Source organism: Malus sylvestris, chromosome 10 (assembly GCF_916048215.2).
Source record: "Malus sylvestris chromosome 10, drMalSylv7.2, whole genome shotgun sequence".
Classification (NCBI taxonomy): Eukaryota; Viridiplantae; Streptophyta; class Magnoliopsida; order Rosales; family Rosaceae; genus Malus; species Malus sylvestris.
Genome location: NC_062269.1, coordinates 32,141,560 through 32,282,098, shown reverse-complemented (window position 1 = coordinate 32,282,098; position 140,539 = coordinate 32,141,560). Strand labels below are relative to the sequence as shown.

At 38.0% G+C, this 140,539-nt stretch overlaps 14 protein-coding genes and 3 pseudogenes across 30 annotated transcripts; 8 read left to right on the top strand and 9 right to left on the bottom strand.

Moving 5' to 3' along the window:
- Positions 1 to 15,379: 15,379 nt before the first annotated feature.
- On the top strand, positions 15,380 to 17,260 carry LOC126584642 (uncharacterized). Its single transcript, XM_050248978.1, has 2 exons — positions 15,380 to 15,432; positions 16,237 to 17,260. The coding sequence occupies exon 2, from the start codon at positions 16,241 to 16,243 to the stop codon at positions 17,024 to 17,026; it is 786 nt and encodes a 261-aa protein (XP_050104935.1). The 5' UTR covers positions 15,380 to 15,432; positions 16,237 to 16,240; the 3' UTR covers positions 17,027 to 17,260.
- Positions 17,261 to 25,969: 8,709 nt separating this feature from the next.
- On the bottom strand, positions 25,970 to 27,627 carry LOC126584641 (probable BOI-related E3 ubiquitin-protein ligase 3). The gene is made up of 3 exons (XM_050248977.1): positions 27,292 to 27,627; positions 26,801 to 27,176; positions 25,970 to 26,677 (listed from the first exon to the last, which is right to left on the bottom strand). Exons 1-3 carry the CDS (start codon positions 27,345 to 27,347, stop codon positions 26,045 to 26,047), a joined length of 1,065 nt encoding a protein of 354 aa, XP_050104934.1. The 5' UTR covers positions 27,348 to 27,627; the 3' UTR covers positions 25,970 to 26,044.
- Positions 27,628 to 41,853: 14,226 nt separating this feature from the next.
- Positions 41,854 to 46,221, top strand: LOC126584637 (G-type lectin S-receptor-like serine/threonine-protein kinase At4g27290). 6 transcript variants are annotated; one of them, XM_050248965.1, is made up of 9 exons: positions 41,854 to 42,354; positions 42,529 to 42,571; positions 42,748 to 43,956; positions 44,206 to 44,358; positions 44,456 to 44,586; positions 44,708 to 44,918; positions 45,111 to 45,348; positions 45,432 to 45,582; positions 45,754 to 46,221. In XM_050248965.1, exons 2-9 carry the CDS (start codon positions 42,565 to 42,567, stop codon positions 46,060 to 46,062), a joined length of 2,409 nt encoding a protein of 802 aa, XP_050104922.1. In that variant the 5' UTR covers positions 41,854 to 42,354; positions 42,529 to 42,564; the 3' UTR covers positions 46,063 to 46,221. The 6 variants fall into 6 exon arrangements, with proteins under 6 accessions (XP_050104922.1, XP_050104919.1, XP_050104918.1 ...); XM_050248962.1 differs by having other exon boundaries at positions 42,733 to 43,956; XM_050248961.1 differs by having other exon boundaries at positions 42,529 to 43,956.
- A 538-nt stretch (positions 46,222 to 46,759) lies between these two features.
- LOC126584639 (uncharacterized) lies at positions 46,760 to 58,874 on the top strand. 3 transcript variants are annotated; one of them, XM_050248968.1, is made up of 6 exons: positions 46,760 to 48,754; positions 48,818 to 53,834; positions 53,924 to 54,098; positions 55,419 to 55,455; positions 56,355 to 57,455; positions 57,903 to 58,874. In XM_050248968.1, exons 5-6 carry the CDS (start codon positions 56,411 to 56,413, stop codon positions 58,277 to 58,279), a joined length of 1,422 nt encoding a protein of 473 aa, XP_050104925.1. In that variant the 5' UTR covers positions 46,760 to 48,754; positions 48,818 to 53,834; positions 53,924 to 54,098; positions 55,419 to 55,455; positions 56,355 to 56,410; the 3' UTR covers positions 58,280 to 58,874. The 3 variants fall into 3 exon arrangements, with proteins under 3 accessions (XP_050104925.1, XP_050104924.1, XP_050104923.1); XM_050248967.1 differs by lacking the exons at positions 46,760 to 48,754; positions 48,818 to 53,834; positions 53,924 to 54,098 and having other exon boundaries at positions 55,308 to 55,455; positions 57,903 to 58,287; positions 58,402 to 58,874; XM_050248966.1 differs by lacking the exons at positions 46,760 to 48,754; positions 48,818 to 53,834; positions 53,924 to 54,098 and having other exon boundaries at positions 55,308 to 55,455.
- A 95-nt stretch (positions 58,875 to 58,969) lies between these two features.
- Positions 58,970 to 61,190, bottom strand: LOC126584643 (protein Iojap, chloroplastic-like). Its single transcript, XM_050248979.1, has 5 exons — positions 60,854 to 61,190; positions 60,427 to 60,553; positions 60,140 to 60,278; positions 59,943 to 60,031; positions 58,970 to 59,452 (listed from the first exon to the last, which is right to left on the bottom strand). The coding sequence occupies exons 1-5, from the start codon at positions 61,100 to 61,102 to the stop codon at positions 59,331 to 59,333; spliced, it is 726 nt and encodes a 241-aa protein (XP_050104936.1). The 5' UTR covers positions 61,103 to 61,190; the 3' UTR covers positions 58,970 to 59,330.
- Positions 61,191 to 61,641: 451 nt separating this feature from the next.
- Positions 61,642 to 67,567, bottom strand: LOC126584640 (serine/arginine-rich splicing factor SR45-like). 6 transcript variants are annotated; one of them, XM_050248971.1, is made up of 13 exons: positions 67,222 to 67,566; positions 66,563 to 66,628; positions 66,013 to 66,110; positions 65,433 to 65,479; positions 65,272 to 65,352; positions 65,019 to 65,178; positions 64,713 to 64,932; positions 64,562 to 64,615; positions 63,812 to 63,925; positions 62,760 to 62,823; positions 62,648 to 62,679; positions 62,248 to 62,311; positions 61,642 to 62,061 (listed from the first exon to the last, which is right to left on the bottom strand). In XM_050248971.1, the coding sequence occupies exons 1-12, from the start codon at positions 67,434 to 67,436 to the stop codon at positions 62,248 to 62,250; spliced, it is 1,215 nt and encodes a 404-aa protein (XP_050104928.1). In that variant the 5' UTR covers positions 67,437 to 67,566; the 3' UTR covers positions 61,642 to 62,061. The 6 variants fall into 6 exon arrangements, with proteins under 6 accessions (XP_050104928.1, XP_050104933.1, XP_050104927.1 ...); XM_050248976.1 differs by having other exon boundaries at positions 61,642 to 62,026; positions 67,297 to 67,566; XM_050248970.1 differs by having other exon boundaries at positions 61,642 to 62,026; positions 67,222 to 67,565.
- A 5,686-nt stretch (positions 67,568 to 73,253) lies between these two features.
- On the bottom strand, positions 73,254 to 77,548 carry LOC126587047 (protein NARROW LEAF 1-like). Its single transcript, XM_050252028.1, has 6 exons — positions 77,269 to 77,548; positions 75,788 to 76,295; positions 75,502 to 75,645; positions 74,945 to 75,185; positions 74,145 to 74,645; positions 73,254 to 73,973 (listed from the first exon to the last, which is right to left on the bottom strand). The coding sequence occupies exons 2-6, from the start codon at positions 76,280 to 76,282 to the stop codon at positions 73,540 to 73,542; spliced, it is 1,815 nt and encodes a 604-aa protein (XP_050107985.1). The 5' UTR covers positions 76,283 to 76,295; positions 77,269 to 77,548; the 3' UTR covers positions 73,254 to 73,539.
- A 4,342-nt stretch (positions 77,549 to 81,890) lies between these two features.
- On the bottom strand, positions 81,891 to 84,304 carry LOC126587449 (F-box/kelch-repeat protein At3g06240-like). 5 transcript variants are annotated; one of them, XM_050252523.1, is made up of 3 exons: positions 84,077 to 84,304; positions 83,905 to 83,984; positions 81,891 to 83,369 (listed from the first exon to the last, which is right to left on the bottom strand). In XM_050252523.1, the coding sequence occupies exon 3, from the start codon at positions 83,311 to 83,313 to the stop codon at positions 82,156 to 82,158; it is 1,158 nt and encodes a 385-aa protein (XP_050108480.1). In that variant the 5' UTR covers positions 83,314 to 83,369; positions 83,905 to 83,984; positions 84,077 to 84,304; the 3' UTR covers positions 81,891 to 82,155. The 5 variants fall into 5 exon arrangements, with proteins under 5 accessions (XP_050108480.1, XP_050108481.1, XP_050108477.1 ...); XM_050252524.1 differs by having other exon boundaries at positions 84,113 to 84,304; XM_050252520.1 differs by having other exon boundaries at positions 81,891 to 83,330; positions 84,077 to 84,303.
- Positions 84,305 to 85,860: 1,556 nt separating this feature from the next.
- Positions 85,861 to 86,666, bottom strand: LOC126584987 (auxin-responsive protein SAUR78). Its single transcript, XM_050249368.1, has one exon. The coding sequence runs from the start codon at positions 86,584 to 86,586 to the stop codon at positions 86,182 to 86,184; it is 405 nt and encodes a 134-aa protein (XP_050105325.1). The 5' UTR covers positions 86,587 to 86,666; the 3' UTR covers positions 85,861 to 86,181.
- Positions 86,667 to 88,985: 2,319 nt separating this feature from the next.
- Positions 88,986 to 94,503, bottom strand: LOC126587574 (uncharacterized). The gene is made up of 11 exons (XM_050252658.1): positions 94,218 to 94,503; positions 93,576 to 93,764; positions 93,407 to 93,460; positions 92,057 to 92,167; positions 91,461 to 91,523; positions 91,062 to 91,316; positions 90,715 to 90,861; positions 90,601 to 90,628; positions 90,206 to 90,276; positions 89,785 to 89,844; positions 88,986 to 89,392 (listed from the first exon to the last, which is right to left on the bottom strand). Exons 1-11 carry the CDS (start codon positions 94,428 to 94,430, stop codon positions 89,324 to 89,326), a joined length of 1,260 nt encoding a protein of 419 aa, XP_050108615.1. The 5' UTR covers positions 94,431 to 94,503; the 3' UTR covers positions 88,986 to 89,323.
- Positions 94,504 to 95,926: 1,423 nt separating this feature from the next.
- LOC126586096 (protein PAT1 homolog) lies at positions 95,927 to 102,895 on the top strand. The gene is made up of 5 exons (XM_050250799.1): positions 95,927 to 96,451; positions 97,110 to 97,240; positions 97,450 to 97,500; positions 99,236 to 99,299; positions 99,800 to 102,895. Exons 1-5 carry the CDS (start codon positions 96,364 to 96,366, stop codon positions 101,989 to 101,991), a joined length of 2,526 nt encoding a protein of 841 aa, XP_050106756.1. The 5' UTR covers positions 95,927 to 96,363; the 3' UTR covers positions 101,992 to 102,895.
- Positions 102,896 to 106,712: 3,817 nt separating this feature from the next.
- Positions 106,713 to 108,419, top strand: LOC126584788 (putative glycosyltransferase 7). Its single transcript, XM_050249133.1, has one exon. It carries the CDS (start codon positions 106,815 to 106,817, stop codon positions 108,141 to 108,143), a length of 1,329 nt encoding a protein of 442 aa, XP_050105090.1. The 5' UTR covers positions 106,713 to 106,814; the 3' UTR covers positions 108,144 to 108,419.
- A 3,818-nt stretch (positions 108,420 to 112,237) lies between these two features.
- On the top strand, positions 112,238 to 113,857 carry LOC126586549 (galactomannan galactosyltransferase 1-like; annotated as a pseudogene).
- A 796-nt stretch (positions 113,858 to 114,653) lies between these two features.
- Positions 114,654 to 116,235, top strand: LOC126584471 (glycosyltransferase 6-like; annotated as a pseudogene).
- Positions 116,236 to 116,772: 537 nt separating this feature from the next.
- On the bottom strand, positions 116,773 to 122,869 carry LOC126586548 (T-complex protein 1 subunit gamma). The gene is made up of 13 exons (XM_050251401.1): positions 122,705 to 122,869; positions 122,440 to 122,501; positions 121,787 to 121,859; positions 121,246 to 121,313; positions 120,969 to 121,038; positions 120,267 to 120,335; positions 120,052 to 120,123; positions 119,478 to 119,551; positions 118,173 to 118,835; positions 117,962 to 118,087; positions 117,652 to 117,756; positions 117,470 to 117,544; positions 116,773 to 117,233 (listed from the first exon to the last, which is right to left on the bottom strand). The coding sequence occupies exons 1-13, from the start codon at positions 122,727 to 122,729 to the stop codon at positions 117,045 to 117,047; spliced, it is 1,671 nt and encodes a 556-aa protein (XP_050107358.1). The 5' UTR covers positions 122,730 to 122,869; the 3' UTR covers positions 116,773 to 117,044.
- Positions 122,870 to 137,043: 14,174 nt separating this feature from the next.
- On the top strand, positions 137,044 to 138,573 carry LOC126585159 (thaumatin-like protein 1). Its single transcript, XM_050249552.1, has 3 exons — positions 137,044 to 137,117; positions 137,306 to 137,387; positions 137,756 to 138,573. Exons 2-3 carry the CDS (start codon positions 137,342 to 137,344, stop codon positions 138,433 to 138,435), a joined length of 726 nt encoding a protein of 241 aa, XP_050105509.1. The 5' UTR covers positions 137,044 to 137,117; positions 137,306 to 137,341; the 3' UTR covers positions 138,436 to 138,573.
- A 1,206-nt stretch (positions 138,574 to 139,779) lies between these two features.
- The window catches only part of LOC126588045 ((13S,14R)-1,13-dihydroxy-N-methylcanadine 13-O-acetyltransferase AT1-like), a 6,619-nt pseudogene continuing 5,859 nt past the window's right edge, over positions 139,780 to 140,539 (bottom strand).

The window sequence follows — 140,539 nt, the reverse complement described above, 5'->3', positions numbered from 1 at the left end:
TCGATAACAACCTTTTTGCTCTTACAACATAAATAACACCATGCATCACCCCACTACGATCACCCACAAAAGTAACTTCAGGTAATCCAGGACGATGAAAAATAACTTTTTCCCATAGCAATCTATGTTGGCACGATTATAATGCAACCAATCTGTGCCTAAAATCACATCAAAATTAACAATATATAACGGGATAAGATTAGCTGGCATAATCACCTCCTCCACCATCACTGGACATCATGGATATACACAGTCAACATAACATCTCTCCCCTATAGGCATAGCAAACTCTAAATCATACCCTAGACGCGTAGGATAAGGTTGCGTCACTTGAGCAAATGTATGAGAAATGACAGAATGCGTAGCACCACAATTAATTAAAACTTTAGAAAAGTGACCAAGAATGTTTAACGTACCCATGATCAAGTCCGGATGATTCTGAGCATCTTACAGGGATATATTGTTAATACGTCCATGGGCTTGTTGTCGTCCCCCACAACCTCTATTAGCTTGATTACCTCGTCCCTTACTTGGCTGACCAAATTTCCTTGAAGATCCTGCACTACTGGAACCAATCTCTACTTGTTGGGGTTGTCCTCCCTGATACCATTGAGATCCACTAGCTAGAATGGAAGGATACAGCATATACCCTCCAGGATACTGAGAATACCCACTCTGGTAATAGGGATCATGGGAATACTGATACTGCCCTAAAGCATAAGGAGCGGCATCACCCTGATAATGGTAAGCACCACTTTGACCCATCTGACCATAACTACCAGACCCTGGAACTTGCTGGATCACCGCTAGTGGTGGCATAGAATGTTGCTGGGCCTCTGCTAATTCTGGGGACAATTTATAACTCTATGTCCTATCTGCCCACAAGTAAAACACCCATTGCTGCCTCTCATACACTCCCCAAAATGCCTATTATTACATCTGCGGCACAAATGAGCATTTTCTCTTCCAGCATCTCCCTGCCTCTGGAATCTAGGACTTTCTGAAAATCTACCACCTCTCTTCTGACCAGTGGCACTGAAACCTCCGCTAGAAGAACTGGAACTAGTTCCACTCCTTTTAAAGCTCTGAGTCTTGCGAGGTCCTTGAGAAAACTGACCTTTACCTTTATCATTTCTCCTTTGATTCCCATTTTTTCTTCTTCATCTTCACTCTCACTGGGCATATTTTCTGAGTCCTCAATCCTCAACAAAATCTCATAAAACTCCTAGTAAGTAGCACAAGGAGTCGAGGTTGCTATAGAACACTATTTCTTTTTAGTACTGATAGGAGCATATTTATGCGCCTTAGTTAGTTAGTTCTTATGCATTTATGTTGTGTTTTCTTAGTTAAGTTAGTCTTTTAAGCTATTTTCATGTGTTTTCAGGTTTTAGAGACAAAGTGAGCAAAAGGATGCAATTTGGAGCATTTTGGAGCAAAATTGGGCTAAAATGGAGTTCATGCACATGGGGCACAAGGGATGGACGAATTTGAGGAATTGATGAAGCTTGGAAGGCGTTTCAAAGTTGAAGAATTGAAGATACAAAGTTTCCTAGTTGAAGTAGGAAAGGGCTTAAATGAAGGATTCCTAAATGAAGAAGGATTCCTAATCAATGTAGAAGTCCTAATTGAAGATGGATTCCTAGACGAATGAAGTTTCCTACTCAAGCAAGGTTTCCTATGTGAAGAAGAAGAGTAAAGTCAAAGAATCAGCTCAAGAGAAGGATCTTATCCAAAACCTCATCCATAACCTTATCTTAGCTTATCTTATCCAATCAAACCTTATCCTATCATATCTTATCCTTATCCTAAACTATCCACATTTCAGCCACTTAGGAGGTTTCTAATTAGATTAGGATGCTTAAAATGGGATTTCTAGAAGCCCTATCCCTTCCTAGATAAGTGCCGCACCCTATACCTTAATTCCCTTGGAATTTCAGATTTCTAGAAGCCTTATCTTTTCACACTCTTTGTGCCGCACCTTATCTCCCAATCCCTTTGGGTTTTTGACTTTTTTTCCTTATAGGATTGTATGTTATTATCCTATGCAACTTAGGCTTTTAAAACCTTGTCCTTGGCTACCTAGGAGATGGGATTTTCAGCCTATAAATACAAGGCCTTGCCGTACCCTTTCATTCACCACCCTCTACCAGATTTTCACTACACCATTCACCAATCATACCTCTTGTGCCGTGAGTTTGCAAGGAGAAGAAGGAAGACAACTTGGAGCCGTGCATGCCATTCAAAACGTTGGATTGTCGGAGCGTTTCTAGGTGTTTTCTATCTTTGTTTCAATGTTTAAATTTATTTATCTGTGTTTATTTGCGAACATGAGGAACTAATTTCTTTATAGTTAGAGGGGAATTCAAAGCCATGATCATATGTTTTATATAACTTGATTTCTTCCAATTATGATTTCATGAATCGTGAATGTGGTTTACTTATCTATTTGATTGATAACATGTTTATGTATGTTGATTGAGGGTCGACACTTAGTTTGCATGCATGAATTTGATGCTAGAGTATAAGGCAATTTCACCTAATCGTTATTAACTTATATTCATAAGTAGTAAAAGTCGCTAGTCACGATTGTGTTAAGTAAATCCTAGGCAAGAGTAACATGCGTATCCTATAGTTATGAATGCCTCGTCAATGCTTATGATTTCCATTGAACTTAATGATCTTTGATATGTGTCTCTATCATGCGTATTCCATAGTTAGGGTCCTTGATAAGAATAATTTGGTTGTAATGCGTATCCCATTCAATTCAATGAATCTAGGGAAATCTGATAATTAATTGGTCAATCTAGTTAATTTGGGGCATTGTCATTCATGGTTTATTGAAAGAGTAATTGGAAATCGAGTCTTATGCATATGTTTCATGTGTGGAGAAGGAACCTTCTAACTAGCCTTTCACCATCTTAGTTTTCATCAAAACGTTTTTGTCAAAGTTTGTTTTCAAAGTTTCTGTTTTCAAAGTTAAATTCGTCCAAAATCAATCCCCCTTTACTTAGTTGAGTCATAGTAGTTAGAAATCACTTTAGTTTGTGTTTTTAAGTGTCTTAGGTCAAGTTAAACCCAATTTTCGTCCAAGTTTGTGTCTAGTGTTCAAAACTGCCCAGATTGTGGTTTTAAGGCAGTTTTGAGTGTTTTTGGGCTGTTTTGAGTCTTTTGGTTTGTTTTGGTGTTTTAAAGTTTAGTTTTGCATTCTTTGAGTCTAGTTTAGTGTTTTAAACTTGTTTTTACGTATTTGAGTCAGTTTTCAAGTGATTTTGCAATCCCTCATAATCCCCGGTTTAGAACGATCCCTACTTACATACTTTGCTACAATTGATAAAAAGAGGGTTAATTTGTGTGTCAACATAATTTTCACATCAAGTACCCAACTTGAAACGACGGAGCATCTCAACCGGATTAGCTGCAACCTCCAAATGATAGCGAGACAAGTTAGTGAATCTTCTATAATACTCATTTGCCGTCATCTTTCCCTGCTTTAATTGAGTAAACTCTTACTTTTTGCGATCAATATACTCAGGGGGAATAAATCTTTTATGAAACAACTGTTTAAATATTTCCCAGTCCGCAATTTCCTCTGGGGTCAACTGATAAGACTCCTGTCTCCACCAGGATACAATTTCTGGACCCAAAAACCAGGTATTCGTCTCGAGCCACCTATATGGAGGAAGATTCCCCTGACTCTGCATTACACGGAAAGTTTTCTCAATATGATTGATTCATTTCTCCACTCCTTCATGTCCTTTATTCCCCATAAAATGATTCAGCTTTAGATTATACGCAGTCTGAAGAGGTGTCATTTGGGGAGGATGAAGCGAAGACTGAATAGCATTAACTATAGCTTCCCCTAACTAAGCTATATCGGGGAAACTAGGCTCAACAGAAGGACGTGGATCTCTACGAGGCGGCATATTTCTGACAGAAGACATTAAAATAATTAGAAATTCTCAAGATATGCAGGACTGCAAACCTAATGCTCTAATACCAAGCTGACACACCCCGACCTAAATCAGGGCATACTGGCCGTCACATGAGGGTGACGTAACCATGTGCACGGTGTGGAAGCAAAATTGATATAAAGAAATTTCGAAGGAATAAAAAACAAACTATTAGCAAAGATAAAGTGCTAGTGCGAGATTAAGGGTGAAATACACAACCAGAGCATAAATATTCTAGATGTAGTCAAGCAGGACAAGTGCTAATTTACAACACCCAATGGTGATCCTACATTTATGATGTTCTGTCAGAACCCCTGTCAAAATTCTCGTGATCCACCAAGCACTTCTACTTAAAACCTGGAGGGGCGCAAAACAGAAAGTATGAGTGGGCAAAAACAAAGCTTTTCAAAATCATTTCATTTCTCAAAAGTTCTAACCCCTCGCCGTAAAACCTGTATAATTTCCCATAAAATAATAATAATAATAATAAGTTGTATCAAAAATCATACTCAAGATGAAAATCCATAGAAGTATACCATGTCAAAGTATCTCAATGAAATGCTATAAGTAAACCAGGCAAAATATATCAATGTCAAATATCGCATTAGCCAAATCCCTCTAACTCAATTTGCACGGCTGAGTATATAGCTCATAACCAATCTCAATCATATCAAATCAAATCCTACACACGAGTCAGAACCACCTAAAGTGGTCTGTTTGAATGGACTAGGTGTAAAGTAAATATGCTCTAGTGCAACGATCACGTGAAGGCTGTGCGAATAATTGCTAGTCACCTACGAGTCGGAACCACCTAAAGTGGTATGTACGACAAGCATGTGCACCTAACTTGGATCCAAGGTGAGCATATGGTGCGGGAGGTGAACATTACGTGAAAGACTGTACCCTAACTCTGGGCGGGAGCACTAACACCAGGGTGCAGGTTTATGAGCTCTCAATACATCACATCATATCTCGCATAACTGAAGCAATCTTATATCTTTAATTTATGAATTTACCTGGCACTTACCTGTGCGCCTGCAGCACCAATCATAAATATATGGAACTACTAATGCATAAATAAAATAGGCATATACTTTGCATGGCATTTCAAAACGTATACAACAACAACAACAACAACAAAGCCTTTTCCCACTAAGTGGGGTCGGCTATATGAATCCTAGAACGCCATTGCGCTCGGTTTTGTGTCATGTCCTCCGTTAGATCCAAGTAATCAAGTCTTTTCTTAGGGTCTCTTCCAAAGTTTTCCTAGGTCTTCCTCTACCCCTTCGGCCCTGAACTTCTGTCCCGTAGTCACATTTTCGAACCGGAGCGTCAGTAGGCCTTCTTTGCACATGTCCAAACCACCGGAACCGATTTTCTCTCATATTTCCTTCAATTTTGGCTACTCCTACTTTACCTTGGATATCCTCATTCCCAATCTTATCCTTTCTCGTGTGCCCATACATCCCACGAAGCATCCTCATCTCCGCTACACCCATTTTGTGTACGTGTTGATGCTTCACCGCCCAACATTCTGTGCCATACAACATCGTTGGCCTTATTGCCGTCCTATAAAATTTTCCCTTGAGCTTCAGTGGCCTACGACGATCACACAACACGCCGGATACACTCTTACACTTCATCCATCCAGCTTGTATTCTATGGTTGAGATCTCCATCTAATTCTCCGTTCTCTTGCAAGATAGATCCTAGGTAGCGAAAACGGTCACTTTTTGTGATCTTCGCCATATTGCTCCGGTCATTAGTGTGGATAAGTATATAAATGGATAGAGATAGGAAAGCAAACACAAGATGTACGTGGTTCACCGAGATTGGCTACGTCCACGGAATAGAGGAGTTCTCATTAATTGTGAAAGGTTTACACAAGTACATAGGTTCAAGCTCTCCTTTAGTGAGTACAAGTGAATGATTTAGTACAAATGACATTAGCAAATATTGTGGGAGAATGATCTCGTAACCACGAAACTTCTAAGTACCGGAGTGTGGTATCGTCTTGACTTTCCTTATCTGTCTCATAGGTAGATGTGGAATCTTCTCTGGAAGTACTCTTCCTCCATCCAGGGGTGGTATCTGTAACTGGTGGAGATGCACAAGGTAATGTATCAATGTCACTTGAAGCTTACTTGTAGTTTCAGGCTTGGTCAAGCGCGATACAAACCATGTAGTAGGAGTCCCCCAAGTCGCCGAGCTAGGGGATCTGCTGAAAGAGGTAACAGACAAGGTAAGCAATCAGAGCTCCGGCTGATTGTTCACATTCTCCCTATCTTGCAGGCAGCATGAAGGATAAAGAGAAGAAAAATGAGAAGAGATGATATGGGATACTTTTGCTTTTGAAGAAGTAACTTTCCACAGGCTTATTCTTGAACTGGGCTGGAGGGTTTTCTGGTTTCCTCCAAAGTATAAGGCCGACTGAAGAATTTGAGGGTCAAAACAAGTCCATCAAATCTAGAGTACGTTCGACCCTGCTGATATGGGATACTTTTGCTTTTGACAGAGTAGTGGATGTATCGGCACGTGTGCTGTTACGCTTGTCTCCACATGCTTCCTTGTATCCTTCTCACTTGCCCTATCTGTTCCTCAGGCAGATGCGGTATCTTCCCTGGAAGCATAAGATGTTGAAGATGAGTACTCGAGAGCAATGCCAGGGTAGGGGGTTCCAGGCAGTCAGTTCCTGGCTGGAAGCTTGATTCCAAGTGCTGACTGATTGCTCTCTTTCTCCTTGTCTTGCAGGTAAGAACAAGGCCAAAGGAAAAGACAGGGAAAAAGCATGATATGGGATACTCTTGCTTTTAACCCTGATGATATGAGATATTCTTGCTCTAGTATAGCTTGTTTACAGAGGTATTATCGGGGGGAAAGAAAGCTGAATATTTTGAAAGGCTTCGTTGGGAGTGCCCTCTCAGATAAGAGGAAGGGTTGAGCATTTTTGCAGGTCTGCCTGTCCGTTGGGGATGGAGGTCGACATATATAGGAGTCTCCCTAACATCAAGTAATAATGCTATTCCTTTACCCTGCTTGGTCATAGCACGGTAGTGGGAGCTGCCAGCTTCACAAGTTTTAACTCTGTCAGAGCACTTTGAAAAAGTGGTCTGTGGTATCTGGAAAGCTGATGTTGCGTGTGAAGATTACAGACAAGCTTTATCCAAGGAGATCCGGCTCTTGAAGTTGGGAAAGTGGTGCCTCTTCGGTTTTCGAACAAGCAATCATGTCGGGGATCTGGCTCTCGAGATTCGGAGAACGATGCCTCTTCGATTTTTGAGAAAGCAATCATGCTGGGGGTGTGGCTCTCGAGATTCGGAGAGCGGTGTCTTCGATTTTTGAGAAAGTAATCATGTTGGGAGTCTGGCTCTCGAGATTCGGAGGGCGGTGCCTCTTCGATTTTGGAGCAAGCAATCTTGTTGGGAGTGTTTTCTCGAATATGAGTAAAGGTTGGGCATGTTTGCTAGTCTACCTTGCCACGAAGCACAGAGGTTGACACACAGGGACTTTCCAATTATCCAGCAGTGGTACTGTTCCTTTACCCTCTCTTCGATTTTTGAGAAAGTAATCATGTTAGGAGTCTGGCTCTCGAGATTCGGAGGGCGGTGCCTCTTCGATTTTGGAGCAAGCAATCTTGTTGGGGGTGTTTTCTCGAATGTGAGTAAAGGTTGGGCATGTTTGCTAGTCTACCTTGCCACGAAGCACAGAGGTTGACACACAGGGACTTTCAAATTATCCAGTAGTGGTACTGTTCCTTTACCCTCTCTTCGATTTTTGAGAAAGTAATCATGTTGGGAGTCTGGCTCTCGAGATTCGGAGGGCGATGCCTCTTCGATTTTGGGGCAAGCAATCTTGTTGGGAGTGTTTTCTCGAATGTGAGTAAAGGTTGGGCATGTTTGCTAGTCTACCTTGCCATGAAGCACAAAGGTTGACACACCGAGACTTTCCAATTATCCAGCAGTGGTACTGTTCCTTTACCCTTGTGGGTAATAATATGGTAGCTAGGCCTTCAAAATTTATGTGTCTAAACTTTGTTAGTGTTGTTTCTTTGCTATTCTTTTACCCTTCTTGGTCAGAGCGATGTAGTGAGAGTTGCAAGCTTCACGTGTCTCGACTTTGTCAGAGAACTTTGGCAAAGTTATATGTGGTACCCATGAGCTACTGTTGCGTGTGGGAAGTGGGTGATTGAACAGTACGATTCATGTGTCTTCTACTTCGCCAGAAATCTTCGACAGAATGCCCATAATTTCCGCAAAGCTGAGTGTGCGTGTGACAGGTGCTGACAAGGCTGGAAAAGTAGTCTCAACTTTGTCAGAGAACTTTGGCAAAGTTATATGTGGTACCCATGAGCTACTGTTGCGTGTGGGAAGTGGATGATTGAACAGTACGATTCATGTGCTTTCTACTTCGCCAGAAATCTTCGACAGAATGCCCATAATTTCCGCAAAGCTGAATGTGCGTGTGACAGGTGCTGACAAGGCTGGAAAAGTTGGTGCCTCTTCGATTTCTGAGATCGGCCCTCGTGGTCTCTGAGCAGCCCAGCTTTTGAGAAAGCAAACCTCTTCGATTTCTGAGATCGACCCTCGTGGTCTCTGGGCAGCCCAGCTTTTGAGAAAGCAAACCTCTTCGATTTCTGAGATCGACCTTCGTGGTCTTTGAGCAGCCCAGCTTTTGAGAAAGCAAACGCCTCTTCGATTTCTGAGATCGACCCTCGTGGTCTCTGAGCAGCCCAGCTTTTGAGAAAGCAAACGCCTCTTCGATTTCTGAAGCTTCGTCGAGTGCAGATTTTTATAGAGGCTGACATTAAGTTCCAAAGCACACTTGAATATCCACATGTAGAAGCTCCATTCTTGCACTTCTAAGATCTTGATTTGTCCGACCTCTTCTCTCTTCTACACCTTTGAAAATGTCTGGCCCCTCCGACCATCGTTTTGACTTAAACCTTGTTGAAGAGGCAGCCCCGCCTTCTCCAGACAACATATGGCGCCCATCCTTCGTCTCCCCTACTGGTCCTCTTACCGTTGGGGATTCCCTGATGAAGAATGATATGACCGCTGCGGTAGTGGCCAGGAACCTTCTCACTCCCAAAGATAACAGACTACTTTCCAAACGGTCTGATGAGTTGGCTGTTAAGGATTCTCTGGCTCTTAGTGTTCAGTGTGCAGGTTCTGTGTCTAATATGGCCCAACGCCTATTTGCTCGAACCCGCCAAGTTGAATCATTGGCGGCTGAAGTGATGAGTCTCAAACAGGAGATTAGAGGGCTCAAGCATGAGAATAAACAGTTGCACCGGCTCGCACATGACTATGCTACAAACATGAAGAGGAAGCTTGACCAGATGAAGGAATCTGATGGTCAGGTTTTACTTGATCATCAAAGATTTGTGGGTTTGTTCCAAAGGAATTTATTGCCTTCGTCTTCTGGGGCTGTGCCGCGTAATGAAGCTCCAAATGATCAACCTCTGATGCCTCCTCCTTCTAGGGTTCTGTCCAGTACTGAGGCTCCGAATGATCCCCCTCCGGTGCCTTCTCTTTCTGGGGCTCTACCGACTGCCGAGACTTCTCCTAAGCAACCTTTGTGAAGGCTCCCTCTTGTTTGTTTATTTTGACTTAAGTATATGTACATATTTGTAATTTATCGGGGATATCAATAAATAAGCTTTCCTTCATTTCAACGTATTGTGTTAAATCACCAAAGCCTTCTTCGCTAAGTTCTTTGAATTTTCTTTTGTTGAAGCTTGTATGTTGGAGCTTTGTGAGTGGAGCATGTAGGTTGAGGTAGTGTTCCCTTAATTTCCCGAGCGAGGACAACTTCTCGGTTGGAGACTTGGAAAATCCAAGTCACTGAGTGGGATCGGCTATATGAATCTTAGAACGCCATTGTGTTCTGTCCTGTGTCATGTCCTCCGTTAGATCCAAGTACTCTAAGTCTTTTCTTAGGGTCTCTCTCAAAGTTTTCCTGGGTCTTCCTCTACCCCTTCGGCCCTGAACCTCTGTCCCATAGTCGCATCTTCTAATCGGAGCGTCAGTAGGCCTTCTTTGCACATGTCCAAACCACCGTAACCGATTTTCTCTCATCTTTCCTTCAATTTCGGCTACTCCTACTTTACCCCGAATATCCTCATTCCTAATCTTATCCTTTCTCGTGTGCCCACACATCCAACGAAGCATCCTCATCTCCGCTACACCCATTTTGTGTACGTGTTGATGCTTCACCGCCCAACATTCTGTGCCATACAGCATCGCCGGCCTTATTGCCGTCCTATAAAATTTTCCCTTGAGCTTCAGTGGCATACGGCGGTCACACAACACGCCGGATGCACTCTTCCACTTCATCCATCCAGCTTGTATTCTATGGTTGAGATCTCCATCTAATTCTCCGTTCTTTTGCAAGATAGATCCTAGGTAACGAAAACAGTCGCTCTTTGGTATTTCTTGATCTCCGATCCTCACCCCTAACTCGTTTTGGCCTCCATTTGCACTGAACTTGCACTCCATATATTCTGTCTTTGATCGGCTTAGGCGAAGACCTTTAGATTCCAACACTTCTCTCCAAAGGTTAAGCTTTGCATTTACCCCTTCTTGAGTTTCATCTATCAACACTATATCGTCTGCGAAAAGCATACACCAAGGAATATCATCTTGAATATGTCCTGTTAACTCATCCATTACCAACGCAAAAAGGTAAGGACTTAAGGATGAGCCTTGATGTAATCCTACAGTTATGGGAAAGCTTTCGGTTTGTCCTTCATGAGTTCTTACGGCAGTCTTTGCTCCTTCATACATATCTTGTATAGCTTGGATATATGCTACTCGTACTCCTTTCTTCTCTAAAATCCTCCAAAGAATGTCTCTTGGGACCCTATCATACGCTTTTTCCAAATCTATAAAGACCATGTGTAAATCCTTTTTCCCATCTCTATATCTTTCCATCAATCTTCGTAAGAGATAGATTGCCTCCATGGTTGAGCGCCCTGGCATGAACCCGAATTGGTTGTCTGAAACCCGTGTCTCTTGTCTCAATCTATGCTCAATGACTCTCTCCCAGAGCTTCATTGTATGACTCATTAGCTTAATACCCCTATAGTTCATGCAATTTTGTACATCGCCCTTATTCTTGTAGATAGGCACCAAAGTGCTCGTTCGCCACTCATTTGGCATCTTCTTCGTTTTCAAAATCCTATTGAAAAGGTCAGTGAGCCATGTTATACCTGTCTCTCCCAAAACTTTCCACACTTCGATTGGTATATCGTCTGGGCCTACTGCTTTTCTATGCTTCATCTTCTTCAAAGCTACAACCACTTCTTCCTTCCGGATTCTACGATAAAAAGAGTAGTTTCTACACTCTTCTGAGTTACTCAACTCCCCTAAAGAAGCACTCCTTTCATGTCCTTCATTGAAAAGATTATGAAAATAACCTTTCCATCTGTCTTTAACCGTGTTCTCTGTAGCAAGAACCTTTCCATCCTCATCCTTGATGCACCTCACTTGGTTTAGGTCTCTTGTCTTCTTTTCCCTTGCTCTAGCTAGTTTATAGATATCCAACTCTCCTTCTTTGGTATCTAGTCGTTTATACATATCGTCATAAGCCGCTAACTTAGCTTCTCTCACAGCTTTCTTCGCCTCTTGCTTCGCTTTTCTATACCTTTCACCATTTTCATCGGTCCTATCCTTGTATAAGGCTTTACAACATTCCTTCTTAGCCTTCACCTTTGTTTGTACCTCCTCATTCCACCACCAAGATTCCTTTTGGTGTGGGGCAAAGCCCTTGGACTCTCCTAATACCTCTTTTGCTACTTTTCGGATACAACTAGCCATGGAATCCCACATTTGGTTAGCTTCCCCCTCTCTATCCCACACACACTGGGTGATTATTTTCTCTTTGAAAATGGCTTGTTTTTCTTCTTTTAGATTCCACCATCTAGTCCTTGGGCACTTCCAAGTCTTGTTCTTTTTTCTCACTCTTTTGATATGTACATCCATCACCAACAAGCGATGTTGATTAGCCACGCTCTCTCCTGGTATAACTTTGCAATCCTTACAAGTTATACGATCCCTTTTCCTCATTAGAAGAAAATCTATTTGTGTTTTTGACGACCCACTCTTGTAGGTGATCACATGTTCTTCCCGCTTCTTAAAGAAGGTGTTGGCTAAGAAGAGATCATATGCCATTGCAAAATCCAAGATAGCTTCCCCATCCTCGTTTCTCTCCCCAAAACCATGGCCACCATGAAAACCTCCATAGTTGCCTGTCTCCCTGCCCACGTGTCCATTTAAATCTCCTCCTATAAATAACTTCTCCGTCTAAGCAATTCCTTGCACCAAGTCTCCAAGGTCTTCCCAAAATTTCTCCTTCGAACTCGTATCCAACCCTACTTGAGGTGCGTACGCACTAATCACATTGATAAGTTCTTGTCCTATTACAATCTTGATTGCCATGATTCTATCTCCTACCCTCTTGACATCTACAACATCTTGTGTCAAGGTCTTGTCCACGATGATGCCAACACCGTTTCTAGTTCTATTTGTGCCCGAATACCATAGTTTAAACCCTGAGTTTTCTAGATCATTTGCCTTACGCCCAACCCACTTAGTTTCTTGTAGGCACATAATATTTATCCTTCTCCTCACCATAACTTCTACTACTTCCATAGATTTTCCCGTCAAGGTTCCTATATTCCACGTTCCTAAACGCATTTTGCTCTCTTGAACTCTACCCTTCTGTCCTAGCTTCTTCACCCTTCCCCGTCTAATAGGATCAAAGTACTTCTTTTGTGTGTCCCGTGTAAAGTTGATAGGAGCATATGCTCCCAAACAACTTTGAGTGGAGTCGTTCGAAAAGAAGTTTCTATAGCCCCCTTGCTCATTTAACACTGCATCCGGGTGCCGATGGAGATACAGCGACCCTTGCTCACTTATCACTGTGCTCGGGCCACACAGCGCGCCACTTACGGGTGACGCCCTAGCTTTAGCGCAATTTCGTTATGGATTCATTTTCATAAGGATTCGACGTGATCATGGAGTGCCGGCTGTCGACTACCTGACGCCCTCCCCCTCCTCCTTTATCCGGGATTGGGACCGGCAATGTAAGATAAACTTACACGGCGGAGTTGCATTTCAAAACGTATAATCATTCAAATTCATTTTCCGGGAAAAATCTCAAGTACATAGGTATTTACGGAAAACCAAAAGCCCACTCACTGATATGTTGAAGGGTCGTAACCCCCGAGCCTCAATTGATGGCGCTCGTCCTCAGGATAGGTATCACTTATATGCGAAATAATTGAATAAACGTTATTTAAAACACATACACAAAACCAGGAAATAACTTCTCATACATTGCTCAAATAGGGTATTTGAATATACCACCACGATCTACTCAAACTCAGGAACATCCCCAAATTTTTAGAAAATTTTTTCATGACCCCGCCCGCCGGCCAAGGCACAGCCAGACGCGCCCCACGCGTGGCCAAACCCTAACTGAAACTTAACTGCCGTTAGGAATATTCCGTTAAAACTTTAACAAAAATTAACGGCGTTACGTGACGCCGTTATAATATTCCGTTAGACTTGATGGAATATTCCCCTTCGTCTTCCTTGGATCGTCGGAGATCGTCGCTAGCGCCGGTTTCTGGAAAAATAATCAAACCTTCATATCTTTTTCTATTTTCAACCAAAATTCGCGAAATCTATACCAAATTAAAGCTTAGGATGAGAGGAACAAAACCTTACCACTTTGGGAACCTAAGACCAACGGAATCTCGCCAGAGAAACTTTGATAATCCAGCCAAGCTTGAAACTTATCAAACTTAACTTCCCGACGTCGAAATCACTTCGTTTTTCTTCTCCGAGCTTCGCAAAGACGTCATAAAGCTCACTAGCAGCTTAAAATCTCCTAAAAACTTCGAAATCACGAGTGCATGAACAGTAACCCTAAAACTAGGTTCTCGGGAAAATGAGGTCTTCACGCCCAAATAATAGTATCAAGGTGTTCTTGGGCTCGCAAGGAACTTGAATATGGTCTCCATTGGTTCAATCTGAGGACGGAAGTGAAGGTTCAAGGTTTGTCCATACAATTGTACGAATATGGAAGAAAATGCGAGAGGGAGGAGAGAGAGTCAACAGGGTAGGGTGAGGGTATGTGTATGTGTGGTCCAGTTTGTTGTCAATCAACCAAACCTTAGGCCTTTTGTTCTAATTAGGTTCAAATAATAAGGAATAGAACCTATTGGTCCAAAACCTTAGTTTATACACACACACAACTCAATAATAAAAAGGTTAGAATAGAAAATTCCACGCTCTCGAGGATAAATAATATATACGTTCGGGACGAACTGTCACAACATAATATGATATTTGATCGTTGAATTCCTGCTTTAAATTACTAAAATATAAGACGGCCAACCCAATTTCCAAAGTGCAGGATGACTAGTGGTATTAAGTAATAGCAAAGGAACTGACAGGCTGGGTGATTCTCGCGTGTTGTATGAGGTGCGGTTCAACTGAACTAACCCTAAAATAAAAGCGAAGGGTGGCTAACATTATTGGAGAAGATTTATATCCACTAGCACCCTAATTTTACGCCAATTATTTTATCGATCATACCAATGTATGAAAGATTAGGGTTCGTTCGACTTAACCAAGATTTTTCATGTGTGATAAGTTATTACGTACGTGCGTATAGTGTTTTGAGTTTATTAAGATAGTATACGTGTATAGAGCGTAGATATTAATAATTGTACGCATGTTATAATTTGGAAAAACTTTATATGTACTCAAACCTCAAACTAGACTTGTCACTGGATTGACTTGTGACCCAGATCCAATCCAAATTTGATGTAATTAATAGGGCATGGAACACGACTTTCAATCCAATTGTCCGAATAAAATTTGCGTTCGATTATAATGAATCTGTATATGGATTAGAATTTGATTATAAATGAATCTATATATGAATCAATGCTGATCTTATTCAATAGTAATTCAATCCAACTTTATATAACATATTATTTGATTTTTATACTATTTATACTTTTATGTAATGGTAGTTTTTTATGCAAGAAAAATAGACTTATATCCCTCTTATTATTCAACATGGAACTTCAATAATAATTCCATCAAACTTAATATTGTTGTAAACATTCCTAGTTTAAGTATGATTGTGTAAATCCTAGATAAGATTTGATTCTAGTTATCCTTTCCTATTACAACTTGTATTACTTGGAGAAGAAGGAATATCTTCTCTCCCTTTACTACTATAAATAAAGGCACAATGTAGGAGGGATAACAACACACACATTCCCCTACAATTCTACAAACACACATCTCTCTCCTCTCTCTCTCTGCCGCCGGCCCTAGTCCATCTGTCAGATAAAATAGACTACAACACGTTATCAGCACACTCCTACCGCTGCGCTTAGGAATCTGACGTTGGAAATTTTTTTTCTGCATCAAACCAGTTCATCCATATCATCACGCAATCAGGTTCTTTCTAAACAACGGCTTTTAACTCGATATTTTGCAAGCCCTGATAGCATGAACATTCACCATGATGCATGACCCAACTTTACGTTTTACGTATTTTAGATTCTACATAAATTGTGTATGCTTCATAATCAAAATTGCTACAATTATGTGAATTTGATATTTGTCATGAATTGAATCCTACATATGTACATGCATTGAAACTATTATTTGCATATGCATCAACGTAAATATGTGATTCATTAAAATTATACATGCATATAATATAATTGAATACAAAAAAAAAAAAAAAAAAAAAAACGAAAAAAAATTTTTAGGGCTGCACACAGCAGCCCATTCCCCTCTTCTCACCCCGTGGGCCTGTAATCCCACCCGAGGGTTCTTGGCTTATACTTTTAGGCCCCGAGATTTTATTATTTAATATTTTTTTAAAATATGGGTTTTTATATTTTCACCCACACTTTAATTTGGCCCCGAAGACCAAAAATAAATTAATTCACTTATCATTATACAATATTTCTGCATATATTCTTTGCATATTTGTTTGCATATATATTTGTGTTTGCCTGCAGGAATATATGAACCTGAAGTTCATAATTACTTTGAAACCCGAAGTTTCTTATAAACATGCCTTGTTTGAAAACCCGAAGTTTTCACTTAAATATATCACCCATGAAAACCCGAAGTTTTTCATGCAAAATTAAACCAATACATGTCTATTAGAACCTGTATGTTCTACTCCTATGTGAATGGATTGATTTTTCTCCATTACACTAACCACATCTTGTCCATCTATTTTGATAGGACCATGTCGAATTTGAACAAACTCGACTTCACCGCTTTGGAGGTTTCTGGAAGGAACTACCTCAAGTGGGTTCAAGATGTGAAGCTCCACCTCACTGCAAAGAACTTGCGTCCTGCTATTGAAGAAGCAACAGATAAACCTGTTGGCGAAGCTGAAAAAGCCACTGCTATGATCTTCATCCGAAGACATATCCATGACGCTCTACAAACTGAGTACCTTGCTGAGGAGGATCCACGTGCATTATGGGTCGCTTTGGCTGATCGTTTCGATCACCAAAAGGACATATTCTTGCCTGAAGCAAGACACGACTGGCAGCACTTGCGCTTCCAAGACTTTAAGTCTGTGAATGAATATAATTCTGAAGTTTGTCGAATCCGATCACTTCTCAAGTTTTGCAATGAAACTTTGACTGAAGAGGATCTCCTGGAGAAGACCTACTCGACCTTCTCTGCTTCTAATATTGTCCTGCAGCAACAATATAGAGCTCAGAAGTTCACTAAGTTCTCGGATTTGATCTCTGTTTTACTTCTTGCTGAAAAGCAGAACCAGCTGTTGATGAAGAATCATCAAGCTCGACCTCCTGGGCTACTGCTGTGCCTGAAGCACATTATAGCACTAATCAGCACCCAAAACGCCAAAAGAGGCGTGGTAAGGGCGGCCAGAAGCCATCCCACCAAGGTCAACAGAGCCAAGGCCCATCCAAGGGAGGAAACAAAGCCCAGAAGCGCCCAAACCTCGCTCCCAAGGCCCCGAACTTCAAGAATAAAGGCAAAGCACCTGCCACAATGAATGACGATATGTGTTATCGTTGTGGTTCCAAGGACCATTGGTCCCGTATTTGCCGTGCTCCCAAGAAGGTTGTGGATGCATATCATTCTCGTCGTACGAAGTTTGAATCAAACTTCCTGCAAGTGGACGAACCGGAGATTACAAAGATGGAGGTTTCTGATTTTCAGGAGGATACCACTCCTATGGAAGATTAGAATCTTAGACATAGACTTATTTTTCAGTTAAAATAAGACAATTGGGGCCGAACCCCACCTTGTTTTTTGGTTGATTTTGAACAATTTTCCTTTATGTTTTTGGATTATTAGTTGGCGATTTATTTTGGATATTAAGTTTTTTCCTTGAATAAATGAAATTATTTTGAATTGATACTTGTTTTTATAAACTTTTATGCATGTGACCGATTCAAATTAATTTTTCATTCTAGGTATGACTAGTGGGAAAGTTAGTTGTCTGGCAGATAGTGCAACCACGCATACTGTTTTGCGTGAACGCATCTATTTCACTAATTTCGTACCTAAGAATGCACCTCTGACAACCCTCTCAGGCCCATCCAACCTGATCGAAGGATACGGTAAGGCACGTATAATGTTGTCCAATGGTACAATCTTGACCATTGCTGAGGCACTCTATTCTCCACGTTCCGGAAGAACGTTACTAAGTTTCAAGGACATTAGAGATAACAATTACCACGCTGAAACCCACGTAGAAAACGGAGTTGAATTTCTATGCGTAACTTCCTACGAATATGGCCAGAAGCGTATTCTAGAGAAGATGGAGCGTAACCCGAGTGGTCTGTATCCTACGACCATACGCCCCATAGAATGCCACTATGTGGCCGGCCCTACCACAGGGACCGCGCACGAAATTACACTTTGGCATGATCGTTTGGGACATCCTGGACGAATAGCGATGCGCCGTATCCTCAAAACTTCACACGGGTATCCACTAACCCGAAGCTTAGGTTCGATCCATGAAATTGCATGTCAAACATGTTCTATGGGAAAGCTTATTACTAAACCTTCTTATGACAAGATTCGTTCGAATCCTCCTATTTTTCTACAACGGATTCAGGGGGACATTTGTGGACCGATTCAACCTCCCTGCGGACCATTTAAATATTTTATGGTTTTGGTTGACGCTTCTACACGTTGGTCACACGTGTGCTTGTTGTCCACAAGGAACGCTGCATTCTCCAAACTGTTGGCTCAGGTTATCAAGCTCAGGGCTCACCACCCTGATTATCCGATCAAATCTATTCGATTGGATAATGCTGGAGAATTCACATCTAAAACTTTTGATGACTATTGCATGTCGGTTGGGGTTGAAGTTGAACATCCTGTACCCCATGTTCACACCCAGAACGGCCTGGCAGAGGCTTTCATTAAGCGTTTACAAATGATTGCTCGATCGTTGGTCATACGTACCAAGCTCCCGATCGCTGCTTGGGGCCATGCAATATTGCACGCAGCAAAGTTGGTCCGCCTGAGGCCTGTTGCGACACAACCATTTAGTGCCCTTCAGTTGGTCACCGGATGCGAACCCGACATATCGCATCTGCGCGTTTTTGGTTGTGCGGTCTATGTGCCGATCTCGCCGCCCTTACGTACAAAAATGGGGCCTCAGCGAAGGATGGGAATCTATGTCGGATATGATTCTCCTTCGATTATTCGTTACTTAGAACCTTTGACAGGCGATCTGTTTACCGCTCGTTTCGCGGATTGTCACTTCTATGAGACAGTCTTCCCGTCGTTAGGGGGAGATAAGAACGTCAATATTCCTAATGAACGACGCGAATTATCGTGGACGACTCCCACTTTGTCTCATTTAGATCCCTGCACCGCTCAGTCTGAAGCTGAAGTGCAACGCATATTAGATCTCCAGAGCATAGCTCAGAGCATGCCAGATGCTTTCACCGATCTAGCGCGCGTGACAAGATCACATATTCCAGCTGCGAATACGCCTGCAAAGATGGATGTACCAAATGTACGACGGACTACCCTCCTGGAAGCCCGGGACGCCAATTCTGGTGATCCACGTACATTAGCGGCTAGCCAATCATCTGCCCCTACACAAAAGCGTGGCAGACCCATTGGTTCAAAGGATTCACACCCCCAGAAGAGGAAAACCACGGCACAAGGTCCTGAAGAGCCTACCGTGAATCCGACTATCGCTTACTCATTTTACCCAACTCATGAGGAAATTCTAGATTATGGGAGCGTCCTTGAAGAGACGAATCCTCCTCCCGAGAATCATGAGATTTCGGTCTATTATGCTAGCTTAGATGATGTGTGGCGTAGAAATGAGATGATTGTCGACGATGCATTAGCATTTGCAGTAGCTACTGAGATCATGTTGAGCGATGACATTGAACCGCGTTCCGTTGATGAATGTCGACGTAGAGCTGATTGGTCAAACTGGAAACAAGCAATCCAAGTCGAACTTGATTCACTTGTGAAACGTAAGGTGTTTGGACCTGTAGTTCCTACTCCTCCACATGTGAAGCCCGTTGGCTACAAGTGGGTTTTCGTTCGGAAGCGTAATGAGAAGAACGAAATTGTGCGTTACAAAGCTCGTCTTGTAGCACAAGGTTTCTCACAACGCCCCAGGATTGACTATGACGAAACTTACTCACCCGTTATGGATGTGATTACTTTTCGATACCTTATCAGTTTGGTAGTTTCCGAAAAACTGGATATGCAGCTGATGGACGTAGTAACCGCGTATCTCTATGGGGATCTTGATACGGAAATTTATATGAAAGTTCCCGAAGGACTTACATTGACTGGTTCAAATATTTCCAAACCCCGGAACACGCTCTCAATTCGGCTGAGGCGTTCACTATACGGTTTGAAACAATCCGGAAGAATGTGGTATAACCGTTTAAGTGAGTATTTGACTAGTCAGGGATATGTGAATAACGAACTATGCCCTTGTGTGTTCATTAAGAAGTCACATTCCGGATTTGCGATTGTTGCAGTATATGTCGATGACATGAATCTCATCGGAACTCCTGAAGAGCTCGCGAGAACTGCTTCGCACCTAAAGTCGGAATTTGAGATGAAAGATCTAGGTAAGACTCGATACTGTCTCGGCCTCGAGATAGAGCATTGTTCGGATGGAATCCTAGTACATCAATCGAACTACACCCAGAAGGTGTTGCGCCGTTTTAATGAGGATAAAGCGAAGTCTTCGAGTACTCCTATGGTCGTTCGTACGCTAGATGCAAAGCGAGATCCCTTCCATCCGAAGGAGGATGATGAAGAGATTTTGGAGCCTGAAGTTCCTTATCTAAGTGCGATAGGCGCTTTATTGTACTTAGCTCAATGCACTAGACCCGACATCTCCTTCGCTGTTAATCTTTTGGCAAGATACAGCAATGCACCAACACGCAGACATTGGACTGGCGTGAAAGACATCTTCCGTTACCTTAAGGGTACTACGGATTTGGGCTTATTCTATCCCTACGAATCCTCGAGTGATGCCGCATCCTATGCTCATCGGGTTGATTCTCGCCTTGTTGGTTATGCCGACGCTGGATACTTATCTGATCCGCACAAGGCGCGTTCTCAAACGGGTTATGTCTTTACCGTTGGAGGCACCGCAATATCTTGGAGGTCAACTAAACAGACCTTAGTTGCCACTTCGTCTAACCATGCTGAAATTCTCGCCTTACATGAAGCAACTCGGGAATGCTTTTGGTTGAGAGCAGTAGTGGGCCATATTCGAAGCTCCTGTGATCTTCATCCCGCCGTTAATGCCCCGACGACGATTTTTGAAGACAACGCAGCTTGCATCGAACAGCTCAAAAAGGGTTACATCAAAGGAGACAACACCAAGCATATTGCGCCGAAGTTCTTCTTTACACATCAACAACAAGAGCATCAGAAGATTGAAGTCACGCAAATCCGATCACAAGACAATCTGGCCGACCTCTTCACCAAATCACTACCGAAGGCGACGTTTCAGAAGCTTGTTCATGGAATTGGTATGCGTAAACTTTCTGAGTTGTAACTTTGCTATTTCTCTTTGGAATTATGTCAAACTCAGGGGGAGTATCTTCTAGATACTTGCTTGATCTTAATGTACTCTTTTTCCCTACGATTAGGAGCATTTTTCCCACTGGGTTTTTGCTACCTAACTAGGTTTTAACGAGGCACCCACCTTGGGCTGGTCATATCCCTGATGACGTCCTGTAGACGTTTCTTTTGACTTTGCATTTCTCACGCATTTTTCCTTAGACTATGGATTTTGTCCCTACTTGGGTTTTTGCCATAGCCTTAGGGTTTTTAGTGAGACTTACTACTTATGCAAGTTCCTACCTTATTGAGAATAAGCGTTGTTCCTTGGAATCAGTGCCAACGAGTCGACTTCCTCAACTTCTGCATGATGCTGAATCTACCTTGAGTATTTACCCACTCAAGGGGGAGTGTTGTAAACATTCCTAGTTTAAGTATGATTGTGTAAATCCTAGATAAGATTTGATTCTAGTTATCCTTTCCTATTACAACTTGTATTACTTGGAGAAGAAGGAATATCTTCTCTCCCTTTACTACTATAAATAAAGGCACAATGTAGGAGGGATAACAACACACACATTCCCCTACAATTCTACAAACACACATCTCTCTCCTCTCTCTCTCTGCCGCCGGCCCTAGTCCATCTGTCAGATAAAATAGACTACAACAAATATAACATATTATTTGATTTTTATACACTTTTATGAAATGGTAGTTTAAGTTTTTTATGCAATAAAAATAGACTTATATCCCTTCTTATTATTCAACATGGAACTTTTTATTAAAAATAAAAAAATATAGTAAATGAGCCATGAGGTTACTAATGATATTTAATTTTTTTTTTAACAAACAATATTATCTGCACCAAGAGGAAATGAATAGGCTTAACCTCACAATTAGCTAATAATAATGTAGTTCAAATTCATTTTTAGCGAGAATCAAACCTAAGACCTCTCACTTACAAGTGAAGAGGAATACTACTAGACCTCTCACTTTCTAAGTTTTCAATTAAATTCGATAAGTATCTGATTCAATCCAAATATAATGCTAATTTAATATGGATCGACAAGTAAGATGTGATGATCTGAAGAGATACCAAATCCGTTAATTCGATTATAAGTGAATCTGGATATGGATTAAGACTGGTCCAATTCGAATTCAACCTGTTTACCTGTCTACCTCAAACCAATGACTCAGAATCTCAGTAGTATAAAAGGGTATAGCTAGGTTGGAACCTTCAATATCCTAAATTCTCATATACTTCACATCCACAAGAAGAAAAAAAAGACTTCGTACCTTGGTTAGTGACTCATTATTCTCTTCACTCTCATAACGTAACTTATCTTGTGAAAGAGAGAAAATGATACCGAGGTTGGGAAGTTTATCCGCACGACTACTTTCACCCTCTTTCGTACCTTCGTTTTGTCTTTCTGTCTCATTTGAAACAAAAGTAAAACTAATGAAAAAATGCTTGAAAATTTTAAGTTTTAACAATAAAGACAAAATCAATAGTAAAGTGAATAGTACCATAATTGATTTTTTTATGTAAAAATGTGGTTTTTTGTTAAAGTAAACAGTACCGGAAACTTTTCGTTAAAGTTCCCTTTAACAAAAGCACATAATTTTTTTAGATAGAATGTCACTTTGATATTATTGGTTTTCTCACAAATAGTATGTATTTACCCTAAAGTCTAAACTCGTAAAAAACTTAAAACACTACAAAATGAATGTGCCTGCTCAAGTACCAACATTGTGAACTTTAACATTTTTAAATTGATGATGGCTATTTGTGTTGTATTGTTCTTTAATGTGCTTCTACCCCTTGTCGACATCTCTTAATGATGGACGTTGCTGGAATCTTTGAACCTAATTTACTAAAAATTTTGGTGTTGGGCGTTTAATTCCGTTGTCAAACAAAAACAAAAAACAAAAGAACGAAGTTCAACAAATAATAAAGGAATATTATTCGTTTTGTAACTCTAGTGCCTCTTTATTCTGACTTTTCTCCACTTTATACAATGTCTGACATTAAAAAGAAGAAATAAAATCAAAGGTTATACGATGCTTGATTCAAACTTGTCTTCTCCGCCTTTCTCCTTTTCCCTACTGACAAAATTCGAACTCCAAAGGGCGGTCCTAGCAACAAGAAAGTAAAACACAATTAAGAAGATTATGGTGTTATCAAATTTGCATTTGCAGTAAAATTGATTTTGAATGCAAAAATAAATAGTCGGAAAATTTAGTACTGAATTGTCGTGCACTCATGCATCAAAGTTGGCCTTATAAAATTCGTCATATTTACTGTGATTTTTTTTATTGCTGATAATTCAGCTCGTTTGGATTTGTCATGCAGTTTTGGTCCAATCTTTTTTTAGCAAGTTTCTCATTCTTGTCGTCGATTGTTAGTTACAAATATAGCTAGAATTTAGTGGTATCGTGATATTTTTATGTAATTTTTCATTTTCTTTCGGGTTTGTGCCATGTTTAAAAAAAATTTAAAACACAATTAATTTTCTTTAATATATTATTGACTTTTCTTTTGCTTGTCGTTTCAGACCTTTAATTTTAGCCAAGATTCAGATGATTGAAACTTTTATGTTATTATTGACTCCACATTTTCATTATTCCACATAAAAAAGTGTTAAAATTTATTTTATAATCTTTTATAAGTGAAAATTTCTTAAATAATCTTTTGAAAAGCAAAAAAGTAATTTTCGAAAAATGATAACTCGTAGTAAAATTGTGAACAAACAAAAGTATTAAATAAATTGAGTTAATGCAAAGTAAAATTGTGATTGATTATATCTTAATTAAATTACCTTTAAGTAATTAACCACTTATTTTGCTTTGCATTAAAAATATGCAAACATGTTAAACACAGCAAAGCATAATGTCATCAAACCCCATTACATAACTTGCATAAAAAAATCACTTAGTACTACAGTCTAATGGTATTCCTATTCGTTTGTAAGTGAGAAATCTTAGGTTCGATTCTCGTCAAAGACGAAATCGAACCACATTATTACTTACAAAGTGTGAGGCTAAGCTCACCCCCTCTCCTGTGTAGATAAATATCATACATTAAAAAAATAATTGTTTAAATATTTGGGCAGCATAATTTCCAAGAGTCCCACAAAGGGTGGTGACTGACTGGAAATGAATAATTCACATTTTTTATATCCCAAAATTCCAATTCCCACACTGCTTATCTTATCATTGACTTTATTTTCCCCACATCTTGAAAAGGAAAATACCACCTACATGTCACGTGGCCCTCACGTTCATCAAAACCCCCCATGTCCAAGTACAACCCTAATTCTTAATTAATATTTTCTAATTTTGGCATTACCCAATCTTTGGGTAATGTTCCAATGCTCAACTATGTAATATCACTATAACGTAAGACAATTCAACAGAGAAAAATTGAAACGCTTATAACATATAAAAATCATTAAATTTATCGAATCAATAGAATTCTAATAAAACGCATGACTGATAATCGTCATGATCAAATCAGATCAAATCGAGTCCTATCGTACCCTAGAGACTTAACATTTAATAGGACGATTGTACCAACTTACACTAAGGTGGACCACTTATGGTTACCAATTTACCCAAAACCCAACAGCTTGCATTGCCAAATTCAGCACAAACCACATTCATTTCTCTTCCACTGCCCTCACCTTCCAATCCAATGCAGGGCCACCCTTCATTCACTAGGACGACCCCTCCCCCCCCCCCCCCTCCCACAACCTCTTCTGTCTTTAGCGGTACCCTAAAATTCGTAGGTGTAATTCCAAATTCACCTTAAAATTAAAGCATTAAATAATTAAAAGGAAATAGGAAAACAATAGGGGAGGGGCAGAGGGCAATGTGATTATCTTGTTGTCAGTATATGAAAGCGACCAAGGAGAGTCACATAGTAACGTGCGTAGGACACGCCTCGTTCAACCAACACCAGGCTTCGGGAATCCCAACAGTTTTTATTGTGCCCCAGTATCCACGATATTTCTGCTTATACGTCGTCGTCTCGGTTACGCACGAAATTGTTGCCCATGATGTTGCCACTCTTGAACTTTTTCCTACTTTTCCCCAAATTTTTTCCATTTTTTAATTAATTTTTTTATTATTTTAATACTTTTCAGAAGTAGTTGCCGTTGCAGGCAGTGATGAGTGCTATTGCCACAGCAACATTTGCGCGCGCACGTCCGACGTGTCACCTTTTGCCTCACACCTGTCCCTTTCCTCGCCCCCTTTCTCGTTGACCCCACGCTTCGGAAGTCGCGCGTGCCCGCTACGCCCCACCGTTTCCGGTTACCTAGTTGGTCTAGATAGAACAGCAGCAGGGGTAGACGCGCGGCGAGACCACCCCCCCCCCCCTTCTCCCCCGCGGATTAAAACAAACAACGAAATACAACGTATCACGTCCCCCACGTCAGCGGTCCCCACATACAACTCTTAGCCACCGTTCGCTAACATGCGCATCGCATCTACTGGTTAAAATGCGCCTGTTGCTAAAATGCGCCACATTATCCATTTTTCTATCCAAAATTAAAACTATACAATTTAGAAAAACAATAAACAATGCAAACAAAAAATTGGAAGAGTTGAAATTTGCATTCCACTAGCGTAAAACACATGTATTCACATAAATTATAACTAACGTTCAAATGATATTTATATTACATTCATGTAATTATTGTAGTCGATTCTGTTTTTCAGGACAGTACAATTTTTTGGTGGGTTTCTTTATCCCATGAAAAATAAATTGTTTTCTGTGGTTTTTTTTAACTCATAAAGTTGCAACTGCTGCGGTGTCAATTGAGTTCTAAAGTGAGGGAAATGTGAATTAATCCAAGGATTTGAAGCCAACCTATGAACCCAAGAAATTAATTATTAATTACTCACAAGAAAAATAATAAAGAAATTAAGAGAAAAGAAGAACAGATTTGTATTGATGAACATTTGTATTTTTTTTTTTTTTGAGGTGAATTAATTTGATCTAAGACATGTTAACATGCACACTAGCGTTCTTGGTGGATTTACAGATGGGGCAAGTGTGCAGCGATGATCCGCACACCGTACACAAACAAAGGTGCCTACAAGGCAAAAGCAACACGCAGGCCTCCTCCGTCCCGCAACTCCTGCACCACCTACTTGTACTCGACCTGCATCCCCCGCTTGTACCTTCCTCCCCGCCAGGACCCTCCGTACCATTTGTACTAGTAGTACCCTTAACCGTGCGCCACCCATCTAACCCCACGACTCCGTCGTTTCGGCCTTCGTCGCCTCCGCTGCTTCCGCAGCATGACTGGGCGTCGTCCATGAGCGCGGCGGCGTTGGCGTCGTTTTGGTTGTTTTCGTCGTCCTTGGCCTGGTGTGCCAGGACCTGCTCGAGGTTGGTGCGGAGGGCATTGGCGGTGGCCTCGTTGGTCTGAGCGAGGTCGCGCCATATTTGATTCTCCATGCACAACGACTTGACCCGCTCTTCCAGCGCCCAGTTCAGCTTCCCAATTTTATGAATTTCTTCTTCTTTTGCCCTCAGCCGCTTCACCACCCCCACCTCAATGGCCTCTATTATCCGCCGCGCCTGCCGATTCCTCTTCTCCTCGACCTCCAATCTCACCTTCTCCATCTGCAAAATCGAAAAATAAACGCATCCCAGATCAACATAACCGAATACAAAATACCCATCAAATAATCAAACACCAAACACCAAATCCGTCTTAATTTCTAAGCTCTGTATTTTGGTACTTACGTGTTGGGAAATGAGACGGTCGACGTCGAACTGCTGCTGCTGCACGTGCAGAGATATGTCCTCGCCGAGAAAAGAGAAAGCCCCGCAGTTCTTGTAGTTGGTTAAGGGTGGAGTCGGGTGCGAAAACGAAGGGCTGATGCCGTTGCCAATCGAGTCTCTGGACCGCTTTCTCGGGAGAGTGATCGGAACGTTGTAGGTGAGGCCGCTGTCGGATTTCATGGCGGAAGTCTTCGGCGGCATTATCGAATCGGCGATCACGGAGTTGTACGTCGGCAGCAGAGCCTCCCCCGCCAGTCCTCCGGTGGATAACGGCACTCCGTACCCAATCTGAGTATTGTAAAGATTCGAGTTCCCTTGAATCTGGTTCATTATTTCCCTGAAAACAACAAAAAAATAACAACAAACCAATCAATTTTTTGCCCCGAAACATCAATACTAACAGACCCAGATGATAAAATACAGAGAAAAAGATGAGAGATTGTGAAAAGTACCTGTTGGGTATGAGTTGGGAAGGGAAAAGATTGAGATGCCGGGCTTCAACAGCCATGGACTTTTATGGTGAAAAGAAAGGAGAAGAAAGCAGAGGAAGCAAAGGAAGCGTTTTCTTCGGTTTTGTAAATTGGTGTGTCGCGATATGTATAGAGAGGGAGAGAGAGAAGCGTTATGGAGTTTGGCAGTGGTTCTTGTTTGGGTTTGGTTTAATGGGTTTTTGGTGCTTTTTAAGAGAGAGGAGAGAGGAGAGGAGAGGGGAGGAAGAGAACAAGTGTGAGGAGGAAATGAATAAAAGGGCATGCAATAGAGGTGGCAGGTCTGGATGGGGGGTTTTATTTAGGGCTTGGTTTGGTTTATAAAAAAAAAGGGGGCGAAAATTAAATTAATTAAATAAAAAAGATAAACCCAAAAAAAAAAAAAAACAAGTGTAGTGTGGGAGAGTAAAGGTAAAAAAAGGTGGAGAGAGAGAGAGAGAATCAGAGATATATATGGATTTTGACCGTTTTGTCTATATTGGGATGCGGTTACCAGAAAGACCCTTCCGTATTGTGCTTGTTTTACTCGACTCCTAATTTGCATCCAACACAGTAACAGAGATCCGGTCAGTCCGTAATTTCAGCGATAACTGAGGGGCGTATCCGGAACGCCAAAGCCGCGGCTTCCCCGTATCTGTTTTCCGGTACTCCTCGTCAGAAATAATTAATTACTATTTACGTCGGTGATTAATCAAGTGAAAAATAGAGAGAGTGATGTTGATAACTGACATTGTGGGCAGGGCATCTGCCACGCAGTACTTTGCCTACTGGGGCCCGCCACGGGACGGAATGCCAGGGGCCGCCACGTAGGCCAAGCTACACTCCAAAACGCCAAGTCACCCTACGGAGCCTGCCTGCCTCTCTCTTTTTACCCATAAAAAATTCAGTGAATTTACAACCGCAGCTGCAGCACGTGTGGGGCCGGGTGGGCAGGGAACACGACAAACACTCATCCCTTCGAACACGTGCGAGGGGCCAGCGTGGACTTGCGGGGACCACCGAACTGACTTTTGTCAATCACAAAGCTAAAACTAAATAAATAATAATCTTATATTTTTTAATATTCTAAAATAATAATACCTAAAATAAGTAAAATATCAAAAAAGGTCAATTACCATATACATAGGCCTGTGTGATTCATTAATTAAAGTGGGACGTTGGGGGAGTACGGATGGTACGCCTGGGAGGGTGGGCCCATATGGCAGTTTCTATTTTTACTCATGCGCATAGCATGGTACGTTTCGCTTTGTTTGGTTCAGCTTTGGACCGTATCTGCCACGTGGACACCATTTCCATTTTCTCATTGATGTGGTTGCAAAAACTTACTGGTTCAATCTAACCAAGAACAAACTTGAATTCCAACCAAATCAGAGCAACAACGAATCAAAGTCTTCATAAATTTGTGATTTTTTCTCTATTAAACAAAACTTGATGCGATAACCAAATTGGAGATAATATCTGTGTTGTTAGAAGTAGAGTCTTAGCCCATCTTTAATTCATTAAATTCTTCTTTCATTTTCTCTCCCACGGCTCCATGTTCGCTCTCCATGTGAAATTGTTCCTTCAGTTTTTTTTTTTTTTTTTTTTTTTTTTTTGGAACTAAAGCTTAGTATTTCAGAGCAAAAAATATGGTAGAAATGTACGAAGAGATGAATTCATTTTCCTTGTGTTTTCCTCCAGCCGTTAGCATCCCAAGTGCAAGACATGGAGAGAAGGCAACCGTCAAGTTCTTCCAAGTGATGGTTGGCAGCGAAGGAAGCTTGATTGTGAGAGTGGAGTCATGGCTAATGGGTTGAGATAAGGGACATTTTAATTTTTTAGCTTAAATCCTAATGGATTTTACTAAAAGTTTAACTCCAATTTTTTTTTACTACAAGAGCTACCTTCCAACTAATACATTATCACGAAAACTATTTATCTAATTAGGTCAAACCGAAAAAAAGAAAAAGAGGCTTTTGCTAGCTGCTTGTCGCTCCACACTAACTCTCCTGCAACCACCCCAATCGAATCATCACACCCATTCAATTGATCTTAGTCTTTAGTGGGTCATGCGTAGTTGTCTACGCACATACTTGTAATTGCCAAATGTTAATGCATGTGAATCGAAGTCATCTAAATTCGTATAATGTTTATGTGTGTCAACGCACATGCGATAGTCGTCAGCCGTTAGCATGTGAATTAATCAAAGTCATTTTAATTTGTATTGGTGCGTGTCTAGGTTATCATAAAATATATATACGCAACGGTAAGGACGTTTTATTTTCATTCGTCATACATGTCCACGTGTGTTGTGCATGCACGTGAGATCTTAACTACCAGTCGCACAAGTGTGGGCACCAATTTTTAATATTTACCGCTATTTCTGAAAATCTGTTTGCCTATTCAATTAAAATTAGAGTTATAACCGAATCCTTTTATCAATAAACGTCACGCAAAATGTTATTCCGAGTCTCTAGAAATCAATGTGAAGTGAAACTTGCATAATATGACGTGTCTATGAACATGTATAGAAAATTAAACAGCACATAGTCCAAGCACAATTTGTTTCACACAAATCCTTATATTAAAGTGTAACGCATTCGGATTCGAATATCTTCACGTGTATAATAAATTTGATTGACAAAAAATATAAGTGTAATAAAATTTGACAAAAGAAGAAGGCTACGTATAAAAAATCATAATGTTCACGTCTCTATAGGCTACAATTTAAGCTTTAATTTTCAAAATTTGACAACAACCAATAAAAATACTTTATTTTTTTATTAAATATTTTTTGGTACCACATCAACTTGATAAATACAATTCCATCGCTTTTGTGAAAACTTTTAGCTGTTTGAGGATAAGGGTTCATTTTCTGCAAATGTTATTTGGTGTTTCGAATGTTCATTTTCTACAAATGCTAGTCCATCAAATATTGGTTCCTTAGACAAAAACAACCGAATATTTTGTTGCATAATATACCTCGCATCCTTTATGTTTTCACGTGACATAACGTTTGAGCTTATCTTAATTTAGCGTTGGACAGTGGATGAGAATAAATGTTCATTTAACTTTTGTTGTTTTACTTTGTCATTCACCGTTGGTTAGAATTAGCACGATAGGTGACTACAATTTCCTTGGATCATTGAGTCTAGAAGATCGGAACTGCTATAGACTTGGGCATTTTCTAATCTACTATTTTCTAAAACTTAAAGAAAATATTACAAATCAATTAGAATTAATTTATTGCTTCCCATGTTAGAGCCATACTTTTTGCATCTAAAATATTTCCTTCCATTTTAAGCATGCATCGTGACCAAATCTACATTTGACAGCATGCCAATCAATCCCAACTAATTTTTCTGAATTTTAAAAGTTCAAGCTTTATCTGATAAAATTAGTATAAAATGTAGAGCCTGGTGAATAAAATTTGTTCCATTTCGGACTTATCCAGTTTGCGCTTTAATTCCCTGAGATTGCTCGGTATTATTTCCGCATAATTGTGAATTAGTAGTCAAGTTTTGTTAATTTAGGAAAAACGTTGCTGCTAAGATTGGATTAATAAGGATGCAACTTTGTAGGTGGTCACGATGTTGACCCTAAAGAAAAGCATGAAGATACCAATAATAGTTTATGGATGCTCATAAGTGATATAAAGAGAAATACTCAGTAGTTATGTTATAATTTAGTCTCATATGTTACATTTTTACACTAAATTGAGGAGAAAATTTACGGTGAGAAATCTCATTTCAAGTCACAAGATATGTGGATAAAACATTGGGAACTTTATCGAAAAGCTCCCGGTACTGTTCACTTTAACGAAAAACCACATTTTTACACTAAAATGTCAATCCTGATACTATTCACTTTACCCTTTATTTTGTCCTTATCGTTAAGATTCAAAGTTTTCAAGTCCTTTTAATTTGTTTTCCTTAAAACATACCATATCTTACAAAAAGTAGCTTATTTTCTTTATTGAGTTTATCAGTATCTAGTATTTACTTATGATTCAGTCTTTCGAATTATATATATATATAACACATCATAAGTTTAATATTTTTACTTAGTCACCCTGCTACATGATATGACAATTCTACTACATTTTTCTTCAAACTACAACCATAAAGTAAGTACCCGAGAAAAGGAGATGTTATCTTTTGTAATTATTTAATCATGTGACAAGTTTTTATGAAACAAATGACCAAGGTCATCTTTAAGATTTTGGAGGCTCTGTGCTATATTTGACACACATTTTTGTAGGGCTATTCTGTAATATTTCAACGATCTGAACTATCCATCTTTTATGTCTTACCTCAAAAATTATATTTATAAAATCACTCAAATTCAAAACCGGGTAAACGTTTGATTAAATCTAGTGTTTTTTACGAACTGTATTGATCCATATTTTTCACGACAAATAAATGTTTTCATGATTTTAGATTTATGTAACTTTTTGCAAAGATGGTCTTTGAATAATGTACTAAAATATAAACAATTCAGATATCTGAATTAAATTACAAAGTGGTCCTTAAAAAATAGGTGTCAAATGTATGTCCCCAGATATATATATATATATCAATATATAGTTAGATGGCAAAACTATTTTAGGATTTCATGCGATTGAACCTCTCACTCCCCCTAAAATCGCTATTGTGAATGACATAAGTAGATTAATAAAATAGTTGCAAGAGAGAATCCCTAATTGCATAGTTTATAATCAAAAGATGAACTCTCATTCAAAATTGGCTTTCGCTGACCAATCTGTCTCACATCCTACTCTTCCTCCACATCACCTAGATCATGGCACATTTCTTCTTAATTAGTTAGGCAAAGAAAAATGTGTAAATGTTACGAAACCCCAGCATGCTAACATATGCAAAGAGATACCTACTAGCTTGTGTGGTCAATATGCATATAAGAAAAATGAATATAAAATATACTCAAAATATGAGTATACCCTTGTAATTCAATTTTCATTAACTAAAACCCATAATTGTAATTTTTTTTAATAAAAACCCAATGACTAGGCTCCAACCAAGCAACATCCATAATTAAGTATGACTTGGCAAAATTGGTATTTTTGGATGTCTAAATTACCCCTAATATCGTTGGCATTGGGTCTATTACTTGTTATCTACATTTATTTTATATAATTTCATTCAATTAAACGTTTTGAAATGTTTATGCAGATTTGGAAAAGAAAAATTTTAGTGTCATGATTTCAATGCATATTAATAACAAAAATTACATGATATTAGAGTTTTGATTCCTTATATAGTTGTTTTCACATTTATGTAAAAATGAGCAATTTTTTCATTTTCAAATTATTGTAACAGGTAAATTAGTATTTTTCACAAATATACAAATGTTATTTTATTCAAAATTACCAATATTTTACATATATAAAATAACAATATAACTTCCAAGTAAAATAATACATGCACAATAATTTACCAACAAAATAAATAAATAAATAATGTTTGATTCAAAAGTTAATTAAGTTATTTGCATATACACATATATGTAATTGTTTGGGCTCAAAATATTTGTGTGGGCTGAGTAAGGAGTTGTTCTCGGCCTGACAATATAATTCTAGAACCGTCGTGAATTCCAGTTGTTATGGGCCGCTTGGTTAAGATCAGTCGAACCCTAGTCTAAGACGGATTGATGAGGTAGGTCGAATCCTAGTATACTGAGGAGTCTCAATAGAATAAAGATGCTGAGATTTGAGAAGTGAATGTGGCCGGATAAAGAGTTTGGTTCAAAGTCCTACTGGAGGTAGGATTGGTCGAGTCTTGGTAAGATTAGGATAAAGAATCCTAATCCGAGTATAGTTCTGTTTCGGCCATGACGAAAGTGGTTGCTATAAATAAGAAGGTGATGCATCATTCAAAGGCTTCCAACTCAACACACAAACTGCCTTGCGCAAACTCTCGCTCTATGCGAAACCTCTCAACAACCTTGAGATTTTTATTTTCTTTTTCGCCAACACATTTTTAGTTTGGATAAACAGCATTGTGAAGGCAATCAGCGAACACCTTTAGTTTGGATAAACAACACTGTTGTCGTAGAATCAGTTGACCGCGGAGCACCTTCAGTTTGGATAAACAGCATTGCGTCGAGGTCGACTGATTATTTATCCAAGTCTCGGTCAAGAAGGGTTTTCGAATCCTTATTGGCAGAGGTCATCTCATTAGCCTTCTTAGCGAAGTGAAGTGTTACAAATTACTGGGCTCGGCACATTGAACGCCGAGTTGTTTTATGATTGGATACTCACAAGTGGTATTTAGATTTCAGCATTCTGACGGCCGAACTGCGTTTACGATTAAGACGCACATTTGCTTTGAGTACTTGTGCCCATATAGTTTGGTGTCGATTCAGCGTGCTTATACTTTTATGAATATAATCACTGTGACCGAATCCGGCATCGACGATTTGTGAACTTCGCAGAACTAGCAACCTTGTCTTCAAGCTCTAAAACCTGAAGGCCGAGATGTGTTCTTTCCTCGGCCGCAATCGCAAGATCAAGAAGTCAGCAGCGCGCTCAACGCGACATCAATAAATTTACTCCCCGGCCGAGCTCAGTCGGCGAGTTGGCACGCCCCGCACACAACCAAAGGACGTAGTTAGCTCATTAGTTACTTGGTCTGCGCGCCACGTAGGCTTGGTAGTTTTTAGGGTCAACAGTAATAAAATCAAAACGTGCCTAACATATGTAATAATACATGCAAATAATTTACCTACAAAATAAATATTGAATCTTAATTGATTGCAAACAACACATAATAATAACAAATGTGCCTAGTATATGTAATAATACATGCAAAATAATATACATAAAAAATAAAAGGATTTTTGTAGCCAATTGATTCAAAGTTAATTAATTACCTACGTTCTACCTAAAAATATACGTAATTTATTTCACACAGATATAATAGTAACAAAATGTGCCTAATGTATACATGCAAAATAATTTACATGCAATGATTGTCAAACAAATATAAGAAATGGAACAAATGATGGTAAGACAAGTATAAAGTAGATACTTTTGTAATTTACCTACAAAATAAATGAATGTTGATTGATTGCAAACAACACATAAGAATAACAAATGTGCCTAGTATGTGTAACAATACATGCAAAATTATTTACCTACAAAATAAAATGATGTTTTTAGCCAATTGATTCAAAGTTAATTAATTACCTATATTCTACTTTAAAATATAGGAAATTTATTTCACACAGATATAATAATAACATATGTGCCTAATGAATACATGCAAAATAATTTACCTACAATGGTTGTCAAACAAATATAAGAAATGGAACAAATGATGGCAAGACAAGTATAAAGTAGATACTTTTGTAATAATAAATCACGTATTTACCATAATTATGGTGGATAATTAAATTCATCAACACAATTAGGGTGTTGTGGTGAAATTGTAAATATTTTAAAAATAATAGGTATTTATTTGTTTAGATGGCAGTTCATTTCAAATTTGGATGTTTAAAACGAGATGAATTTTTGTATAGAAAATAAGTGTTGCATAGATTTATATTTAAATATAGCTAGGAATTATGATGTACTAATATATATATATATATATATATATATATATATATATATATATATATATATATATATATATTCCATAAACTGTCTCCACATGGATCGTTACCTTCTTGATTTATCTAAACCCCAAAGGGCCATGCCCTACCTACCCCTCTCCCTCTTTAATAATTCGATGCTATCAAATCATCGTACCAAGACATCGAAGATGTACCTTTCCCATAAAAATATGTAAATAATATAGTTTTTTTAATGCAAGACAACGGGGTGACAATGGCATTCATTATTGCCACCCATAATTATTGAATAGAGCGATATTGTCAACGCAAATTGCATCGCGGTTAAGCAACTATAGTTTTCTTTTACTTAATTAAATTAGAAATATTATTTTAGTCACCCGGTAATCAAGTGATATATGACCATTCATTTTTCGATTCAATATCATCCAAAAGAATTAAAGTTATCCAAAAGAATTATTTAGATTCAAGTGATACATGGCTATTCATTTTTCAATTCGATATCGTCCAAAAGAATTAAAGTTATTTAGATTCAAGTGATACATGACTATTCATTTTTCGATTCAATATCGTCCAAAAGAATTAAAGTTATTTAGATTCATATAAAATGACGAATAATTGAATATGTATTTAGTGTTTGAATCTCTATTCTTAATATCAAATCGAACGGAAAGTGATTATAAATCATAGGCCGCCAGAAGGTCAAGAGAACACGACTCTTAAAAAATAGTTTGCAACATTTTCCAAGTACTTATGCAGGGCGGAAAAAGTAACTTCAATCAAGGAGACAAAATGACAAACAGATGTGTCATTTAATTAGTGACCAAAAGCATTGCCACTAAATTAATCAATTAAAGTAGCCAACAAGCTAGGGTTCCGCAACTTTGATCCTGCACATAATCTCTCATTTGCGGAAGATTTGAGGAGGCATAATCTGACATTATTAACAACTTTTCATTAATCTGTTGGTTCTTTTAATGAGTACACTGTATTAACAACAATTAACCTTGTTTAGCACAAATATAATATTATTCAGAGACTTAATTAAATAGTAATTTCACACAAACCCACATGGTTAATGTTATTATCTCTTTCGTATGATATAATGTTGCATGAGCCAGCAGGGCAGGCCGTACAGACAGAGTATATATAGCATGGCATCCTAATCTTCGATCTTCCCGAGTTTTCTTTGGCATAATTCAGGCTGCTTAACCACGATAGTTTAGTTTTAATTAAAAACGTTGGACCACAAATAGACACTAGTTTGTTTTCTTTTTTTTTTTTCAATTAAAGACTAATGAGAAGAATATAAGACAAGGCTAAGGCACACAATAGCAAATCAAAATCAACTTTGATGGTTGAGTACCGAGTAATAAAGAGAGACAATATTAAAATCTCGTTTTTGGTCGGTACATGAAGTTTGGAAATGTGACCATTGATGATATATTGCTACTAGAGATATCTTCTTCAAATTACTAACAAAGAATATACAGAGAGAAATGTATGTGGAGGAGATTCAAAGCTAGCTACTAACTCCCCTTTATGAGGGAAGTGTTGTCCTCGCTATTGATTGAAGGTTGTTTATTCATGATAACCGTCACCTGAGCAGATCCATTCATCAAATTTTGGTTTACCGCATAAATTGAGAGACAAAGTTTACTTTAACAAACCATATATTCATATAGATCTAAGGTAAAATGTTCTATTACTATATAGTCTTGTATCTTATGTTTTCAATCTAAATTATGTATTTAAATAACTATATAATCAATGATCTGATACGAATTCTCTAGCAACATAACATTTTTTTTTTGTTTGAACATCTATCTCCATTTTACTCTTACTAATTAATTTGGAAAATCTAGCTTGATCTAGTACTTATTATATTAATTCCGTCATTATATGACATTTAAAAATAAAAAATGCTAAAGTTAGGTAATTGTCCTACCCTATTAGCCTCGAATTCGATCATACAATTAAACAATCGGTTCGAAACTTCATGAAAGAGAGAGAAAAAGATACCATGTCATGAACAAGGGAAATGAAGCATGAGTGATTCCCTCTCCACCTCTCCACCTTTCCTCATCTTTCTCTTTCATTGTAGCTCTATTATTGCCGACCCAACCGCATCGACCATTATTTGGCTTAACAATGGCTTAACCACTACCGAAATCCAAAAAGCATGCTTCAAAAGTATTAAAAAGTTATAACAAAAACACTACAACCAATAATATTACATTTTGATTGCTTTCTCTTGTAACAAAAGATATACAAAATCTAACTGCCTAGAAATATAGCAGTTGGAAATTCAACGGCCAAGAAATGAGTCACGTCACCCCCAATTCTGAAGGGCTGAGTGCGCCTACAGCTCATGCCCCAACTGCATTTTTTGTTGATCCACTCGATGTTCTTGGCATGTGTAATCCACAGGCTTGGCGCAAAACAAATATTCAGGTGGCTGACGTCAGCCTGACGTTAGATCCTCTCAGTCACAAGTTCGAGCTATTCTAACCAGTGTGCTTAGTCGAGCTTCCCAATAGTCCAGTTGATTGGGATGCGGTGGAGGGGTTTTTGGATTTTAGGGGATTTGATTGCCCAATTGCCCAAACAATTTTCTTGGAATGGACTTGCTCTAATGATGAGGATGCATATGATGATGAGTAGGCGTAGACTAGATTCAAAATTCGACCCTCCAATATTAAAAAAAAAAAAAAAAAAAAAAACTAGGTTTGAGGGCCAAGATTACTCGAGGCATGCTATCATGATAAGGATTCGACACAAATTAGTTTAAAAGGAGGGAAGGGAAAAAAAAGAAGAAAGATACGTACGTTGGGAATCATGTGTGTTTGTGCTTCACCACCTTTTATTGAGCTAATTGTTTTGCAACCTTGACTTGTGGAGATGGAAGTTTTCTTTATCTTTATTTTTTCCTTTTTCTTTTCCTTTTTTATTCAACTTAAAGTCGGTGTTTATATTCTACATGTGATCTCCACCCTTTTTAACCCTCGCATTACGCAGAATCTCTCTCTCTCTCTCTTTACAGTTTACACCTTTGTTTTTCCCTTTTCGGGAATCTCTCCCTCATCACCCCAACAAACATATAAAACCAACCTTTGAATATGTCTTCCTTCCATTCGTCTCTTTCACCAATACATAAAACCAAACTCATATTTGCAAATGCAGGCCTGAGATAGAGGAGGATATTTCCATGACACCATTACAATGTTACTATAACATATTTTTCACGTAATGTTATATTATTGACACAAAATACTATAATAATAATATATTTATGTTGCATAAATCGATAATGAACATGGTTCTGTCTCATTGCAGAAGCTATAAGATAATGAAAGGAGACTTTTCCATTCGGCTTTGAATTAATACCGTGCTAGAATTGTTATGACAACCAAGTGTGCTGCTTACTGCTGCTGCTGCTGCTTTCTGATGGGGTCTGGTGTGATGGGGCTATCATTATTTCTTGTATTGGAAACATACCTTACTTGTGCTCAGGATGCTTGGAATTTGGAAAATATATATGTCTGCTTTATATATATGCAATCTTTTTCTCCTCCCTCTCTCTCCTTCCATTTGCGAAAGTAAAATTTGACCGTTTGGTGGGGAAAGTGAGGGAGAAGTGGCATTCATTCATGGGGCCTGCATGGTGGGGTCGGGTCCTTTGGAGAGCAGCCGCGGACCCACTCGAGCCACATGATTCTGTAGTCATCTATTAATATCCAGTAAATCTGAGAACAAAACTGGAAAAAGTAAGTCGAGAGATACTTTCTTTTCACCGATTTATCAAATGATAAGTCTCTCTTGAATAATAATTAATTTTTTTTTTAAGGGAATTATTATCGATATTTTAAAATTTTTATTTTTCATCTTAAAATTTTTATAATTAAAAAATATATATATTAATGAGGAATGTGAGATAAGATTTTTGAAATTAATAACAGTTTTCCTTCTATCTGCGTGACAATTAATTATTCGAATTTGTTTCTATAGTGTTTTGTGACAGTTTTGTAGTGGTGTCATTTGTAGTTTTGTGCATGTCGTAGTCGTGTAAGAGTTTATTCTTGTTCGTTGTTTGTGCAAATTCACTCAAAATCAATTTCTTAGTCACTTAAGTTATGTACTCTACCTAATTCGGACTTTTGTACTCTGTATATTTATTTGTAAAAACAATGAAATACCACTCTATTGTTTTTTTATTAAAGAAAAAAGTTTTCTATCTCTTTCTAATTATTGAACAAAATTAAATGGGATTCTTACCATGAACTGAAGTTACCCCCACAACAAAGTACGAAACTGGGAACATTGAATGATAACACAAATGCAAAAGAAAGAAGGGAAGTGAGGGACCTGGAAATGGGGTTTGGGAACTTTTAATTTGGATATGGAAAGGGAATGTGATGTATACTTGTGATGACAAAAGAAAATAAACAAAAGTAATGCTTGGAACGATCAGAAACGAGGCCTATTTCCCAATGCATGCATGCATCTCTCTCTCTTTCCGTCTCACTCTGGCTCTGTGTGTGTTTTTGGTCATAGGTGGGTGTCTGCCTGCAGGCTTAACATGTACATTTCAATACTACTTCGGGACAAGTCCATTTCACATTTAATTTCTCATATGTATAATATAATAATTCACAATTCAATCGACAGACGAGAGAGAGAGATACTTGTCCCGATCGAAACTACCTCACCACCAACAGCCAGCCATAATATAGGGTTTTTATTGCATATATTTTCTAGATCGATTAATTTAGTCTTTGAAATTTACCGCTCATCAATTTGGTTATTTCTTAAACTTTTGTTAGAAATTTGTTAGTATGTTCACGTCGAACCAACGGTTCCAATAATATGGTGACACGCAAAATATATTAGAAAAGAATTTTAAAATTTAAAACAATTGGAAAATAAAATAATAAGAGATTTTTTTTAATACATCGATATTTTTACACTAAGGGGAGAGAGAGTTCGACTAAACCAGACAATGAGCAACCTAATTTGGTATCAAATTTGTAATTCATGAGATTCGAACTTAAAACCTCACACTTCTAAGTAAAGAGATACCACCCTATTGTAGTACCGAATGAAAAATAATAACAGAATCTAAAAAAAAAAAAAAAAGGTCAAAATACGGAAGAATCGTGCCAAGGACATATCAGTCCCAAGGTTGCCTCCATGACCGATTTTTTTTTTTTTTTAAATTTTTTTAAAATTATTTATTAAAGTTTGTACATTGTATCGATTTGGGTACCCCTCCATGTTCTTCGAGATGTGAAACCCTGCACCACCAAATCACAAATCAAAACTAGGGTTTAATCGACCTAGAAATCAAAATCCCCAAATCCCAACACCTCACAAATTATAGTAAGAGTTTTAACATAATGTTTTATAATATTGACATAAAAATTAACGTTTGATTGTGAGATGATAGAGAGTCTATGGAGAGTCACACTTTAAACAAGTCTCTTTAGCATGTCTCATTTCTAATTTACCTAGCTTTAGAGGACTATCCATAATTATTTGTAACAAACGAGGCTTTATGGTTAATTTACCAAACTACTTTTTTTTTTTTTTGTACAAACGATATTATCTACATACTAAGGAATTTGGTGAACGTAGCCTTAAAATGAACTATTAATAATGTGGTTCATGGTTTAGTACTTTGATTTCTGGTGAGGAAGTTGGTAATAACACTAGATCGTCGTATAAGTAGGCTCCCAGACTACTTGATTAATGGTTTGGTACTTTGATTTCTGGTCATTCTTTTTGGTTTCTGCTCACTTTCCAACAGACGCTATTGGGCTCTTAATCCACTCTTGCTAAAGGAGGATCCAACCACGAATCTTGAAGGGCCAATGTTCTATGGAAACTATTTACCCCCACTATTCTTCCCTAGGGCCCAAATGATATACTTATGAAATGGGTCCTTAACTAATTGGAAATTGAATACAGGTGTACAAGTAATCTTAACCGCAGTCAATATGTGTGTATTGAAACATGAACTTGTTCGAAAGTATTTTTAAAATAACTGAAAACGTAGAGAAAATATTTTTGAGTTTCAAATCACTTTAAAATGTTTACTGCAAGAAGCGCCAGTTATGTGCTTCTTGCAGGAAACACTTCTGTTTTTTCATGATTCACTTGCATTTGTATTAGAAATTGGTTCAAAAAATAATTTGACCAAAAAAGCTTTTAGTCATTTTAAAAACATTTTCAAGCAAGCCTTATATAGATATGGTTTCTGGTCAAGTTGCCTAGGCTTATACAGCAAAGTTTAGAGGCTGATAAAAACAAATTATTACCAAATTAATGCTACAATTATCTTCTGAGCATTACTGAAAGTCAAATAGTTAGTCAACCCTTAAACAAAATGGCAAATTTGGTATGGTTCATCAGTGCGTTTATGATTTCGTGTTCATCAGTGCGTTTATGATTTCGTGGACTTTTCAACAAATACAAGTCAAGCCGTCCACAGAAACACACATGCATATAATATATACTATATATTTTTGTATGGAAAATGATCCTCGCCGGATTCATTTTCTGAGGATCTTAAGGATCTCATGATCAGAACTGTTCATCGTATATTGTGCAGTCAGAAATCATTTTAAAATTTAAAATTAAATATAAATAGTATCTAACAAAAACAGACCGCACGATGTACGATGAACGGATGCGATCACAGGATCCCTAGCATTCCTAGGAAAAGTATCCAACGAAGATCTTTTTCCTTTTTGTATCACCATGTGAATAGGAATTGCAGATGACGTTTTGACGCGGTGTTGAAAAGTAATAAGCAATCATGCATATGCATTCCCGGAGATCTTGTACGAGTTCAATTCTACTGACTTCTCCCTTCCCTAATAACTAACTATTTATTCCACTAATGCTGTCGCTCTGCTAAAAAGTAATAGGAATTGTGTAGAAATATTAGTCTTATGTTTGTGAAAACGTGAATGGGACTTAATTCCAGTTAATTCACATCACATGTATACAAAGAAAAATCTCAATTAAGATATGCTTACATCTTCTGCTGCCCATCCTCATCACTAGTGCTGCAACATTTTCCACAGCATATAAGGTCAACACAACAAGAACATTTGCGTCCATGGAGATGGTGAGACCATAGTCTCAGATGGTGGCACCTTTGAGCTTGGTTTATTAAGTCGCGGTGCTTTGTAAAACCGCTACGTTGGGATATGGTACAAGAAGATACCAGTTATGACGTTGTTTGTGTAGCTAACAGGTCATTCGCCGTTCTGAAGTTCACCAACCCCGAAATTCTTGTCCTTGTCAACCAGAACAACACAGTTTGGTCCTCCAACACATCAAGACCTACACAAAATCCAGCGGCACGACTTTTTGATTCGGGAAATGTTGTGATACATGGTCATACTGTTACCCTGGTGCTACGATGCATGAACACGGAACCGTCGGGCTACGGTAACATCATTCTTTGACTGAATCCAAACCTACTTCGACAATTTTCTCAGTTTCACGTTGGAGAACAATTTGTTTTCCTTCGGAATACGCCCAATTATTCAACAATATTGAAGGAAGTCAAAAATAATTATTCGACAGTATTGAAGGAAGTCTAAAATAATTGGTTTTTTGCAGGAAAAGGAATTCATGTTATTTGAATAAGGCCTTCAAATGACAGGTAAAAATGCATATCACACATGTGGGAGGAAGGGTATAGAGGGACAATTGAGGTCTTTAATATTCAGTGATTTCCCATGAATTTAATGGAAAATCCATTGAAAGCTTCAACTAAGATGTGCTTGCTTCTTTTCTACTCTTCTTTGCTGCTCATCATCGCAGCGGTATTCTCCGCAGCCGATGACGCCACAAGCACATTTCAGTCCATTGCAGATGGTGAGACCATAGTCTCAGATGGTGGCACCTTTGAGCTTGGTTTTTTCAGTCCCGGTGCTTTGAAAAACCGCTACGTTGGGATATGGTACAAGAAGATATCTGTTACAACCATTGTATGGGTTGCCAACAGAGACACACCCCTCACCGATTCATCCGGCGTTCTGAAGGTCACCAACCCCGGACTTCTTGTCCTTCTCAGTCACAATATGAGCACAGTTTGGTCCTCCAACACATCGAGAACTGCACAGAATCCAGTGGCACGTCTTTTGGATTCGGGTAATCTTGTCGTCATAGATGGGAGTGATGTTGACCCTGAGAATTATATGTGGCAAAGTTTTGACTACCCTGGCGATACATTCTTACCAGGTGCAAAGCTTGGTAGGAATACAGTTACAGGCTTCAATTGGCATTTTAGTTCATGGAAAAGTCCTCAGGATCCTTCTCATGGAAATTATACATATCAACTTGGTCCCAAAGGATATGCAGAAAAATTTGTGAGGGAAGGTTCAGTCATAAAATTTCGGTCTGGACCATGGACTGGAGTCCATTTCCAGTTCAGTGGAACGCCTCAGTTAAATACAAACCCCATATACACATACAGTCTTGTTTCTGAGCCTGATGAAATTTACTATAGTTACAAGCTTCACAACAACTCTATCCTTTCGAGGGTGGTGTTAACTTCAGATGGAATTGTGCGGCGCTACACATGGATTGATAGAACCAAAGGTTGGCTGCTTCAACTAATAGCACAAATTGATAACTGTGACAACTATGCATTATGTGGTGTATATGGTGCATGTAACATTGAAAAGGCCCCGGTATGTAGCTGCTTGAAAGGATTTAAACCAAAGTATCCTAAAGAATGGGATTTGGTGGATTGGTCTAATGGCTGTGTGAGAAATGCTCCGCTGAATTGCAGTGGAGACGTGTTCATACAGTACTCGGGGATCAAATTGCCTAGCACAGAACAGTCCTGGCATAACAGAAGCATGAACCTCAAGGAATGTGAGATGGTGTGCACAAAGAACTGCTCCTGCACAGCTTATACAAATTTGGATATCCGGGATGGAGGAAGCGGGTGCTTGATGTGGTACGGTGATCTGATTGACATAAGATACTTTGCTGAAAACGGGCAAGACATTTATATAAGAATGGCCGCTTCAGAACTAGGTATGGAAAAAACAATTTATGGTGATTATGCATTTATCATATGCTCGAAAGAAAGTCAAGACATAACGAAGTGAAATGTTGTACTAATTCCAACAGTTAGAACTTTGAATTTTGACACAATTAGCAAATTCTTCTCTTAGAATTCTCACAAACTAGCAATGATTCGTTGGATGACAGACAATATAATCTTTTTTATTTATTACTCTCCGACTCATTAAATTTTTCTGTCATCAAAATCATCATTCCTAGATCATGAAGACGATACAAAGATCAACGCTCAATACTCTGAATCCAATGTGAAGAAAATGAGGATCATAGTAACCAGTATCGTGTTGTCTACTGGACTGCTGATCCTGGGCCTTGCCCTGCTCTATGTTTGGAAGAAGAAGTGTAAAAAAGATGGTAAGCTATTTGACTCTCTACTCTTCTGCCCCTCAGTTTTCTAAGCTAGGTAGTATAGTTCCATGTTAAATGATTTACTTCACTACGTACTTTGCAGGAAAACTGAGGTCCAACCAAAAGGAAGACCTAGAGTTACCATTATTTGACTTAAGTGATGTCGTTTGTGCTACTAGTGATTTTTCAAACCACAATAAGCTTGGAGAAGGTGGTTTCGGATCTGTCTTTAAGGTGAAATCACAGTCCTCGCTACAATTAGCTTGACATTTCAGCATGTCGCTTTGGTCAGGAGTAACAGATACAAGTAGGGAGTAGAATGGATTTTGATTTGATACGATCTGATGAATTTCAGGGTACATTGAAAGATGGACAAGAAATAGCTGTGAAAAGGCTCTCCAAACATTCGAGACAAGGACTCAATGAGTTCAAGAATGAGGTTACACATATTGCCAAACTTCAGCACCGGAATCTAGTGAAGCTTCTAGGATGCTGCATTCAAGAAGACGAGATGATGCTGATCTACGAGTTCATGCCTAATAAAAGCTTAGACTTCTTTATTTTCGGTATCACTACTCAAGAACCTTATACATTACTTCACTTAAGTTTCTAATCACCTCGTACTTTGTAAACTTACTTCTGATCCTTTGGAGGTTGGCTGCATAAGGGAAGGGAAGGGAAAGGGATCGTGCAAGATAACAAAGTTGATTTTGTTAGAATAACAGATTTTTTTTTTTAACAACTATGCGACCTTGCAGATCAAAGAAAAAGCATCTTACTAGATTGGCCTAAGCGTTTTGACATTATTAATGGGATTGCTCGGGGGCTCCTCTATCTTCATCAAGATTCTAGATTGAGAGTAATTCATCGAGATCTCAAAGCCGGTAACATTCTATTGGATGGTGAGTTTAATGCAAAAATTTCAGACTTTGGCCTGGCAAGAAGTTTTGGAGGAAATGAAACTACGGCTAAGACGAAGAAAGTGGTTGGAACATAGTAAGTATTGTAAAAGATCTATTACAGTCTACATAGTACATACCTTGCTTATAAAAGGTAGTTTTTGACACATTGGTTTGCAGTGGTTACATGTCCCCAGAATACGCCATCGATGGGTGCTACTCGATAAAATCCGACGTCTATAGCTTTGGTGTTATGGTGCTCGAGATAGTGAATGGGAAGAGGAACAGAGGATTTTCTCATCCAGGCCACAACTTCAACCTGCTAGGACATGTAAGTGTCAATATCAATGTATAGTATTTCTTCGAATGTGACACTGATGTAAAAAATGGATTCGATTCCACTTAAAAATGTAAAATGTGGTTCATCTAGCATTATGTTATGTCTTTACTTGTTTTGTATGCTTCTATTTATTTAGTAAAATTGATGGTTGCGATCTTTTAGGCATGGAATTTATACACAGAAGGCATGTCTATTGAACTGCTTGATACATCAGTAGGAGACTCTAGTAATCAACATGAAGTTCTGCGATTAATCCATGTGGGTCTTTTATGTGTGCAACGAAATCCGGAAGATAGGCCAAGTATGCTAGCTGCAGTTCTGATGTTGAGTGGTGAAAGTGCATTGCCTCAACCTCAAAAACCTGGTTTTTATAGTGAAAGGGATCTAGATGACAACAATGTTGATCCTTGTGCAAACGAGGTTACATTTTCAGCTAATGAAGTCAGTTTTTCACTACTCGAGGCTCGATAGTTGTTATTCATGTTCTGTTTGTATCATCTTAAAATGTCCTATTAATTTGAGTTTCTTGAGTATTCTCTGTGTAAGATTGTAAGCATGAGTATGAATATGTGAACTTAGTTAAAGGATTAAAGACTGAATAGGAAGTCTTGTTGAGATTGGATTTGTGAATCCATATAGGTGCTGAATTGCTATTTCATAAGAATTGTTTTTCTATATGGATTTTAATAGGGAAATCCTTATGGAATAAGGTTAGGATTATATAGTATATATATATGGTGGCCTCTGCTCTCACAGTGTGCTAAATTCTAGACTAAGACCTATTATTAGCTAAAAGCCTTTGAACACTGAAGAGAGGAGAAGGTGCGCTGTGATTTTCTACAGAGATCAGACATGGCAATCGGTTCAAGTTCATCTGCAAGTATGGTTTTCTTCATGTATTGTTTGCTGAGTTATGGTCATGTGTTTTGATCACTGTGATTCATGTTGCTAGATCTTGGTTCTATGTTTAGTCTAACATGTGGTATCAGAGTCAAGTTTATAAATTTATGAATTCTGTAATCAAAACCGATAGGTTCAGATAGCATGGATGATATTTAAAAATTAAAATTAAAATTTGTTGCGGGTTTGGGGACTCAAACCCTAGGTCTTTTGTCATAAGGGTTTTCGAATCAAAACCTTAAATAAATAAATAAATTACTGTTAGATTTAAAGAAAAGTCTATGCGTAAGGGTTTCCTCTCCATTTGGGGCCTTTCGATTAAGATCACCATTCATCAAAATATGCTTCTTGGTAAAGATTACTTCATGCAATATGATCGATTTGGATGACTATTCCGCTGCGTTGTTTTTTAAAATAGGATCTATGAGAGGTATGTTTGATGAATTGAAAATTTTGTTATTGTCTGCTTGATGTTTCGATACAAGGATTGAGTCTACAAATTCTGTTAAATCTTAAAACTATATGAATTAAATCCGTTTAAACTTTTGATTAGTGATCTTAGACCATGAGTTACTCAAACTTGTATTCATCTGCAGTAACTTTGTTATTTGCAAATACTAATGCTCATCTGTGTTTTCTGTTAAACAATGGAAAATGGTTACCATGCATGAGACATGTATTGGATGTCTGTTGTTGCATACTTTGTTATTGATGAGTTAATTTTTCTATGTGTGCTTATCAACAATATGTTGCTAAGTCTATATGTATGAATCATTGATGCGAATTATGATGTGCAAACTGCAAAGGAAATCAGGAACGTAACTAGTTCATGTTTGTGATTTCATCTGCAGCATCTGCAATATCTCTCAAGACCTTAAACTTAGCAAATATTCCAATTCTCACTGGAGGGAGTAATTACAAGAAATGGAGGAGAGAAATAGGGCTATTATTGACCATCAATGAGTATGATATAGCTATTGATACTCCAAGACCAGTGATCACAGATCAAAGTACTAGAGCAGAAAAGGTTGATTATGAAAGATAGACAAAAGCCAACAAAGTTGCACTTTTAATCCTTGAAAGTGGGATGACTAACACGGTTCGAGGAGGGATTAAAAGACATGAGTTGGCTGCAGAATACCTGAGTGCAATTGAGAAGAAATTCAAGGAATCTGAGAAGGCTGAGATCAGTCAACACATGTCATTCTTAACAACCTACAAAATTGACAATGCTGGTTCAATTAGAGACCACATAATGAAGATGACTCATGCTGCAGAAAAGTTAAACTCTATAGAAGTTAACATTGGTGAAAAGCAGTTGGTCTTCATGATCCTTCAAGCCCTCCCAAACAAGTATTCTCAATTAAAGGTGTCATACAACACTCAAGGCAAGAGTTGGGATGTAGATGAGCTAATTGCTCAGTGTGTTCAAGAAGAAACTCGACAAAGGCAAGAAAAGGCAAGGATACTGAAATTGTGAATTTCATGCAAGGAAGGAAATGAAGGAAGTTCAACAATTCTGGATTTAATCCAGGTAAGAGCTTTAAGCACCCTAAGCCTTCTGATAAGACTGCTATATCTGCTAAGGTATTTGAAACTTCTAGAGGATCTAACAATCTTTAAACCAAAAGTGAAAAATGTTGCTAACTCAAATGTTTTTTCAGCAAAACTAGAGGTCATTTAAGAAAAGATTGTGAACTGTTTAAAGACTACTTAAAGGCTAATGGAAAGGAGATAGTTAATGTATGTGTAGAGTCAAACTTAATTGAGGTTCCATTTAACTCTTGGTGGTTCGATACTGGTTGCACAGTTCACATAACTAACTCAATGCATGGTTTTCAAAAACAAAAGGATGCCAGTTTTAACTGTTTTAATGTCTTTGTGGGGGAAGGGACAAAAGTTGCAGTCAAAGCTATTGGATTAGTAAGCTTAAAATCAAATTATGGTTTCATTTTACAACTAAGTGATGTCCTATATGTGCCAAAGATGAGAAGAAACTTAATTTCAGCCTCTAAACATGTCAAAAATGGTTTTTCTTTCCTAGGGGATGATGAATGTTTGAAATTTTTTATGAAGAACAGTTTTGATTTTATTTTGGGGACTGCTCGGTTAGTTGAAAGCTTATGGCAGTTAGAGTGTAGTGTTGTTCTTAATGAGAATCATGCACTACATACAAGTACAAAGAGAATGTTAAACATTGACACTTCTTACACCCCTTGGCAAAAGAGATTAGGTCACATATCAAAAGAAAGAATCACTAAAGGTCGTACCCAGTGCACAAGGCTCCCGCTTTACGCAGGGTCTGGGAGAGGTGAATGTCGGCTAGCCTTACCCCCATTTTTGATCCCTCCATTAAATTTTGAAATTGCAACTGATTGTGTGGATTGTTTCAAAGGAAAACTAACAAGTTTTCGAAAATTTGAAGCCAAAAGAAGCAAAAATTTACTTGAGATTATTCATACTGATATTTATGGTCCTTTCCCAACTAAAACCATTTGTGGAAACAGTTACTTTGTTAATTTCATTGATGACTTTTCAAGATTTAGTTATCCCTACTTAATAAGTGAAAAGTCAGCTGCTCTTAAATGTTTCACAATCTTTAAAACTGAGGTAGAAAAATAGTTAAACAAATCCATTAAGATTGTTAGATCGGATAGGGGTGGAGAATATTTTGGCAGGTACATCGAGTCTGGACAACAGAAAGTCCCTTTTGCCCTCTATCTTGAAGAACAAGGAATCGTGGCTCAATACACAACTCCTGGTACACCACAACAAAATGGAGTATCAGAAAGAAGGAACAAAACACTGATTGGCATGGTGAGGAGCATGATGTCAAGGTCCAGGTTGCCTAGTTTCCTCTAGGGTGAGACTTTAAAGACTGCCAATTACATATTAAATCGAGTCCTGAGCAAATCAATGTCAACCACCCCTTTTGAAGCATGGTATGGGAGATTACCGAGTTTTGGCCATTTTCACATTTGGGGTAGCAAGGCAGAAGCTAGGTTCTACAACCCAGAGGAAAGAAAACTGAGTCATGTTATTTCATAGGCTACTCAGAGAAATCAAAGGGGTTCAAGTTCTATTGTGCACAATCTCATACAAGAATCAAAGAAACACACAATGCAAGGTTTTTTGAAGATCAAGATGTATCAGATTTTACTATTGAAAATTTCATATTTGAAGAATTAGAGTAGTCATCAAATGAAACATCCTTAATTGATCACTGCCCTGCGTTAGTATACTATCAAGCCACAGATCAACATGTTGAGGCTGACTACAATAAGGATCCTGACCAAGTAATGGAACAACCAGAAGTGACTGAAATTGAGCATGAACCAAGTCAACATGGCACTGAACTGATTGACAGTGCATTGCAAAATGATTGTATTCAAGTGCAACCCCAAATCAGAAAATCCACAAAAACCAGAAAACCTGCAATTCCAAGCGATTTCCAATGCCATCTCCAAGAAACTGACTATAATATTGGAGATATTGATGATCCTATGACTTATTCACAAGCCATGAAGAGCTCACAGTCAAATTTGTGAAACAATGAGATGAAAGAGGAACTGGAATCAATGTATAAGAATCAGGTTTGGTTATTGGTGGAACCTAAATCTGATAAAAGGCCTATATGATGCAAGTGGGTCTATAAGACTAAGAGGGATGCACATGGACAAATTGAAAGGTATAAAGCTCGATTGGTTGCTAAAGGGTTCACTCAAAGAGAAGGAATTGACTACAATGATACCTTTTCACCCGTGTCCTCAAAAGATTCATTGAGACTCATTATGGCTATAACCGCACACTATGATCTAGAGTTACATCAAATGGATGTAAAAACAGCTTTTCTCAATGGGGATCTTCAAGAAGACATTTATATGGTTCAACCCCCTGGATTTATTGAAAGTGGGAAGGAGAATATGGTTTTTAAATTAAAGTAGTCGATCTATGGTCTCAAACAAGCATCTAGACAATGGTACTTAAAGTTTGATCAAGTGATCACATCTGATGGTTTTGTTGAGAATAAACTTGATGATTGCATCTACCTAAAGTTCAGAGGGTTGCAGTTCGTAATCTTAGTTCTATATGTTGATGATATATTACTTGCAAATTTGAGCATTCAGTTGTTAAAAGAGACAAAAGTATTGCTCAGTGCAAATTTCAAAATGAAGGACCTTGGTGAAGCACATTTTGTTCTAGGCATTGAAATTGCTAGAGACAGAAACATAAAGTTATTGGGACTTTCTCAGAAAGCCTACATTGAATTTTTTTTTTACTAGGTTCAACATGGAAAGCTGCAATGGTTGCCATGTTCCAGTGTACAAAGGGGATCGTTTATCAAAGGAACAATGTCCTAGAACTGATTTCGAAGTCAAGAAGATGTCTGAGAAACCATATGCTTCATTAGTTGGAAGCTTAATGTATGCAAATGTTTGTATAAGACCTGACATTGCATATATAGTAGGAATTTAGGGTAGATTTCAATCTAATCCAGTGGAAGCTCACTGAAGTGCTGCCAAGAAAGTTCTAAGATATCTACAACAAACCAAGGGCTATATGCTTGTGTATGGTAGAAAAGAAGAACTTGAATTGAAAGGGTACACATATTCTGACTTGGCGGGAGATTTAGATGACAAAAAATCAACCAGTGTATATGTATTTCTGTTTGGTGGAGGTGCAGTGTCTTGGAAGAGTGCCAAGCAAACTATCATTGCGACTTCTATTATGGAGGCAGAGTTTGTGGCATGTTTTGAAGGAATGAAGCAAGGAGTATGGTTAAAGAATTTTGTGGCAGAATTAAGGATTGTAAAATCAATACAGAAGCCTTTAACAATGTATTGTGACAATAATTCTGCAATTTTCTTTACTAAGAACAACAAAAGAACTTTTGCTTCGAGGTTGATGGATGTCAAGTTTCTAAAAGCAAGGGAGAAAGTCAAGCAAGGAACCATTGATGTGCAGCATATCAGTACGAGTTTAATGGTTGCTGATCCTTTGACCAAGGCCTTGGCTGTTGGTATTTTTAAGTTGCAAATCTCTAGAATGGGCGTGCTTGAGTCTCGTGATTAGTGGGAGTAGCGTTTTATCAAAGGCTTTTGTGTCAGAAGTGCTGCTATTGTGAAGTTCAAAGAGCTAGTATAGCAGTGATACTCTTCTCGTTAAGTTAGTTTTCTGGTTCAGTTTGCTTTATTTACAGTTAGTATAATTGTAAGCTAGTTGTATTCAAAGATTCAATTTTTGTAATTGTTTGATTTGATATATATATATATATATATGTGTGTGTGTGTGTGTGTGTGTGTGTGTGTGTGTGTGTGTGTGTGTGTGTGTGTGATTTTGGATTCAGTTGATGCCTTAAGGAATCTTTGTGATTTGACTTAGGTAGTTGTTTTGAATTCATGAGAATTGCATACAGACAGTTTATTGACTGTGATGAACTTGATTGTTTTGAATTAAGTTAAGAAATAGTGGGAATGGATATTTAAGTCCACTGAGTTTCAGTTTGATCATAATGTTATGAGGTGCAGATTGGACATAAGTGATCTAAGAGCGCCGGTTGCATAATGGTTGTGACAGTGAGTTTTCAGATTCTGTGTTTTGAAATGCATAGGTAGATTGTTTATGATGTTGCTCAAAAGGCTTAGTGATCACCCTATTGTAGTCTTAATCGAACTAGTTTCTTGGTTTATACTTGCTTAAGTGGGAGAATGTAAGATTGTAAGCATGAGTATGAATATGTGAACTTAGTTAAAGGATTAAAGACTGAATAGTAAGTCTTGTTGAGATTGGATTTGTGAATCCATATCGGTGCTGAATTGCTATTTCATAAGAATTGTTTTTCTATATGGATTTTAATAGGGAAATCCTTATGGAATAAGGTTAGGATTATATAGTATATATATGGTGGCCTCTGCTCTCACAGTGTATGCTAAATTCTAGACTAAGACCTATTATTAGTTAAAAGCCTTTGAACACTAAAGAGAGGAGAAGGTGCGCTGTGATTTTCTGCAGAGATCAGACATGGCAACCGGTTCAAGTTCATCTGTAGGTATGGTTTTCTTCATGTATTGTTTGCTGAGTTATGGTCATGTGTTTTGATCATTGTGATTCATGTTGCTAGATCTTGGTTCTATGTTTAGTCTAACACTTTGATCATACAACTTCTTGCTTTACATATGCCTTACTCTGATATAGGCGGCGACTCATTTGAATTTGAATTGTAGAGAAAAATTAGTTATCATTTATAGATTCCGATTGGATAAGATTATATATTTGAATCACTTATTCAGATTCGACAGGTTTACTGCATTCTAATGTTTACTAAAATACTAGATTGAGCTTTTTTTTCTTTGGTACAACTTAATTAAACACGGTGAAAAACAACCTACAACATAAAAAAAACACTGAGGCAAACTGACAGCAAGGGAAACAAGGTGGCAAAAAACCACCACACTCAGCAACCAAGAACAACCCAAAGCATAAGCAACAACAAACAAGAAACAGAGAGATTCCGAGAAAGCAGAACTTCGTTGTTACCTGCAGGAAACCTAAACATTGACAAAGAAAGTCTGCAGGGAACGGTAGACACAATGGCATAAAAATGGAAGTAGCATCCCTGGAATCATTCTGAAAATTTCTGCCGCAATGCGAACAAAAAGTCAATGAGAGGGTACCAAATTAATCAATTACATTTGTATGTAGTTACGTACTGACATGCAATAAAAAAAATCACGTGAAGAGAGAGGTAGACGCAATGGGACATACAACCGGTTACAAGACATATTCTCTCCCACCCGAGATACTCATGTTGATACTTCGTTTTTTGATATTTGTATATTAAAGTCAAATGTGGGGGTTCATCTCTTCCTCTAATTTTTCAACTCACAATTAACTTGAATTACAAGAATTGAAGAGGAGAGAAAACGATGCTGATACTTACAACACAACCAATCAAAGCATGTAAGTTTCCTTTGAGCTGAGGGAACTAGATGACCACATATGAATTGAGATATTTTCTACTAGACGAACATCGTTCTTTGACTGAATCCAAACCTACTTCTGATTGAAGACAGTTTTCTCAGTTTCACATTGGAGAACCTTACACATTACTTCACTTAAGTATCCTAAAACAGTAATAGAAAGTCTAGATTCTTTGCGTATAAAAATGGTTTTTTGACACATTGATTTGCAGCGGTTACATGTCTTCAGAATATGCAATTGATGGTTTCTGCTCTATAAAGTTCAACGTCTTTAGCTTTGGTGTTTTGGTGCTAGAGATAGTGATTGGGAGCAGAAATAGAGAATTCTCTCATCTAGTCTTCAACCTCAACCTTCTCGGACATGTAAGTATGACAGTATTAGATGTCAAGTTAAAATCTCTTATCTCTCGATTATGGTGCTTGTACAGAGCAGACTAGTTTTTGTGTTTTAGGCATGGATGCTACATACATAAGGCAAGCCTCTCGAACTGCTTGATACATCGGTAGAGGAATCCATCACTCTGCATGAAGTTGTACGAACAACGCAAATGGGTATTTTATGCATGTAGCTGAATCCGGAAGATACGTCGAGCATGTCAGCTGCAGTTCTAATGTTGGGTGGTGAAGGTGCATTTCCTCAACCTCAAAAACCTAGTTTTTACAGTGAAAGGGATCTGACTGAACTCAAAGCCGGTCATTTTTCACTATTTCACCATTGAAGGCTTGATAAAATATGGGAACTGATTTATGCACATTTAGCCCTCTTTATTTTTGTTCATTGATTTCTTATAACTTTGGGAAGACAAGAAATAAACTTGAGTGTGTAGAAAAAGAAAAAAAAAATGAAGAAATCACTTCTCCAAATTATAATCGGGGTTGATGCATATAACTTGTTAGATTGGAACACAAATAATATATAATTGTACACAAAACTTCTTAATACTGTTCATAAAGTACTACATTAACAAAAAGGTCTGAAATTTTGAGAAATTAATAAATAAATGAATCAAATTTTAATCCCTTTTTTCAGCAAAAAGGCAGATGGCAGTTTCACTAATACTTATCAGAAAGACATAAGACGTAATTCTAACAAAGCATTTTCCATTGGACAAAGAAAAACAAAGCAAGCTCTTTCCATAAATTTCTCCAACTTTTGATCCGAAAGTGTTTTGGGAAAGACATAAGATATTAGTGAGCTGGTTTGAAAATGATTCTAAAATGACTGAAAGAATTTTTGAAAAATGCATACAAAAGATTATATTCACATACCCTAAATTACTTATTCCATACTTTCTAAATTTTTTAATACTTTCTACACACTATTAACACTTGATAGAAAAATATTAAAAAATTAAAAGGATGTGATGGAAATAATTTGGACTGAGTGAATATAATCTCCCAATACATATTTGGGTTGGGTTTTATAAAAAACTTGAAGTGTTTCATGCAAGAAATACTAGAAAGTACTTCAGGTGCTTTTTCATAATTCACTTAAATTTTTACTACGGATTAGTCCCAAAAATATTTTCATAATTCACTTAACTTTTTATTAAGAATTAGTTCCAAAAATATTTTTTTAATTCACCTGCATTTTCATTAGCCATTATAGAAACACATCCAAACAAGTTGGTAAAGATTAGCATCGTCACTTGGTGAGAAGACATTTGACAAACAAAAATGCTACTCTTACCTTTATTAAAGTAATGATACAAATAGGTAGTAAGCGTAACATTATTCTTGACAAAGTCTTGCCTTTCGGTCAGTTGTATATCCAAAATTTCCACGTCATCACCAAGTTTTGGTTGTCGTCCTCCATCAAGGGTAAATGTGGCAATCCACCATCATCAATGTGAAGTAGGAAAAAAAAAAACCAGCACTGTGTTGTGTGTTCCTCTCTTCGCTTTCCCTTTTGTAAAACCCTAATCTTCTCCTGAATTTAACTTTCAGGGTTGCCTGGCTTCTGCACCATTTCCTACCAATACAGGTCAGTTCTCTCTCTCTGTATTTGTTTTGAGAATTAAAGGAAACAAAGTGGTGCACTTTTGCCCACTTTTTGGATTGAATTAGTTGATGGGTAACTGTAATTGAAGCTAAATTTGGATTGCAAGTTGTTGCCAATTGGTCTTATGGGCTCTCGTCGCTTATGATTTGTTTGTTTGAAGATTGGGTAGCAAAGCAAAACAATTTTTGAAACAGACTCAACTTTTAACGGTTGGATAAGTCTTAATGGAGACAGTAATTTTTCGTTGGAGACAATATGCTCAAAAGAAATAAGGTTGCTAGGTTGTTCTAGTGCTTGAAAGGGTGTTTCCGTTCGAGGCTGTAGCATGTATGCTTCATTTTGCAGCAGCAACAGCGCTTTACGCAATTTAAAAATTTTCGTATCAGACAGTCTTTGCCTTTTCCACACTGTTAATTTGTGTTGAGTTATGACATTGTAGCCGATACTGGTATCGCTTCAATTTTTTTACTGTTGAGCTTTGTTAGCACCCTGGCATGCATATGTAAATGTTTGAAAATGTATATTAAAAAGAAAAGTTTTTGCGTTGGTTGCTCTTACTAGTTATTGGAAAAAGTTGATTTATCCATACACTGGTCATTGTCAAATGTCCCCTCGTCATGCAACATACCGTAGATTTGCATTTCAAGTGTACATATACAACCAATTGTTGATCACCATCACTATTTTTTATAAGGATCTTAGGAGAGCACTTTTTCTTGACAAAATGTTCATGCATGTACGCAGTACTATGTACTTATGTATTTGTATGTATTTATTTAGTAAATGTGCATTCTTTAAAATACGTAGATGGCTCATTTTTTATGAATGATTATGCTGTTTTCAGTTTATTAATTGAGTTATGGCAATGGTAACCTGTGCAGTGGATTGCTACATACCTCTCTTCAAAATCAGTTAGCAAGTATACCCAAAAGGTTTCATGGCAGGTAATGGTCTGCCATCTCTGGGTCGTGTGAAACTAGCTGATTTGGCTCCTGCTGAAGGCCTTCCATCAGATTCTTACAAACTATCTGTTTCAACTTTGTCACAATCACTAGCTCAGTATTCTGCTGCCATCATTCAGTTTCCAGTGAGTGATGGGGCTCTTTTGAGGTCGGGTTTAGATTCGGCTCACCTCTACTTCCACCAGAAAGCATCATACCCAGCTGCCGATATGGTTAATAATAATGACCCTCGTGACTGGTGCAAGACTTCCGGTTATAATGCAGATCCCCAATTGTGGCTGGAAACCTATGATTACAGACCTGGACTCACTCCTTTAGAGCCCAACAACACAATGGAATTTCCTCCAGCAGGTGTACCAGATATATTTTCAATGCTTGCAAAGGCAGCTAAGGATATATTGGACGCAATCAGCTTCTATTTGAACTTGAGGAGCTCTCCATTTACTGAAGTACTTGATAATGTTCCCTTAAGAAATCAGGAAATATCTTCTTCAGTATTATCTGTCTGCTGTCATGCAATGCCTTCATTTCAGGGCGCACAACACCATAATTTTACGACCCAAGAGGATGGCCAGTTGGTTATGTTTTCTGACCATGAGCATCAAGTTGACAAAAGCTTGATATCTCTTGTCAAGTCAGACAAGGCCGGTCTACACATAAAGGACTTTCAGGGTCGTTGGGTTCTTGTGGATGGAGATCTCGGTCCTCAAGAAGCTATTGTTTACCCCGGACTTGCACTCTATCAGGCAACTGCAGGATATGTCAACCCAGCACTACAGAGAACAGAGCCTACTAATACACAGAGTAACTTGTTTGGGCGATGTTCCTTGGCATTTAAACTCATGCCGAAACCCATGACCAGTCTCAGTTGTTCAGAGATGAGAGCTGCTGGTCATGGGGTCGAACCTCAGTTCCAGCTTCCAGTAGCGGTTGATGACTTTATGCAGAGATCTCACCCCACCGATCAACTCTTTAACAGACTCAGTTTTCAAAGTTTCAATTTTCTTGCAGCACAAGATGGTATGCTGCATTTAATCTTCTTTACCATTGTCTGCTTGTTTACATACTGTAAATTGATTTAATGAATTCAGTTTTTTTAATGACAGCTTTCTATGACTAGGATTGGTTTTACTGAGAGAAGCACATGCACACACCAAAAATAAGTTTAACAAGTGAATTTGGCTTAGTCTTACGGTGTTGTATGATCAAGATTCACTGAATGTATATGCTAAATTAAGTGAAACTCTTGATAATTTGATAGGCTCTGTTTTCATTTGAATTGGAAAATCATCAACTACTCAATAGTTTTTGCATTTCTGTTGTCATAAACAAGGATCTTCAATCTAGAATTATCATCTAAAACTACATAATAGTTTGTGCATTGGATTGCACGTGTTCTATGTGTGAGTATCTCTTAGTGAGAAGTTTTTAACAGCAGGTCCTTGGATCGATGAAATGCTGGTACAGGATCTGTGAAGCCTTTGTTGAGGAGGAGAAAGAGTGAAAGAACCAAACCTCTGCCGCCTTCCAAGAGATTACGGGTCGAGGCCCAGAGAGTCCTGAAGGAAAGGGTTCAAGACATTGCAGACAAGAAGGGAATCAAGCTGAGGTTCTGCAACCTGAAGGAGTGTGAGAGTCACATTCAGGCACTTGATAGCCCATGTGCCAATATAAGATTGGAGATCGGGTGGCCGCATGGAGTGCCATTTGTTCATCCCCATGATCTCCCAAACAAGGCAAAGATCGGTTTCCTTGAAGCCTATGAACCTGGTTGGACTGCTACTCATGATATGGAGTTAAGTCTAACTGAACCTGGACAAGCCGGCCAGTCAACACTCGGTTAATTGTAATTGTAAGTCCTGTTCAAGTAATCAAGTAAAAAATTTCGTATCTGAATAACCAAGCATACTTGCGTATTTATAGGTCATGGGCAATTTTTTTTCCTTTTATTTTTTTTTTTCTGCAGGACTCGTATGGTGCTAACTTCAATACATGACCACCCAGAAGCGTGTGGTCCAACTTCGCATGTGATGCTCATAGGATGACAATCATGACTCATACTTCCCATACTAAGTTTTCGGTTTGTATAGACATTTTTGAGAAAAGATTTAGTCCTTCACTTCAGTAGTTGACAAAGTGAACGCCATGGATTTGGAACCTTCATCTCCTTTTTGTATCAGTTGTACTCAACTCTGAGATGGGTATCGGGAGCAATAGGATCAGAAAAGAGCTGAATGAAACATGGATAGGAGAGTGGATTTTGGAAAGATAGTTGCACCTCTCATATGGTGTAAGTTTTGATGCTGTAATACACTTGTTATCGAATTTCGAATGCTTTCCGCTGCTGGGTTATAGACTAATAAAGAGATGTTCATTAATTAATCTTGTACTCTTTTATGCTGTTGTGCTAATGAATATTTAAGGCATGCCTTTTCTTCATATGGTTTATGAAAACCCAACCAAGTTTTCATTAGTTTATACAGTTGTGTGCAGCATAAGGAGATCTCGACATCCAAAGTGTGGCAAAATTACCATAAGGAAGAACAGATGACGATGCAACTTATATTTCGCAGTTAATAATACAGACACCTAACAGTTTTTCAAGATTCTAAACATAATCGCTCATGGCGGGTGCATATACCAGCGTCGAGTCCTATTTATGCCCTGAGGAAACAGAAGCACTTCTTAGAACCCTAACTTGAACGTAAAGTTGCATTAATTGGCATCCAAGTAACCGGGCTGAGCCGGGAAACCTTGTTCAGTAACCTTCAGTACTCTGCAAGTGGGATAGTAGATCAAGAGCCCAAACCCGGCAGAGGTTTAGAGATCTGCAGTAGCCATCCGATGCATCCACAGCACTAAGTTTGAATTTGCAGCGTAAATGCAAGGCCTTTCTCAGCCTCGAAAAGGTGACTGGTTCTCAAAGGGCAATTCAACGGGCGTTGCATTAGCGTAGAATTCTTCCAAGTTGTAGAAAGCTCGCTGTGGTGGAAGAAATATATGAATAACAACATCACCTGAATTAAGACACGAGTGAAGCCTTCTGTGTTAGATACAACACTCCTTAAAGAAGAATTTGGCAGCAAATTTAACGATTTCTAGGAAGACACAGCAACCCCTCCCGCGTTTCCAACTGAATCACGAGACCCCTAATGGTTAGTCCCATAATTGTGCAAATACGTCTCAAGACGCCAAAATAATGACCAGAAAACAACCTTTCGGGTGTCTTATGACTAAAAAATTAAGCTTCCAACAGACCGATACTACAAATACAGATGCAAGAAAAAGAACTTCAGAAGAATGAGGTTGAAATTCACAAAGCGGAGGAACATTTGAAGAAAGTTTTCACAAACTTAATCTAAAATCTACTTGAATTATACACTTACAGAAAAAACTTTAACGGACTACGAACCAATATTGATATCAAGTTTCATCTGAATAAGTCAAAGGGGTCTCTAAGAAAAGCTATAGCCGGCTTTCACTACAATGTGAAGGAACGATACTCACCAAAGTCCAACAGGGTCCATGAGTTGGGTTTTGAGTCCCCAGATGGAACTCTTCCATACTTTTCCTCAGCCATATCTCTTATCCTGGACCTAAATTGCAGCATAAATGCATATCAAATATTTCTTCCAAGCTTGTCTGATAATTTATCATGCAAATCAAACATAAACATTCATAAATTTAAACTTCGAAGCACATACGCAATTGCATCACTTTGCGGACGAGAAAATGCCGTGGCAATGATAAAAAACCGAGTCCAATATACAAGAGGCTTCACAAATAGGACCTTTATATCTCCTGCTTTTACGTCATTTGCTACATTGGCCATTGCAACAGCAACTAGATAGATTGCAGGAGGACATCATTAACAAGTTTCATAACGCGAGAGATTATAATACATGAAGAAAGAATCTTTATATCAGGCGCCCGTGTAACATTAAGGCCAAAACAAAGGATCTAGCTCAGATTCAATGTGATGTGAGCTTACATGACAAGGTTTCAGCATCATCATCAAGCTCTGTGCTAGGAGACTTCCTGTCATTGCTACTATATACCACCTTTCCATATTTATCAAACAAGTCATCAAACATATCGTCCGTATCTTCGCTTACATTCTGCAATGTCCCATTGATTCAGCTATAAGCATTCAAGGTTCAAAATGACACAACATAAATCACAGAAGTTTACAAATATCCTTGCAATTTTTACCTCTTTTGTCATAAAAACATGACAATATACAAAACAATACAAGGGAAAAAATCTTATGAAAAGTTTGAACATTTAGAAGATAAGCTTCAAAAAAATCAAAACTTTTTCATAAATATGTTCATTTATTAGCAAAAATTATACAAAATTCAAAACCCAAAACGTAGCTCCCATGGATTTGGACAAATCCGAAAAACGAAATTTCATACCGGAGTGAAACTATCTTCAGCTTCCTTGGCGCGAGCCAAACGTAATCTTGGCAATTCCCTTGACTTCAAAGTTAGGTTCTTGCTTCTGGGCACTTGCCAAAAGCACCGGCAGTGCAAGCACTTATGAGGAAAAAGCGCGGTGGGACTTTGACAGAGCTTAGGTTGAAGACGACCTAGCTTCTGGAGGTCGTCGGAGAACCGGTATCCGGCGCCAGCTCCGGCGAGAGACAGAGTAATGAGAACCGACATTTTTGGTGTTTTGGTTTGGTACGGTTGCAAAGATATTTGAAGATGAGAGAGAATATACTCACGAGATGGATATCACCAGCAGCAAGCAATGGTCATCAAATCATATATTCGGGTTGTTGGGCTCGGTCTGGCTACATCCTCCTGTCTGGCCCAGTCTTTTTTCTTTATTTATTTCTTTTTGGTGAATTTGTTTTTCCTTTATTTGTTTACAAAGAATGTCAGAGTTTGCAAGAGGCTGTAGCTAAAGAGGTGAGTTATAAACCAAGGTCGAGGAAGATTGCGAAAATCAATCGTTCACAACAACGGTTGACAGATTCCTTGAAAGTCAAGGAGTTATAATCATTTTTAGAAATCGAATTGATTCAGTCTTATACGTACAAATCCCCACTCTCGTATGCACCTAACTTTTCGACCCATATCATTTGCGGTATTTTTTTAAAAGCAACTTATTAAAAAGCTGGGGCAAATCAAAGCAAGAATTCTCTTCCGGTTGAACAGTAGACAATGCCCTTAAAAATTACTAGTGGTACAAAGACAAGTGAAATAACTTTTGGTCCCATTACAAAGAATTGCTTGTTTTTACAATAAATTGACCAGATGTGCAATATCAAGCAACATCCTTCGTTCCCACATTGTTGTGTTACAGTCATGGAATTAAAAAAGCGAAGCACCGGAAAAAGTTTTAAAAGCTCAAAATAATACAACTTGATCCTTTCTACTCATAAGCAACCCAAATGGTAAATATCAACTCCGAGTATGTCCGTCACTCTTGAGAATTTTGTGCTTCTTACTCATGGCAACTAAGTAAAAGAGGGTGGGGAAGGGACAGAGAGAGGACAGGAGCGGGGGTGAGGGAGAGATGAGGGAGATGCAGGTGTTACCTATGGCCTACGAGGGTGAACTGCTACTGCTTCCCTTAAAGACCTACATGAAGTGCCCGCCATCAGAACAAGCTAAAGCTATATAGGCAAATACCAAAGCGTCAAAAATCAAACAATCCGCCTAACCCGCAGAAAATCATGAACAATCTTATTTAAGCTACTGCAAAAGAACAAGTATTAACTCTAAATAACATTAGCCCAATTGCATTCCAATGATTAGAACCACTAAAAGAAAATCCATGAGAGAGCGAGAGAAAGTATTACCTATGGCTTACGAGGGGGTGAACTGCTGCTGCTGCTCTTGCTACTGCTTCTTCCCCTCAAAGGCCTACATAAAACCAAGTACCAAATCTGTTAAAAAACAAGCAACCCCAGTCCACAAAAACATGAGAATTTGTTTAAGTTACTACACAAGTACTAGGCCCAAGTTTTGTATCTCAATTGGGTTTTTAATCTGCGATTAATAAATACATATGCTGTGAACTTATAGAAAAATGATCAGACAAACTGATTACCAAAAAGACAAATAGTACAGCCAAAAGGATAAATTGCAGATGAAAACAAACTTAAACGAATGTGAGATTCTAAAACAGATACAAACGGCCCAGAATGAAGTTCATTCAGATCAAAGTTAAAAGTAACAATTAATTAATTACAAAATTACCTTCTTGGACTATGAGAGATTTTTCGGGGTACCTGTTAGATTGCAGAGAGTTAATCCATGTAAGGTATCCCATAAGCCATGTTTTTAATGTAAACAAACTAGTAAGAGCTACCTGTCGTGGACTAGGTGATCCAGATGACGATGACCTCCCACGTCTAGTAGCCGGTGCTCGACCTCTGTTGAATACAAGCAACAAAGAAGGTATAAGTCATATTAGCTAGCATACTACTCTTTCAAAATAAATATGACAAAATAAGAACTTTGAAAGGTATAAAAAAGGTCGTACCCAGTGCACAAGGCTCCCGCTTTACGCAGGGTCTGGGAGAGGTGAATGTCGGCTAGCCTTACCCCCATTTATGGAGAGACTGCTCCCAAGTCTCGAACCCGAGACCTACCGCTCATGGGCGAAGGCACTTGCCATCGCACCAAGTGCGACCTCTAAGAACTTTGAAAGGTATATTTTGGCAAAATGCAGAGTAGGAACTAGGAACCTACTATGTAATGAAATCATCTCATCTAAAAAGGGGAAGAAAAGATAGTACTTTATACATAATAATCACCAAAAACATATGTAGTAACTAATACAGTATCAAGATACCAAGAGTTCAAAAAAATAGGTTCTCGAAGATAGTACCACCATATATCACTTGGAGGGAAAAAAAACTTTGACAGGTCAAGTAATGAGATGTACGCAAACATATATTCCACCACATACATTGGAACATACTGATGTGGAAAAGAACAAAAACAAGTAGCATCCTAAAGGAAAATAATAATCAATGGCAAATTCCATGTTAGATGACCACATCGGTGGCCAGATTTACTTCATGCATTCTTTCTTCATCCAACATAACAACTTTGTGTTCACAACACAACAAACCACTGCCTCCTCAAGCACACAGATACATCAACAAGAGTTTTTTTTTTGGTGGAGAAGAAACTTCATTTCAAACAACAGAACTATGCAAAAGCTTAGACTACAGCACATGAGTTCAAACCTTATTTTCATCAAGGTACGAATAAACATCACAAACTCCAAACTCAATGCACTAGTAAATGCAATTCCACCCAACTTCAGTGAATTGAGAACATGAAATATCAAGAAACGTGATCCACTTCAAGCATAAAGCAAAAGACTTCTTTAGACATGGATATTGATGTTACCTCCGCGGCGAGATTGACCTTGAACGTGATCGACCAGGCCTACGAATGGGAGAGCGGGTCCGCCTACGAATTGGAGACCTTCTGGGAGGGCTACGAAACCGTCTAGTAGGTGAACTGAAGAATTAAATTCGTACAAGAGATCAAACCAAACTATAAACTCAAAGTAACTAAACCGAAGAGAAAAAAATAGCTTGACAGCTCATATTTCTAAGCACATTTGGTACAGTGACATCAACCCTTTTGCTCCAATACATACCTAACAACTGAGATCTTATTAAAAAAGGTGCACGAAGGAGCATGTAAATTCCGTGATAATACCATTGGTTTATACGATGCATCCTGATTATCAAAACACCCGAGGCCTTTTGGGTCATCTCTGCTATGCATCTATCAAGCACATTTGCTAAATATATTCCAGGACTTTTATGTTTCTAGAAAGAAATAAACTTTTATAATTGAAATTAATATCCTGGCTTCAGTTTTCTTTGCAGAAATTACATGCACAGTACTTATATATCATAGGTCCACAAAAAGTAAGCACACATATACACGTAATTAAACAAATCTGCATGGTGATAAAGATTCACTAACTGTTGGAAGAACACGCAAAACCAGTAAAATCAACCAGGAGTAGCACGAGATCTCTTTCCATTCAACAGAAATCCATGGTCTATGAAAAATCCATATCTTGATTTATTTTTGTAAGCACACGATTTGTGAAGAATTTTAGGTACAAAATTAGAAATTTACCCACGCCTTGGGGGTCCTGGAGAGCGTCTACGAATGGGACTTCCTCGTATCCTTCTTGGAGAGGTCATATTCAAGAAGATGATTAGTCAAACACCATTAAAAATAACTCAAACAATTTAGGATACAAAAATGCAAAATTGCCTCAATATACCTAATAGGGGAACGTCGCCTTGGTGGCGGTGATCCAGAACGACCTCTGGATGGAGATGCAAGCCTCCTCCTTGGAGGTGAACCACCACGGCAGTAGGGACGCGCAGGTGAGGCAGCATGACGACGCGGTGGAGAATCTAATGCTCGTCTTAGAGATTCACCTCTTCGAGATACAGGTGATCTCCTTCGTGGTGAGAGAGCACCTCTCCGACGAGGAGAAGCTGATATTATTAAGTAAAAGATAGATAACTAACATTGTAGAAAAAAAATATATGATGCTATAAAAAGAATAAATACAAAATTATACCTTCCCTCGGTCGCTTTGGTGCATCTTTGTCAGCACTGACACCATCAGTTTTCACAGTGTCTCTCTTTGGAGCAGTGGCAACAGGCTTAGGGGGAGAAGACACCTTCTGACGTTGAGGTAATGTAAACTTTGCTCGAACGACATTACCATCAATTTGAGCCTGAAACAAGGAATTTCACCACATCAATTCAAAATATGTAATGGTCTTATAGTTATAGCAACTGTTATACTCCCACTCTTCGAGAAAACTTACACCGTCCATGTATAATTGTGCTTTTTCAGCATCTGCTCGTATTTTGAACTCAACATATCCAAATCCTTTTGGAAGATTAACCTGCAGAAGAAGACAGATTAACAAGCTTGTTACACAGCAAGATACTTCAAAATCAAGAATTAAATCTAGCATGAACTCACAGTACGATCCATTGCCAGCTCCACATTGACAACTTCACCAAAGTTACCTACAAAGTATGCAAAATGGAATGAGAGACACTGCCCGTGACCCAGTTAATCTGAATATTTAGCGAAGAAAAAACATATACGAGCTTAAGATGTGAGCACTTTTTCATACATATGGTTATCAAATCTGAGGATCGGTGCTACAGAGCACCAGACACATGTATTTGCCTAAACATGGAGTCATTAGTAGTTACTTTAAGGTTACATGGAATGGATCCTTTTACAATTTTGCATAAAGATAACAAAAAAACCAAGGAGAACGAAACTTTAAAAGAATAAAAGTTTAAATCAAATATAAATTAAAATTTCCCCACAGGCTGAGGAGAAGAGCGACACTTACTGACATTTAAAAATATATGTTGGACTCCTCAGGCAAGATTTTAAAGTAGTCACACTATAGGCTATTATGTAAATAAAGAAATGTATACGGAATTAGCTTAGGATCAACTGCTATGGAATTAGGTATATTAATCATCAACATAATATCATGATGCAAATAGAAGTCAAATAGTATAGATACAAAACAAAAACATACAGAATATTTCTCGTAAATGGCCTTCATGCACATTTCTTGTTAGTGCGTCAATGTGAAGAACAAGTGACTCATGAACTGCATGAACTGGAGAAGCTTTCCTGAAATGTGACATGTTATCAGATGAAAGATGTGGATTGGAATTTATGGGGGTTGAGAAAGCAAAACTTAGTGGATCTACTCAAAAGAAATCTATCAAATAAACACCAGTGAGAACTCAATATCTAGGAGACTCCAGGTAGCAAGTGGAAAATAAGGTTTCTAAGAGAAAACTCATATCCAAATGTCAATTGCAGTAAAAAAAAGGAGAAAAAGAATATCTACATCAACATAATTTGAGTCAATAACTTTTTGGATTACCAAAACTAAATTACAAACAGGATGCTGTTCATACTCATAGAATACGTATGTACATGAACAGTCACTTGACCCCAATCAAAGTCTACGTCAAATTGACTAACAAATTCTACTTCTCAATGTGCCCCAAAAAAATTGATAAGCACAAAAACCACTAAGAAACCCCTACAAATTCATAGAAGAAAACTATCAATACCTTGGGGGTGGAGATGCCCTTTTAGATTGTGGCGGTGGAGAACGACCTCGTTTAGCAACTTCAGGACTATGAAAAACAAATCAGTTTAATTAGCAATACGGCTTTATGAAAACCTGAATTAACCAAATCCATAATCACATTAAAGCACGACAACAAAAAACCAAATAACGAAAAGTGAAGATGCATGATTTAAAATCTAAACAATACATATACATTATCGTTTGACTGCTCTAGCCTCACCAATTAATCGACTCATAACTGTTCGTTTGAGTTGTTCCACTTTTAATACTTCAACCTTCCTACTTAACGAAAAATTCATACTTTTTGCGAAGAAAGGCTGAATACTTAATGTCGATTGAAAATTTTCTCACCAACAAATATGAATGTCGAATCAACGTTCTTTACATTCAATTTCAGTTTTTTTTACTTAGCTTACTGCTTACATATTGCATTCGCCAGTGTTTTATAGGTGCGGCTTGTTTCTTTTCTATGATTGTAGTTAGGGTTTTGGTTGTTCGGCATTCCATTCAATTCAGTGTCTTTGTTCGTCTAAAATTGTTTAATATTCCTTTGCGAATTTATTCCGATTTTTCTAAGCAACAAAACAGCACATACAAACCCTAGAGTGTCAAATTAGAAGCGCGAAACGGAAATCAAACCTTTTTCTGGAGGCAGGGGGGCTACGGCTGCGAGAGCTGCCACTCCGAGACGGAGAGGAGGAAGAGGTGAAGGACCTGGAGCGAGATCGGGAGCGAGAAAGCGGGCTGGAGTGGGAGTCGGAGCCTGAGAAGGAGCGGGAACGCGAGCGGGAGCGGGAGGATGAGCCGGATGCGGAGCCTGACGGCGAGCGACGGGCTCGGGTTGGCTTCGCCATGGCGGACAGAGACGGAAACCTGGATAAACCCCGCTGGTAAAGTGTCCAGAGAGAAGAAGATGGTGAAGGTGGTTTACTATGTTATCATCATTTATTATCTCAAACGTTTTTTTAGCAGGCTCTGAGAAATTTTTTTATTTTTTATTTTTGAAATAGAAGGAGAGAGGAAGAGAGTTATAGAAATTTAGAAGGTTTTTTATTTTTTTTAATTAGAAATATGTTAGGAGGATTACATGTAAGTGATGATTTGAAAAAAAAATACAGAAAAATTTGGTTGTGAGATATTACATTTTTGCCCCATATTTCTTATTCATGTTCTGTTTTAATTAGAGGGTTAAACTGGTAATTTCATTGGGTTTTGGTTGACAATGAGTGTTTTATTAATTAGTAAAGATTACTTTCATTAGCCATCTCCAACTGAACGAGCGTCAATCCTACAAGAAATTAATATTTTAATAAATAATATCAGGTCATATTTTATATTATCTCCAACCGAGGGGGCCAAAGGGTCATAGACCAAACATAGCCATTTAGCAAAAAATCATCTCTAACCGAAGGGGCCAAAGGGTCATAGGCAAAACATAATTTATTATTTTAATTGAATTAATATGGTTACTTAAATTAAACGACCATATTAAAATAAGGTTTTCAGACATATTTTGAGTGTCACTTGTCACCAAATGAATAAGCCTCCTGATTTCTTATCTTTATATAATCTCAATAATTTTTTGGATATGATTTCGAGTGTCACGTGTCGCTAAAGTGAGTAACTCTCTAGATTTCTTATCTTTATGTAATCTGAATAATTTTTCGGATAGGATTTTGAGTGCCACATATCGAGATGTAATTGGTTGTGCAAATTTTAAATAGGATTCTTATGTACGTGACATTTCTTATCTTCAGCTTCCAATGTTAATGAATTGACCGGATGTTGGGGTTGAATTCACACATTCATCTTTGCCTTCTCCAATATCTCTTTCAATTCAAATTTGTATTGAATTCCAACTTTGGATCCTCCTCACATTCCAACTGGGGATCCTCATCCAATTCCGAATTAAAAGATCAATGGGCGCAAATGAGATTAGAAGATGAGGAGTTTGATGAAGAAGATGAAGCATGGCGCAACACAACATATGTGGCAGCAATGACTGGGGTTATGGCGTGTGAAGAAACTGAAGAACAACCTCAATGGGGTGGTTCTATTGCTGGTCGCTCTTACAAACTACGAAATAGAGAGATGACGCATGAGAATCTGATGAACAACTACTTCAAGTCCAACTCGGTGTACACAGACGAGGATTTCAGACGTCGCTTCCGGAAGAGGCGTTATGTTTTCGAGTGTTTACTTCACGATGTCCAACATGTTAATCCATACTTTCAATAGAAGATGGATATAGCAAGCCACCTTGGTTTCTCGCATCATCAAAAGGTTACTATTGCACTCTGAATGCTGGCCTATGCCTCCCTAGCTGATGCGATGGATGATACATATGGTATGTTTGAGTCTACTTACCTACAACAGGATCTTGTTGCACATCTTTGGGCCAAAAGAACCATGGAGTATGCGTTTCATTTTATTTTGTTTAATGTTGTTTAAGTTTGAATAACTCCCCCACGTAGTACTAGGATGGAGATTGTGTTGTTTAATGTTGTTTAAGTTTAATGTTGTGAATAATTGAAATAAAATGAGGTAAGATAGTATGGAATGGTGAAAATTATGTGAGAAATGGTGTAGGAATGGTTTAGGTATTTATAGGAAAAAAAATTAGATGTTTTTTTTAAATTCGTCTAAAAAAAATAAAAAAATTCAATTTTTTTGGGCTGGCTGGAATGGGCCAGCCGGTTGGCTTGATTTCATATTTTTGGCCCGGTGGGGCCCACAAGCCTTTTGGCCTAGCCCTCAGTTGGAGACCGTTTTCGTGTCATATCAAGCTATTTTTAGCCCTATGGCATTTTGGCCAAGTCGATTGAAGATAAACAATAGGTAAGGTAAAAGACCCAAACAAGATGAAAGCTGTAACTCAAGATACAACAGGATGTCCACATAAACTTAGGTCTGTAGGTAGAAAAGCAAACAACAAAATACCCTAATCTGGAGTAGCATAAACCAAATCACTGATGCCGCATCGTCCTTAAAAGACACCAAACTCCGAACTGGGAAAGTAGACACCAGATCCAAATTTCCTTCACGAACTTCTGCAAACATATCCAAACAAAGTACCATATGGATAGAAGGTGAGGCTATGAGGTGACAAAGGCCATAAAACACTTGGCCTTGATAGAGATTCAACATGTTGATCATGTGAGGGAAAATGAGGGAGGAAAATGGATATGATATCTAATTTGAATTGGAGCCCGCAGATTCGAGCACATGATGGGGGTAAGGATGAAATATCATGGCTAAAGATGAGGGAAAAAGGAAAGGTAACAAACAGAGAATAGTAAAAATTGCACGAAAAACGCTAGATAAGAGGCTTAAAGCCCAAACCTGAGACAAACTCAGGGTTATTGAGACCAAACTCAAGAAGCCTGGAAAGTGGGAATGGAGAGGTGATGGGAAGTTGTAAGAAGGAAGAGGCAGAGGAGATGGGAGAGGAGGAAAAAGGGAAAAGGCAAAAGAGAAGGGAATGGAGGAAAAGAGAGAAAAGGCAGAGAAGATGGGAGAGAAGTAGAATGAGGGGTGGGAAGGTGTAAAGGGCTGCGAGAAAGAAGAAAGGAGAAGAAAATATGGGTGGGCTCCCACCGGTACCCAAGCCAAAGGTTAGGGTCAGCAACGAATGAGAAACTGAGTTGGTGTTTCAAAGAGAAAGTTTTCATAGAGAGGAAAACTAGAGAGAGAAGGAGAAAATGCGTTTTTGAAAAGTATATAATAATCCCAAACTAATAGAAAAAAAAAAATCTATGTACACTCGTAGCGAGTAGTTTCTCTTTCTTTTGAACAAACGATATTATTTATATTAAGGAGTGGGGAGTGGGTTGAGCCTCACAATAGGCTAGCAATAATGTGATTCAAATTCGCCTTTAGAGAGAATCAAACCTAAGGCCTCTCATTTATAAGTGAAGATGAATACCACAAGACCATAGTACTAAGTGGTAGAAAATAATAAAATGGTGAAACATTCAAAATGCCACAAAATGTCCCTCCTTATTAAAGTTTTTTTTTTAATTTTTTTAATTTAAAAAAAGGCAACTTAAATTATAAGGGACAAGATAATATTTAAGACAGTTTGAATTTTGAATGAAAATTATAATTAAAAAAATAAAAAACCCATGTAGTAGGTTGTTTATAAAGCTAAACCCTAAACCCTAAACCTTGACCCTAAACCCTACACTAACCCTAAACCTTAAACCCTAACCCTAAACTGTAAAACCTAAACCTTAAACCTTAAACCTAACCATAAACCCTAAACAACACTAAATCCTAAACTCTAAACTTAAACCCTAAACCCCAAACCATACACTCTAAACCCTAATCCTAACCCTAAACCTAACCCTAACCTTAACCATAAACCTTAAACCCTAACCCTAACCGAAACATAAACCCTAACCCTAACCCTAACAGAAACACAAACCCTAAACCCAAACGCAAACACAAAACCCGAAACCCTAACCCTAAACCCTAAACCTTAATCCTAAACCTAAACCCTAAACCCTAAACCCTAAACCCTAAACCCTAAACCCCGAAACCCTATACCCTAAACCCTAAACCATAAAACCTAAACCTAACCTTAAACCCTAAACCTAACACTAAACCCTAAACCCTAACCCTAAATACTAAACTCTAAATCTTAACACTTAACCTTAAACCCTAAACCCTAAACTCTAAACCCAAACCCTAACCCTAAACCTAACTCTAACTCTAACCATAAACCCTAAACCCTAACCTTAACCCAAACCCAAACCGTTTCGAAACCCTAAACCCTAAAAACTAACCCTACCCTAAACCTAACCCTAAAACTCTAAACATAAACCCTAAAAACTAACCCTACCCTAAACCTAACCCTAAACTCTAAACATTAACCCTAAGACCTAACCCTAAACCCAAAACCTAACTCTAAACCCTAAACACTAACCTTAAATCCCAAACTATAACCCTAAGCCTAACCCTAAACCCTAAAACCCTAACCTTTATCTTAAACCTTAATGCCTAAATCCTAACCCTAAACCCTAACCCTAACCTTAACCCTAAACCCTAAATTTTGACACTAACCCTACAGACTCCAAACATGACCCTAAACCCTAAACCTCAAACTTCAAATCCTTAACCCTAAACCCTAAATCCTAAACTCTAGCCCTAACCCTAAACCCTAAAGTCTAACCCTAACCCTAAACCCTAAACCGTAGACCCAAAACCCTAAACTTTGAAACCTAACCCTAAATCCTAATCCTAACCCTAATCATAACCCTAAACCCTAAACACTAACCCTAAACTTTAACCCTAGACTCTAGACCCTAAACCCTACCCTTAACTCCAAATCCAAACCCTAAACCCTAAATTCTAAAACCCAAACCTTAAACCCAAAACACAAAGCTCAAAACGTAAACTCTAAACCCTACACCTTAAACTATAAACTCAAATAGTAAAATTATCAAAGAGAGTATCGAAATACTCAACAATTTTCCCTCCTTTTATCCTTTATTTTGTCAATCAATTATGAAAACCTTAGCCGCAAGGGTGACATTATCCATTACCATTTATCATATTCGGCTTATTCCACTTATAGACCTCCCAAAATTAGTATTATAATAAACTGTGACTTTTGGCCTAACTTTAAAATTCAAAAGTGGGCTCCACCTTGAGGAGAAATACGATTTGCATAGAAACACGTACACTATCACAAAATATGGGTACGCATCCGCTTTTATGCCCCAAATTCCAAACGAAAGGCATCATAGATGGTCTATTATAACCTATAAGTTATATTGGGTGATTAGGATTGGATTGATTTTAGATTAACAATTAGGATTTGACTGAAGGGCTAACATTAAGTATTTGTGGTTTAATTCTCAGGTTGTTAAATTTGTTATCAAAGATCCAATATCAAAATTTTGATGTGACCTATTTTTTTGAGAGAAGGAGAATGTGTGGCATAGACAGAAAGAGAGAATTGGAGAATGGTCTTGAAGAATTATGTGTATTATTTGCAGACTTTGTGCCTTTATTTATAGTAATGAGGAGAGATTAACTTACTCTCAAAGTAATACAAGGTTTAATAGGAAGATCTTCAAGATGCTGAAAGATTCTTAATTTATCTCTATTTAGAATTTACACAATCACACTATGTTAAATATTAATTACAACACTCCCCCTTGAGTATGTAATTCCTCAAGCAATAGACACATCAAATCTTCATGCAATACAAGGAAAAACAACTGAAGATGTCTTGCGTTAGTTGTTTTATTGTTCAGTAATGCATTTTGACAATTACAATGAAATAGAACTAACGCAGGACATTTTTGGAAACGTGTTGCGTCCGATTTAAAAAAAGACATCTCGCACGCATGTGAAAGGCTAGCTTCTTTAATTTTTAAAATAAAAAATATATTTTAAACAAAAATAAATAAAGAATAAAAATTATAAATAAAGAATAAGATGTAAAAGAGTAAACTATCATCATTTATATCATCTCTCTAATAGAGATAAGGCTTACCAACACATGTGGTCCCATTTGTATTAGAGAGATGGTACAAAAAAATGGTAAAAATTGTATTTTTGTAAATTTTTTTATTAAAATAGCTAATTAAATAAAATTCAACAGTATAAACAACTTACAAGCTAGGAGAAATCAAGAAGGAAATAAAGTGGCACAAAGGAGATGATGGCATGAAACTTTAAAACACAAAGTTGAAGTTTAGAGGGGGCACATTGGCACAAAACAGAAGGAAATAAAGTGACACAAAGGAGTATGTATTGCTAAACCTCATAGAAGTTTAGTTGTGCATACTAATTATCTTCAACTTTGATCTAGGAGAAATCAACAGTACAAGAAATGTTAACTTGGATCCAAACATCATTGTAGCTCACTTCATCATAATTCTCTCAAAATAGCATTCCTATCATGCATAACGGGTTGGTTCCCCAAGCTTAAGCTAGTAATCTAGTTCATTTTCGTTCTTCAGCACTGGTTGAAGCATCTGAACGCCTTCTCTTGGCCTCATTGTCGCCCAACTGCAGTGAAAAACAAATATCTTCGTCGCAGCCATTCCTTAGCGACGAAAGATTCTCAGAAGCTGTTCTATCGATCTGGTACTTTTTATGTAGTGGGGAGCCTCTGATGAAGCTTGGTATAAACTGATGTTCGACACTGGGGACTGTCTTGATCCCATCTTCCAGATGAAACTCTGTTTCCACTAGAGACGGATTCCTAGGTGGGCTGCTGGGTTCCACTTCTAAAGGAAGATGCTGAATTTGAAGACCCAGTGACTCAAACTTCTCCTCAGATGTTTCCTTTCGAAGCATCGCATATGGAGGGGAAGAGTCGCCGACAGTGGATCCAATTGCCGTTGCTGAAGCAGTCCTTTGTTCTTGTACAGCCACTGCAGTTAACATTTACCCAAATTTGTAATAATTCATGCTACAATCTATGAATTATATGCAAGGAAAATGAGCGAATCAATCAGAGATATGCAGACTAACTACAAATAGACAAATGCAATGCATTGATCATGGTGGAAACCAGCAAAAAGGGCCATTTCCAAAGCACAAACCTCTAAGCCCTTCATCAGTTGTAATGATGTCAAGTTCAAGGAGCTTCAGAAGACGTCCGAGATCAACCCCGCTTGTCCAATTCTCAGGAGGTTGACCAATTTTTAATTTAAGTCGTCCTCGGTTAGCAGTACCGCCCCATATGATCCCAATTGGACGTGGCTTCTCACCATTCACACCTTTAAGTACTATGAGGCTCCCGCTGTCTCCTTCAAGGTCAAATGTTTGTTGGTTCTCACCAACAACAAGAAAATCAGTTAAGAAGCATATGCCTTTCTCGTCATTGTACTCGAGAGCATAGGCCAACACAGTTCCAGCAGTCAAACCAGAACTTCGTCCAACCTTCATCACCTGCTTTCCAATAAGGGTACTGATCGGAGACTGCAAGTCAATAATCTTAACGTTGCCAATCTCTCCGACTCCTTTCATGGATGTAATAACAGTACACATGTCAAAATCATCAGCAAAAGGAATGAATGCCCCATCTGCTCTCACAAACGTCTCTGCAATAACATGAATCATCATGAATAACTGTTTCTCTTCCTTCTCCCTTTCCTTCGTTCATTATGTATCACCATTCAATATTGTGCTTGTAATCTTTATATTTAAACTGTGAATTTCTTTACCAGAGCTTGCTCAACTTAGCTAAGTAGATATCCACTTGGAACTTGACAGAACGGTGAAAGAAACAAAGTCAAGCTACTCAAATTTGGATTGATGAGCACCCTTGAGAGAAAATATTATTAAATCCATCTCCAAAAGCAATATAAGTTGTATTACCAACTTTTAATTCCATATTTACCTGGGTTAATTCCGGCAAAGATGCCATACCAAAGCTCATCTGTGATAAATGAGGTAGCTCTCTCCACTGCACCGAGATATACCCCAGGTCCAAGCGAAGGAGGCAGGGGATGAAACATCTTTTGATTTGGGTAATCTAAGTCAACTGCAACATGCCGATTTGTGAGAAAACCAACTTGCCGATTGCCTGTTTGGCTCCTTACTATCGCACCCAATGTTCCATAAGTTTCCTGGCTTGCCACCTGAGTACAAGCAAACAAACAATGTACTTACCGGCATTCATAATTAAAAGGTTGCCAGAATAAGGATGGGATAACAGTGATGCAGTAGACAGTATTAGAATAAAAATGCACTTTAATACTCGCGTATCACATTTTAAGAGTACAACACTTTACCGGCATTCAGGCTTTGTTGTTGTTGTTGTTGTAACAGGGGAAAGCTAATTAATATTTAGTTGTTGTCATTTCAAGGTATTGCTCCTCACTTGGCCCCCATTTGTTTTGGTTTACTAGATTACACCATGAAACATGACAAGCTCAATAGGTAACCTAAACATACCTGAGAACCTGAGCCAATGCATGGATCACCTCCACGCAAATCATCTACAATTTCTGTGTACAATTGTTCTTTGGGAGCTGGCTCGGGTGCACCAAAATATGAGAATTCCACAACGTCCACATCACACCATACACCTCCAGGTCCCTGATTAAATTAGAAAGAATTGTTTTAACTAAACTTCTAAACACAAGTAAATTCAGATGGAATAGGCATCGATAACCCAAAACAAACTTGACGACTAACAAATGAATGAACAATTGAAGCGTTCTTAACATTCTTCCCTGACCTCTAGGGCAGTGGGTAAACACTGTATTGGACTGAGCCATTGCTTGTGAACTTTTCTTGAAACAAAGACAAGAATAGCTGGTATGTCAGTTAACACACCCCGTCTAATACGAAACCCAATTGCTGTTCCAAGACTATAACATCGCAAAATCTTGCTATGAAATGCCCTTATAGTCATCAGTTCAAGCAATGTATTCGCTTGCTGCCCTTTTGGCAACTGACCAAGAGTTTCAGGCAGGACCCCTTTCTGTAGATTAGTGAAATAGTTTGCTCTCTCTTCAGCAGCGTCACTCAATCGGCTTGAGGTAGGCCACGAGAAGTAAGCAGCGCTAGTCTCAGAATGCTGTCCAGCTGATGCAAAGGGTTGAAGCGTTGGTGGACTTAACGAAGGTAAATTAGAATGACTGCAACAGTTTCTCTCAAGATCCAAGGCCGACTCATCTGATAGCGTTGAAGCCGAACAACGCATCCTCATATTAAATCTACTCCGCTCCATCTTTCCGGTTTTCCTAACACGATAACAGAGTGAAAAAAAAACTGGAGGGACGGTACTAGGTAACAATACTGTAACTTACAAAAATGAACAGAAAAAACAGGAGATTTTAGGTTGCAATCACAATACGCTAAACTGCTCGGCAGAAATTCAAGCAAGACAATATTAAATCCGGTATTAGACATGACAGGGATTGAGTGGACCTACAATCCCCAATTAAGTGCAGACTGCAGAGTGAAGACATGCCCCAAAAGACAAATGGATTATGAAACATCCTCCTACAGTAACAGCAAGGTTAACACACCTAAAAGTTTCAACATTACATATAATTGTGATGTTTTCCACTACACATACAAGACAAGCATGCTATAAGCCCCAAAACAACTTTAAGAGCACCATCCAACTTTTGAGCACCACCCAAATCGGAGATTAATACAGAAAAGTTCCTAAAATCAAGTAATGAGATTTGACAAAGAAATGATTTCCCTCCCCAATTATGTCTTGTTTCCTAGAAAAAGGAAGAAATGAAGAGTATAATAAAGTAAAATCTTCTGCTTTCTAGCTCTAAAAAATCATATCAAGCTAAGACTGACTTCGACATTCGCTTTTTAACTCGAAGATTATGAAAAATAAGAACTTTCACATTCCTTGATCTTCTTCTGCCTCACCAACCGCACAGCAGAAGCTGTGGAGGGTAGCAAAGAAGCTTGCGGAAAGACTATATGACCAAAATGTTCCAAATTTTACACAAGCAGTAGAAAAAATCGTTTCGGATCGCCGTTAAACGGTAACATCCAATCACAAAGGCAACATACAACAAGCAATTCATCAAGCTCATGTAATCAAAAAAGAAAAAAGCAAACCCAACAGTAACCAGAAAAGCAAACTTTTTTCAGTCATGAGTACTGAAATCACTAACTCACCCACTAAATACAACAACTTGAACAAAAACTCAAACACATAAACTGAGTTAAAAGAAGAAAGCTCACTGATCAGCAATGGCGGAGCTGCTGCAGAACACAAAAATATGATATGGATTCTTCTTGCAGGAACCTCAGAATCACAGAACACCTCAGAGAAAAAGACCCAGATAACAATTCAGCGGATTTGGAGCAAGAATCGGGTCAAAAGCTTCTGAGATTGCCAGTTTGGTTGTTTGCAGCAAAGTGTTTGCTGCTGCTATAGAAGAAACCCATGAAATTAAAGCTGGTAAAGTGACCAGCTTGTGCGCTTATTTTAATAAGCTTTAATCAATATTTTTATGGGGAAGAGAGAGTGGAATGGGGTATCAATATTTTCAGGAGTAAAAGGCAATATTAGGAAGTCAAAATTTTAAATTATATTTACAAATTAAATGATATATCATCAATAAAAAATAAGTACGTTAATCAATACTTAAGCAATAATTTAATTATCAACGTCCACATAATTTGGTTTATAAAATTTAGTTTAAAATTTTAGTTTTCCTAACATTATTTATATTTTTATAGGGAAGAGAGAGAGTGAGTGGAGTTGGGTGGAGTGGGAAATTGAGGATAGTAGAGGGGGTTGTTGCTAATTCATGGGTCTTGGATCTGTCTGATTTTTATGGCTTTGGCTCCATAAACTTGAAAAACTGATTCTATAGTTTGGAAGAAGTATCCAATCCGTACGTAGAGCATCACATTTGTATTAGAGATGGAGAATCGAATACAGAACAACGTCAAGAGATAGTACTTTTAACCGCACTTCGAGTTACAAGCTTGTATATGTACATAGGGCCGCACCACATTTGTCTTTGAGGAGGAGGAGAAATGAATACAGAACACTATATCCAAAGAAAATACTTTAACTACTTGAGTTACCAACTCTTTGTATAGAGCATCGTATCAATGCCTACGAATAAAATAAAAGGAAATACTTCAAAATGAGACAATTTCTTAATCTTGGGATAAAAATAGGATAACCGGCCATGCACAAAACTGAAATTACTAAAATACCCAACTATAAATGGGTTATTTCCTCATATTTTCTGATTTCTCTTTGTACTCTCTCTCCCTTCTTTCACTTTCTTCCTCACGCACTCTCTCTCCCCTTCTCATTGTGCATACATGGTGCACTATCGTCCAGATCAACACCATCCAAATCGAAGCCACCACCAATTTCATCTCGTCCTCATGAGTCCAAAACACCTAGCCTTATCACAAATCACATCCCCGATCGTTGGGATCGAAACTCAAGTAGGCCGCGAGTTTTGTGGCCATTTTCCAACAACACGGCAAACAACTGAGGCTCGAGACCACCACCACTGGACTCGCATCGAGGGTGGGAACAAAGTCCATTCATTAAATGTTGGTGTTTTGTTGGATGAATTTTTCAGGATTTGCTCACCATATGTACACGACATGCACATAATATGCTAACAGATCTGAGCCAACCCAAAAATCCAGAGCTCATAGCTCTTTTTTTTAAATAAAAAAAATGATGTCATCACCTGTGACGTCACCACCATATACACTATATCACACCACATGCACATCATATGTATAGTACATGCACATGATATGCACAGAATTGGAGACCGATCAATGAGCTGTTTTTCGCATTAATAAGAAATTTTAAGGATAACCTATTAGTATAGTGGATACTATTAAAACATAATTCTTACGTATATAAGGTTACAATGGTAGTTTGAAAAGTTTTCTTACGTACATCAATCACCGCTTAACCTTGCACGTGGAAAACATGACACTCGTTGTTGTTATTTCATGGACACGCATGATCCTTAATGTCGTCTAAGCTTTTTCTTATTTTTTTTTTTTTGCCGAGGCCAACTAGGTTGTGGTCATATTCACTAAATTCCGGGACACAACATACATGCATCATAACTAGTGAACATTACCGCTTCTCATATTAAGATGTAGCCATGCACACCATATGCACATCACATCACATGCACATTACGGAAAAAATTTCACAAATTTCACTAATTTTTTGGTTGAGCTCAAATCTGTGAGCATAACATGTGCATGTCGTGTACATACAGTGTATAAGCGAGCTTAATACGAAAAGAACGAATGAGTACGTGAAATAATTTCGTCTATATCATTCTCTCTTCCTTCTTTTTACTCTGATTTCCCTCTTTTCCCTCAAATTTATCTCTTCTCCAAAAGGCAACTGACCCTTAATACGTTTTTTTTCATTTAACTGCAGCAAAAGTCAAATCATATTTTAGTGCTTGTAGATTTGGATCGAGAGAGGGAGCAGAGGGAGGAAGAAGGCAGAGGAAATGAAAACCCACATAGAAATAAGAGAAATGATAAAAAAAGTAAAAAATAAAAAATGAAGGATAGGGGTCTCCTCTAAGAAACACCAAACAAATCACTTCAACTTCAAAAATCCATCAATCAAAAAGCAAAATTAAGCAAACTCAGTTCACAAAACCTACAAATGAAAAGGTAAAATCCGAAGAAGATGGGAAGGTTAGAGAGAGAGCTCTTGTGCATATTCGAAATTTAGAAAGATAGGAGACAAAGAGAGAGAGAGAGAAAGAGAGAGAGCTTGGATGAAGAAGATAGGTGGGTTAAAGAGAGCTCTTGGATGAAGAAGATGGATGGGTTAGGGTTCTTCCAATTGGAATTGGGCGAAAGAGATTTTCGCTCTCTCCATCTCTCTCTACAAAATGAGAAATAAATGCTGGAATTTCTAGATAACCCATTTATATGGGAGGACAATTTGGTCATTTCAAGGTGTAGGAAAAATCATATTTCTGTCCAATTGTTGTGCATGGCGTGTGCATGCCATGTGCATATTCAAAATGTCCTATTTCTATTCCAAAATAAAAAAATTATCTCATTTTGAGATATGTCCCTAAAATTAAAATAATATACTTGTTCGTCTCACGTTTGGTGAAAGAAAGTATTTTGTAGATGTCAAGCCACATTGTTTTTGGAAAATATTGTAAATTGGATCCTTATGATTAATGAGATGTTGGTTTTCAGCAGTTTGTAGATTCTTTTACCATCTCTCTTTCAGGTGTATTAAACAAAGGCACCCTCCCAAAACGTCAGTCGAAAATCTCTTAAAATCTGTGACAGAATGCGGTAGTTCCAACTATAAGAAATTCTCCTCCGCTAAATCAAGAACAACAATGACAGAGGTAGCTCCAACTCCGAGGGGCCTACATAACCAGTGGAGAGCTCCATTGACAAATGTCCCTCCGTAAGGACCGTAACTATCCAAAAGATGCAAGGAAAGTCTTGAACCCTTGTCCCTGAATTGGTTTTCAGCGACAAGTGACAACACAAGCACCATGCATCCATAAGCAACCTTCACAAACTTGTAATCATCGGTGGACGGAGTGACCAAAACTGTGGACATGAGGATGAGGACGCGAGCCCGTTACCGGTTCAGGGCAAACATGAATTGGGATGGGGCAATCTGGTATTTTGAAGGACTCTGCAGTGCAGGGATTTTGGCTGAGGCACAATGCAGACCAACCCATTACAGGAACCAAGCATTTTGATCCAATCGATATCGGGGTCGTCCTTGAGTGGAAAATCAAGCTCTAAAGGCAAAACATCTTCATCATCATCTACAGGGGCTAGATTGCCTAAGGAATATAGAGAATTATCAGCACTAATGCGAGGGGTTCTTCTGCAAATCCAGTGACAATCTTTCTCTCTTTCTCTCTGTGCTCGTGCCTTGGTATTTCTATCTTAATTTATAGCGCACTGGCGACTCATTCTGTTTGGAGTTTTGGACGAAGGACGATCATCTCTCCAAGCAAAGGGAGTTCTCCGACGAACACGAGGATGGCTTTTTGTTGAAGCGTGAGAAGCAAGACTGAAAGAGAGCAGTGCAATAAGTAAACGTGGCAAACGGTGTGTTTCTCACTTTATTCCTTCTTTTTTTTTTTTTTTTTTTTTTTTTGGATTAGAGGTCGCACTTGGTGCGATGGCAAGTGCCTTCGCCCATGAGCGGTAGGTCTCGGGTTCGAGATTTGGGAGCAGCCTCTCCATAAATGGGGGTAAGGCTAGCCGACATTCACCTCTCCCAGACCCTGCGTAAAGCAGGAGCCTTGTGCACTGGGTACGACCAGATGTCTCGCTTTATTTTTTATATCGCTTCAAGAATGCATTATCATGTGTAAGTTTTTCTTTCCAACACAAATTATTGGGCCTAAACGTATTTGTCTTCGACCTAAACGCTACAATGGAGTGAACCAATTGCATACAAGTTGCTCTCACACTTTTCCCCATTTCGTTAACGGAGTTGAGAGAAGCGTGAGTTTTGGTAACAATCATGGAAAATTTGGGTGGGGAAACTTGGGCAAAAGATTTGGTTATTTTGTGCCAAGGTGATTTTTGTGTGTTAAATGTGAAAACAAGGTGAAAATACGAAGGAGCAAAACCAACGCCTCCTTCAAATGAAGTAAAATGAAACCAAAATGATGAGCATCGGAGGCAAAGTGAGAAAGAAAAGAGTGTAGAGTGGCAAAAGTGTGATTTTATGTAGAATATTTGGAGACAAAGTAAAAATTAAGCCTACTTTCTAATCGTTGATTCTCCTCTAATTTAAATAAAATGTATGAAGAGTAGAGGCTGGAGAATGACAATATCAAACAAAAAAAGACACAAAACCTCGCATGAATTCCCTATTGAAAAGTCAGACACAAAGAACAACTTCGTAAACCACTAGATCTAGACTTTTATGCTTCATAAAATCGTAGTCATTGTCATTCATTAACCTCTAAAACTACAATGTCGTTAACAGACTAACTGAAAACATAACAATCACCTGCTTTATGTCTCCGCGATCAAATCACCAGAGAATTTACATCACAACTAGTGAAAGGTCAACAAGGAGCGACTTCATAAACCACTGGATCAACTTGCTCAGTTACTTGTCTTGGTCAGAACCTTGCTCAGCTCAGTTACAAGAAGCAAGTAGTTCATATTCACTAGGAGTAGAAACGTGTAGAATGTAATCGGAATTAGACGCAACTGCAAATTCTTGTGATAACTCGGTGAGATGAGGCTCTCCACATACACATCAGCACAGAATTTATCTGGAAGGCCATTTGCCAAGAAATTTTTGCAAGTCCCATCATTTGGATTGCACAGAAGTAACTGTTTCCAACTCCTCGCCAGTAAGATCTTGTTATTCTTCCAGTAACATAATGGCTTCAAAGAAGTAGACAAATATGGTTCGGCTATAAAAATTCTAGTCCACGACTCCTTCACACCATAATCCTTCATAACCCAAAATGAGTATTCTCTATTATGCTGGTATAGTAAACAAAGACTCCCTTCCAGAACGCCAGTTGTAAACGTCTGATAATCAGTGACAGAATTAGGTGTGGGCAAGTCTGAGAACTTCTCCTCCACTAAATCAAAAGCAGCAATGACGCAGTTACCACCATTTTCAAGCTGTCCGCATAACCAGTGGACAGTTCCATTGAGAAACGTCCCTGAACCCTCCAAATGATGTTTGTAAGGAAAGTCTTGAACCCTTTTCCACGAATTGCTTCTCAATGAAAAAATGAGAATCATGCACCCATAAGCAATCGTGAAAAACTTGTAATCATCAACAGAATGAGCATAACCAAAACCATATGCATGATTGAACCCTACTTCTTGAGGTTGTGGAGGACATTTATGACTTGGAATGGGGCAATCTGGCACTCTCAAGGACTCTCTAGTGGTAGGATTGAATATAAAGAAGGTTTCTGGCTGAGGCATGATGCAGACCAAACCATTGGAAGTACCAAACACATGAACCCACTCAGTGTTGGGGTGGTTCTTGAGTGGAAAATCAATCTCCAATGGCAACATATCATCATCTATAGGTGCTTCAGGGTCCAAGGAGAATAACGAATTTTTAGAACTGAAAATGATTTTTTGCTTCTGGAACCGATCTAGATGGGTTTTGGTGAAGTTGGGTTCACTGGTTAGACGGAGCCATGACTTTGATATGCACCTGAATCGGCACACTGTCTTGAGAGGAAGTCGAGAGAGTATATCGGCAATGATATCCATTGAAAGGTCTGGCATGTCTACTTCACTTGACACTGAGATAACAGACGTAAGTAAATTTGAGCCACCTAAATCTTGTTTGCACCAAAGCCCACATCACAAGTAAGCAAAATCAATAGTTCAAAAATTAACTAATAGATTTTCATACACAACATTATATGCTTTCGGTTTAATTAAGCAATATATTCCATAAACAACAAATAATTCCCTCACATTCTGGTTCATGCATAAACAAATCATCTCTTCGAAGATGGGATTTACCCTAAATTTCCAATCTTTCACCTTCTCAATTCTTTACACTAGTGAAAAATAATTATCAAAGGAGTAGTTTTTACGGCAAAAGCAATAATCCCATGTTCACAATTGGCCATTAAATGTGATAAATTACTGCAAATACTGCACAAAATTTGAGTAAAAAACTAAACATGGGTTTATACTAAATGAAAAAATTCTAATAAAAACCCATATATTTAAGAAATTAAAAACCCTTATCAAACAAAGCAATGCTAACCCACATAAACAAAATCCAAAATAAACCCCCTTTAACAAAGAAAATAAGCTAAAGTTGGCAGAAAATAAAAAATAAGCACAGCTAAAACGAAAAAATACCCAGAAACACGAGCGCGACGGCGGCGAAGTGAATCGACAGACAGCTCCGACTTGTCTCTCTTCGTCTATCTTAATCAGCACTGGCAACACAAGTAAAAAAAACGAGTCAATAAAAATAGAAAGAAAACAAAAAATGGAGTCTTGAAAATCTAAAAGGGGAAATTAGGCAAACCCTAGAAATGGGCTCCAAGAACTTCAAAAATCATACTCTTGTCTCTTCGGCCATCGCGAGTAGCTTAATGGAGAAGCTAAGGGGAGTTGAAAGTTCGAATTTTTAATTTTGTCAGCAAGTTTGGTACTTATAGGGATATCGTATAAAGGGAATTTTTTTACTAAAAGAATATTTTGCGTGCTGATCTTCTTCCACTGGTATTGCGGTCCGCTGACACGTTTAATCGGCAAAATAAAACAGGACAGAAGAAAAACTATGTGAATTTGGGATCGGAGGTGGATTGTCTGCCCTCGGATCAGGATCCTCTCCTGAGCAAATGGAGAGGATCCTTCTGATCGGACCAATCGGACTGTTCAAAATTTATCTAACGGCTATAAACAGGAAGTTCCATTAAAAATTATAATAATTGTAACCGTTGGATAAAATTTGAACGGCCCGATGGACCCGGTCTGGAGGATCCTCTCCATTTGCTCAGGAGAGGATCCTGATCCATCTGCCCTCCTCTTTGCATGCCCTTTTTATTCATTTCTATTTGTGCGGTCACAGTTAAGCCACGTCAATATTTTATATTCTTATTACTTTTTGTCTTATTATCTCTATAAAAAATTAATATAAAATATTAACGTGGTTTAATAATAACTGCCCAAAATAGGAGAATATGAGAAAGGCATCCAACCAGTAAGACAGACAATCTCCCTCCTTTGGGATCGGCCCAGCATAAACAAACTTATTAATTGGACTGGCTTGGTTCTATTTAGGTTTGGTTTAGGGGTTTTGCCCCAAAATAAAAAAAATTTCGTTCTCAGTTTGGTTTTGTTTGGTTTTATTTATCTTTCAAAAAGTATGTAGACAATTGGATTAAAATGCGAGTATCTTGTTCTATTTAAAGAGAAGCAAGCCCTCAGTAGTTTGGCAAAGCTCTCAAACGGATGCAGCAATGTGTGTATATATATCTTGACTTGTACATTCCAGAACACAACAACTCAATTGAATCGTTGTATAAGTCCAAATCTATACGCATAATATAAAATTTCAAAATTCCACCACAAGACCTTTATTTGGACAATAAGAAAAACAATTAAAGTGGAGGAGTAGGGAGGATGATCGCAGGAGAAAGTGGAGTGTGAGACGAGGGTGAAGAAAATGAGAGAGAAAGGGTTTTATTTAGAGGTATGCTATCAACACATTTTTTTTTTACTTCTCACACATCACTTGTTAAATTATATTATTTAATCTTCTTCAATTTATCTAATTCGTATATAAAAATTAAAAATAGGTATGTGAATATCTCATCCATCATTTATAGGCTCTAGCATTACCACGTAGTTAATAGGGGCAATAAACACAAAACACTAGGGCTTACTTAATGGTAAGAAGCATGGAGACTCATTAAAGCATCTCTAAAAGAGAAGTCAAAAGGTCCACATAAGCAAAACAGTGAAAAATACAATATTAATGTTTTTCAACTGAAATGTCAATTCCTTGGCATGATATTTTTTGATACTGGTTTGATATACCTTATGTTTTCTTTAGTGATTAATAATTGTTTTTCATCATTTTATTAATTTTTTATTTTAAAAATACTTATTGCAATTATGAAAAGTAAATAATAGTTTAAATTTGACCTATTGGATGAAGAACAAATTTAAAAAAAAAAAAAGATCAAAATACCACACATGCCTTCAAATTTAAATTTAATATTTAAAATTTGACATCTCTGTTTGAGATGGTCTTAGTTTAGTATTTATTCAAGAACTATTATAAGCATTTAATAAAAAAAAGGATTATACACTCTAATAACAGCACCAAATTATTATTATTGGGCACTCCCCAAGTATCAAAAGCATATACAAATCATTTTAACATGCTTCAAATAGACCCTTAGGGACGTTTATTTTAATTTTATATGAGAGAATTTCAAGAATATTGATAGAGTACAACATCATAACCCCATGACAAGCACAAATAAAATCATACTGGCATGATCCATCAAATTAAACGCCATTGTGGTTACAACAAAAAATAAATAAATTAAACATAATCATCAATAGCAGCAAAGGAATGATCTTTGAATTAGCAGATCAAACACCAACAGCCCTAATTATTCAGAACACATAGAGGGCAGCCAATTCCTCCAATGACTCTGAAGTGCTACCAAAGCTGGGATCTTCTGCATTATTCTCCAGCATCCACAACAAGTGATCAAACAAAACCACCTCACAGTTGACAAATATATCATCCTCCTCTCCTCGCTTTTGCTTCGATGACTTGTTGATCAAGGCATCTAACAACGGATGGTTGAGGTACTTTGAGTTAATCACGTAACGTTTCCTCGTGCTTCCTACATATATTATAGATTGGTGATGATGATGAGGATGAAGCTCATGATTTTCATGCCTGAATATAGCTTCCCTCGTAGATTTTGACCTTAGGCTACTATACGACGACGATCTCCCTAGCTGCCTTGACAAGCTCTTGCACTTCCTTAGCAAAATATTCATCTTCTTCATCCTTAAAGACCCTTATTTTTTTTATGAACGATGAGAGAGAGAGAGAGAGAGAGATGGGGTGTTAATTTGGATGGAGAAGTAATTAGGGTGATGGGAAATATATAGGAGGCTTGGAAGACACTCATGAAATCACAAAAGTAGGAGTTAAGATGTGAGGATTGGGTTGAGTTGGTGCAAAGTCGTTGTTTTCCGCTGCTGGAAAAACAAGTGGGGTCTATAAAATGTGCAACCGAACATTTTTTGAGTGACCAAAACAAGTCATCTGTTTTGCTGAATGCAAATGTTGTGCCTGGTGCGGGGGGGCTTCTTTTACACACCTAGGTACAATAGACAGACAAGCAAGCACAAGATCGGAGTAAGATTTTCTTCTCTCTAAATTTTGTTTCCCTCCAATCTTTTCCTATTTGAAAATCACGATTAAGCCCACGTCAACATTTGGTGTGACTTTTTTTTTATAGAGAGAGTAAAAAATAAATGTGAGATGAGAGAATTGGAGGGGAGGAAATTTAGAGGAAAGAGAACCCTACTCCAAATTTTAATTATCTAATAGTCTACCTACCAAAACTCAACTAGGCTGAGGAATTTAAATGTTAATCAAGCATCATCTCAGTTGGTCACTTCAAAGATAACTATAATAAATCACAAGCACTAGCGGACACAACTAAAACTCACTTAAGAGTCCGGCTTCAATGATATAAGCATTCAATGTTATGAGTGTTTTAACCTTTAAATTTGATTTCTATTACTATTAGATTTTCTGTTTTCAATCTTAGTCATTTGTTTTCGGTATCATTTAATACTACGTATCATTGAAGAAATTTCCATTGAATAAATATTGAACAACAATATAATTAAAATGCTAGGTGAAACGCTTTTGCAACAATCCATTCCCGTCGAGAAAACCCTTTTCAGGGCAGCAATCAATTAATTATATGAAAGAAGGTTTATCGAACCCCTTATGGACTCCAGTTCGAATCCCTCTTTCGTAATTTAAATAAAATTAATGAAAGAAAAATTGATGATTGCATGGGACCCTTGGAGTTAATAATGCAATTAGGATGGACAAAGTGTTAATTACGAATGAAAAATGCAGATACATCCGTTATCATTTTTTCCTAATAAGCTAGCTGGATTCCACCAGTCATGTATTGTTGTGTGAAGTGGCAGTAAACTGCTTCTTGTTGCTGTGTCTTGACAATCACCGGAAACATGCTCGGCCACTCACCAAATATGTTGAGAGCATCTCATCATGATCCAGTTGAAATGACTCCATCTCCTCCTATTTAGATTGACACGTCATCCTCGTTTTGATTTGAGGTGCATGTTTTTCGACTAATTAAATCAACACAAATTTAATCTGCGTCGTTTTCAGGTTAAGTCTAACATGACTCACCATTAACATCATAAAAGATCTCGGTAATATTGGTAGTAAACCTCCGGCATAAATTGTATACCAACCTTGTTTGATTTGAGATGCATGTCTTTCGGGCATAAATTGTATATCAACCTTGTTTGATTTGAGATGCATGTATTTCGGCTAACTAAACCAACAACAATTTAATCCATGTCGTTTTCGGATAAGATGTATAAAACCCTAAATACAGAAAAACTTCCTTGTTCTATCTCTCTCATTATGTGATGCGTCAAGTGAAGAAGTGAGACAAGAACAACGGGTGCATGCCCCATTTGCACGCAAGTTCTTCTCTTAGACACGGATCACTTATGGATTAGCAACCATGAGCATTTCGACCGACATTACCATAACCCAAACACATTCTTTGTATTTAGCACTAATCCGTCAATTTTGTGTTAGTTTCCAGTCGTGGTGTCATGTCATTCATCACACGTAAACATAACCACTTTGTCATAATCAAATAATTAATGCAAGTGGGACCAAATCACATAAAATTCTGCTAAGACAAAGTGTGTGTTTTGGAAAATAATGAATGGTTTATTCTCTAGCCTTGCGTTCCAAGTCTGCATATATATAGCAGCAGCAAGGGGATCTTCACTTGCTTAGAAGTAAAAACATCATTAATCGAATAATCAAAAGTACTTAAAGCAGCAGGGCCAAGTGATAAATCAATGTCTCCTTTTTTTGGCCAAATCACTAAATCTTGTCCCTTTGAAACCAAACTCAAGACAAATTATTCTTAGTTGTTGATGGGGACGTCTGATCTTCTTCACTTACTGCTTAAGAATTTTTTTTTTTTGCAGTACATTTTAATGTCATTTTGAAAATACCTCCCACCCCGAAATTGATTTAAACTCCGGAGAAAAAACCGAGCATAAGTTCACTTGCGACATCATGAGGAATCCGGTGAAATCATATAGGACTCAAAGATGAGACTATAAACACGATACGAAGCATGACAGGGCATGAAAATTGCCTCCAAGCGTTCTCCGAATCACCTATTTATATAAAGATTACGAATGCAATGATGTTTACTAAAATACAATGAAGTCCAGTAAATTCGATCCACCCTTAATTGTTGAATTTCCATATTCTTTCTTGAATAATTAGGATTTCAAAATCTTAGTTTCCAAAACATCAACAGTCGATTGAGCTATTTACTCTTCAAGCAAAATTTGGTAATCTCGACGTATAACAAAAGAATACTTCATCATACCAAACTCAGGACTTGAATGTAAATCAATGTCGTCCATCTTGTGAAGTAAGCTGCATCTAGTTGGCCCCCCGAAAGACAAGCTGTTTCCATGAAACCATATGAGCTTGTTAGACGTTAAAACGAAACAGCATCACGTCTCCTTCTTGTACAATGTAATCTTTGCCCTCAGATCTCAACTGCAAACATCAGAGTAGATTGGGTGACTCAGTTTGATCTAGAATAATATTTACGGACAAGAGACTTTTCACCGACAACAGTGTCTAACGTGTGTCTATACCTTGCTGGCCTTGCTGCAACCCTTAAATTTAAAAGTCAAAAACAGAAATTCACATTTCTCATAAGGGCACTGGTTGTAGGAAACATAGAGGGTGGGACGAGTTGACTTATTAACGTTGTTTAAGATTTTACTTAAGTAAATCAAGTTGTAATTGCTTCGCACCAGTGTGATAGTTATAGTGCCCAGAAATAAATCCACGGCTCTATAATCTTGACCAAAGTTGGAAAGCATTATATGTGTTGCTACTAGCAAACAAGAGAATTAAAGCCTAATAACAAGCAGAAAACTTACAACTCCTCTTTCCCTTGCTGCAGCAAGCGAACCAGCAGCGACAAAATCATCATAAGCCACCTAACAATAAAGAACAAAAAGTGTTATTATTTTCATATTTCCCATGGATCATTTTAATGTGCAAGGACATGATCTCTTAGTTTCATTGTTCTAGTAACAGTATTAAAAACTTTACTAAATAGCTAAATTGTTTTATAAAGAAATTATAAAATTAGCACTCCATTATTTGAATTTAGATTAACGAGTTTACGAATATTAACTGCTATATGCTGTCTTAAACATTAAACAAAACTTACGTAGAATTGAATGGTTCAAAGCTCACTTCAAATTAAGTGATTCAAACCAATTGTTCAAACAAATTTAAAAATAGCTATTACCTATAGTGGATGAAAGAGTTACAACCTCTATCTATGATTCTTACCGTCTCAGCTCGAATGAAACCTTTCTCAAAGTCAGAGTGTATGACCCCAGCAGCTTGAGGTGCAGTCATTCCTAAATCAACCAAATACAAGAATCAGAGAACAACATTATATGATGAACTTGTTAATCGAACTTCCTAACCTATCTAAGTAGCGGCAGCAAGGGACCTTCTTTTCCATACAAAGAAAAAAAGATGGCAACGGCAATTCAAAACAGAAAATTTTCAACCTACACTCATCAGTAAACAAATTCTATGTGTACAAGTTTCCAAATATGATATAGATAACAGCATATAGCCTATGCTAGAACTTGGTTGAAGCATTCAAGGTCCCGTCAGAGGTATTTAATTATATGTGTTTAGTACACAAATTACATTTTAGCAAAACTAAAGCTCACCTGCAAGTATGGTCCATGCTTTTGTTTCCTGTAAACAACATAGCAACACCCTTCGTAACAAAAAAGAAAAATGTTAACCACAATCAGAAAAATTCACAAGCTCATTCTTATAACCTTCTCTCCGGATGTAAAGTAAGTACGTAGCCCCAAAACGCTATATGTTGCTCTGATAAGGTTTCCGAGACCACTTTCACCAACACCAAGAGATTCCAAAAATTCCGTTCTTTCTTCATATGGTAATTCAGTGAGCTCAGACTCAACCTGCAAATGCAAACTACCTAGTTCACATGTTTGAGTGTAATAATTGAAGGCAAACAAAAATGTACGAACACAGATCTGCTAGTCTCAGACAAAGTATCACTAGATTCCTATCAAACATTTTAAACAGAGAGAAAGGCATGTTGCGATAATTTGCTCAATTTCAAACAATAATACTTTTAGGTTCTCATGTATCACCAAACCTGTGCAGAAATAGTCACAACTCCAGATTGCAACTCAGGAGCAAGATTCATCACTTCTTTGACGTGAGGATTAAGCTCAGGTTCAGCTAGATCAGATTCTGCAACATTAGCAACATATATAATAGGTTTCATTGTAAGCAAGCAAAGATGCTTCACAGCATCTTTTTCCAAATCTGTTAAAGCGACTGATCGTGCTGGTTTTCCATCCATCAGTGCATTCTGAATTTTGTCTAAGGTGGACCTTTCTGTTTCCTCCTGAAATTAGAACTCTGAGTCTATGATTTTGTACAACCTTAATAATTTGGGAAATAAAGGAGAAAAAAATATTGAGGGGATATAGTGTGATGATAGCACATATTTGTGCACTGTACAGTAAGTTAGCATTGGATAAAACTATACCTTAGCTTTGGTTTGTGAGTCTTTTGCCTTTCCTTTTTTCAGCTTCTCCATTCTCTTCTCAATCTGCATTTCTTGTGAATAAGACAATTTAGTTCAATCAGCTCATACCATCTTAGCAAGCTGGTATTAATATTAAACACAAATAGCAGATGATAGAGGCCCCCTAAGAAAAAAGTTTAAGATGTTAAGACAAGGAATTCTCAAGACAGCGTTCTCATAAAAAATAATTATCTACATCATCAACTTTAAACCAGAAAGTGGCATTAGCATTTAACAATATAGTTTGCATTAAATACATGCATACATATATATGGATGGATGTGTCGAGGGTTGTCTTATTCATACAGCTAGGATAAGGCACTGCGATTAGTTCACTGCCTAAATACTTCCCATAAATCATCAATTGACAAGCTCATGAATTGATTTTAAGTCCTGGCGCTCATCATTTATGCCCAATTTCAAATCAAATTGGTTTTAGACCAACTGGTTTATTTTACAAGCAAAGACCAGAAAGGGACAGACAAGGAATCAGGATCTACCACATCAGAAGGTTTGAGAATAATGGTAAGCTTATAGAGGAATTTTAATTAGCAAACCTGGTCTAGATCTGAGAAAATAAGCTCCAAGTTGATAACATCAATATCTGCCTTAGGATCAACTTTGCCACTCACATGAACAACATCGTTATCTTCAAAACAGCGAACGACCTGAAACAACAATCAACATGTCAATAATATTGTGGAGCTTAGAATTACTGATGAAAAGCACTACTGCACAGTTGATAAAAAGATATGAATACAACAACAACAAAGCCTTTTCCCACTAAGTGGGGTCGGCTGATAAAAAGATATGAATGATTTCCATAAATTGGTTCTTCTCTAAACTAAAGTCAGGATTGTGAAAGATTTTACATTTTAATGGTCGTTCTTTACAGAAAAAAAAATGTTATCTTAAATTCAAATCAAATTTTGTTCTATAAGATCAATATCCATCCATCAGACTGGCAAAGGAGAATGCTCAAAAACAATGACAATGCATGTAATGATTATACAAAACAAAGCACAAAGAAGAAGCTGGTCCCCAAAGTATCGACATGAAAAAAAAACAATTTTATTAAAACAAACTCATAAAGTGTTTTTGCAATTCAAATTGGGGAAGGCTTCAAAACCTCTAAACAATATCACCTTTACTTGAGCTCAGTACAATGTTTCCTTTCTTCTAATTTTTTAATCAAAAGTACAGGGCTTTATTAAAATGATTTTTTTATTTTTTTATTTTTTTGCAGTACCATAGATAGAGGAGCCAGATCAGTCAAGCAGATAAAAAAAAAAGTGACAGAATGAAAAACAGAAGACAAGCAAATTCCAAATATAAAATAAAAAATATAAATGCTTGAAAGATTAGATTATTGCTTGTGATTATGCAGCCAGGTTCGGGTCCCAACTTAGTTTTCTTTCTCACCCTAGGCAAAGAAGATTTTAGATCATACTGATATGCACCAACATGTTATTCCCCATCCCCAACCCATTTTATGGATGGTACTCTCTCACGTCCGTCATTGTATGGAACCTAGACTCTTGTGCTTTAAACTTGTTTTGTTATTAAGGAGAGCACCATGATGCCTAGAAGTCGTTGGTTTGCATGCTACCCTTTACATACAAATATCATAAAATAATAATCCAAGAGCATAAAATGTTTCAGGTAAACTTTACTGTTGTTTGCCATGAGTTTTAACAAATAAGTACAAAATGGTCTCTTCTCAAAGAGCAACTAACCTCTCTCTCTCTCTCTCTCTCTCTGTGTGTCACAGACACACACGCATATACACACAAGCACAAATATTGAGCAACACAACAAATAAACACATTAAGAAACATGGGATTTTGAGTAATGATAGAAAGATGGTAATCACAGACGAACATGACCAAATAGTAAGGGATTGAAACCTGAAGTATGGAGTCCACCTCGCGAATATTTGATAAAAATTTATTCCCTAACCCCTGCAAGTAATGAAAATAGCAAAATTCAGCTGATGCATTCTAACATATTGGCAACATAACTTAAAATCAGAACATGATAATGGAAAGAGAATAAGCAATAGCTATGCAATGTCACCTCCCCTTGACTGGCACCCTTGACAAGGCCAGCAATATCTACAAGTTCTATAGATGCTGGAACTGCCCTCTGAGATTTGCTGAGATCTGAAAGCACACTGAGACGGGGATCTGGAACTGCGACAATTCCTACATTCGGCTCTATAGTACAAAAAGGAAAGTTGGCAGCTTGAGCCTTTCCATTCTCAACCTACACACAAAAAACCCTTTTCATTTCAACACTGTGTATTGCTTATGATAATACACAGCAGACAAAAATCCAGATTCACAATATAACAGCCATCCGACAATCCGGCCAATACATTTATACGAAAAATTAACACTCCTTTCTCTTATGTGGCTGAAAAAAAGAAATGGGAAAGTAACTACTGATGCAAACTACGCAGTCACAAATAAAAAATATGATCTTTTCTTCTGAGTGAAATTAAAATACAATCTACATGTGCACAAACAAACAGATAAATTGATAAAAATAAGAAACTCAAATGGAAAGATGGGTTATCCTTGCTTGCATTATCTCAGTAACCAAACACAAAAAAAAAAAAAAAAAAAAAAAAAATATATATATATATATATATATATATATAGAGAGAGAGAGAGAGAGAGAGAGAGAGAGAGAGAGAGAGGGTTGGGTGGGGCATACGACGGCGTTGAAGAGAGTGGACTTGCCGACATTGGGGAGGCCAACGATGCCGGCTTTGAGGCTCATGCTAATTTTTGATGAGGACCCAGCAGAGAAGCGCCGCCTTCTGCCGAAACCGGTGGCTATGACGCCCATCAGCTGTTGATGGTTCCTCTGCTTCAGAGGAACGAGCAGAGACGGAAGCAGCTGACTGCATAGTCCTATTCGAGCCATTGGAGCTTCGAAGCAACCACAAAACCAGAGAGAGAGAGAGAGTTCAATTTATCTGTTTGCGGGGAATTGTGTGTCGCTGTGTTGTGTGTATTCAGAGGGAAATTGTTTTATTTATTTTTTATTTTTTTATATATCTTTATTTTTAAAAAAATTGAGAAAATCCTCATATATTTTAATTTTAGAGCCCATATATCAGAAAATCAAACCTCCAACAATTAGATGGGTTCCATGTGAAAAAAACCTCTTGTCCATTGCTTTGTATCACAATCTTTCCAAGTATCCAGGGCTGATTTGAAACTACTTATGTAGAAGTTAATTATATAAAAGTGTTTTTATTATCAACGTGTTGAAATTTTTATTAAAAATTAAAGTGCTTTCCTACAAAGCACTTTCGAGCTTTTTTGTTAAATATAGTCGGAAATGATACTGGTTATCCATATTTTTAGTCCTCCATAAGCAATTTCAAATAAGTTAACTATTCTTGGCAATAAGCAAGTTTAATCAAATCACTACATTTGACATGTTTATACATAGAATGACAGAAATCATGAAATGAGTCATGAATAGAGTAAAGAACAGATTGACTATGTGATCAATTACCCCTCGAAAACTGTAATATGACACGAACATGCTTTTTAATTTTGTATGTGTTAACGGTGAATTTATGAATCAAAGCATTCTAATATCCCTTCTAGATGAGTGAACACATTATTAAATGATTGATTGATTTGTCTCTAATCTTACTTCTATGTGATAGGTTTACTCTTTAGAGCAATTTGCCATAAAACACCTCCAAATGACAAGGCATGTTGCACTGCTTCAATTTGAAGTAGTTATATTTACAAGTGCTTTTGTTAGAAGCACTTTTATTATAAAACATCAAAACTTTTGTTAACCACCCAAGTTCTTTATGAAAAAGCACTTCATAGATCATTTTTAGACTCATAAGCATTATTAATTTATTGTGTTATTTTATACCCTAGGGTGACTTTTAAAATATGCCACCAAATTATCATTTTCTCATATTGTACTCTAAAGTGTTGAAATTCTATCAATTTGTGTTTTTGGTCTAATTGACTGTATGATGGTTCATTAAACGCTTATTCGAGACAACATATATTTAATTTTTTCAACTTAGAATTACAATGTTACATTTTTTATACGAATCATAATAATTAAAATAAATAATCATTATCACATCGCAAAAAGTACACATAAAGGACCGAGAACAACTTCATTAACGCAATCTAAGAGCCTTCATTCCATCTTCCTTTTTTATTCCAAACCAATTACTATCTTTATTTTATCCAATCAATATTCACTCACCATACCAAAACACTACTTTAATTCCGCTGTGGGTCTCCTTTTGATAAGCATTTCCACTACCAACTTCCACAACCTCCCTTTAATTTTCAATTTTATTATATTTTGTAAGCTTTTTCAGAAAAAAAAAAATCTATATAAGAATATTGTCACCTCACCGCCCTTTTTTAATTTTATCAAGTCTGTCGATCCAATTCCAGTTTTAATAAACCAAAAAATCCCTATTAAAAATAAAAAAAGGAGGCTCAAACTGCCTGCCTCTCTAGGGTTCTTTCTCGTCTCGCAAATCCAACCCAAAGACCGCAGCTTTGCCGAAACCATGGTGGATTTCTGTACCCCAACCACTGTAAAGATCTTCTCACCAGTTTTTCAATCACCATCTTAGCAGAAAAAGCTCACACAGATTTCAGCTTAAAAGGGTTTTTGCTCCTTTGTTTTTAGATTCAAATTTTGCGTCGGAGATTCAGTTCCTGATTAATTTTTAGGGTTTTAGTTTACTGGGTTCTGTTCAGTTTTCGCGTTCTTCGATTACATTTGAATATCTATACCTATTATATATATATATACACACATATCTATATACTGGGCATATAGAAGAAGAGTGTAGGAAATGGAGGGGTTTGAGAGTAGGGATAGTAATCAAGAGGCTGCCTCTTCTATCCCTCAAGATCTCAACCATTTGCAGCTTAATTCCTCAGGTTCGTTTCTCTTAGTTTTCGGGGATTCTTCTGTTATTGGTTTTTCATGATTTGCTTTGCTGTTTTGGTTATGTAGTATTGTTTTTGGATCTGGGTTCTGTTTGGCTGCTGAGAAAACTGACAATAAAAGTGGAAAATTTAAACTGTGAATTCGTATTCGAGAATTTGATACTGTTTACTGGAAACCAAATGGAACAGTGTTTGGATTGCTGTGCTGTTCACTTTGGTGTATGTTCGGTTCGATGTTTGAATGTAGTTATTAACTACTTTGTGGTTCAGCTTAGTATTTGAATAATTGTTGGACAAAGATTAGATATAATCTTGTGCTCGCCTATACTTTTTGGCAGCCAATATGAATATGGTCTTGGTGTGTCTTTCAGATAAAAGAATGTTCTGCAGTCATCCAGAGGTCTCCATACTTCATAATGTTTACTGTTTAAAAATAAGAAAGCTCTAACTTGGTTAATTATGTAATTAATTGCATAAAAGTTTCAATTCATACGTAAATGTATGCAAAGTTTTTTCACGAGTTATTTGGCTTATTGAGTAAATAGTTGCATGGTGCTTTCTTGGAAGGTGCTCTTTTCTTCTTCATGATGTAATTATTTGGAGTATCATTTAATTCTTCTTTTGACTTTCAGTTCTTCATTTTATGCAGGAGAGGTATTTGACGCATCACAGTATGCATTTTTTGGTAAAGATTCTGTTGAGGAAGTTGAGTTGGGAGGTTTAGATGAAGAAGAGGAGGCTCCAGTCGATGAGGAGGAGTTTCTATATAATAGACAAGAGGTTGAACCTTTTGTTCACTGATTTTTGTTATAATCCTTAAGTATATATGTGCAACCTGTTTGGTGCATGACCTATCTCTCTTTACCTCTTTCCTCTCCTCATATATATAAACTCTTTTTTATTTCTAAGTTTTTACTGTCATAGGTGTTAAATGGCAGAAGACAAAATTGCAATGGGTGGAACTAACTGTTTTTTTTTCTTATTGGCAGGGTGACATATCTCTATCTGATATTGATGACCTATCATTAACCTTTGAAAAGGTTAGTTTACTGCAAACTTAATGATGCAGGTGGTCAAGATGCATTTCGTTTAATACTCTTGATCAACATGAAGCGTGTAAACTAGTTTTGATGTTTAGTATTAGTTTTTTCATTCTGTTCAGTTTTCTGTTTCACAATGGGCGAGGGCATTGTGAAGCAAAAAATTCTGACAATTCAGTTGGGAACCAAGAGAAATGTGGGAAAACTGTGTTCAACATCTCTTAAGTGCCTGCTTCAATTTAACTTTTTAAAAACATTATGACAAGTCAGTTGTTCATTTGGTAAAACAGCGATTAGAATTATTCGTAATTTATGTGTAACTTAAGATGCAATGTAACATGAAGACTGGTGCTGCTGTTTCCTTCATGTATTGTAGGGATAGAATGTTCTTATTATTTATTAATTCTTTTTATTTTTGGGGAAGGAGGGGTTAAAGGTGGGTTCGGTGAGTAGTTTGGACGGTTCCAATAACACAGCTCTCACTGACAATGGACGGAGTATAGCCCTACTGATAAAAAGATGAATCTTTGGTGATGGAGACCGCTCTCATTGAGGGTGGTCGGAGTATAGCCCTACTGAAAAAAAAGATGAATTTGGCTTTTATCATGGTAGAGCAGAATTGATTTTGAAGATCATAAGGTGGCTGCTAGGGAGAACTTGGGGAGATGGTGTTACATTTTGGGTTTTCTATGTGCATCATGGCAGCTGAATATAGGGACCCTTTTGATGATATATTTTCTTTTTTAATCTGGATGATCAGCTGCATGCTCATTTCTTTTCCTACAAGATAGTGTTGCTCCTCAGAAGAGATGGCATGCCTCCATCTTGCATTTGTTCTCAATCTTTCAATTCTTGCGATTGAATTCCTGCCCTTGTAAGATGTTTTATTTAATTATGTTGATGCATTAAAAAAATCATTCATTTCATAATTTAATATTACGATTTTGTACCATATGGCCTTTATATTTACTTTAGTGAACTGTGTCTAGTAATTGGGATTAATAGTATCACGACGAGAAGTAGTGGAGTCTGTTTATCTGGAGCTTAGCTTATCATGAATTTATGATCAACAGCAGTGTAGCAATATGAATGGAATGCACTGCCTGTGGTTGACCTTGGATATTTCTTTTGTACTGCAGCATTTCTCTTTGTCCAAACCTGTTTTCTATCATTAGGTTTATTGTTTTTGATTTGTCATATGTTTTGGGCAAAATTTATTGCACTGTGAGTTGGGGCGTGCTGGTTGTGGATAATTAATTTTCCTGAAAATGTGCTGTTTCTGTTGTGCTTATGGGTTGTACTTTTAAATTTTGCTTGGTAGGAAGCATGGATGCATGGTATTTTAGTTTCAAACCAGCGACTCATAAGCCTTTTGTTAAATTTTTGAACTTATCATCTTTAGATTACCTATAACCAAGTATGTAAGTAGCCTGTGCTTATATTACGATATACCATTAAAACAGGCTATTTACGTACCTGTTAGTAGGAACTAACAGTTTTTTTTTTCTTTTTTGTCAAATTTTTTTGTGGAGTTATAAGTGATGTAGAGAATTTGAAATTGGCAGCTAATATTAGTCTAAGCATTCTAATTCCATGCTAGCTTACAACATACCGTTTGAAGTTTGAGCGGTAAAGTTTCATTGGCTGTTTCATGGCTCGTGGCTGCATTTCCATTGTTGTTACTGTTTTGAGGTAACTTTTGGGTTTGTGTTCTAATTCATTTTTTTGGTTGCAGTTACACAAGGATGTTAGTGGACCTAGGAGTGCTGGAGTAATTGGTGATAGAGGATCCAGAGAAAGTGAGTGCATATGTCGCTTATCCCTTTTTTCTAATTTGCTGAAACCCTGCTTCAAGCCTGGTTCTTTGTAGACTGAATATCTTTTCAGTTGATTGCAAAGCCTTCATTTGTTTTTATGCTAACTCAGCAAAATTATTCTTATTTAATGGTTTCTGCTAGTGCTAACCCAGCCGCAATTAATTTATTCTTATTTAATGGTTTCTGCTGAAACTTTGTAAAGTATAGCCATAACCATAGGTAGGATATTGAAGTTCCTTTTAAGTTGGGTCTATGTTATATATGACGCAAAAAGTTTTTCTTCATTCTGTTTAAGCTTTGATGAAAATTGAACTAGAGGCGTGCTGTGTTTGGAATCAGTTCAAGTCCAATAGTGATGACTCGTTGATTTGAGTTCACTGTTGTGTCTTTGAGGACTGATTGAATATATATTTATATGTGTGTGTATATATCTGATACGTTGATGTCCATAGAAGCTTCTAATTATAACATGTTTCTTCCAGGTTCATCTGCCGCTGAGTGGGCGCAGGAGCATTTCCCTAACTGGATTGATGAAGAGATACTTGATGCTGAAAGCACTGAGGGCGGGAAACGATGGTCTTCACACCCATATTCTTCAGCTCATCCCACAGAGTTGATGCCGCCTTTGTGCAGAACTTCTTCATATCCTGAGCCCCAACAACAGCAGCTACAGCAGCAGCACCATCAACATTTTTCCAGTGAACCAATTCTGGTGCCGAAATCAGTTTTCACTTCTTATCCGCCTCCTGGTGGCAGACCTCAGCAGGCTTCGCCGAACCGCCAAGCAAGCCACCTGAACCCATATCTTTCTGGTGGACCCCAGGGGGGATTATCTTCACCAAATCTATCTCCTTACTCTAGTTCTCAACTTCAACTGAATGGATTACCTCATGGATCACATTTTGGGGGAAATTTGCCTCAGCTTAACCCTGGTCTGTCTAATAGCCGACCCCAAAAGCAACGGGCCAATCAAAGTGGTGTTTATGGAGATCATCCTGGTCTTATGAACAATTTGTTGCAACAACAGCTAGCTCATCAGAATGGTTTAATGCCTCCACAATTGATGCATCAGCAACAGTCACAACCACTAGCTCATCAGAATGGTTTAATGCCTCCACAATTGATGCATCAGCAACAGTCACAACCTCAGGACCCTAGACTGCATCATCCAGTTCAGCCACCGTTTAATCATTTGCCGGCAATGCAGTCTCAACTATTTAACCCCCATCTTTCTGCATCCCCGCCCTTGATGAGCAAGTTTGAAGCAATGCTTGGTATGGGTGATCTTGGAGATCAAGGGCCAAAATTAGCTCAGAAAGGTAGACCAAATATGCGTTTTTCTCAACATGGATTTGATACAGCTAGCCACAGGAGGGAAGGTGGGTGGCCACAATTTAGGTCTAAGTATATGACAGCTGAAGAAATTGAAAATATACTCCGAATGCAGCTAGCTGCGACACACAGCAATGACCCATATGTGGATGATTACTACCACCAGTTTTGCCTTGCAAGAAAATCTGCTGGGGCCAAGTTGAAACACCATTTCTGCCCAACTCAATTAAGGGATCTTCCTCCTCGAGCACGAGCTAATACTGAACCACATGCTTTTCTCCAGGTTGATGCTCTTGGGAGGGTCCCCTTTTCCTCAATACGTAGGCCTCGCCCTCTTCTTGAAGTTGAGCCTCCAAATTCATCTAGCCCTGGCAACACTGAACAAAAGGTTTCTGAGAAGCCGCTAGAACAGGAGCCAATGCTTGGTGCTAGGGTTGCAATTGAGGATGGGCTTTGTCTTCTCCTGGATGTGGATGACATTGATCGTTTTCTGCAATTCAATCAACTCCAAGATGGTGGAACCCAGTTGAGGCGTAGGCGGCAGGCCTTGCTTGAAGGACTTGCAGGATCTCTTCAATTGGTTGACCCACTCGGGAACAATGGCCCCACAGTTGGGCTTCATAAGGATGATCTTGTATTTCTAAGGTTAGTCTCACTTCCCAAGGGCCGGAAGCTCCTGGCAAAGTACCTGCAGCTTTTATTTCAAGGTGGTGAGCTCATGCGAGTAGTCTGTATGGCCATCTTTCGTCATTTAAGGTTCTTGTTTGGTAGCTACCCTACTGATCCAGGGGCTATAGAAACTACAAGTGTTCTTGCAAGGGTTGTTTCATCATGTGCTCGAGGTATGGACCTTGGTGCACTTAGTGCCTGTCTTGCAGCAGTGGTTTGTTCCTCAGAGCAACCCCCCCTTCGCCCCCTTGGAAGCCCCGCAGGAGATGGGGCCTCTCTTATCCTCAATTCAGTTCTTGAGAGGGCAACTGAACTCTTAACTGATCCTCATGCTGCAAGCAACTACAATATGACCAATCGCCAACTTTGGCAGGCCTCCTTTGATGAATTCTTTGGCCTTCTGACCAAGTATTGTGTAAATAAATATGATACAGTTATGCAGTCACTGCTAACGCAGGCCCCTCCGAATGTGACTGTTATTGGCTCAGATGCAGCCAGAGCTATTGGTCGTGAAATGCCAGTTGAGCTGTTGCGTGCTAGCCTTCCTCACACTGATGAGCATCAGAGACTACTGTTGTTGGACTTCACGCAGCGGTCTATGCCCATAGGAGCATCTAACAGTCGTGATGGGGGAAATGGTGCTCACATGAATTCAGAGTCTGTGCTGAGCTGATGCTAAACCATGTGGGGAGATCTGAGAAACAGAATTTTGAGAAGGAAAACTATGTGAGAAGACATTCTATTGGATTGCGAAATTGTTGGGTTCTTTTCTACTCGTGCTTTTACTTGTGAGCAAAATGCAACATCTTAAGCAAATAAAGTGGGTGTTTAAGGGCATATATATGGTTCGGGTAAGTTTAGTAGTTTAGTGTCAGATGTTTTCATTTTCATTAATTTCATGCTTCTCTTGAAAAACTTGTAATCAAGCCTCTCTTTGTAATCCCTTCAAATCTTGAGGGACAGTCCGTCCTTTTTATATATTTTAGGAGGGGGATTGGTGGAGTAGATATGTTTCCTCGACTTAGGAGCTTATTTTGATGCTCTGTTGTGGAATTTCTTAAGATAGAGATGTAGGAGGGCTTTTACTTTGATGCTTTGCTGTGGGATCCTTAAAATAGCAATGTAGGACAGGGGTATGTACAGTGTTCAGTGCAGTTGATCTCCCGCATTCTTGTAAGGAAGGGGGTGTGACCGGCTGCAAGCAACTTTTACTGATGCTGGTCTAGGGAAGGCAGACAGATGCAGCACAAAAGTCATTCCGGAAGATTGCTTTGTGAGCTGAAGCGACAAGTACTAGGTTGTTTGAGGGCAGTACCATTGTGCAGGCTCGCATTCGTTACTAAATAATATTCAAGAATGTCGGATGAAAGTCCTTGTTTTGGTTACGTTCGATTCTTCTACAGTAATTTCAACAGGGGGCCATTCAGGTATCATACAGGTTCTCGTCCTTTAGACATGCAGTAGTTTGTTCATTCTGTGCTGGTTGGATTTGAAACTTGAAAAATAGTATGTTACATTTGGCTGGTGCTGTCCGTACGGACGCCCTTTATCATCGTATTGTTTCAGTTGACTGTTAAGTTGTGATATCTTTTTAGATTCTGGGCGGCCTAATTTCACGAGATATGGATTCTATCCTACAACCCCTAATTTGGAGCTGCTAGTTTACTGTTTGTTGGATGTTACGTTTGTGTCTGTACCATTTATCTGAAACAAGAGGAGCAAAAGCCCTCTTACAAGAAAATGCCATGATCCTTGTGATTTTAATAATTCATCAGTTGTCATGAGCCTTGTGAATATAATCACTGCCTTTGCTCTTTGACCAAAACCAAAAATCGGTGCCTTTGCTGTGTTTTTTTGGGTCAATATGCTAAGTTTTTGTTGAAACCTGAAACTTTCATGGTCAGTTGGGTAATTATATTAATTTTGTTTTTCGTTTTTCATTTTACAAAGAGCAATCTTCTTCTGTTTAGGTCTACTCTATATTGTATGTCATATAGATCCAACTGTCTATATTTTAAGTTTTTCTTCAAAGATCATCTTTACTAAAAATCTTCTAAATCCGGAACCATCTGACTGTTAGATTAAGTGGTAGCCGTGTTAGTGCTTCTTTTGAAAAATCGTATTCATTTATTTTATTCACTAGAATTAGATGTTTTAGCGGTTTTGGATTTCTCTAATTTTTTGCAATGATGATTTATGAATGATGTACTAAAATATGAATGGTTTGGATCATTGAGAAAAGTTACAGAATAAGCATCGTGTTTTTCAAATAAAAATAAACAAGGGATCCCTCAACAGAACAAATGTGAAAGAATTTACATATGGAAAGGTACACAAACCAAAAACCAAAAACCAAAAACCGAGAATTGCTTCTGATTTTAACTTTAAAATTTTTGTTTTCATATAATATCCTTCATTCAACCACCATTTCTTCATAACACAAAAAATAAAATAAAAAAGCGCATGAATAGAAAAACAAGGAGGCTGCGAAGACGAACGTTTACCGTTGAGATGCTGCTAGGGTTTCACGTGAAAGATGCTTTCACCTTCAGTCAGAGTGTCGAGTGTGATGTCGTAATCACACTGCACATATATTTACCACCGCTGAAAACAAGGAGGTTTAGATGTCACTATCAGAAGATGGCACAATTTGCTGAAAAACAGTCACCAATTCACTCGAAAGGTAGATCCAAATCGATGCAATCATTTTTCAAGTTTTTCACACTTGGTGTGTTCGTGTCGACCAAATGCTCGAGGCCAAAAAGACCTTTTAATATTCGTAACAAGACTTTGGAGCAAACAATTACTTGCACTCTTCGCAGTTAGAATTTTGAAGGTCCCTATCTTTTAAAACATGTAAAAACAACCATAAGGTTTGAAATCGTTACTCCATGTCCTGGCCTCTCTTGTCTAACTATCAAGTGAGCTGTTATTTGCATATGGTCTAATTTCTTAGTGGATAAGGTGTTGAGTTTCTACACATACGTTCTGAGTTCGAAATTCCCACGTCTCTTAAATTATTGTAATAGTTTTAAACACTCTTCCTCTTCTTAATAATAATATATTTTTTTTAAAAATATGAAATATTACGTTTTTAATGCGACACTCGATAATTAACCACCGTTGCCCTTACGAACGCCAAATTGACGTTGAATGGATCATTTTCATCTCTTCCTACATAAAAAAGGTTTGGAATTTCATCGAGGTCTAGGTCAAAAGACAACAATTGATTTGATGGTAGGCTAAAGAGAGCTCAATAGCGCAACAATTTTTAACCTTATAATTATTTCGTGAAGTTTTAAAAAGATACGGATCAAACCGTCACAAACTTCAAACCACAAGGTAGTTTATAGATTTATCTTGTGTTTCCTAAAATGAAATGGATGATCTACCACCTTTCCCAATAAGCGAACCTAAATATGTAAGCAATCCACAACTCAACGTCCTATTTCTTCTAGGGAACTTTCAAGTGAACTTAAGCATAACAAGTTCTCCATATTTGCTTTTCTAATAGGCCCCATGAACAGATATTATGCTAAAAGCAAACCAACTGTTGAATAACTTGTGCATTCTGCAAAGCATACAATCCCAATCCACCTTTCTTTTTTACCTTTTTTTTTTCTTTTTTTTTTTTTTTTTTCTGGAAATTTGAAGCACCCAAATTCGTACTAAACACAATACTAAGAATCTGTCACGAAGATTGAAAAATAAAATAGAAAAAAGGAAAAAAGGAAAGAGAAAATTGGAGTAAAGAATCTTGAACTTTGGTTCTTGATAAAAAAAATCCATGAATATTGATTTGTAAACTCATCATAGTGTGAAACAATACTTTTTTTCAGTAACATTGTTAGAACTTATGCAAAAAATAAAAGGTTTTAACAGGCAAATAAGATATATAATTAGTTATAACAAGTTACTAAAAGAACTATTACTCCACATTGTGACAACTGACAAACTCATGTATCAATACCACAAACTTTTACTTTCATGACCAAAACTCAATTTTAATTTTCTCAGCAGAAAAGGAAAGAGATATATTACATTTATAAGCACCATGTGCAAGTCCACAAGAAATGCAAAGAAAACAATAAATTTGAATACGTGCCATGCTAAATATATGCAAAAATATGTTAAATAATAGAATGGGCCATGCTTCCAAGAAACAAGAAATTAATTCGAGCAAGAACAGTCCATGCTATCTTCAACATATTGGGGATCTCAATTCCATTTTTAATACCTCAAAAACCAATCAAATTCTGCATTTCTTTGGCCCTGTAAATTTTCCCCGCAAACATTGTTGATCCGGCCACCTTTTAAGCAGATAAAGGGGCATCAAGTTGTCTCGGTGGTCAATTAAAGTAAAGCCGACACTCAAGCGTAAAAAAAGATTGAGCAATTAAGCTAACAAAGTATGCAAATCCATTTATTATGCAAATCCATTAATTAATTAGACTGCTCCACCCAAGCTTATTCAACTTTAGACTAAAGATCCTAAAGATTGTTAATATATGAAAATCAGTAATTGAATTCTCTCCACGTGTTAAGACCAATCTAAAAAAAAAAAATCGGATATAATAGTCTTAGAAAGATCAATTATTTAGATTAATTTTGTAAATCATATAATGTGGTTGTTGATTATTGAATTAAGTGTTGATTAACGTTCTTATTTCTTGACACATCACTTGATTTGTATATTTAGTTTAAAAAATTGATCTAGGTACTCTTTATGTGTTCTGACACATAAAAAGTAACTCATTTAAATTACAAAAGGAGAAGGCTAATATCAACTTACGGAACATGTTACACACATTTACAATAAAAAATTGGTTTCAGAGATACTAAACATACAATAATATGTATATAAATCACACGTTAGTACTCATGTATTGTCTATATAATGTCTATCTAGTTCATTTTTTTTTATTAAAAATTTGTAACCAGTTCAATTTGTTTGTGTTCTCGAACGAAAATTATTGTATGATACTATAACACAGCAAAGCCGTTTGAATTATAATTGAAACACATATTACAATACAAATAGACGATAAATTAGTACTTTACGATGCAATAACAATAATTCATTTGCATGTTATAATACATTTGGATTGGCTATGCCATGTGAGTCACTACCTTCTAGTGAGAGAAATTTTTAGTTATGATGGGAATATAAATGGTACACCACGTGTTTTAATAGGAGTGGTGAGAAATTTTATTTTTTAAGTTATTAATTTTTTAGCACACATATCCCACCATTCGTATAATGACACGTCTTGTACTATCCCATGTACCGATCACACCGAAAAATCTCTCTTCCAGTAGAAGAGAGTAATTTTCTCAATCTAGGAGTACTTTTGTTTTTTTGTTTTTTGAACGAGACCACCCAATAAACAAAGACTTTGGTATTAATGCTTCTTCCTACTTACACTGCTCTAAGCGTAGGAAACAGATTTAGACAGCTACCACTTCCCCACTACTTTCACTACTCTCTCTTCAAAAATGGGTTCCTCAGAATTCTCTCTCTTCCAACAATCACCAAAACGATCCGCTTTCCACAAAGCCCCTTCCCTAATAGCAGATGGCTTTCTCTTCGTCGGCGGTGCATCATTGGCTCTCTCTGTGGTCTGGGCTCTCCTAACCTTCATCAACCCCACCACCATTAGCTTGGACAGCATCATCGCCTGGAACGCGGGTCCATGCGGACCCGACTTGAGCTCCGACTCGCCGGAGCCCACGTTCTACGACGACGAAAATCTCAGCTACGCGTTTGGGGAGCCAGTGAAGGATTGGGACTCGAAGCGCAGAGAGTGGCTGAAGCTGCACCCTTCATTCGCCGCCGGAGCCGCCGCGGATAACAGGGTTCTTCTGGTAACTGGGTCCCAGCCCACCGTGTGCAAAAACCCAGTTGGTGACCACTTACAGCTGAGGTTCTTCAAGAACAAAGTTGATTACTGTAGGATTCATGGGCACGACATATTTTACAACAGTGTTTTGTTGGATCCCAATGGTACTGGATTTTGGGCCAAATACCCGCTATTGAGGGCGGCTATGTTGGCTCATCCCGAGTCCGAGTGGATCTGGTGGGTCGACTCAGACGCGGTTCTCACCGACATGGAGTTCAAGCTTCCGTTGGAGAGGTACAAAGACCATAACTTGGTCGTGCATGGGTGGTGGAACATGGTGTATGAGCAGAAGAGCTGGACGAGCCTCAACGCTGGGGTTTTGTTGATAAGAAACTGTCAGTGGTCATTGAGCTTGCTGGATAAGTGGGCCAGCATGGGTCCACAGGGTCCGAATCCTGAAAAATGGGGGAAGATCCAAAAGTCCCTGATCAAGGACAAGGCGTATCCGGGCTCTGACGATCAGTCGGCTCTGATTTATCTCCTGATCAAGGAGAAGTCGAGATGGGCGGCTAAGATTTACTTAGAGAGCGAGTACAACTTGCATGGATACTGGCTGGGGATAGTGGACGGGCTTGATGGGATAAGCAAAGGGTACATGGAGGTTGACAGGGAGGTGGATTTGCTGAGGAGGAGGCATGCTGAGAAGGTCAGCTTGTTTTATGGTCAAATGAGAGAGAAGTACATGAGAGAGAGAGGGATTTGGAGAGAGAATAAGAGGAGGCCATTTGTGACACATTTCACAGGGTGTGAGCCGTGCAGTGGAGAGCACAATGGAATGTACACTTGGGAGGCTTGTTGGAATGGGATGCAAAAAGCTTTGAATTTTGCAGATAATCAAGTGCTTAGGAGATTTGGGTTTGTTCATCCAGACCTACTCAATTCATCTTTGGTTTCTCCTTTGCCATTTGATTTCCCAGATGCTTGAGTTTATTGGTTTTCATTTGTTTACTTAGTTTGTAATTCTGCGGTGGTTTTTAATAGAATGAGTAGATATGTAAGAAGAGAGCCTCTTTGTGGAGGGCTTACCTACACCGGCGGTATGCCAGACATCGCGCTTTTGGTCTAAGGCATGGCCCGGGATGTAGGAAAGTCTCTTTCCTCTTTGTGTGTCTGATTGCATGCTCTCCTGAATTATGTTGAAAAGTTGGATTTTGAGCACAGTTTTAGAATAAACAGAAAACTCTTGAAATTCATCATATAATATTTCTCTTCTTTCTTCTTCTCTCTTTAAGATGGATATGCGAGTAAAGAATTTTAAAGTGTAAATTATGGTGAGAACTAGTGCTGCAAAACCATTTCCAATACTGCACCAAATTAATAGTCTAATTTGCACCTAAATGCTTAAGAGTATAATTTGCACCCAAATTAATCAATAGTCTAATTTGCCCCAGCTGGTCCCCTTTTAAAATAAATAAATAAATAAAATAAAACATCACATGAACCACATTTTCATCTTATATTGAGATAAATTCTTGGGTGCGGCCGTCTGCCTGTACGCACAAAACACCCTATCTCTCTTTTATTTTGGTCCACCCCTTGTGTTTAATAACATGTTTTGAGTATCTGGACTGAAGAATTTTTCGGATATTTAGAGTTGGAAAAAGAAAAAAGTTGGGAATAGAAGTAGACTTAAACCCAGCTTCCAAATTTTAACTAGACATTTTTCTTCTTTTGGCATACTTTACATGTTACCCATGAAACACGATATTTTGAAGGGCCTTAATTGGTGGAGCTTGACACACTCGCATCGCTCGCACGCATGCTAAGAGTCAAAAGACTATAAATTTGATGGACCCTATAAATTTCGTTGTCAATGTCATGCCAGGTCTCCAAACTGGAAGAGCCGCCCACCACCAATTCCGTCGCTAAAGCGGCTATAATTGGCGACGAAAATGATACTAAGCTCCAACCTCATGTCAAACCCGTGACACATTACCCGTTGAACCGCATGCCATGCATAGCCGCTAGGGTTCAACTAGTGAAAGCAACTCATCTATTGCCACCTTTACAAAGGCCCCCGAAGGCATCAAAACCGCACAATGTTTTCCATAAGGACCTAAGGCAGTTCACACTGAATGAGACGATATGTGTCTTGGAGTAAGACGATTTAGGGTTTGGGGTTGAATATAATAATCCGGTTGAATCACATTGTATATTCATAATAGTTTTTATGTTTTCTATCCTTTCTACTGAGTTGATACTAATCATAGTTATTAACATGACATAAAAAAAAAGTTCAACTCAATGCTTTATTTCTGTCCTAGTTTGCATCCATTATCAAACCTAAAGACAAACAGTTGTTTGGGTTAATATTTAACTTTGGGCTTTATGATGATGGAGGCCCAAGAATACAAAAGCAAAGAGAGGATTGGGCTCGGACAAACGAATAGCCCATGAAGAATTAAAAATCATTTTTGCTAAGGCATAGGCAACATGCCTATGTGAGAGGTGATGGGTGACAGAAGGCAGCTCACCCCAGCAAAAAGCACTTTTCAAGGGCATGACTGGTAAATTAATGGTGACTCACCATCCTCCAAAGGTCATCAGCAAAAGGCAAAGTTTGGACAATCGGGCTGAAACGTCTATAAAAGCAGCAAGGGACATCAGAGACAAGGACATTCAACCAATCAATCAAAATACATCCAAACTTGCTTTCAAACAAGCAAGGAACCAGAAAGTTGCATTTTGTCCAGACTCTGCCTTTTTAGTCGTAGATCCCCCCCCCTTAGAAAGCCATCTTTTGTCAATTTTAAAAGCTTTGCTACCTTCCCCTAGTATTGTAGTATCGAATCCCTTTAGGAAACCCTATTTACATTTCATTTTCCAGAGTTTACAAACCCCTGTAAACGCAAAGAGAAATGGTTGCAAGAAGTTGAACCTGACCCAACAAGGTTATAATCTTGCCCGAGCCTCTTTTGTTTGTGTTTATGTAGAGTAGATCTGTTGTTCAATGCATATTCCTTTGTGTTTTTAATCATTTTCAACTGATCTTAATTCAAAGTTATGGTTAATTTGGCTAAGCTAATCAATCTTGTTTCTTTAGTGTTAACTGTAATCAAAGGAATGGTTGAAAAGGGCATGAACTCCCTTTATTTGAACATATGATATCATGAGTTAAAAGTCCTTGTTTACAAGGCAAGAAAAAGAACTTTATACAGTCTTAACACATCTGTGACAATCCATTGATAATCAAGAAGTCTAAATAACTTGTGGCGCAAGTAATCAACTCAATTCACAACTAAACAACAATTTGTTATACAAAGATAACAGTGGCACGCTCAAATCCTTGTTAGTTTTGATTGTGAGCCTTAAGGCCTAACAAAAGCCCCACAAAGGCACCATTCAAACTAACAGTAAACTCATATTGCAGTACACCAAGCAGCAAACCTTACTCGACAGGCAAAAGCCCCAGAAAACTGTGCGAGGGACAGATCCAACCCGAACAACAGTCTTACACTCTATGGGGTCCTACATTGACTACTATTCCTTAACTACATTTTCACCCCATTCATGTATTAACCCAACTCTGGCACACCAGTTATGCAGTTCAACAATATTGCGATGAAACTTCAATTCATTGTTAAATACTAACCAAATTCAACCCTTCTTTTTAATGAATCATCACCTTTAATTGAACAAATTAGGGCACAAAATGTGGTAATAAAAACACAAACCCTACCATGGGAGGGTCTTTCCAACCCAACGAACACAAACTGTACAAGATCATGTGCAGATTGAATACACATAACTCACATACGGCTCACCAAAAGCCGACCATACTGGTTGAGCCGGAGAGGATTAAGATGTACTTTAACATCCCGTGTGCCGTACTAACTACTAAGACACGACGTGACCTAACGTCCCAACAATCTCTGGTGTGCCATACTAACTACTAAGACACGACCAGACCTAACCTCCCAACAACCAAGGGACTAGAAGCGCAAACACGAAAGGTTGCTTGGTTCGAGTACTAGGGGCTTGGGAATGGGTATGGATGTTAGGTACTCAAGCCCAAGGGAAGAGCCCAACCCAAAAGACTAGTCCAATAGGTGGGAGGACCCCAAGGACTTAAGAACCCCTACACCCCCATAAGTGTAGTCGATGTGGGATCATAACATTACACCACCCTTCGGAAGCCGACGCCCACGGCGGCCCTTACTCTGGTGGCTTTCACTCTTAACGGCGGTGCACCCTTTGGTCATCCCGTTAAGGTAGCCCTTTCCAGGTCGCCCCCTCCGCAGCGTCGGGAACCTAGGCTCTGATACCAATGTTAGGTACTCAAGCCCAAGGGAAGAGCCCAACCCAAAAGACTAGTCCAATAGGTGGGAGGACCCCAAGGACTTAAGAACCCCTACACCCCCATAAGTGTAGTCGATGTGGGATCATAACAATGGAACTCAATTCCCATGTGTGGCAAATGCTTTGAAGGGATAGCTATCTCAATGGGTTTCAAACTCCCATGAAGGGGGGGATTATGAAACCCTTGGCTCCCTTCGGTTAATCTTGTTCATTGGGTTAAAACTAATCAAAACCGGACCATGCCCACCCTTACCTTTCTTACCTTAAGGACCTAGCCCGCTAAGTCAGTCCGGTACCTGATATTGTTTTTATACGCATACCCTGCACTTGGAAACTTGGAAGTAACTTCAATTTTTTTGTCGTACCTGTTGGATAGGTTAAACTGTGTCCATCTGAATTGACATTTCTTGTGTAACTTGTAAAAGATACCTAATGCTTGTACATAGTAATTTGTATTTACCTCTACTTTGGGTAAATCAAGTAAGATTTCCATTTTGAAATTCGATTCCTTCAGGTTCAAGAAATGATGCTACTTCAGTAGCTTTCGGGTATTGATACTCTGCTATATAAGTGCTTATAATTTTAAGCTTTACACAGATAAGCAAGCCTCTCCATAAATGGGGGTAAGGCTAGCCGACATTCACCTCTCCCAGACCCTGCGTAAAGCGGGAGCCTTGTGCACTGGGTACGACCATCGACCATCTACACAGATAAGCAAGCCTACCACTAAGGCACAGAGATGCCCTTGTAGCTTTCTTGGAAATGGGTTCATCAAAGTACGCTCCACCTAGACATTCAGTTCTCCACAATGCCTCTTGTTTAATCGCTCGCGGGTTCCTATTTGCCGCAGGAGCAGCTTTGGCTGTATCCTTGGGTTTGGCTCTCCTGCCCGTCATAAACCCCGACACAAACTTTGACAACTTCATCACCTGGAACAAAGTTACCTAGGGCCTTGACCCAGGATATGATCCAGCTGAGCCTACATTCTATGATGATCCAAACGTCAGCTACTCGATTGGGAAACCTATGGAAGACTGGGACGAGAAGCGCAAGAAGTGGCTGCTGCATCACCTTTCTTTTGCCGCTGGTGTTGGTGATCGGGTTCTTCTTGTGACAGGGTCTCAGGCAACAGCATGCAGTAACCCAGTTGGTGATCATTTGCTGCTACGGTTTTTCGAGAACAAAGTAGACTATTGCAGACTCCATGGCTATGACATCTTCTACAACAATCTGGCGTTACATCCAAAAGTGACTGGCGCCTGGGCCAAGTTACCTACTCTTCGGGCTGCCATGTTGGCTCATCCTGAGGTGGAGTGGATGTGGTGGGTTGACTCAGATATGATTGTCACAGACATGGACTTCAAGATCCCACTAGAGAGATACAAAGATCATAACCTAGTTGTGTATGGCTGGTGGCATGAGATATACGACAAGCACAGCTGGACAAGTGTCAATAAAAGTGTTCTTGATACGCAACTGCCAGTGGTCCATGAACCTCATAGAGGCATGGGTCATCATGGGGCCACAGACCCCATACTATGAAAGATGGGCCCGAAAGCAAAATTCATTGCTCAAAGACAAGCAAATTTCAAATTCAGACGATCAATCGGGTCTGATTTATCTTCTAATAACACAGAAAGAAAGATGGGCACACAAGAATTATGTAGAAAATGATTACTACCTACACCGATACTGGTTGGCAACTGTGGATGATCTTGACAGCACCACCAAACGATACATGGAGATTGAAAGAGAGGTGGACATGTTAAGGAGGAGACACGCGGAGAAAGTGAACCAGTTCTATGGAACTATGAGAGAGCAACATGTGAAGGATAAGGGCTACTGGAAAGATTATCTCAGAAGGCCAACTTCATTTATGGAATAGCTGTAACGATCTTATTTCTTCATGGTTGTTAACTTTGCGCACAAGCATCATCAAAGGCAGTACTGCAAAGGGAGAGAAATCACATAGTTCAGGCCATTTGAACATCAAGGGAATGAAGAAAGCTAGCCACAACGAGAAAACAGCTCTAAAATTGTTGGAAAATACTCTGATATTTCAAGCGAAAGCGAAACACAAGTGACAGCATATATAGAGTCTAATTTCTCAATGGTTTTTAAAGAAGAATCAGATGGTTATTTTTTTTTCAAGTTACTAATTGAAGTGGATTACTCTAATGACATGTAACCCATTGTGCAAACACATGCACGGATGCTGTATATCTTCAAATTGCTCAAAAGCTGGAAAGTTGCAAAAAAGAACTTTATCAAACTGGATCTAATGCTTTAAATGAAAGCAGAAAACAACCCCAGAGATTTGAACAGTAATGACAACTAAAATCAAAGCTCTTTCCCTATATCACCAACTGATGAGAAACTGAGTGAATTAACCTACTCATTTCCTCAAAGACAAATATAAAGTTTGTCGTTGTAATAGCAGAGTAACACTATGTCAGCATTAATGTGAGGATTACCATTGAAATCAAAGTAACTTGGCCTGGAATTATGAAGGCCCTCGTTTTTGCAGAGTTTCGATACAAAGACAGTGAATCCGGGATTAAAATTCAGAATATTTATGTGAGATAACTAAAGATATGGATAAATTGACAAGATTGTTAACCAATTTGAACAGTGATTTGTGTGTAAAATAGTTAGCTTGTTCTAGTTTATTTTAAACTGTTTGAATCTGTATTTTATTACGTTTCTCTATATTATCAATACAAGAGCGAGGTTCTCTGTTGCAATAGTCACTCACAGATGGTAGAAAATAAAATGACCAAGACAATTTGCGTTTTCAGAACCTCTATAATCTACATTTCAATAAATCACGGAGCAAAACGATTCTAAAACAGTGTAACTGAGATTGTGAGCTTCAACCTGCCAAGAAATGATAGTCACATATCTGATTCCGGAGAGCTGCAATCCTACTCAAGCTACGCTAATTTCAATTCAAGAGCAATGATGACACCTGCAGGAAAGAGAGGTGGAACATTAATATTGTTTCTCCGTAACTGTCTGAGAATTATTTCTTGCACGAGAAAAAAATACAAACTTAGAAGAGCCACCTCAAAACAATCATGGTTGAATGGACAGATTTGTAACCTAGATATAACTCCTATTTTTTAGTTGTACCTGTTGAGTAGGTTACATTGGTGCCCACCTAATTTGAGATTTCTTCTCACAGTGCTTGTACCCAGTAAATTGTATTTAGCTTTACTTTGGGTAAATGTAGCAAGATTGCCATTCAAAATCCCATGTCTTCATGTACAAGAAACGATACTTTAGTAGCTTCCATCAATGTTGAGGATCCAGACAAAGCCAAAGTACTAGCATGCACGCTCGCCCGCGCACGCCTTTATACATATAGCAAAGCTACAACTCAGGCACAGAGGTACCTCGTAGCTATCTTGGAAATGGGTTCACCAAAATACCATCCACCTAGACGTTCAGTTCTCCAAAAAGTCTCTTGTTTAATTGCTCACGGGTTCCTATTTGCCGGAGGAGCAGCTCTGGCACTGTCCTTGGTTTTGGCTCTCCTGTCTGTCATAAACCCCGACACAAACTTTGACAACATCACCCGTAACAAAAGTTCCCAAGACCTTGACTCGGGATATGACCCAGCCCAGCTGAGCCTACATTCTATGATGATCGATACATCAGCTACTCGATTGGGGAACCTGTGTTAGACTGGGATGCCAAGCGCAAGGAGTGGCTTCAGCGCCACCCTTTTTTTTGCTGATAGTGCAGGTCATCGGGTTCTTCTTGTAACAGGGTCTCAGCCCTCAGCATGCAGTAACCCAGTTGGTGATCATTTGCTGCTACGGTTTTTCAAGAACAAAGTAGACTATTGCAGACTCCATGGTTGTGACATTTTTTACAGCAATCTGGCGTTGCATCCAAAAGTGACTGGTTCTTGGGCGAAATGCCCGACTCTTCGCGCTGCTATGTTGGCTCATCCTGAGGCTGAGTGGATCTTATGGGTTGACTCAGACGCAATCTTCACAGACATGGACTTCAAGCTCCCTCCAGAGCGATATAATGACCATAACCTAGTTGTGCATGGCTGGTCACATGAAGTATACGTGAAGCACAGCAGGACAGGTATCAATAGCGGGGTGTTCCTGATACGCAACTGCCAGTGGTCCATGGACCTCATAGAGGAATGGATCATCATGGGGCCACGGAGCCCATACTACGAACGATGGGCACAAATACAAAGTTCAGTGATCAAAGACAAGCAAATTACAAATTCAGACGATCAAACGGGTCCGATTTATCTTCTAATAGCACACAAAGAAACCTGGGCGGAGACTCACCTAGAGAATGAATACTCCCCACACGGATACTGGTTGGCAATAGTGAACGGTCTTGACAACATAACCAAAATATACGTGAAGGTGGACAGAGAGGTGGCCGTGTTGACGAGGAGACACGCGGAGAAGGTGAGCCAGTTCTATGGAGCTATGAGAGAGCACTATCTGAAGGATAAGGACTACTGGAGAGATTATCTCAGAAGGCCTTTTCTCACGCACTTCAGTGGGTGTCAACCATGCAGTGGGCAACACAGCCCCGCTTTCACTTGGGAAGCTTGTTGGAAAGGGATGCAGAGGGCTTTAAATTTCGCAGATAATCAAGTGCTTAGCAGATTTGGCTTTGTGCATCCCGACCTACTCAACTCCACATTTGTGTCTCCCCTGCAATTTAATTTCCCGGCTTGACCAATTATTTGTAAGTTGTGCAATTTGTACCCTTGCCATACTATCGAATTATTAGGGCGTAAGGGCAGGTTTAGTACTATTTCTGTTCTCTTTCCTACAAAACAGTTGGAACATATCATTCGAAATACGATTGTGAGCTTCAACCTGCCAAAAAATGATGGTAAGAAATCAGAATTCCTGAGAGCTGTAATTTAAATCTCCGTCTTTCTCGAATTCACCTTTGACGAGAATCGAACTTGAGACCTAAATAAACCCTCCCCTTGTTCCTCTCCTGTCACCTCCCTACCCAGTGCAGCGCCCCAAACTGCTCTAATCCAAATTATCACTGATCCTCAAACCAACAAATCAGCCAATCATCGTATGTGGTTCAAATTAACCTTTGCCTCTTGCTTCAATTTTTTCTTGATTGTGGAACGAACTTTGAACTTCAAGAAGTAAAATGACAAATTTTCAGTTTCAATGAGCAAAATGAGATCAAAAGCCAAGATTTGCTTTCTCCCTTTTCAGTCACTATAAAAAAATTGAAGTCATTCACAATGCTCAAAAGAAACATCATTCCACATATGGCAAGCTAACAAGTACACAAAAAAACTGGTGGTCCAAACATAGGATGACATGGCTGGCTAACATAACATTCCCCACATCAAGAGAGAAATAAAGAGAAGATACAAACACACACACTCCTCCGAAGTCAAAGGTATCGTTATAACCTACAAAATATCCTCATCAAACTCATAATGCTCCTTTTCTTTCTTCTTGAAAGCAAAACTTAATTCAAATCGAGAAGCACGCCATCGTCTTCTCCATTCTCACTCGGGAATCATTTGCTCATTATCAGCGTCGCCTTCTGTCTCAACTTGAGGCTTTGAAGGACCCTTGGAACCAGGAGGCTGCTTCTTCTTAATCCCACTCACAATGTCATCGATTCTGAGAAGTAGGCAAGCGGATTCTATGGCTGTTTTAAAGGTCTGAGCCTTGACGTTGTATGCATCCCATATCTGACATGATAAGTATAAGCAACTAACAGCCCTTCCCATACAAAAGAGAATTTGATATTCAAGACTTGGTGGATATGCTCAAATCGTAGCTAGTGACATTTATTTTAGTAATAAGCAGGATTACAGCAGTTCCCCTCACATGGATGCTGTTGAAACATATACCAATCCCCCAACGAAGTAGGCTGCTGACAAAGTAAAGGGAAAGCACAAATAAGAAATGAAGGAGATCCAACTACCTTTTTCTCCTTCACGTCAGTTATCGCACCAGTGTTTCCGTCTATGCCAATCCATGCATTTTCACCATTTGCATGCTATGGAAACAAATTGTAGTTAATATAAAAACAAAATGCATCAGAACATATAAGAAATGATCTAGTGATGGTAAAACAGAACAAAGCCATAGGGTAAAGATTCAAACCTTTCCTTGCAGTGCCGTCATTGTTCTAATCACATTAACCCCGCAATTCTGAGCCAAAGTTCGTGGTATAGCCTCAAAAGCTATAGCGGCAGCTTCATATGGCCACTGTTATATACCATCAAAACAAAAATGTAATGTAAAGCCACAGCTAATTCTTAATCTCCAATATGTCAAAAGCATGTGAACTAAAGCAACAGACAGTTCTTAGTCTTAGTGTTCATCTTTTTATTTTCACAAGGAGTTCTCCAGATTCTTGGACCAGTTTTACCCAGAAAATACCAAACTTTTGGATGAGGAGAAGTGAGTTTACCTTTTCGATACCTTCTACAGATGAGCTCTTTTGCTTTAATGTTGCAGATACAGTTAACTCTGTAGCACCACCACCAGGAACAAGTTTTGGATTTTTGAGGATGTTTCTTGCTACTGACATAGCATCCTACAACAAAGTAATTAATAAATAACAAAATTTCACTTATTATATTTACTTCCATGTAATGGGATAAAAAATAAAACCATCATACCTGCAAATTTCTTTCCACTTCATTTAAGAGATCCTTACTAGGGCCTCTTAAGAGTATAGTACAGGCTTTGGGATCTTTGCAATCAACAATGAAAGCAAAATACTCATCACCAATTTTCTTGACCTCAAATAGCCCAGCCCCTGTACCAACATCAGACTCTTGCAATTCATCTGGTCTGTTAACAATAACAGCTCCACAGGCCTTAGCAATTCGGTTATTATCTGTTTTCCGCAACCTCCTGATTGCACTGACGCCAGCCTTGCTCAGGTAATGGCATGCCAAGTCACTAAGCCCCTTCTCTGTGATAACCACATCTGGCTTAAACTTCAATATCTGCACGCACAGGCTCTCGATGTATTCTTCTTCCAGTTTTAGTAGGACTCCCCAATCTTCTTCTTTAAGTAACTCAGCATTTGTTTGGTTCTCGCCTTTCTTATACTCAAGAGGACAGTCAAGAAGAATGATCCTTGGGTTGACAATCTTTCTTCTCATTTTTCCAGGTGCAATAACATCTTTGTTAAACATTACTCCTTTCAGAACCACTGAATCTTCCAACTGGCCACCAGGAACCTTCTCAACCTTAATGTACTTTTTGATATCCACTTCTCGTAGACCCTGGCCAAGGTCCACCCCGACTATTGTGGTGGCATCAAGTGCTAAATCCTACAAGAAGAAAACCCAATATATGGTTAGTTATGAGTGAGTTCATTGTTGTAATTTGTCACTATAATCAGATCTGAAGAGTGAATACCAATAGTCCAAGTAATTGATTCTTTTGAGTTGATTCTCATTGCAAGGCGGCTCGTTCAAATGCAAGACATAATATATAACCAATAATATTGAAAACTATGAAATCAATGCAGTAACTTTCCACCTAGAGACGCAAAGTCATACACTCATACAGAGTTACCTTGCAGGCATGAGGCCACAGTTTATCTATCAAATACTTGTAACATGAAAGACAAAGTGTTGGAAACATAATAGACAAAATGTAATTTATCTTAATTGTATAATAAAATAAGGAAAAAAACACAAACGTCTAAAGTCAAGAATAAAAGTTAGAAATCCATGGTTAAACCCCACTTTTGATTTAAAGATGATGTTTATCTCTCAGAACTACAAAGCTCAGAAAATAAGTATTGCATGTTTCATAAAAATATTTTCCTTGACAAAATCTTAAAGTTTTGTCATATATCCTTCATCGGCCACTTTACAGACTACATAAACGAAGAACCTTAAGACTTGGAAACCAATAAATAAGAAGAAATAACTAAATGCAAAATCTGTATTTATACAAGTACTTACAGCAATTAAATCCCCAAACTGACTAGTGAACTTTGTACCGATACAACTCTTGACCAGCCCCAACATTGTTGCACCTGCCACGTAAAGCATACATAAGTAACATCCCAAAACTGCTAGCTTCTCATTTCAAATATTCGTTACTCAAGGTAAATTATTATTACAAAGGATATTTAGTCACTGACAGGTTTGCAATCATAACAATGAGTGTTATCATTGGCAAGAACTGGCCACTTAAAATTCTGCCGTTCCACACCAATTATGCTGTTTTGATTTCTTAACTCACTCAAAATATGAATTCGTAATTTAATCTAGTTACAGCTAAAATTGCTAAATGAAAATTAAGCGATGCCCATTCCCCAGTTTTTCCTAAGGAAAATCTGAAGCTGCATGAATCTGATTGAGCACAAGGAATACTGCCCTGAGTTTATCTCTATGTTCTAGTCTTATGCATGCCATCACATTTTCACAAAAGTTGGATTAGAATGAGAGCTTGGGATTTATATTCTGGGCACCAAATACAAAAATAATAATTCTATACTGTGATGATGAGTAGAAAGAAACCAAACAAACTTACGATCCTTCACATCAATGTCCATTGCTATTTTGTCAAGAACAGCAATAGCATCCTCCAGAGCTTTGTTGTAGGCTACAACCAAAAAACAGAAATTTAAAAAACATTGAAACAAAACAATTAGGAAAAGAATAAATTGTAAACCAAAATCAAATCCAAAACTGTACATGAAAGAAAAATCAAAAGGGAAAATGTTATTGTAATTTCTTTCAACTTACCTCGGCAAATAACAGTAGGATGATAGCGCTTGTCAATAAATGCTTCTGCAACATGGAGCATCTCACCAGCTACACCAAATTTCATTCCAAATGTAAGACATAGAACAAACTTCAAGTGCACATATAATAATGTTGTAAGTTGTAACATGTCCAGTATATAGAAAAATACACAACCTTCCTCAAGCTTTACTAAATTCCATAATATATATTATTAAACAAGTTAATCCCATTTCTGTTTAATCTACTTATATACCACACAATGTATAGTACTAAATACATTTGACAAATATAATGGGGCTTTTCGCATTAAGCCCCCAAAGACAACACTTCTTAGCAATAAATACCTACTTTTATTCTACCCATTTTGTTAACTTTTGTTGTTGTATAGCTTTAAGTCCTCAACATGTTGGAACTTTTAGCAATAAGCCCACATTTTTTTGCCAATTGTCCTCAATTTAGGCCCTAATATTTAACAATAAGTCCATTAAAGGCTAAGGAATACAAGCTTTTGTAAGGGGTTTTCTCTAAAACTTGAAGAATTTAGAGGGTTTTTACTAGTCTCCCCTATTTATTAATTGAAAGCCAAATTTTTTTGCTCCATTAAAAGATTGAATAAGAATATAAGCGAAGTTTCAAATATATACTATATATCCCTTAAATCAACAGTGAATTGCATGTACGTAAAAAATGCTCAAAGCATACCAAGGACAATGACAGATGTTGTTCCATCGCCTACTTCTTCATCTTGTGTGCGACTTAATTCAATCATTGACTATCACCAAAATTTTCAAAAGAGCAAAGGTAAGAATAACAGATAAAATGAGAGCGAGGTCGGGAGGTCATAAAAAAACAAAGGATTTACAAGAAAGAAGATGGGGGAACAGAAGCAGATATTAAGGATAAAGAAATTTTTGAATCGAAAAGATATAAAAAAAAAAAAAAAAATCCAGAAAGGAACAACTTGAGACAAATATCATGCCTTTGCTGCAGGGTGAGCAAGATCCAATTCACGCAGAATGGCATTTCCGTCGTTAGTCACTACAATTCCTGTAAGAAACATGGGTAACAACTATGTTAGTGTATTGCAAACTAAACAAGATCCAAAAGAAAGCCATGTGCTACGATGCATGGACACAGACACGGGGATACGACACGACACAAAGATATGTCAAATTAACAAGAACAATTGTTGTATGACCACAAGCGAATATGACACGACACAACACAACATGGGGATACGAGGGGATACCACCATGTCCATGCATCGTAGGCCATGGGGATAATAGATGCATGAAAGAGTTCATGACCAGTAACATCAATCTAAAATTTACTTAATTGCAAATAGAACAGTAAAAAACTTCTTTGATTCAAAATAATTCAATCACGGAAATAAACATGCGGCCACCTACAATAAGGGCTTACTTAGGTTGTAAAAATTGAGGGAAAATAAAGCATTACATTCTATTTCAACAAATATACAGATAAAACAACAAAACTTATCAGACGGCGAAAAGGATTACCTCCACTTGCGTCAAGTAGCATCTTGAGCATGGACCGAGGGCCCAAGGTTGTCCGGATTATGTCAGCAACAGCCTGTAATTATCAAAATGCTTCAAATTTGTGTGTTCATGAGACCCTAAGTGTTAATAGTCTGACAAAGTATACACAGAGGAATCATAAAAATATTCTCTTGAAAAGAAAAAATCATTGAAAACTACAACCCTAGATGATTAAGAGTACTTTTATAAGAATGTACTAAACATTTTCACAGTTAGAAGGTTAATACTCATGTCAACTCATTCAGAAATTAATACGTTCAATACAAATACTAAAACATACATTTTCAGATGAATTTCAATTCAATTCAGTTTCCGCCAAACTTTTTTAAAACCCGAAATTACAACAGCATGTTTTTCAGTAAGTCATTCACCACATGCTGAGCTAGACAGACCCAAACAAAACTCTTTTTAAAGACTCTGTCCAATTTATATACTTCATCCCCATACGAAAGCAAAACCCATAAAAAAATTAGCAGATTATACAGTAAATTTATCTCCAAGACTTCAAAATAAAAACATTATTTTCCCTTAAACGAACCAAACTGTTTAGGGTTTTACATTTCAATCCAAAATAAAATGTTTAGACTCGTAAACCCGAATGCCCGTAATCTTACCTTCGATGCCTGGATATTTCCATGGTGTACTTTACTCCCTGACTCACGCTTCAACGAATCTTCTGCTCAGATCAGTTCAAACAAGCACAATCAGCAAAAACAAGCAATTGGGTTATCACAGGAACACAAATCTCATCCAAAAAATGGCAGAAAACAACACAAAATTCGAGCTTTTCAGAAACCCAAATGAAAGACCAACTCAAAACCTAAACTTTGAAGTAACTGCAAGTTACGGGAGTGAAAAAAAGAAGGGAAGGGAGCTTACTGAGGACGAGCACTGGGGCTTGCATGGTGATGGCGAGATCTGTGTGAAACTGTTGAGTGCGAGGAGGAAGAAGGAAGAAGGTAGAAGAAGAGTAGAGAAGTCTGGAAAGGTTTTTGTGCGAGGGAAACGCCGATACCGGGATTTTATTGAAACCTTGCTAGTGCGAAATAGGTCTGCAAAAATGGGTCGGGGCGACCCTGGTCCATTAGCACTTAAGGTCAATTGGGCTTTGGAAGTCTTTTCGAATTGGGCTGGGTGAGGTTGGCCCGAAATGTTATATAAAACTTTGTGCACTCAATTTTTTTTTCTTTGGACACTCATAATTATATTTAGGGTAAAAGATTGTTTACTACCCTCATGTTTTGTGGTTTTCAACATTTAGTACATCAAGTTTTTTTCGTCTCAGATTCATACCTAAAGTGTAAATTTTGGGACAGTCTCATACATCCGTTGGTCAAACTGTTAAGTTTCCCGTTACCTGTGACGTGGCGCCCATGTGGACACTGGCTGGACGCCACGTGTCATCCACGTTTTTTTTTTGTTGTTGTTCTTCTTCTTCTTCTTATTTCTAGTGCGAAATAGGAAATGGGTTGGGGCGAAATAGGTTTGCAAAAATGGGTCGGGGCCTTCTTCTTCTTCTTCTTCTTCTTCTTATTTCTAGTGCGAAATAGGAAATGGGTCGGGGTGAAATAGGTCTGCAAAAATGGGTCGGGGCGACCCTGGTCCATTAAGACTAAAGATCAATTGGGCTTTGGAAGTCTTTTCGAATTGGGCTGGGTGAGGTTGACCCGAAATGTTATATAAAACTTTGTGCACTCAATTTTTTTTTTCTTTGGACACTCATAATTATATTTAGGGTAAAAGATTGTTTACCACCTTCATGTTTTGTGGTTTTCAACATTTAGTACATCAAGTTTTTTTCGTCTCAGATTCATACCTAAAGTGTAAAATTTGGGACAGTCTCATACATCCGTTAGTCAAACTGTTAAGTCTCCCGTTAACTGTGATGTGGCGCCCATGTGGACACTGACTGGACGCCATGTGTCATCCACGTTTTTTTTTTGTTCTTCTTCTTTCTAGTGCGAAATAGGAAATGGGTTGGGGCGAAATAGGTGTGCAAAAATGGGTCGGGGCGACCCTGGTCCATTAAGACTAAAGATCAATTGGGCTTTGGAAGTCTTTTCGAATTGGGCTGGGTGAGGTTGGCCCGAAATGTTATATAAAACTTTGTGCACTCAATTTTTTTTTCTTTGGACACTCATAATTATATTTAGGGTAAAAGATTGTTTACTACCCTCATGTTTTGTGGTTTTCAACATTTAGTACATCAAGTTTCTTTCGTCTCAGATTCATACCTAAAGTGTAAATTTTGGGACAGTCTCATACATCCGTTAGTCAAACTGTTAAGTCTCCCATTAACTGTGACGTGGCGCCCATGTGGACACTGACTGGACGCCACGTGTCATCCACGTTTTTTTTTGTTCTTCTTCTTTGTTCTTCTTCTTCTTCTTCTTTCTTCTACCCTCATGTTTTGTGGTTTTCAACATTTAGTACATCAAGTTTTTTTTGTCTCAGATTCATACCTAAAGTGTAAATTTAGGGACAGTCTCATACATCCGTTAGTCAAACTGTTAAGTCTTCCGTTAACTGTGATGTGGCGCCCATGTGGACACTGACTGGACGCCACGTGTCATCCACATTTTTTTTTTGTTGTTGTTGTTGTTCTTTTTTTTTTTTGTTTCTAGTGCGAAATAGGTCTGCAAAAATGGGTCGGGGCGACCCTGGTCCATTAGGACTAAAGATCAATTGGGCTTTGGAAGTCTTTTCGAATTGGGCTGGGTGAGGTTGGCCTGAAATGTTATATAAAACTTTGTGCACTCAATTTTTTTTAGTCAAACTGTTAAGTCTCCCGTTAACTGTGACGTGGCGCCCATGTGGACACTAACTGGACACCACGTGTCATCCACGTTTTTTTTGTTCTTCTTCTTTCTTCTTTCTTCTTCTTCTTCTTCTTCTTCTTCTTCTTCTGCTTCTTCTTCTTTCTTCTTCTTTTTCTTCTTCTTTCTAGTGCGAAATAGGTTTGCAAAAATGGGTCGGGGCGACCCTGGTCCATTAGAACTAAAGATCAATTGGGCTTTGGAAGTCTTTTCGAATTGGGCTGGGTAGGGTTGGCCCGAAATGTTATATAAAACTTTGTGCACTCAATTTTTTTTTCTTTGGACACTCATAATTATATTTAGGGTAAAAGATTGTTTGCTACCCTCATGTTTTGTGGTTTTCAACATTTAGTACATCAAGTTTTTTTTGTCTCAGATTCATACCTAAAGTGTAAATTTTGGGACAGTCTCATACATCCGTTAGTCAAACTATTAAGTCTCCCGTTAACTGTGACGTGGCGCCCATGTGGACACTGACTGGACGCCACGTGTCATACACGTTTTTTTTTTGTTCTTTCTTCTTCTTCTTCTTCTTTCTTCTTCTTCTTCTTCTTCTTCTTCTTTCTTCTTCTTCTTCTTCTTCTTCTTCTTCTTCTTTCTAGTGCGAAATAGGTCTGCAAAAATAGGTCGGGGCGACCCTGGTCCATTAGGACTAAATATCAATTTGGCTTTGGAAGTCTTTTCGAATTGGGCTGGATGAGGTTGGCCCGAAATATTATATAAAACTTTGTGCACTCAATTTTTTTTAGTCAAACTGTTAAGTCTCCCATTAACTGTGACGTGGCGCCCATGTGGACACTGACTGGACGCTACGTGTCATCCACGTTTTTTTTTGTTCTTCTTCTTTCTTCTTTCTTCTTCTTCTTCTTCTTCTTCTTCTTCTTCTTCTTCTTCTTCTTCTTCTTCTTCTTCTTCTTCTTCTTCTTTCTAGTGCGAAATAGGTCTGCAAAAATGGGTCGGGGCGACCTTGGTCTATTAGGACTAAAGATCAATTGGGCTTTGGAAGTCTTTTCGAATTGGGCTGGGTAAGGTTGGCCCGAAATGTTATATAAAACTTTGTGTACCCAATTTTTTTTTCTTTGGACACTTATAATTATATTTAGGGTAAAAGATTGTTTACTACCCTCATGTTTTGTGGTTTTCAACATTTAGTACATCAAGTTTTTTTCGTCTCAGATTCATACCTAAAGTGTAAATTTTGGGACAGTCTCATACATCCGTTAGTCAAACTGTTAAGTCTCCCGTTAACTGTGACGTGGCGCCCATGTGGACACTGATTGGACGCCACGTGTCATCCACGTTTTTTTTTTCTTCTTCTTTCTTCTTCTTCTTCTTCTTCTTCTTTTTCTTTCTTCTTTCTTCTTCTTCTTCTTCTTTCTTCTTCTTCTTCTTTCTCCGACTGCAACTTTTTTTTTCCTTCCTCATTCTCCTTCTTCCTTCCTCTTTCTTCCTTCTTCCCCTTCTTCTTTCTTCTTCTTCTTTCTTCTTTCTTCTTCTTCTTCTTTCTCCGACTGCAACTTTTTTTTTTCCTTCCTCCTTCTCCTTCTTCCTTCTTCCTCTTCTTCCTTTTTCTTCCTTCTCCTTCTCCTTCTTCTTCTTCTTCCTCCGAATCTGGGGAAGGTTTTTTTTTTTTTTTTTTGTTTTTTTGTTTTTTTTTCTCCCTCTTCCTTCTTCTTCCGCCTTCTTGCTTCCTCTTCTTCTTCTTCTTCCTCCTAATCTGCCCAGATTCAGTTTTTTTTTTCTTTTTTTTTCCTTCCTCCTTCTTTTTCTTCTTCCTCCGACTGCAACTTTTTTATTTTTTTCTTCCTCCTTCTCCTTCTTCTTTCCCCTTCTTTCTTCTTCTTCTTCTTCTTCTTCCTCCGAATCTAGGGAAAATGAATGTTTTTATTTTTATTTTTTAAGGAAGATGAAGAAGATGAAGGAAGAAGAAGGAAGAAGGAGAAGGAGGAAGGAAGAAGAAGGAAGAAGGAGAAAAAAAGGGGAAGGCAGAAAGAGGAAGGAAGAAGGAGAAGAAGGAGGAAGAAAAAAAAAGTTGCAGTCGGATGAAGAAGAAGAAGAAGGAAGAAGAAGGAGGAAGAAGAAGAAAGAAGAAAAAAAAAAAACTGAATCTGGGCAGATTCGGAGGAAGAAGAAGAAGAAGAAGAGGAAGAAAGAAGGAGGAAGGAGAAAGAAGAAGGAGGAAGAAGGAGGAATGAGAAGGAAGAAGGAGGAAGAAGAAGAAGAAGAAGAAGGAAAAAAAAAAAAACTTCCCCAGATTCAGAGGAAGAAGAAGAAGGAGAAGGAGAAGGAAGAAGGGGAAGAAGGGGAAGGAAGAAGGAAGGAAGAAGGAAAAAGGGGAAGAAAAAAAAAGTTGCAGTCAGAGGAAGAAGAAGAAGGAAGAAGAAAGAAGAAGGGAAAAAAAACGTGGATGACACATGGCGCCCAGTCAGTGTCCACATGGGCGCCACGTCACAGTTAACGGAAAACTTAACAATTTGACTAACAGATGTATGAGACTGTTCCAAAATTTACACTTTAGGTATGAATCTGAGACGAAAAAAACTTGATGTACTAAATGTTGAAAACCACGAAACATGAGGGTAGTAAATAGTCTTTTTACTCTTATATTTACATGTTCTCTGGACGCCAATGTAAAATTTATAATATTTCTAAATCATCCCAACTTAAAAATTGAGAAACTAAAAAATTGGTAAAAGCATCTCAACCATGAATCTAGCTCAACCCGCTCCCAAACTCTGTCTTTCTTCTTCTTTCGGCTCTCCTCATTCTTCTCCAAAACAGCAAACTGAGTTCGCGCCCAAATTGCACAAAGAATTGGAGAAACAATGACTTTTCTTCTTTTATTGAAAGCTAAAGCACCACCCCAGGTTGCTGAAAAATGGTTGTTGCAAACACGCCGATTTGAAGGTGGGGTGCAAAGAACCTTTCTTTAGAGCATCTCTACCACTATTAGCTAAATTGTTGCTATTTTAGCTGGCCAAATGGCCAAAAGCTATCATTGCTAACCAATTTGCATAAGCATTTCCAACATTGCTAACCTATTTAAAAAAAAAACGACAATATTTTAGGGATTTCTAACGAAAAACTCCCAATACTGTTCATTTTAACAAAAGACTACATTTTTACACTAAAAAGTCAATTCTGGTACTATTCACTTTACCCTTTATTTTGTCATTTTCGTTAAAACTCAAAGTTTTCATACAATTTTCATTGATTTTCTTAATATTTTATTATAGATAATGTTAAGGAGACTAAAATTTTAAATCAAATTTGCTAATCAAATAATGTGTTACTAATAGGAAATAAGCACATTAATCAACGCTTAAGTAATAATCTAACCATCATCAACCACATCATTTGGTTTGCAAATTTAGTTTAAAAAATTTGGTCTCCCTAGCATTATCCTTTTTATTATTTAACAACTCAACCCTTTATTTCATTAATAATATTTTGATAAAAATAAATCCCAACCCACTGACAATTCTAGAACCATGTGCTTTCTGTAGATTTTAATGGATTTATAAATCCATAAATTTTTATGGAGTTTAATTAATTTATAGATATTCCATGCAAAATTTTGATATAACTCCCTCGAAATTTTATGAAAAGATGTGAGATTTGTGAATGCTTAAAAGACATTACGAAATCTCTCAAACTCCCTCGAATTCCTCAACTTTGTAAATTCTTTAAAATCATTTTCTAATTAAATACTCCTGAAATGTTATAAATTTATTTAAAATTCTAATTGAATACCCCAAAATTCTAAGAATTTTAATAAACTATCTTAAAATCATGATTGAATACACTTTTAATTTAATATAATTATTTAAAGTGAAATTTTATTTAAACCCATGTAACCTCTTTTTACACCCAACTTAAAATGTTAAATGTTAATTGTCTCTTTTACCCTATTGCATAATTACTATTAAGTACAAAATGAAATTAATAATAAAACTTAAATTTATCAATAAATCCAAGCACTATAATTAAACCCTACGATCACTCTTTGTCTATCATACGTTCATTCCGGCTAAAACCCTAATAGTTCTCATAGAGAAAAATAAGTTTTTTTTTTTTTATTGATGGATGGTGATTTTGAAGTTTTGAATCCTCCAACCAAGGTATAACTCAATTTATGAATTTTTTGTTCGTTTGATTTAAATTTTTTAGAGTTTAGAAGATGAGTATTTTGGTTTTAATATTTTTTTTCAATCAATCTCGCATAGTTTGTTTATCTTTCTGCAACAACAAATTGTTGCAGTTGGTCTCCCACTGTCCATCTCACCCCAAAAACCCAAAAAGACTTGCAGATATTGCAAGGACCTTGGATTCCGTTTGCTTCTCTGTGTTTATATATTTTTTTTCTTCTCTGTCGGTATAGTTTGACTACACCTCAAAATCATGGCATCAATGTAGCTATTGGTGCAAAATAGTATTGCCTAAAAGTCCTAATACAAAGACTGTATCCCAAAAAACCGAAAAGACTTGCAAATATTGTAAGGACCTTGGATTTCGTTTGCTTCTTCTGTTTTTATATTTTTTTCTTCTTTGTCGGTGTAGTCTGACTACACCCCAAAATCCTGGCATCAATGTAGTTATTGGTCCAAATAGTATTGCCTAAAAGTCCTAATACAAAGACTGCACCCCAAAAAACCAAAAAGACTTGTAGATATTGCAAGGACCTTGGATGATATTTCAAAGTTGATGCGATCAAAATTTGTAGTCTAATTGCTTATAATTTGTCCATTTGTTGTTAATCATAACTTGAAGGTTTTTTACTATAACCATAATTTTGTCATTTAATTTTTAGCAACAAGAATTCGATGATGCCTCTGAATGATGCATCGAGGTTGGACAAGAATGTGTAGTGGATTATACTAACCAATTTACTACTTATGAGGTAATCATATATTTATAGTGTTGTTGACGTGTTAGTTTTAGAATTTTACTTCTAAATAAAATATGTGTTACGTGCAGATATTCAAAGGAAAATGTGCATTGATTAGATGGGTTCGTGAACAGGGAAAACTGAATAATATGGGTTCGTGCACCAACTCTTCCAATACAGGATCAACTTTTCGATTTACTAATGAAATTTCGAATTCAGAACTCCCAATGTTTGTTTCAAGATTTGTGAGAGATGGCATTTTTCCTTTAATTGCTGAATCTGGGGAAAGTCCATATACATCATCAAATCCATCAACCACTTTCTCCTTATAGTCTAGCACGTTGAACTCCTGGAATGAACAAGAGAATCCAATCCAGATCAAGATGAGTTAAAAAGTAAAACAATTTCTCTTGATAGTAGTATATACAAGCAAAAAATAGAGTTAAAAATCAAATGAGTGTAAAAATAAATCCACATATTGAATTGAGTTTATGGGGGTATATTAAAATCTCAATTGAATACACCCCCTTTGTTTTTCCAGTCCCTCTCTCTTCCTTCTCTCTTTCCCTTCATTTCTCTTTATTTTTTCGGTCCCTTTCTCCCTTCATTCTCTCTCTTTATTTTTTCCGTCCCTTTCTTCATTCTTTCTCTTTTGCCTGCTGCTGGTTTGCAGGGGAAGAAGTCACTAACAATTGTATCAGAGTTTCTAGAAACTTTGCAAAGCATCTCTAGCTTCGACCTCCACCTCCGCTTCCACCGCTTTTGTTCATTTATCCAGTCAATTAAGACTCTCTCCCTCCGCCATCTATCACTCAGTCTCCCCTGACTTTAGATCTCATCGGTCATTCGAAACTCTATCCTCCTAGATCTTATCGATCCATTTTTATCGTCACAACTATCAGTGGTGATTCCCCATCGTCTCTTCCCTTTTTCACCTATTTTTTTTTTACGCTGATCCAATCTACCAGCTTTGTTGCAAGTCCAATCCACCACAACCATTGCAATTCAATCCACCACCACCATCTTAGTTGCTTGTTGTTGAAGAGAGATGGAGCGTACATTACAAATATTGTGTTTTAAGTTTAGGTGGCTAGTTAGGGCCTGTTTGATATCTTGTTTGATTTTTTTTTTATCATTTCTCAAAACATTTTGTTGATGCACAAAACCGGAGGTCTTGGAACAACGTAAATTCGACCGTGAATCTGCAAGAAATGTAAATAACACAAGATGTATCGTGGTTCACCCTAAGGTTTGGGCTACGTCCACACTGATTATGTATTGATAGGTGAAGGAGAGAGATGGAGAGGGCTTCTGAGGGTGAGAGAGCCCTTCCATGGCCTAGGAATTGGCCTCCCCTAATTGTGAGGGTGATGAGTCTTTTTATAGAATAAGGGCTCCTCACTTATTACATATTTGCCCCTTCCTTTATTACATAATTACATTTAAGTCCCCCAAGTATTTATACGAGATCTAAATACGGAGGCCCTAAGTATGGTACAAACAGTAGTCCCCCAAGTCTTCAGTTAAGAGAGTTTTTTGGCTGGAGACTTGAAATTCAGTCCATGTGTAGGCCGAAGTAACTAGATGTTGTCTAGAGCTGAATACTCGATATGAGGCGGCGCTCAATGTAAAATGAGGCTCAACTAGATGTAGCACATGTTGTGAGGCTACTTGGCTTGTGGCTTATGTTGCCTTGGTTAGCTCGGCTTGTGGCGTTTGAAGATGAGGGAGTCCCCTTTATAGAATAAGGGCTCGCTCCTCAATACATAAATGATGGGCTAAAGTTGATACTTACGGTGAGGCGGTTGCTCAGTAGGCGGCGATACTTTCTAATAATGGTGATGGAGTTCTTTTTATAGAATAAGGGCTTGCTCCTCAATACATGAATAATGGGCTAGAGTTGATGCTCTCTAATGATGGTGAGGGAGTTTCTTTTATAGAATAAGGGCTCGCTCCTCAATACATATATATGGGCTAGAGTTTGATGCTCTCTAATGGTGGTGATGTAGTCCCTTTTATAGAATAAGGGCTCGCTCCTCAATACATGAATAATGGGCTAGAGTCCCTCAAGTATTTTTCATGAGGCCCAATTGAGGCCCAATATATGGTACATAGCCCAATATATGGTACATAATGTAGTCCCCTAAGTCTTCGGTCAATAGAGTCTGTTGGCTGGAGACTTCAAATTGAATCCATGTATGAGCCGAAGTGGCAGTTGTTCAGAGACGGTATTTGTATACCCTGCACTGAAGTTTTGTAGGTGAAGCTTTGCAGCTGAAGCTCTGTAAATAAAGCTTTTGAAGCTAGAGCTTTTGTAAGTGAAGCTTTTGAAATTGTAGCTCTATAAATGAAGCTTTTGAAGCTAGAGCTCTGTAAATGAAGCTTTTGAAGCTGTAGCTCTGTAAATGAAGCTTTTGAAGCTAGAGCTTTTGTAAATAAAGTTTTTGAAGCTAGAGCTCTGTAAATGAAGCTTTTGAAGCTAGAGCTTTTGTAAATGAAGCTTTTGAAGCTGTAGCTCTGTAAATGAAGCGTTTGAAGTTGATTGACATGAGTAATGCTCATGAATGTTTATGTTGATTGGCATGAGTGATGCTTATGGATGTTGACATGAGTGGTGCTCATGAATGTTGACATGAGTGATGCTCATGAATGTTGACATGAATGATAGTCATGAATGTTTATGTATGATTTGACATGAGTGATGCTCATGAATGTTTGTGTATGATTGACATGAGTAATGCTCATGTATAATTTGAAGTACTGGGCGTACTTTTGATCACCTGGTTGGTGGTAATAGCGGCAGGTTGCCGAATAATTTTGGAGTACTGGGCGTACTTTTGATCACCTGGTTGGTGCTATTTTGGGCTTATGGGCATTCGCTCTCCACAATATGCCAGCCCATTTATTTTGGGATTTGCCGTTTTTTTTTATTTTTTATTTTTTTTATTTTTACCTATGATGGGGTTTATATAGATATCTCCGAAATATACGAAAAATAAATTACATCATTCAAAAATAAGAAAAGTAAATCACATCTTTCTGGTGGGGTGTTTATTCCTTGCTTTTGCTGTGTCCCCATGTGCCTCCCTTTCTGTTTTTTCTCGTTTTTCTTCTGCTTTGCTTTTTCTTTTCTTCTTTTCTCTTTTCTGCTGCACATCTCTCTGTCTCTCCATCTCCAAGCATAAGGAATCATAATGATATGACACTTATCTTTTGCTTTTCTTCTTTCCTCTTTTCCTTTATTTCACTTTTGCTTTCTCAGAAAATGAAGATGCAGGGGATGGGTCATTGATCTCATCCAGCAAGTTGTCTGCAGCATACAGAGCATCTTTGATCTGCACTAGCTTCCCTGCAATTTGTTGAGGTACTAGGGCTGATCATGGGCCCTCTTGATTGCTTCCCGGAGACCGCGAGATTGAGAACTGGACGGCGGAGCCTTACTGGAGATCCATCGCCGCTGAGACGAGAGAGAAATCAAAGAGCAGGGGCAGAAGAGTAAATTCCCTCACTGTGGCAGAAGAGTAAATTCCCTCGCTGCCGCCATGGATGAAGAAGGCGTTGCCTTTGGTGGTGACTCTCTCAACGGCGTACTTGTGGACCAGTGCCTCTGCGCTCAAAACGCAGAGCAGAAACGGAAGGAGAGTAGGAGCTGGAGAGCACCGCATTATAAATTCAAATCCCTAATTCCCAATTCCACAAATCTACTGGCACTTGTATTTGGGCTTGGAGAGAACGTAGAGAGGCTTCGAGGCTAGACCCACAATGGCGAAAGTGTTCATGCTGCCTCTGTAAGCTCCCATAGTGATGAAGCTGTAGGCAGCGGCGGGGAAGATGGCGGTGCTGGCGAAGAGAGTAATGCTGTAGCTACGGCGGTTACGTTGGCTATATCTGACTGGACCGATGTTTGGGCGAGGGTCTGGACTTAGGCCGGAAGGATGATTCTGGAGATGTACAAGCGAAGGTCGGAGGTGGAGAAAGTGAAGCGGGGAGGGATGAATTGGAGAAGAGTAGCTAATGTGCAGAGGATTAACAAAGCCGTGAGTAATAGCTTCAGCTCCGCGGCGTAGTTCCAAACGACTCTGACGGGCAGCTTATTCTCCTTCGCCATTGATGTGGGTAGAGCTTTCGTTTCTACTGAACCCAAAAGAGAAGGGAAATAAGTTAAAATTCTCTCTCTCTCGCCGCCCTCTTCTGCATGGGTGCGTGGAAGAAGCCTTTGTGGGTCAGTTATGGTCAGATAGAGTTAGGAGGTTTTGGAGAGTTTTGGGAGCTTCTGTTTTTTCTCTCTCTCTAGTTTCTCATTCTTCCCCACTGACTTTCTTCACAGTAAGGTGTCGGACTTGAAAATGGTTTTGTTTAATTGAGATTGACTTGAGAGAGAAAAAGCTGAGCGTCTCTTGGTTTTGGCAGATTCACGGTGGGGGTGAAAAAATGAAAGAAAACCGACATAACTTTTCGTATCGTTTCCCACAGACGGCATCAAATGTTGATGCATAAAACCGGAGGTCTTGGAACAACGTAAATCTGACCGTGAATCTGCAAGAAATGTAAATAACACAAGATGTATCGTGATTCACCCCAAGGTTTGGGCTACGTCCACACTGATTATGTATTTATTTGAGAGGTGAGAGAGAGAGATGGAGAGAGCTTTTGAGGGTGAGAGAGCCCTTCCATGGCCTAGGAATTGGCCTCCCCTAATTGTGAGGGTGATGAGTCCTTTTATAGAATAAGGGCTCATCACTTATTACATATTTGCCCCTTCCTTTATTACATAATTACATTTAAGTCCCCCGAGTATTTATACGAGATCTAAATACGGAGGCCCTAAGTATGGTACAAACACATTTCTTAAGAACATTTTTTGAAAATAAATTTTTTTTTTAAACTAAAAAACTTGATTGGTTTGCAATTTAAATTTTTTAAATCTTACAACTTAACTTAGACAAAGAGGTCTAAAAAGAAAGGGTCGCAGGAGAGGGAGAAAGAGGAGAGAAGATGAAAGAAAGTAAGAAATAATTGAAGGAAAGAGAAAGAAGAGAGAGGATTGGACGAGATAGAGAGGAAGATGAGTGAGAGAAAGAACCAAGATAATGAAGAGAGCGGATTGGAGGAGAGACGAAAAAGGTAAAAAAAAAAGAGAAAGAAGAAGAAGAGAGAGAGAGAGAGAGAGAGAGAGAAAGAGAGAGAGAGAGAGAGAGAGAGAGAGAGAGAGAGAGAGAGAGAGAGAGAGAGAGAGAGAGAGAGAAAGATAGATAGATTTGGAGTGAGATGGGAGGAGGGAGAGAAAAGAAAAAAGTGAGTTTAAGTTTAAAAAATGTAAAAACTCGCTTGTTATGTTTTTAGATAATAGACTATATTTTTTAGTTAGTCGTGAGTTCAGTTTTTGAAAATAGTCATACAAAACAAGTTTTTAAGGATTAAAACTTGAAAATTGTTTTTGAGTTTAAAAAGTTGGATTCAAGTAGAGTACCAAACAGACCTTTAATTTCTCTCTCCGCCACAATAGCTAGGAATTGTTCATCAAGTCATAATAGCTAGCTTGATAGCTAGCCTGTTGGACTTCCATTCTTCTCTTGTGGCTAGGTAAAATAGAAAAATTCCTCATTTAGCTAGCCTGTTGAAGATGCTCTTGTACAAAAAGTTACTCATGTTGGCTAAAGAAAATGTGCCTTTTTATATGTCACAGTTACTATTTTGAAGGAATGTTGTTGTGGTTAGGATGAGAAAGTTATATCTTATAGGATTCATTTGATGATAAAATTTGTGACTAACAATATCGATTATTTTTCTCTAATTATTACGGAAAAGTGGTATTCCTCTTCAATTTTGAGTTTCGATTGTCGTCGATGGCTATACTGTCACATCCTAGTCTCAACTCTGCCTAGCACGATATTGTCCACTTTGGGCTTACCATTCCCTCACGGATTTGTTTTTGGGAACTCATACGAGAACTTCCTAATGGGTCACCCATCCTAGGATTGCTCTTGCCGAACTCGCTTAACTTCAGAGTTTCGATGGAATCCGAAGCCAGTGAGTTCCCAAAAGGCCTCGTGATATAGGGAGGGGATCATGTACATATAAGGCACATCACCCCCTCTTCGTTGGTCGATGTGGGATCTTACAATCCACCCCACTTAAAGGGAACCCGACATCCTCGCCAGTACATCCGCACCGAATAGCAAAGTGACTTTGATATCATTCTGTCACATCCCAGTCTCGACTCCGCCGTACCACGAAATTGTCTGCTTTGGGCTTACTATTCCTTCACATATTTGTTTCTGGGAATTTAGACAAGAACTTCCCAGTGGGGCACCCATCCTGAGATTGCTCTCGGTCGAACTCGCTTAACTTCGGAGTTCCGATGGAATCCGAAGCCAGTGAATTCCCAAAAGGCCTCATGCTATAGGGAGATGAGCATGTACATATAAGACATATCACCCCCTCTCCGTTGGTCGATGTGAGATTTTATATATACAAATTTATAACGCTCATTGTGTGGCTTAATCAGACCTCATATTATTTAATGTAAATATATCGTTGTATTAAAAACAAATATTGATTATTTAACTATGCACCACTTAGATGACGTTTTATTGCAGTATCAGAAAGCAACCATGCTTATGCACCATGGTGTGGGTTCGATTCCTTCGATTCATCTCTCACCTAACAACTAATTATTTAACTCATTAACGTTATCACACTCAGTGTTTAAAATATCGGTATCGGTGGAAATATTGATAGGCAAATTTGTGGAAATATCGATTGACATATCGTATATCGATATTGATTGCCTTCAATGAAAATGGAAATTTGCTAAAAAACATGAAAATTTAAAATTATTTTTTAGGGAATATTGTCATATGAAGCCACAACACACGTATAAATTAAGAATTAATGATTATATACTGTGTAAACAATAAGTATGTGATATGTGAGAAGAAAAACTTCTTGATAATGACAAGTAATCAAATAAAGCATTTTACTAGAAAGAATAAATTGTACATAACTTAATTGAAATTTCCATTATGAAAGCAGCACAAGTTTTATTGAAGAAAACTAATACCATAAAAAAAAAGAAATTAAAAAATAAAGAATGCATAGGCTCATGGATATTTCCTACAAACTTTTTGTAAATTGTCTGCAAACACCGGATATTTCTTGAAAATATCAAAAATATCGAGGAAATTAATTGATTTATGGAAATATGGTGGATATGGGGTGAAGTTTAGACTTCACCCTCTCTTTCCATATCATTTCCTGAATTTTTGGATATTTTCGTGGAAATGTCAAAGCATATCCAGGATATTTCAAGATTGTTTGAAAAAATTGGAAGAATATATAGGTACATATTATATGTTCGTAGATAGGTTTGAAATATTAGCAGAGTCATGAAAGGAAAACGCGTTCTTTCCTTTTTTGATGGATGGATGAGGCATGGAAATGCCCATGGGTTGTTCAAAGAAAACTAAATAGGAAAGAAGTAAATGTTTTTTAATGGACATGTGCGAGAAGTGCTATTTTTCAGATCACTATTTCTAAAAGTTTGTTCTCCGGTATGATACTTTTTCCATACCGCACTTTTATATAGGTAAGGATCACTTACAAAGAAAAGAAACGTTTAGATTCAGCAATCTATGAAAGCAGTTTCATGTAATCATTTGAAAATTAAGTCAACCTACCATATATGATCATTTGAAAATTATGTTGGTTTTTGCAGTTTTCACTTATATATACACACACCATGTACGTCTTCATAACTAAATTATTATTTATCAGACGGAAAAATCTCAAAAAGCAATCGGAGCGCTCAACATGAAATTTGAAGCGTTAATCAGCCTTGTATTAGTCTTCCTCTCAGGCAAGAATTTCACGAAATATATATCGTCATTTTATCCATTATAATATCACGAACTTTGTTCTTCCAATGTCTGTTTTTGTTTCTCTATTTGATTTTCTGGATATCTAACAAGACGTCCGATGCATGGTTTCCATCACTATTGCAATATGAATGCAACAAAACATTGATCTTAAATAATATGTCATGAATCACGCTTACCAAATTTTGTTCATCACATGATATGACAATATGTCTTTAGTTTATTAAAATAGAAGTCTTATTTGATGAAAAAAGTATGATGATTAATTATTTGGTGAACAAAAAATAATAATTTGATGAGTGTGGCATTTTAGTGATGATCTTGTACTTTGTGTGTCAGAGCATGCCAGGGGTTTACTCGGCCAAGTTCACATTCACAAACAAATGTCCCAACACAGTTTGGCCAGGAACCCTAACCGGAGGCGGCGGCCCACAATCACTTTCCACTGGATTTGAGTTAGCCTCCGGTGCTTCAACATCACTGACTGTCCAAGCTCCGTGGTCCGGCCGCTTCTGGGGCCGCTCTCACTGCTCGACAGACTCCTCCGGAAAGTTCAAATGCTCAACAGGAGATTGTGGCTCTGGCCAAATACCCTGCAATGGTGCCGGTGCAAGTCCACCAGCATCCCTAGTGGAGTTAACCCTAGCAACCAACGGAGGACAAGATTTCTACGATGTTAGCCTTGTTGACGGCTTCAACTTGCCCATTAAGTTAGCCCCCAGAGGCGGCTCCGGTGACTGCAAATCCACAAGCTGCGCGGCCAATATAAACACTGTTTGTCCTGCCGAGTTGTCCGACAAAGTATCGGATGGGAGTGTGATTGGCTGCAAAAGTGCATGTTTGGCTTTAAATCAGCCCCAATATTGTTGCACTGGCGCTTATGGAACCCCTGATACATGCCCTCCTACTGACTTTTCAAAGGTCTTCAAGAAGCAGTGTCCCCAGGCTTATAGTTATGCTTATGATGACAAATCTAGTACTTTCACATGCTTTGGTGGCCCTAACTATGAAATTACCTTCTGCCCTTGATTAGGGTTTTTACATCTATTGGGATTTATCAATATTTTGTCATGAATCCATATATAGAATAAGTGGACAATATGAAATTAGCATGATCAATGTGTAGTATAAATTTTTATTTAATATGGATCAAGTTCATTTACATCATACATCTTTTTTTACGTCTTGCCACTAACGTTTGGGCTGAGCCAAAAGCATAGTGTTTTTTCTACATCCAAATTTGAATTTTACTTATTTATTTTAAATAAAATTAATGCAAAATATCGCTTATAAAACCTCTTAATTACTTTTAGATCATAATTCATCGTACCATCTGGGTCAAGTGGGCCATCTATCAAAGTCGGGCCAGGTTGACCACACAAGACTAAAAGCACGGTTCGTGGTCTCTCCATTGCCAGTGCCACTCATCATGTTCATTCCCATCCATCATACCTTGTTTATTTCTTTGCCTTGTATTTCCTTGTTCTTCCTTAATTTTGACTGTATTTTGTACTTTATGTGCTACCTTTAATAGTTCCATTATCTTCTATAAATATGGATATTTATTCCATCGCTAAGATTCATCCAGTTAAACTAATTAGAATCCCGAATTGAAATATTTTAATATTGAAATAATAATTAATAATATTATTGAGTTTGCAGAACGACTTCAATATCTCTTTTTGAGTTCTTACCCACAGAGTTTTTGTGAATCTGTACGACTTTTGTTCTTTTTTTACATTTTATTTCCTTTTTTGAAACATTCTTTGTTCTTTTTTTGTGATTTAAATTTATTCAATATTCAATTCACAATTATAGATGAAACGGAAGGACTTCCATTGGAATCCTTATCTAATTCTAGAAAATTCCACTTTTTTATTTATTTTGGATCTTCCAAATCATTCCCGCAGGAGATCTGGACCCTTTTTTTTTTTTTTTTTTTTTTTTTTCTGATCATTCGATAAAAAGATTCATTCTCTTGATAAAAAATAGTAGTAGAACCAATAAAGATTTCTTTTTCGATTCATCCTTGGAGTTGAATACCTCATTCAAGAATTGTTTTTGATCCAATCCAATAGAAAAAGGCAAATCCCTTATGATAAACTAGATACGGCTCGGTTATTGATAGAGTGAATGGATCTACCATTTCTTGACATCTCTCTTCTGATTCAAAATCATGGTGTAGCGTGTATTAAATAATAAAGGTATATTAAATAGAATAGTAAATAGGCTTTCCCAACTCACTATCTCGAATCGGTAGATCTTGGTGCCTACATAGCAAAGGTACAATCGATGAGAAAACTTATTGGAATCTAGTAGTTTACGAGGAATCTTTATTCAAGTACCGTTAAGCAAGTACTAATGATAGTTCCATTATCTTCTATAAATATGGATATTTATCCTAAAAATTTATTCACTGAATGAGAAAGACAATGTTCATGTTAAAGAATTGAAAATCCATGACAGTTATTTCTACACTTCTAACATTTTACTTTATTCCATCAATTTCTTATGGGGCTAGAAAATAAGTTGGATATCACCGGAAGCTAGTGATGTATCCACCGTTTTACTTAAAACACAAAATTAAAAACCATCGAGAGGATTGTTTGCCAAACTCAGCAAGTGACCCTTTTATTCAGAGAAGCATATGCTAGCAGCTTCGGTTTGCTTTCAAATAATGCCATGCTTTCTTCGCTTAGGGTCAACCATGTTTCAATCCCATTGCAGTCTCTTTTGTCCATGAAACCAAATAAATTCTTAACTGAACAACCAGCAAAACTCACCCATGATGGCATTCCCCATCCGAAATCCGCTCCATAGAAAGGAAACCTACACCAACTTGTGCAGCTATAAGTTTCAATCTCCTGATCTTTCATCAGGTTTGTGCGGTACTCGGTCAACACTTGCATTGCCTCATTAGGATCAACTAATTTTGTAGCACATTCTTTCATTTCTTCAATCCCGGCCCGGATTTTCGCAACCAAGTCTTTTAAATCAAACACACTGGTAGTACTTTCTTCGGCCTTTGATGTAGATAAAACAAGAAGATTCCCAGCCAAGTTATCTGGCAAGGGCGGTGTAACCCTTTTGCGTAAGTTCACAGCTTGATGAAATATAGATGGCCTTACTGGAC

Excerpts from the sequence above, each read along its gene's own strand:
- LOC126584987 (XM_050249368.1), bottom strand. The coding sequence starts at position 86,586 with ATGAAGAAGATGAATATTTTGCTAAGGAAGTGCAAGAGCTTGTCAAGG.
- LOC126586548 (XM_050251401.1), bottom strand. The coding sequence starts at position 122,729 with ATGCAAGCCCCAGTGCTCGTCCTCA. Across the intron at positions 117,757-117,961 it reads CTGTAGAAGGTATCGAAAAG|TGGCCATATGAAGCTGCCGC; the intron begins GTAAACTCACTT and ends GGTATATAACAG. Across the intron at positions 117,234-117,469 it reads CTGACGTGAAGGAGAAAAAG|ATATGGGATGCATACAACGT; the intron begins GTAGTTGGATCT and ends TTATCATGTCAG.
- LOC126587574 (XM_050252658.1), bottom strand. The coding sequence starts at position 94,430 with ATGGCTCGAATAGGACTATGCAGTCAGCTGCTTCCGTCTCTGCTCGTT. Across the intron at positions 93,461-93,575 it reads AGGGTGCCAGTCAAGGGGAG|GGGTTAGGGAATAAATTTTT; the intron begins GTGACATTGCAT and ends CATTACTTGCAG. Across the intron at positions 89,393-89,784 it reads CAGCAAGGGAAAGAGGAGTT|TTGAGATCTGAGGGCAAAGA; the intron begins GTAAGTTTTCTG and ends TGATGTTTGCAG.
- LOC126584637 (XM_050248961.1), top strand. The coding sequence starts at position 42,648 with ATGAATTTAATGGAAAATCCATTGAAAGCTTCAACTAAGATGTGCTTG. Across the intron at positions 43,957-44,205 it reads AATGGCCGCTTCAGAACTAG|ATCATGAAGACGATACAAAG; the intron begins GTATGGAAAAAA and ends CATCATTCCTAG. Across the intron at positions 44,587-44,707 it reads GTTTCGGATCTGTCTTTAAG|GGTACATTGAAAGATGGACA; the intron begins GTGAAATCACAG and ends GATGAATTTCAG.
- LOC126584643 (XM_050248979.1), bottom strand. The coding sequence starts at position 61,102 with ATGTCGGTTCTCATTACTCTGTCTCTCGCCGGAGCTGGCGCCGGATAC. Across the intron at positions 60,554-60,853 it reads CTGAAGATAGTTTCACTCCG|AATGTAAGCGAAGATACGGA; the intron begins GTATGAAATTTC and ends GGGACATTGCAG. Across the intron at positions 59,453-59,942 it reads ATGGACCCTGTTGGACTTTG|GTGATGTTGTTATTCATATA; the intron begins GTGAGTATCGTT and ends GTCTTAATTCAG.
- LOC126586096 (XM_050250799.1), top strand. The coding sequence starts at position 96,364 with ATGGAGGGGTTTGAGAGTAGGGATAGTAATCAAGAGGCTGCCTCTTCT. Across the intron at positions 97,241-97,449 it reads TTCTATATAATAGACAAGAG|GGTGACATATCTCTATCTGA; the intron begins GTTGAACCTTTT and ends TCTTATTGGCAG. Across the intron at positions 97,501-99,235 it reads TATCATTAACCTTTGAAAAG|TTACACAAGGATGTTAGTGG; the intron begins GTTAGTTTACTG and ends TTTTGGTTGCAG.
- LOC126587449 (XM_050252523.1), bottom strand. The coding sequence starts at position 83,313 with ATGCCAGACCTTTCAATGGATATCATTGCCGATATACTCTCTCGACTT.
- LOC126584642 (XM_050248978.1), top strand. The coding sequence starts at position 16,241 with ATGTCGAATTTGAACAAACTCGACTTCACCGCTTTGGAGGTTTCTGGA.
- LOC126584639 (XM_050248968.1), top strand. The coding sequence starts at position 56,411 with ATGGCAGGTAATGGTCTGCCATCTCTGGGTCGTGTGAAACTAGCTGAT. Across the intron at positions 57,456-57,902 it reads TTTTCTTGCAGCACAAGATG|GATCTGTGAAGCCTTTGTTG; the intron begins GTATGCTGCATT and ends ATGCTGGTACAG.
- LOC126587047 (XM_050252028.1), bottom strand. The coding sequence starts at position 76,282 with ATGGAGCGGAGTAGATTTAATATGAGGATGCGTTGTTCGGCTTCAACG. Across the intron at positions 75,646-75,787 it reads GTTTACCCACTGCCCTAGAG|GGACCTGGAGGTGTATGGTG; the intron begins GTCAGGGAAGAA and ends TAATTTAATCAG. Across the intron at positions 74,646-74,944 it reads CTTTGCCGGAATTAACCCAG|AGACGTTTGTGAGAGCAGAT; the intron begins GTAAATATGGAA and ends ATGTTATTGCAG.
- LOC126585159 (XM_050249552.1), top strand. The coding sequence starts at position 137,342 with ATGAAATTTGAAGCGTTAATCAGCCTTGTATTAGTCTTCCTCTCAG. Across the intron at positions 137,388-137,755 it reads TGTATTAGTCTTCCTCTCAG|GGGTTTACTCGGCCAAGTTC; the intron begins GCAAGAATTTCA and ends AGAGCATGCCAG.
- LOC126584640 (XM_050248971.1), bottom strand. The coding sequence starts at position 67,436 with ATGGCGAAGCCAACCCGAGCCCGTCGCTCGCCGTCAGGCTCCGCATCC. Across the intron at positions 65,353-65,432 it reads AGCTGGCAATGGATCGTACT|GTTAATCTTCCAAAAGGATT; the intron begins GTGAGTTCATGC and ends CTTCTTCTGCAG. Across the intron at positions 64,616-64,712 it reads AGGCGACGTTCCCCTATTAG|AAGGATACGAGGAAGTCCCA; the intron begins GTATATTGAGGC and ends GACCTCTCCAAG.
- LOC126584641 (XM_050248977.1), bottom strand. The coding sequence starts at position 27,347 with ATGGCTGTTGAAGCCCGGCATCTCAATCTTTTCCCTTCCCAACTCATA. Across the intron at positions 27,177-27,291 it reads TCCCAACTCATACCCAACAG|GGAAATAATGAACCAGATTC; the intron begins GTACTTTTCACA and ends TGTTGTTTTCAG. Across the intron at positions 26,678-26,800 it reads ACCGTCTCATTTCCCAACAC|ATGGAGAAGGTGAGATTGGA; the intron begins GTAAGTACCAAA and ends TCGATTTTGCAG.
- LOC126584788 (XM_050249133.1), top strand. The coding sequence starts at position 106,815 with ATGGGTTCCTCAGAATTCTCTCTCTTCCAACAATCACCAAAACGATCC.